A 144,179-nucleotide genomic window follows, 5' to 3' on the forward strand; every position below is an offset into this window, starting at 1 on the left:
CAACAGAAAAGAAAGCCTTGGCTAAATTTTGCAGGAAGGAAATTTACTAGAAGTAATTTGGGTACTTCTCATAACTAATGTTATATATGGAGAACTGGGCCTGAATACCCTAGGCACCAAAATCTAGATGTTTGGAAGAGCAGCAAAAATTATGCCACAAGAAGAGTTTGGTTGACATGTGGCTGCTGTGGTCACTGGATGCCACCAACAGAATTAATTCCATACTTTACACTCCCCGTGTGTCAACTACTAGCTACAGGGTTGAGGGGAAATGTATATGTATCTGGCATTTTGAGCACGTGTGTTGTGAAGAAGAACCTTGTCTTACACGGTGACTTGGACTATTTGAGAAGACCCCAAACAAAATGAGGGTCCAAATGCAGAGCAGCCAAACAAGAAAAAAACCCAAAACTCTAAAAAGTCTGTTTAAAATTGAATATAATTGAGTTGAGACCAAATAGGCAATCTGTATAAATTTAGTCAAATTTCCACTTTTTCATCCATAGAAGGTTTCTAGGTATGAATTAATAAATATTTTGTTAACATAGGTTTATCCTAGATACCCAAAGATATATTGGGAAGTAAGGTGCTATGATTAGGGGGAAAGCTCCCAGATATTTTACTATAATGAAAATAATCTCTGAGCTAATTAGATATCTGTAAAAGAAAAACTGTCTTTTACACATTAGTCTCTTAAACGTCAAGCATATAACAAAATTTAAATCCAATTGAATTAATAGAGAATCACTTAGGCTGACTTACGGATCATGTTCTATCTAATCTCTTTCCTTTTACTTGAGAACTACTTCGTAATTTCCTATAAAACTAAATTTAATTTACTTCCCCCCCCCTTTCAAGCACATGTCAAAATTTCTCGCTCCATACTGGATTATTCACATCTTCATTGTAGAAATATTCTCTAGTATTTCATTATCTTCAAAAACAAATTTTTTCTTAGTCCTTTATCCCTCTAGTTATCACCCTTTTTCTTTGCTTCCATACCAAGAAAAATGTGTCAAAAGTGTTTCGAATATGGGTTGTCTCAAATCCCTCACCTCCCATTCTCCTCGACCTGTTTTCTGACTCAGCCACCACCCACAAGGACCGACCCCAGAATTGTCTCCACACTCGTTTTACGTGATTTTTTCACGAGCATTCAGCAACATGAACCGTTGACATCTCCCCCCTTCTTTGCTATAAAAAACTATTTTCTTCTCCACAGTTCTGTGACACTGTAATAAATTTGGGTTTTCTTCTTATCTCACCAAGCTAGTCTTTCCCAATCTCATTTGCTTTCACTAAAATAGTGGCTTGCAGCATACTAGTGTTCTTTTTCTTAAGGAATTCAGTGTGGCCTAAAGCTTTGAATACCGTCTATATTCTAATGAGTTCTAAATTTATATCTTCAGACTGGACCTCTGCTCTGAAGTCTAGACTCATCTATCAAGCTGCCTATCTAATAACTCCTCTTAATTTTGTACTCCAAACCTCTAACGTCTAGACTCGTATATCAAACTATTTCATGTTTTCTCTTAATCCCATACTCTCATTTCCCATCATCTCAGTTAAAGGTATGAAAAACACTGAGGGCTCATTTGCAGCAACATGGATGGACCTAGAGATTTCCATACTCAGTGAAGTAAACCAGATGGAAAAAGACAAATATATGATATCACTTCTATGTGGAATCTTAAAAAAAAGATACAAATGAACTTCTTTCCAAAACAGACGTAAAAAGCAAACTTATGGTTACCAAAGCAGAAAGGGGGCTGGGGAGAGGGATAGATTAGGAGGTTGGGATTAATATATATATATATATACACACTACTATATATAAAATAGATAACCAACAAGGACCTACTCTATTGCACAGGGAACTATACTCAATATTTTGTAATGACCTACAAGGGAAAAGGACCTGAAAAAGAATCTATCTATCTATCTATCTATCAATCTATCATCTACCTATCTACCTACCTACCTATCTATCACCTGTCTCTAAATTGGTGTGCAGTAAACTTGAAACTAACACGATATTGTAAATCAACTATATTTCAACAAAAAATTAAAACAAAACAAAACAAAACCCACTGAGGGCTCAAGCCAAGACCCTAGGTGTCATCCTCGACCTCTCTTTACCCGTCCCCGTCACATCCACTTCATCAGCTGTCTATTACAGACAATCCCAAAACATAGAGGGTCATATTTTCTGAAAATAATGACTGTTTTCCCCTTCCTTTGCAGTCTGTTTTTCTTGTCCAAATGCATTAATAAAGACCTCCAAGGATATGCTGAAGGTAGCACTAAGAATGAACATTCTTTTCACATTCTTGAGTGTAATGTGAGTGCTTCTGCTTTTTAACTACTGAGTATAATGCTTGCTAAAGGTTTCTGGTGCATACACTACTTGTTATAGGAAGTTTCTACTTCACTGTCTTACAAAATGTTTAATCATGACTGTGTCTTGAATTTGTCAAACTATTTTTTGTCACGATTGTAAAGTTTTTCTCTTACGATCTGTAAATTCAGGGAACGTATTAGGTATACTATAAATGCATCATCCTTGCATTCTTGAGATGGATCTGTTCCCCCAAGCTACCTTCTCTGGATTTGGAGAATTCCTGTGGTCACTCCTCTCTGTAAAGCACTTTGCACCGAGCAGGTTCTTGGTTTTCTTTTACCATGTGATACCATCTCCCTGGATCTTTTAGGGGATGCTGTGTTAGAATTTTAGAAAAGATCTGGTCTTCCTAGTAATCTCTGGCCAGGAGTCGAAAGAGGCTGGAGCCTGTGCTCAGTGTGCCATCTTGAGGACAGACAGGAAAGGACTGGGTTACTTTGGTTGATGATATAGAAAGATTTGGGGATCATCCTGACTTAGAGGAATGCCCTTGATCCACAGTTTAACAGCATATAGCGGGACTAGGGGGAGTGATGATTCAGAGAAAAGGAAAACCTCTCCAAAATTAATGTTGGCTGAAGTTCAAGTGAAGCGAGAAAAGAAACAGGTATGTGAAGAAGTGAAGACAGAGACCATAAAATGTCAAGACCTAAGAAATTTATTTTAAAAATGATTACATCCCTTGAAAGTTTCCATCTTCATTCCCCACAAAAATTTTGCTAAAAACAAACATTCTCATAAGTACTGAATCTTGAATATACGAGTGGTTGGGAGGAGACCAATGGAAAGTTCCCACTCATCCAGTCTGACCACAAATATGACCAAAATTTTTGTAGCCGGGTATGAGGTGTAAAAAAATAGAGGAAAGGCTAAGGTCATATTACTGCTTCCTTCTAGAATAATGGAAGAATTTCTTTGAATTTCAGCAAATATCATAGGGCTCTATAAGATACTCATTGTGGACAGGCGTTGGGAGTCCTTAATCAGTCTTGTCAGCCAACAAAGACCTATCCATAAAAAACTTCCGATGCGTCAGGAACTGTGCTATTTATTGGGGATAAAGTCTGAGAAATATAGACGGCAGCCTTGCCTTCATGAAGTGTGCAGTCTGGTGAGGGAAGAGAACTTTAAACACACATTAAATGTGAATGTGATAAGCATTGAGTGAAGCATGGGTGGCGTGGCTGCTGGTAAGCAGCGTGCATGGTCAGGACACAGCTGGGCATGGCGTTTCCTCTAAAAAATGACTTTTAGATTGAGACCCAAAAGAGAAGACAAAGAACCATTGTCAGCCTTTCCGACCAGATTCCTGTCTTTCCAAAGCTGGAAAATAAAACCCAAATTCTGTGTCTAGCCTCTCTGTCCAGAGGTACCTTTAAAAACAAGAGTGTATGGTTTCAGAATCATGGAATTCTAGAGGCGAAGGCTTTGGGGACTGTTGCTTATCTTTACCATCAGTGGAAAACTGGCTTGTGTTACCACTGTCTCAACTCATGTTATACTGCAGCTGCCCACTGTGAGTAGAGGAGAGGGATGTGAAAGCAGGAGGGTCTATTCCAGGTAAATCCTTCCCGAGAAAAGGCAGGAGTCACATTGCTCCAATAGCAAACTGGAGAGGACTTAAAAAGGGGAAAAATTTTATTTGGACATTTCTGATGACAGGTAACAGGAACTCAGCTCAAACTGGTAGAAGCAAAAGGAAGCAATTTATTGATTCAAGGAACAGAAGAGTCTGGGTGTTGCCATGGGGCTTGCAGCGCTACTAGATCTAGATTCTTGAACAATGTCCTTAAGGATATAGATCGTTGTCTTTGTCATTGTTTTTCTTTGTGTGGGTTTCATTGTCCATCAGCCACTCTTTATGCAAAGATGATATTACAAGGCAGCTCCTGGCTTAAATGGCTCATGGAACCTGTGATCTCAGAAAAAAAATTGTTCTTCCTTACCAGTGACTTTATTACTTATCAAAAAAGGACACTGCCTGGTTCTACTTAAGTCATGTGAACATCCGCAATCCAGTCACTAGGTCCAGAGGATGGAGTACTCTGGTTGTCCATGGTCTCGTGCCAGCTCTTATGATGGGAATGCTGTGGTCCCTTGATTGACAACCCCATTCCAATCATGGAGAAGGTAGAGGCAGCTCTCAAGAGGAAGCGTCATAGAACAGATGAAAAAGTGAGTAAGTCCACTAAAGAAAGGCGCATTTATGTATTCTTCTCCTTTGAGCTTACATTTGGCTCCTGTAACTAGAGGAAGAGTAGCTATGATCATCTGTTCTTACAGTTAATCCAAATCAACTGTTCTTACAGTTAATCCTTGCTCTGCCACTTGTTAGTTTGTCACTTTGAAATTTAAGCATCCTTGTGCGCCAGTGAAGATTATATACGCAGCCGTGGCTTAGCAGTACTCCATTCAGCATGGACTTGCAGCAGCATTAATCCTCCAGCACAGAAGATACTGACCAAAACGCAACCACGTGCCTTGCAAACGTTTCATTGATATGCATGGAACAAGCCAATATATATATATTTTTAACATCTTTATTGGAGTATAATTGCTTTACAGTGGTGTGTTAGTTTCTGCTGTATGACAAAGTGAATCAGCTTTATGTATACATATATCCCCATATCTCCTCCCTCTTGCGTCTCCCTATCCCACCCCTCTAGGTGGACACAAAGCACCGAGCTGATCTCCCTGTGCGATGCAGCTGCTTCCCACTAGCTATCTATTTTACATTTGGTAGTGTATGTATGTCAACGCTACTCTCTCACTTAGTCCCAGCTTACCCTTCCCCCTCCCTGTCCTCAAATCCATTCTCTACATCTGCGTCTTTATTCCTGTCCTGCTCCTAGGTTCATCAGAAGTATTTTTTTTTCTTTTTTTTTAGATTCCATATATATGTGTTAGCATACGGTATTTGTTTTTCTCTTTCTGACTTACTTCACTCAGTATGACAGACTCTAGGTCCATCCATGTCACTACAGATAACTCAGTTTCGTTTCTTTTTATCAAGCCAGTATTTCTTTCGTTTGCTTGCCTTGGTCAATCTTTCTGAGACTAACATCAAATTTTCTCAGATAACAGGCTTTGAATTGTCAGCAAATTGTTTGATCATTTCCCAAAGGAACCACATGGGGTGTTTGGTAGGCCGTGTGGCAGCTCCCATCTGTAGAGGTGAAATGGATGTGCGTGGTCCTCTATGCTGCAGGAATAATTCTAAAGAATTTTGTGAAGTAGTAAATCAGCACCCCCTCCCCTATGCATATGAAATATATCTTCATGAAGTTTAACCTATTATAACGTTAGAGCTTTAATTTCCAGGAACACGTTTTCCTACTTGGAACAGGACCTGTAATAGTTCCTAACTCAGGGTCGCTGCAATCAGGAAATGACTTGGTCCAGTTAAAGCACTTGCTGGCTGGCACACAGTGAGTTCTCTATCATGTAGTTGTTGTTATTCATTTTCTTTTTCTTCTTATTATTTATTTATATTTATTTCTAAAATTTAGTTACTTATTTTTGGCTGCATTGGGTCTTCGCTGCTGCACGCTGGCTTTCTCTAGTTGCGGTGCGCAGGCTTCTTACTGCGGTGGCCTCTCTCGTTGCGGAGCACGGGCTCCAGGCGCGCGGGCTTCAGTAGTTGTGGCTCACGGGCTCTAGAGCGCAGGCTCAGTAGTTGTGGCGCACGGGCTTAGTTGCTCCACGGCATGTGGGATCCTCCTGGACCAGGGCTCGAACCCATGTCCCCTGCATTGGCAGGTGGACTCTCAACCACTGCGCCACCGGGAAAGCCCCTATTATTCATTTTCATCAAGTATCTGTTGACCAACTACTGTGTTCAAACCATGCAGACAAAAGATATTTGTGAAACGTATGAAATAATTTTAGGATAAAGAGAAAGGTGCTCTAAAGGGATCCAAGGAAAGACATTCCTGGGGTTAAGTCTTTGGGTCTGAGCAGTTCCTGTCACCCAATAAAGCAAATGTAAAACACTAAACAAATCAAGAAAGAAATCTCTTAAGATTAAAAAATAAAACTAGAGAAAACATGGTTGAGTTATGCAAATTACTAATTTTGAAAAATCACTGTCTAATTTAATCTCTATGTTGCAAATGAATTAGGATATTCTGAACAAGACTGAGGAAAAAAATAAAGCTGAAATTTGGGTTGATTATGTGAGGATTAGATCTGTTATATCCAATGATCTGTTTTAAAGTGAACATTTCTACAATTCTTCACTCCTTTCTGTAGTGTGCATATGATTTCATAGGATTTTCTTGCCACTCAGGCAGACAGGGCAGGCTATCAGCCACTTCCTTCTGGACAGGCCAGCCCCAGGCCTCAAAGGAAGGAGCCAGATTCTTCTGCACCTTTTCAGAGAACTTCTTCACCACAGATTCATCTTGCCAGTGTTGTCTTTGGGGATGCCAGAGAGGGTCTGGTACTCAGGAAAGAGCTGGACAAATGCCTCCCACCCAAAGGCCTCCTGGAGCTGGGATGAGAAGGAAGGGGCAGAATGAGATGTCTGGTCTACAAAAGCCACGCCCCCCCCGACACATACTCACATAAAATTACATGGTAATGCTTAGTTGTAAGCTATCTTTTAACACTGATTTAATTCTCAACAGTGGCTCTCTCCTTCTCCATTCTCTCATATGCTCATTCCAGTGACTGGTGTCGTATCTTATTCTGCCTCACTCCAGTCTCAGAGATGGAGTCTGTGCTTGCACTTTACTTGGTCTCTAATAAATGGTAGTTACTTTTAGTATTTTTCTCCTAAGCTTAGTGGTAGATAAAGATTTTAATCTGACATAGATGAGGATCATCTTGTGGAGCTGAAAAGTGGAATCCTTCCACTTGAAAACACAGACACCACCCAGATGTAAAGATATTTTTGTTCTTTGTTGAAGACTCGACTGTTAGTAAGTCTGCCACATTGTCTTATGGAGACAGGCAGATGTGTAAAAAGAATGCATTTTTTTGTGTGGGTAGAGCTAGGATGAACTCAGACATAGGGAGAGATGTGTACTCAGAGTCAGTTCCTGGAAGGCCCTCTGAAAAGGATAGTTGGGATTATAGAACTTGAGAGCTAGAAAGGACACAATCCTGGTCCATCATTTAGGAATCTATGACCCTGGAGAAGCACTGCCTTGAAGACAAGTTAAAGTAGAATGTCTCAGCCAACACCACTATCATTCTTTCATTATTGCTCAGCTGAGATCACAGACTGAGCCATTAGGAGATATCTAATACTAATTATAATCAACTTATTAAGTTACATTAAATTTTAATTAATTGAATTGAATTAAATAACTGACAACCTGGGGTCATTTCAACACAATTGTAACATGGGGGAGCAAGTAACTAATATCTCAAAGGAACATATTCAGGGAAGGCTTCTTGGAGAAGGTGACAATGGTCTGATTTTGAAAGACGGACAGTTTTCTTGGTATATAAAGAAGGCAAAACTATTTTGGTGAGAAAGAGCAATATTTGCAAATGTACAGAAACATGGACCGTGGCAGTGTGTTCTGAAAACCGTAAACAGTTTGGATTTGCTGGCGAATGAGTAAGAAGGCAAGAATCTGGATCTCGAGGCAGGAGCAGAAGGCAGAGCCCGTTACTAAAGAGTGTGGCATTCTGCTGGAGGCACCAGGGAGCTACTGAAGTTTTATCAGCTGAAATGGATGTTTTTTTTGTCAGCACCTTTAGAAGACAGGTCAGTTGGGGTCATGGATAGAAGCAGGGAGACTAGTGAAGAGGCTATTGGAATAGCTTGGATGACAGACGCCCGGGACTTGAATTTTGACCATGTGGTGGGAATGGAAGGTGAGGGGTCAGGGAGGTGGCCGCCTGGCCTGAATCCAGCCCCAGAGCTATGGAAGTCCAGGTAGAGAGCAGTGAAGGGAGTCTGCCCCCAAGGGCTTTGAATTGAACTTGTAGGTCAAGCTTCTGGGACACTGACTCTTTCATGCATGTGCTCAGACAGATTAGTTATTGCTAAGGAAAATGGAACAGTCCAAATTTATCGTGCGGCCTGAAGTAATCTCGGAATCTTTGGAATCGTGAACATCCAGACGGCGTGCGGTAGTGCCAAAGGCGCGGGGGTCTGGAGTCAGAATACCACACCTGAGTTCTAGGTCTTCCCCTTTCTCTCAGTTTTAAGGTCGATGACAGACTGCTTATGCCCTTTAACCTTCAGCTTCTGCACTTGCCAAATGAGGATTGTGATAATACGTCCTTAATGTGTTTCACGAGGCTGGCAAGGATTAGATGGGGGAAATGGAAGGGAAGGCTTTGAAAAGCTGAAAAACACTACACATGTTACTTCTTTTATAATGGAACTAGGACTTATCCACACTTGGGGTTTGAGTAAGAAGATACCATTTTGAGAAACTTGCTACCAGGTCACTTTCCCCAGCCTGTGTCCTCGTAATGCATTGTTGTAGTGAGGTGATGTTCTTGTCTTCTGAACTATAAAGATAACTCAGGAGAAACCACTCAATTTTGTATTTGGCAAAGCTGCGAGTCTGCCTCAGTTTTCATGGCCAGAACTGTGTTATCGTGCTATACTTTTCACAGTGATTCTACCCACTTTCATTTATTTCCACAAAGTTCTGAGGTGGAGGGGAGGAGTAGGACACACATCATTATCCATTTTAGACATGTGAAACCTGAGCCACAGAGAGACACCACCATGCAGCCGTCTCCCATGTCCAGGGGAGGCGGAGCGCCCATGGCTGGTGGCGGTGTTGAAGGACTTGTAGTGTGGTCCCCGTTTCCCTCCATTTCTGCTCTGTACCTGAAGATATGTTTCCAGAGCCAGTCAGGGGGGTTCCCTTGTCCATGTGCATTTTGATCCTCTGCTCCCGATTTTGAGGACTCAGACGAGAGTGGGCCTGATTCCCAGGGATGTCCAGCACTGTCTCTCTCACATAGACTGACCAGAGGTTGCACAGGGCCTCACTGATATGAGGATGGATAATCCATCCAGAATGCTTCAAGTTGCGGCCCATCTCGTGGAAGAGACCCCAGTGCCTTTGGATCTTATGATCGTCTCATCAAGGAACACAGGCACTGACTGCACGTGGCACATGATGGGGTATCCAGACTGCACCCAACCTGAAGGAAGCAATGAGGAAGAAGAACTGAGGTGATGAACGATGTTCTTTGTAGATTATATCTCTCCCACCATCCCAGGAAGCCCAGAACATTTTAAGTAGTCCCAGATTAATCAGAAAAGCATCCGACTTTACCCTCTTGTCCAAGCTTATTTGTAATCTAGCCGGTCTCCTTCCCAGTTTCTTGGACTTCTTCATTTTCCTCCCTACTTGACCCCAGGGGTATACGTACATGTAATGTGACTATTAGTGTCATCATTCCTTTTTTTTTTTTTTTTTTTTTCCATTTTTGCATGGGTGACTATTCCCGTGAATTGCTATGTGGGTGATGTGTTTCAGTGCCGTGATGTCCTGTGTCTGCATTTGGGACTATGAGGGAAAACACTATAATTTCTCCCTTCTCTAATTTAGTCTTAATCCGTTTTATGGAATCATTTTGAGAGCCTGAGGACGGCAATCAGACTTCCTCATTTTTCTCTAAATACCTACCTTTACTCCAGGGTTTATTTTTTAAAACATCTTTATTGGAGTATAATAGTTTTACAATGGTGTGTTAGTTTCTGCTTTACAACAAAGTGAATCAGTTATACATATACATATGTCCCCATATCTCTTCCCCCTCTTGCATTTCCCACCCTCCCAACCCTCCCTATCACACCCCGCTAGGTGGTCACAAAGCACCAAGCTGATCTCCCTGTGCTATGCGGCTGCTTCCCACTAGCTATTTATTTTACGTTTGGTAGTGTATATATGTCCATGCCACTCTCACTTTGTCCCAGCTTACCCTTCCCCCTCCCCGTATCCTCAAGTCCATTCTCTAGTAGGTCTGCATCTTTATTCCCGTCTTGCCCCTAGGTTCATCTGCCCATTTTTTTTTCTTTTTCTTTTCTAGATTCCATATATATGCGTTAGCATACAGTATTTGTTTTTCTCTTTCTGACTTACTTCACTCTGTATGACAGTCTGTAAGGTCCATCCACCTCACTACAAATAACTCAGTTCCGTTCCTTTTTATGGCTGAGTAATATTCCATTGTATATATGTGCCACATCTTCTTTATCCATTCATCTGATGATGGACATTTAGGTTGCTTCCATGTCCTGGCTATTGTAAATAGAGCTGCAATGAACATTTTGGTACATGACTCTTTTTGAATTATGGTTTTCTCAGGGTATGTGCCCAGTAGTGGGATTGCTGAGTCATAAGGAAGTTCTGTTTTTAGTTTTTTAAGGAACCTCCATACTGTTCTCCATAGTGGCTGTATCAATTTACATTCCTACCAACAGTGCAAGAGGGTTCCCTTTTCTCCACACCCTCTCCAGCATTTATTGTTTGTAGAGTTTTTGATGATGGCCATTCTGACCGGTGTGAGATGATATCTCATTGTAGTTTTGATTTGCATTCCTCTAATGATTAATGATGTTGAGCATTCTTTCAGGTGTTAGTTGGCAATCTGTATATCTTCTTTGGAGAAATGTCTGTTTAGGTCTTCAGCCCATTTTTGGATTGGGTGTTTGTTTTTTTGATATTGAGCTGCATGAGTTGCTTGTATGTTTTGCAGATTAATCCTTTGTCAGTTGCTTCATTAGCAGATATTTTCTCCCATTCTGACGGTTGTCTTTTGGTCTTGTTTATGGTTTCCTTTGCTGTGCAAAAGCTTTTAAGTTTCATTAGGTCTCATTTGTTTATTTTTGTTTTTATTTCCATTTCTCTATGAGGTGGGTCAAAAAGGATCTTGCTGTGATTTATGTCATAGAGTGTTCTGCCTATGTTTTCCCTCAGAGTTTGACGGTGTCTGGCCTTACATTTAGGTCTTTAATCTATTTTGAGTTTAGTTTTGGGTATGGTGTTAGGGAGTGTTCTAATTTCATTCTTTTACATGTAACTGTCCAGTTTTCCCAGCACCACTTATTGAAGAGGCTGTCTTTTCTCCACTGTATATTCTTGCCTCCTTTATCAAAGATAAGGTGACCATATGTGTGTGGGTTTATCTCTGGGCTTTCTATCCTGTTCCATTGATGTATAGTTCTGTTTTTGTGCCAGTACCATAATGTCTTGATTACTGTAGCTTTGTAGTATAGTCTGAAGTACAGGAGCCTGATTCCTCTACCTTTGTTTTTCTTTCTCAAGATTGCTTTGGCTATTTGGGGTCTTTTGTGTTTCCATACAAATTGTGAAAATTTTTGTTCTAGTTCTGTGAAAAATGCCATTGGTAGTTTGATAGGGATTGCATTGAATCTGTAGATTGCTTTGGGTAGTATAGTCATTTTCACAATGTTGATTCTTCCAATCCAAGAACATGGTATATCTCTCCATCTATTTGTATCATCTTTAATTTCTTTCATCAGTGTCTTATCATTTTCTGCACATAGGTCTTTTGTCTCCTTACCTAGGTTATTCCTAGATATCTTATTCTTTTTGTTGCAGTGGTAAATGGGAGTGTTTTCTTAATTTAACTTTCAGATTTTTCATCATTAGTGTACAGTAATGCTAGAGACTTCTGTGCATTAATTTTGTATCCTGCTACTTTACCAGATTCATTGATTAGCTCTAGTAGTTTACTGGTAGCGTCTTTAGGATTCTCTGTGTATAGTATCATGTCATCTGCAAACAGTGACAGCTTTACTTCTTCTTTTCCAATTTGGATTCCTTTAATTTCTTTTTCTTCTCTGATTGCTGTGGTTAAAACTTCCAAAACTACGTTGAATAATAGTGGTGAGAGTGGGAAACCTTGTCTTGTTCCTGATCTTAGTGGAAATGGTTTCAGTTTTTCACCATTGAGGACAATGTTGGCTGTGGGTTTGTCATATATGGCCTTTATTATGTTGAGGAAAGTTCCCTCTGTGCCTACTTTCTGGAGGGTTTTTATCATAAATGGGTGTTGAATTTTGTCAAAAGCTTTCTCTGCATCTATTGAGATGATCATATGGTTTTTCTCCTTCAATTTCTTAATAAGGTGTATCACATTGATTGATTTGCGTATATTGAAGGATCCTTGTATTCCTGGGATAAACCCCACTTGATCATGGTGTATGATCCATTTAATGTGCTGTTGGATTCTGTTTGCTAGTATTTTGTTGAGGATTTTTGCATCTATGTTCATCAGTGATATTGGCCTGTAGTTTTCTTTTTTTGTGACATCTTTGTCTGGTTTTGGTATCAGGGTGATGGTGGCGGCCTTGTAGAATGAGTTTACGAGTGTTCCTTCCTCTGCTATATTTTGGAAGAGTTTGAGAAGGACAGGTGTTAGCTCTTCTCTAAATGTTTGATAGAATTCACCTGTGAAGCCATCTGGTCCTGGGCTTTTGTTTGTTGGGAGATTTTTAATCAGTTTCAATTTCAGTGCTTGTGATTTGTGTGTTCATATTTTCTGTTTCTTCCTGGTTCAGTCTCGGAAGGCTGTGCATTTCTAAGAGTGTGTCCATTTCTTCCAGGTTGTCCATTTTATTGGTATATAGTTGCTTGTAGTAATCTCTCATGATCGTTTGTATTTCTGCAGTGTCAGTTGTTACTTCTCCTTTTTCGTTTCTAATTCTATTGATTTGAGTCTTCTCCCCTTTTTTCTTGATGACTCTGGCTAATGGTTTATCAATTTTGTTTATCTTCTCAAAGAACCAGCTTTTAGTTTTATTGATCTTTGCTATCGTTTCCTTCATTTCTTTTTCATTTATTTCTTATCTGATCTTTATGATTTCTTTCCTTCTGCTAACTTTGGAGTTTTTTTGTTCTTCTCTCTCTAATTGCTTTGGGTGTAAGGTTAGTTTGTTTATTTGAGATGTTTCTTTTTTTTAAATTAATTTTTCTTTTCTTTTTTTTTTTTTTTGCGGTACATGGGTGTGGTACATGGGCCTCTCACTGTTGTGGCCTCTCCCGTTGCAGAGCACAGGCTCCAGACGTGCAGACTCAGTGGCTATGGCTCTCGGGCCCAGCCGCTCTGCGGCATGTGGGATCTTCCCTGACGGGGGCATGAACCCACATCCCCTGCATCGGCAGGCGGACTCTTAACCACTGCGCCACCAGGGAAGCCCTGTTTCTTGTTTCTTAAGGTAGGATTGTATTGCTATAAACTTCCCTCTTAAAACTGCTTGCTGCATCCCATAGGTTTTGGGTCATCGTGTTTTCATTGTCATTTGTTTTTAGGTATTTTTTGATTTCCTCTTTGATTTCTTCAGTGGTCTCTTAGTTATTAAGTAGTGTATTGTTTAACCTCCATATGCTTGTATTTTTTACAGATTTTTTTCTGTAATTGATATCTAGTCTCATAGCGTTGTGGTCAGAAAAGATACTTGATACGATTTCAATTTTATTAAATTTACCAAGGCTTGATTTTTGACCCAAGATATGATTTTAAAGTCCATTTTGTCTGATACGAGAATTGCTACTCCAGCTTTCATTTGCATGGAATATCTTTTTCAATCCCCTCACTTTCAGTCTGTATGTGTCCCTAGGTCTGAAGTGGGTCTCTTGTAGACAGCATATATATGGGTCTTGTTTTTGTATCCATTCAGCCAGTCTAGGTCTTTTGGTTGGAGCATTTAATCCATTTACATTTAAGGTAATTATCGATATGTATGTTGCTATTTCCACTTTCTTAATTGTTTTGGGTTTGGTATTGTAGGTCTTTTCCTTGTGTTTCCTGCCTAGAGAAGTTCCTTTAGCATTTGTTGTAAAGCTGGTTTGGTCGTGCTGAATTCTCTTAGCTTTTGCTTGTCTGTAAAGGTTTTAATTTCTCCATCAAATCTGAATGAGATCCTTGCTGGGTAGAGTAATCTTGGCTGTAGGTTTTTCTCCTTCATCACTTTAAATATGTCCTACCACTCCGTCCTGGCTTGCAGAGTTTCTGCTGAAAGATCAGCTGTTAAATGGAGATTCATTTGTATGTTATTTGTTGCTTTTCCCTTGCTGCTTTTAATATTTATTTGTATTTAATTTTTGATAGTTTGATTAATATGTGTCTTGATGTGTTTCTCCTTGGATTTATCCTGTATGGGACTCTCTTGCTTCCTGCACTTGATTAACTATTTCCTTTCCCATATTAGGGAAGTTTTCAAGTATAATCTCTTCAAATATTTTCTCAGTCCCTATCTTTTTCTCTTCTTCTTCTGGAACCCCTATAATTCGAATGTTGGTGCATTTAATGTTGTCCTAGATGTCTCTGAGACTGTCCTCAGTTCTTTTCATTCTTTTTTCTTTATTCTGCTCTGCTGTAGTTATTTCCACTATTTTATCTTCCAGGTCACTTCTCCGTTCTTCTGCCTCAGTTATTCTGCTGTTGATCCCTTGTAGAGAATTTTTAGTTTCATTTATTGTGTTGTTCATCATTGTTTGTTTGCTCATCAATTCTTCTAGGTCCTTGTTAAACGTTTCTTGCATTTTGGCTATTCTATTTCCAAGATTTTGGATCCTCTTTACTGTCATTATTCCTATTCTTTTTCAGGTAGACTGCCTATTTCCTCTTCATTTGTTAGGTCTGGTGGGTTTTATCTTGCTCCTTCACCTGCTGTGTGTTTTTCTGTCTTCTCATTTTGCTTAACTTAGTGTGTTTGGGGTCTCCTTTTCGCAGGCTACAGGTTTGTCGTTCCTGTTGTTTTTGGTGTCTATCCGCAGTGGCTAAGATTGGTTCAGTGGGTTGTGTAGGCTTCCTGGTGGAGGGGACTAGTGCCCGTGTTCTGGTGGATGAGGCTGGATCTTGTCTTTCTGGTGGGCAGGTCCATGTCCGGTGGTGTGTTTTGGGGTATCTGTGGCATTATTATGATTTTAGGCAGCCTCCCTGCTAATGGATGGGGTTGTGTTCCTGTCTTGCTAGTTGTTTGGCATGGGGTGTCCAGCACTGTAACTTGCTGGTCGTTGAGTGAAGCTGGGTCTTGGCGTTGAGATGGAGATCTCTGGGAGATTTTCGCCGTTGATATTACGTGGAGCTGGGAGGTCTCTTGTGCACCAGTGTCCTGAAGTTGGCTCTCTTCTCTCAGAGGCACAGTCCTGATGCCTGGCTGGAGCACCAAGAGCCTTTCATCCACTCGGGTCAGAATAAAAGGCAGAAAAGAAGAAAGAAAGAGAGAAAGAAAGGAAGAAAGGAAGGAGATAAAATAAAGTAAAATATATAAAATAAAGTTATTAAAAAATAATTAAGAAAAAAATTAAAAACAAACAAAAAAAATGGACGGACAGAACCCTAGGACAAATGGTAAAAGCAAAGCTGTACAGACAAGATCTCACACAGAAGCATACACATACACACTCACAAAAAGAGAAAAAGGGAAAAAAAAATACATGTTTTCTCCCAAAGTCCACCTCCTCAATTTGGGATGATTCGTTGTCTATTCAGGTATTCCACAGATGCAGGTACATCAGGTTGATTGTGGAGCTTTAATCCACTACTCCTGAGGCTGCTGGGAGAGATTTCCCTTTCTCTTCTTTGTTCGCACAGCTCTCGGGGTTCAGCTTTGGATTTGGCCCCGCCTCTGCGTGTAGGTCGCCTGAGGGCATCTGTTCTTCACCCAGACAGGACGGGGTTAAAGGAGCAGCTGATTCGGGGGCTCCGGCTCACTCAGGCCGGGGGGAGGGAGGGGTACGGATGTGGGGCGAGCCTGCGGCGGCAGAGGCCGGCGTGACGTGGCACCAGCCTGAGGCGCGCCGTGCATTCTCCCGGGGAAGTTGTCCCTGGATCCCAGGACCCTGGCAGTGGCGGGCTGCACAGGCTCCCCGGAAGAGGGGTGTGGAGAGTGACCTGTGCTCGAACACAGGCTTCTTGGTGGCGGCAGCAGCAGCCTTAGCGTCTCATGCCCGTCTCTGGGGTCCGCGCTGTTAGCCGCGGCTCGCGCCCGTCTCTGGAGCTCCTTTAAGCAGCGCTCTTAATCCCCTCTCCTTGCTCACCAGGAAACAAAGAGGGAAGACAAAGTCTCTTGCCTCCCTGGCAGGTCCAGACCTTTCCTCGGACTCCCTCCCGGCTAGCCGTGGCGCACTAATGCCCTGTAGGCTGTGTTCACGCCGCCAACCCCAGTCCTCTCCCTGCGCTCCGACCGAAGCCCGAGCCTCAGCTCCCAGCCCCGCCCGCCCCGGCGTGTGAGCAGACAAGCCTCTCGGGCTGGTGAGTGCCGGTCGGCACCGATCCTCTGTGCGGGCATCTCTCAGCTTTGCCCTCCGCACTCTGTGGCTGTTCTCTCCTCCACGGTGCCGAAGCACCCCCTCCGCCACCCACAGTCTCCGCCTGCGAAGGGGCTTCCTAGTGTGTGGAAACCTTTCCTCCTTCACGGCTCCCTCCCACTGGTGCAGGTCCTGTCCTTTTTCTTTTGTCTCTGTTTTTTCTGTTTTCTTTTGCCCTACCCAGGTACGTGGGGAGCTTCTTGCCCTTTGGGAGGTCTGAGGTCTTCTGCCAGCGTTCAGTAGGTGTTCTGTAGGAGCTGTTCCACATGTAGATGTATTTCTGATGTATCTGTGGGGAGGAAGGTGATCTCCACGTCTTACTCTTCCGCCATGTTGAAGCTCCTCCTGTATTTTTAAGAAGTTACTTAGAATCAAGTCCCAGCAGAGTTTATTGTTGTAGTTGTTCGCTTATTTGTTTCGGTGAAACGCAATGAGCTGATTCTAAAATTTAAATGAAAGCAACAAAGAACCAAGAATAGTTGAATGTTCCTGAAGGAAAAAAAAGGTAGAACAAATATCAAGATTTTTTGTAAAAATATTGCAAAAGCATAGCATTGTCATAGAGATAGAAAAATTAATCAACAGAAAGGAAGAGAGAGCATCCAGGAAGGCCCACCCATATACAGACACTTGACCCTGTAGATGAGAGGGAGGGGGAGCTTTTTAATGAACAGTGCTATGATAACTGGGAATCCATGTTTTTAAAAACTGAAATTGTGTTTCTACTTCACACTACACACAAAACTCATTCAAAGATCTAAAATTGAAAGAAAATTTATAAAACGTTAGAAGGATACTGTAGAAAAAATATCTACATGAAGTATGGGTAAACAAAAAAATGAATTAAGATACAGACAGCACTAACCATAAGGAAAAGATTACTAACTTTGACTACATAAACTTAAGAAACAATGTTTATCAAAAGATACCCTAAGAAGAAGGGCAACCCAGAGTGGGAGAAGTTATCAGCTACACAAAGAACTGACCACAGTTATATACACAAAATATCATGACACAGAAAATCCAACAGAAAAATGCATGAGAGACTTAAATGGGCACTTCAAAAACAAAACCAAAAAATAAAAATCTAAATGTCTAATTAATATATGGAAACTGTTCGACCTCATTAGTGACCTCTGTGCTGGATCTCTGAACATGTGAGATTTTGCATGAGCCGTTTAAAAGCAGTCTCTGTTTCCTACAGCTCTCTGGCTCTCCTGTACACAGGCCCCACAGGCCTAAAAGCCAGCTGTTTTGGGGCTTATCTTCCCAGTGCAGGACCCCTGGGCTGGGAAGCTCCATGTGGCGCTTGAACCCCTGGCTCTTTTGCGAGAGCCTCTGCAGTTGTGATTATTCTTTCGTTCAAGGGTCTTCTCCCCGGGGTGTGGGTGTTGACTGCACTGCATTTCCACTCCGCCTACCCATCCTGTGGTTCCTCTTTACAGCTTTAGTTGTGGAAAATCTTTTCTGCCATACTTAAGGTCATTCTCATTGATAGTTGCTCTGTAAATAGTGTAATTTTGGTGCGCTCATGGGAGGAGGTGAGCTCAGGGTCTTCCTACTCTGCCATCTTGGCCACACCTCCTACAATTATTATTTGAATTGTGCATATGTTTTACACAATTTTTTTGTGAGCATGATGCATTTCATAATAATAAGAATATTGTTGGGTTGCTTATTGTGACTCTAAAATCTCCAAATTTAGTTATTAGAGCACATTATAACTTGTGTAGAAATCATGACAATGTTCATAAAAATATTTTTCCCCCCATTGTTAAAGTCTGTATTATAACAACAGGATCATGGCAAGTAAAGATGAAAGTCCTACTTGCTTCTCAGTTGTATCTTATTGCTTCTTCATTCAAATTGTCTGTCCCTAGCACAGATTGAAAGAATTTCCATGTTTCCTCTAAATTTGATCTTTAAATGTCTTAAGACTATATCCCAACTCCCAACCCCTACTCCAAGGTCTCATTATCTCTGGAGGGGTTCCCAAGAGGTTTGAGTATTTTTGCTAGGAAATCATAATAGCCTAGTCAAATTAATTTAAATCACTATTGCCTTAAACTGAGAACTGTGTACATCAAGGAGTCTTGCTTCAAGTAAAGACAAAGAAAAATAGAGTAGAATCTCCCTCAGTACTATCTGTTCTTCTTTGTCCTTTTCCACTTGAGTGTAGGATTTTGGTAACAATTAAAGGAATACATTGACTCAGATCCTTCTAAGGGCAACCAGCTGTTCACATTCATACAACAATTTCTTGCCACTAGAGGAATAGCTAGAGCTCCCTAGAACATGAGTTCTGATTAAGATATCCACTGCATAATTCTGCTTAGAATCTTTTCATATATATATACACACACACATTTTTATGTATATTTGGTTGGTATCAATATATGAGACTAAAATTGTACTTAATCTGTATATTTGACCAGCGCTTTTCAGATTTACTTGTTCTATATTAGTTTGGATCCAGTATACTAATTGTCCCGCACACTAGCGCTTGATCCCAGGTTCCAGATCATCGGAGGTGGTGCAGGAATTTTCTTTGTACCTAAACATTTGATTCTGCAGCCTTTCAGGATCTTTGGGAGGACATAGATGTTGCTTTCAGTGCTGTCTTAAGCAGGGCCACAAAGTTCTTGACAAAAAGTTTGAGAACAGAGAATCAAAACTAAAGACCCATGAGGTCAGAACTCTGCTCTTAAGAGTAGTGTTAGAACTCCCTGGTCATGGATCCTATTTTGATGAGGTGATGAATGACCAAGATATGGATGAAACTCCTCATGAATTTATTTCCAAATGTACTTGGACATTTTTTTGGCAGAGGTCTTATTAGCCTTAATTGTCCTGTGGCTGGAGATATTTTCGTTACTCAATTTTTAAAAATATATATTTATTTATTTTATTTATTTATTTTTGGCTGCGTTGGGTCTTTGTTGCTGCGCGTGGGCTTTCTCTAGTTGCAGTGAGCAGGGGCTACTCTTCGTTGCAGTGCGTGGGCTTCTCATTGCGGTGGCTTCTCTTGTTGTGGAGCACGGGCTCTAGGCGCGTGGGCTCAGTAGTTGTGGCTCGCGGACTGTAGAGCACAGGCTCAGTAGTTGTGGTGCACAGGCTTAGTTGCTCCACGGCATGTGGGATCTTCCCGGACCAGGGTTCGAACCCGTGTCCCCTGCATTGGCAGGTGGATTCTTAACCACTGCGCCACCAGGGAAGCCCCATTACTCAATTTTTAATAAGTAGTTTGTAGCACTTGACGTCCTTCTGTGAGTAGCTTTTTTCCCCCCAAAATTGGCCCTTAGAGGCACCAAGCGGCCAAGTTTCCTTTTCTCTGTGGCATGAGACAAATGGAAAGGCAGCCTGTACTGTGACCTGAAAAACTTGTAAACATCTTACTACTTCTTTTCCCCAGCGGGAGGTCACTAATTTACACATGTCCCAAAGCATTAGGCTGGAGAAGCCTAACCAAATCTTGAATGGGCTACCACTAGTTATAAGGCTACTAATCTTTGTACCTCTTTCTTACAAGAGCTAGTGTAAATGAGAGAAAGGTAATGTTTATTTTGGGAGAATATTTCTCTGTGGTCTGGATGGCCCCAAAGGTATATTTTGGGAAGCCTCTTGGGCTTGTTCTAATAATCATTTATTTTATGAAAGTCATAAATTTAGTAAAAAGTGTTAACTAAAACTTCATATGTGTAATTGATAACGGCAGTAACTCTTTTGTATGCCAAGAATCTAAATCCATTTTAACAACGTTATGAGCTAAAGAGTAGATGAATTTGTTTCCATTCCAGTTGAAGCAAATTGATTTGGGTGGTTTTTTTCATGGATGTTAAAAGTGAAGAGCATATTGACCAATCTGTTTCTTCATGGGAAGAGTCACATGAATATGTCTTTTAAACTAAAACTAAGACAGAAACAGAGTTTGCCTCCATGGGAATAATTACACTGTTACAATTGATGGTCAGGAGCTGTAAGGTTTTCTAGGTGGCCATAAGGGGGAGACAAAGAGCAACATAGGCGACCAGGGAATGTACAATGCCAGAGATTTAGTCAAGATAGAAGATCACTTTAATTCCCTTTAGAAGTGCTTGTTATTTTATTTCAACAGTATTTGCCACAAGTATGAGGTGTTGTGGTTCCATTTAGTGTGACCAACCACTAATGCTTTAATTTTTTGAAATTAATTGTCCATTCTTCTAATAAGTCGCTGGCTATCTCGTGCTCAGGGGAGATAAGATAGAGGTATAGTGCTTTTTAATTTCCTTTAAAACTTTAAAGTAGCCATTATTACTTCCCTGAAGTATCCTATGGTGATTTCTTTCCTTAGAAAATTATCCAATTTGCTAGAAATTTCGGTATTTCAGATATTCGATCTAGTAACCTATAAGAATGCATGGGCTCCTTTGTCTAATAACAGTCTTAGACATGAGGATGGAAGTTTGGGTATCCTTAAGAATGAGCAAAGGACACTTGGATACAAGCCCTGAGGTTAAGACAAGCTTCCTCCAGGACTCCACGAAGTTGTTATTTGAAGCATAGGATCTTTAAAACCTTTCAGACTTGGTAGGGCAGGGTCTTGGTATTGAGGGATGTGTGCCTTGGATGCATGACCCTAATGGTTAAATAATTCCTGTTTGAGTAACTAGAAGTAGTCTGTTTGGTTTTTAGTAGTTTTTATGTGGTCATTTGTGACGCAGTAGCCATACCCATAGTTCCATGCGAGTAGAGCTACAGGTTGTGGCAGACCCAGTAACATAGTGTACGGTAGTATATAGTGTGCTGGCTAAAGTGTGGGTCCTGAGTCCAACTTCCAGGGACAGAAATGTGGTTTCACCACTTGCTACCTCTGTATCTCTGCTTCTTTCTCTGAAAAATGGAGACAGTCATAGTACTTATTCCATAGGACTGTTGTGAGGATAAACAAATAAAAAGCACTTATAACAGTTCCCTGGTAAATGGCATTCACCAGACCTGCACAGACATCCTTCGGAGCAAGTTTGCTCTGGAACACAGAATACTCTGAGAGTGTCACAGGTACACGCAATTAATTCTGAACTTAGAAACAAGCGGCAGAGCCACCGTCTCTCTGTAAGAGGGAGAAGGGCTCCAACTTCCACTACAGAGAATGTGGGGAAAAGTCAGGTTTTGTCTTTGTCTCTATGGCAACCTCTTAAACCCAGCATTATCCATTCATTTACTCATCCCTAGCATCACGGGTAAGAACACCAGTTCTGGAGTTGAGTTGCCTGCGTTCAAATCCTTTCTCTACCTATAGGGAAGCTAATCACATGCTGAGACAACCAGAAAATCAGGTACCAATATTTTCTTAGAGTTTACATTTTGTATTTAATAAAAACTCAATAGTGAACATGGCATAAGTCAGAACTTTGTTGAACTTCCATTTTCTCGGTGAATTTGTTTCTAAATTGAAAATCATCCTTGGAGACAAGCTCTACAGTTTTTTCATTGCTGTGGGCTTCAGTCAAGCCCCGACTCTTTCTCTTATTAGCTTTGTGACTTCAGAAGCTATTTAATATCCTTAAGTGTTCACTTTCTCGTCTATGAAATGGGATAATAATATCCGTAAGATAACTCATAGGAAGTACCTCACACGATGTCTGGGACATAAAGACTGTTCACTTTGTGTTAGGTGTCTTTACTTTTCTTTCAATTAACAAATATTTACTGAGTACTTTTCATGTGAAAAGCACCTGACGAAGGACACTAGTGAAATAAAAGGAAATTATCCTAGAATTGGGAGAAGGATGTGCTGATGGGTTTCAGAAAAAGACATTCCCTAGGTTAGTTCTCCACCTGAGGAGTCTCTCTGTTCTCAACAAAGCTAATGGAATGATATTGAAAACAACAAAAATACGGTTTAAAAGCAAGCTAGAGGAAAATGGGTAGATGTACACCCATTAATCCTGAGGATGCATCTCTAATTGGAATGCCACCCAGCCAAAGAGCCGGGATGGGTTGGAATGAGATTATGAGAAAGCTTGGGGATGCTGGTTTGTGGGGTAATAAGTGAGTGTGGGTTAATTCGGTCTGCTGCACTCAGGAATCCTGTTCCATTGGAGCCTGTCCTGGCCATGGCCCTCTCAGCACAGTAGCTGTCGATAACTGACAGTGCCTTGATTCCAAGGTGACCAGAGGAGTCAGACACCTGTTTTGTACTAAGATCCAATGGGCTTATGGAGTTGGTAGGGCTGCTGGAATGATTTTTTCCTTTGGTCGAAGCAAATGTACTCGAAGATGAAACTAACCAAGAAGACCAAATCCCAGTAGCTTTGTAACCTCCAGTTTGAGTTCATACCACATTCTTGGGCTTAGGTTATACCCAAGAATCTTTCCAGAGGCAGAAGAAAGGACACATAGGATGGGCTAGGATCGTGAGGACTATCACTGATACCATGTCTGGGAACAGCACTGGTGTTCACTGAATACTCTCACACAAGACTGAATGCTGACCTCAGGGAGGTTGACTCTGAAGGGAGATTCAGTTTTCAGGTTGTCCACATGAAAGTGGGCAGACAGGCTACTGTGGGGCCTGGTGAAAGCTGAAGAGCTCCCTTATATGCGTCTGCAGGTTGTGTTCAAAGACGTTCACCATCATCAAACAATAGATTTTTATCCCATGTCATGGATAAGAATCCAGATGCAGACGGAGTTCAGTGATTTTCCGTAGAACCAAAGCTGGTTCAGGGCTCTCTCCATCATACCAGCCTGTCTCGCTTGCTGTTAGAAAGCTTCTCAAAGCAGAAGTTAAGAGCTTTGTTCAGGGCTGGCTGGGGTGAGGGAGTGATACCAGATTATAATGGAATCCATGGTCTTTAGAACTACCGGTCATAAATAGAAGCAAAGAGCCTGCAGAAACTCAAGATGCCAAGACGAAACATCCTCTTCTGGAGGATGAGGATGGTGAAGCAAGGCTCTTGATGAGAGCAAGAGCACCAGCAGAGAAACAATAAAAGAAGCACAGCAGCCTGAGAAGGTTGGTCCCATTGTGTCTTAGGACCTTAAAGGCCTTCCTGAGGAAGGAAGTAGGAAGTAGGAGGTAGGAAGGAAGTAGGAAGTAGGATTCAGGCTCAGGGTACACTAGGCAAGAAAGAGGGTGGCAGAGTTGGTGAGTGATCACCCCCCGTCCCACACACACACCCCTTCGTGCGCATCTTCTAGTCCTCAGTCTGGACGTACATCTGCATGGGGTTTTCCTGCCACTCAGGCAGACAGGCCAGGCTCGCAGCCACTTCCTTCTGGACAGGCCAGCCCCAGGCCTCAAAGAAAGGAGCCAGGTTCTTCTGTACCCTTTCAGAGAACGTCTTCACCCACAGATTCATCTTGCCAGTGTTGTCTTTGGGGATGCCAGAGAGGGTCTGGTACTCAGCAAAGAGCTGGGTGAATGGCTCCCATCCGAAGGCCTCCTGGAGCTGGGAAGAGAAGGAAGGGGCAGAATGAGGCACACGTTTGTGAAAATACCTGCAACATGCGTGTTCACGAGTGCACCTCATTTCTGGTGATTTCTTCCCCTTAATCATTCACTAGCTTCATTTCTCTGCTTGCCCTTATCTCCCCATCTCAACCCTGCACATAAACACAATCTTATTGGCTCATTCCACTTCTTGGCCACAAACTCTGTACCCCCTGAATGTAGTAGGGGACTACATGAAGACCCTAATGGGTGAAAAGAGGTAAATACTCAATAAATGACAGTTATCATTATTATCCCTATTTTAAAAAATTATATCCCCAGTTCCTAAGTGTTTCCCAGGCATCAGACAGGTTTGAGCCTGACTGAGATGGGGATTTTGGGAGCCAAAATCTGGGCACTTCCGACACCTTCCAGACAGAATAAAACCCTTGTTTTTTTCTCTTTTTCAGCCGTCTCAGAGCTGTGACTATTTTCAAGGCTACTGTTTTTCTCTGTGGAACACTGCCTTTGGGACAAAACAAGGAAGAAGCAGGTATGTCACAAGGGGCTCAAAATGAGAGTGACTCATACTTTACAGGGAACAGCCCACCTGAAAGCCATGGGCAGGAGACTCTTTTCAAGATTATAGAGATTTAGAATTAGCCGGGATCTTGAGGTTTCCGAGACCACGCCCTTTTGTGGAGGAGAATCCTCTGACTCTGAGGGGTAAAAGCCCGAGGACAGATGGCATTTGGATCAGCCTCCCTCTGCTCTCACTGTTGTGCTCTCACTGCTCATCTGCTCTCACTGCTTGGCCTTTGACAATCGTCCTGCTCATCTCTCTTAATTAGTACTCAACAAATTAAACATTTATCACACACATAACATTAAAAAATGTCTACAATGTGCCGGGTATTTCACTAGGCAAAATGATTAAGGCTCTTGTTTATCTGGAGGTCACTGGTCAGTGGGAGAGACAGACGTGTAAGTAAACAAATTACAAAAAAAGTTGGCTTGTCAAGCAGATGATGTCGGGAGAAGAGGACAAGAGAGCTGAATTTTGACAGGTGACTTGACAGGTAACAGACAAGGTGTTCAAGCACATTGCAGCTGCAGGAAGGAAACGTGAGGAGGTATAGGAACGAAAACAGCAAGATGTGTTCATAGCGGGAAGCAGCTCGGTAAACTGCAGGATAATTATGGAGACGGGAAATTGGGAGATGGAGATGGAGGTGTTGGCCAAAGCCTGATGATAAAGGGCCTTCTGCACCCAGCTAAGCAGCTTCCATTGTATTCTGTGTGTGAAGGAGAACACTTGACGAGCTTAAACATGGAATATTCAGATTATTTTGGAAGTGGTGTGGAAGATGGATTATAGGTGGTTGAAGCAAGATGCTGGAAAAACTGAGGAGGCTTGTAAAACTGAAGAGAGTCCTGAGGATCTATGCTAAGGCAACAGCAGGAGGAATGATGGCGAGCAGACCTCCCACAGGCGAAGAAAACAGAAGGTATCTCTCTGTCCTGGGACCAAGTCTCAGGCTTCAAGGTGAGGGGTCTCCCTCCCTTGCAAATATCATTGCAAAATGATATTCATGGTGAGTGGGTCAGTAGGTAGGGTGGAATTAGGGCTTTGCCTTACACTTCAGTGGCAACTACCATGTAAGGTCCCTTTCCCTGTAGACCCTCAGACTGGCTCTAGGAGAATCCTGAGCTGATGCTACACAGTTATCTCATTGACTGGGGTTGTCTCACACTCGCTCTTCAGAAAATGAGTGAAAAAAGAAAAAAAAATCAAAGGGAGGGTTCAGAAGTGCAAAAGCCTGGGCTTGTCATTAGCTCCTGATTTTAGGTTCTGGGTCCATCATTTAAATGTGTGACACTGGACAGGATGCTTAAACTCTCTAACTCAGTATGTGCCTATAAAAAGTGGGCAATACCCACTATCTAAAGAGTCATGGTAGACAGTATAGGAGATCTGATATGGGGAGTGGCTTTGACAACTTGAAAATATAAAAATTCAAAGCAGGATGGGGGAGGGGAAAGGGATTTATGCTTATTTTATAGGAAATCGACTCACTTTGGGACTTCGGTGTTCTTCTATTGGGTTGGTTATTTACTTATTCATTCTAAAGACATTTTGGGTTCAAATGGGTGATGGAAATATGAGAATCTCGTTGACAGATTTACCTCCTGAGAGGGCTTCTTGTAATGGAGTTGCCCCTAACACATCACTGTAATTATGAAGGGATGCAACACTCACCTGACGCATAAAACTAAGGTGAGGGAAAACGAAGCAAAGCAAAACGATCGCCATTTCCAAGGCACCTACTCGGGGACAAGGGACGGACGAGTGAGTGGGAGCGCTGTGACTCAGAGCTTCTGCTCTTGACCGATATACCCAGAGACTACATTCTCTGCTTCTTTTCTTTTCACAGTATTTTTCATTTCCTCTTACATATCATCACAAAACCACAGTACGTGAGTGGGACAGGCATCATTATCTCCATCTTAGAGATGTATGACCTGAGAAGCACCGCCATGCAGCCAGGGGAGGTGGTGGGCCCAGGCTGATGGGGGTGGTGAAGGAGTTGGAGAGCTCCTGGGATCCAGGATGCTACACGACTGAGGGTCTAGTGGCCCGCATCTCCCTGAATTTCTGTTCAGTACCTTTAGATACGTTTCCAGAGCTGTCCACACATTCCAGTCGTTCAGGGGCGCTCCCTTTCCCAGGTGTGTTTTGATCCTTTTCTCTCGTTCTGGAGGGCTCAGAGCTGGGTGGGCCTGAGCCCTGGGGATGTGCAGGACCGTCTCATGCACATAGACTGACCAGAGGTTACAGGTGGCCTCGGTGGTGTGTGGGGGGAACTCCCACCCGTGCCGCTGCTGGTTGTGGCCCAGCTCGTGGATGGCTCCCCACAGACCTCTGCTTCTCATGCCCATCTCACTGATGAGCTCCTGCACCGACTGCAGGTGGCACATGATAGGGTATCCTGAGTGCATCCAGCCTGGGAACGCAAAAGGAAGAGTGAGGCATGGTGGGCGTGGTCCACCCAAACCCATCTCCCTTCATTCCTCTCCATGGTGTATTTTTTTCTCGCCATCCTGGCTGCCACCATAATTCCAGAATCTCCATGCTGATTGGAAAGCAGATGCTTTCTTTGACTTGGTCTGAAAAGTCCCGACCCTTCTTCCCGGCCTCCACACTGGAGTTATGCCTCGCCTTCTCTCTGGCCCCCCAAATGTTAACACTTTATATAGTCATTCTCACTATAATTCAGTGCTTCCTTTTGTGTGAGTTTTCTTTGCATGTGAGTCTGCAACATTAGGTCCCGTGTCTGAATTTGAGATCCCTGAGGCTAGGGCAGTGCCGTTCCTTCTCCTGTGTACGCTACTGTTGGCCAGAGTTATACTTTTTAACAGTGAAAATCTTGTAGTTTTTTGAAGATTAGAAAACAGGTCCAGAGGAATTTTGCACATGTTGGAACCAGATTTCCGTGTTTGTTTGTTTTTTTTTTTTTAAAGATGGCCTTCTTTCCTCTAAACCACCGAACACTTAACATAAACCTCTTTACTCTCTCTTTTCATTGCCAACACGTTTGAAGGAGATATTTTTGTTTTAAACTCTCCTTGAAACAACGCTCACTGCCATCTTGAACTCCTGGTACCAATTTTTCTGAGACTGTTCTCCCTCCTGTGAAATCTTACGCTTTAGATGAACATGATTTACCTTTTCACATGTAAACATCTTTTCATCTCCATCAAAGTCCATGTCTTGAACATCTTTTTTTCCCTTACTTTACTGGTAAAATTATGCCTTACACATATTGGACATTTAAAAAGGGCAAAATAGATGTCAGCAGAAGGAAGGAAATAAAGATCAGACAGGGAATAAATAGAGATTAAAAAAACAATAGAAAAGATCAATAAAACCGACAGCCGGTTTTTTGAAAGGATAAACAAAATCAACAAACCCTGGCCAGGCTCACAAGAAGAAAAGAGAGGGGACTCCAATAAACAAAATAATAAATGAAAGAGGAGAAATAACAACTGATACCACAGAGATACAGAAAATCACAAGAGGATACTATGAACATATGCCAACAAATTGGACAACATAGAGGAAATGGATGAATTTCTAGAAACACACAGCCTGCCCAAATTGAGTCAAGAAAAAACAGATAATTTGAACAGACCAATTGCTAGAAGTGAAATAGAACCTGTAATTTAAAAAACTCCCTACAAACAAAAGTCCAGGACTGGATGGCTTCACAGGGAAATTCTACCAAACATACAAAGCAGAACTTATACCAATCCTTCTCAAACTCTTCCAAAAGACGGAAGAGGATAGAACACTCCCAAAGCCATTCTATGAAGCCGCCATCACCCTGATACCAGAACCAGACAAAGACACTACAAAAAATAAAAATAAAAAACTGCAGGCCAAAAAAAGGCAAAATAATAAATAAATGGTGTCCACAGACTAGGAGCATCCCTCTGGAGCACCCACCGGCTGAGATCTGCACATCAGCAACAATCCTCTCTGGACGGAGGAAAGGAAAGGGCTGGGCTGCCAGCCTGGCTATAGCCCGCATCATCTCATCCCAGAGGTGGAGTAAAGATTCAGGGTCCTCCAGGGCCTGGAGGTCTGCAGTTGGCACCGTCAAGATGATGTTGTCTGTTGCCAGCTCTCCCCAGGGAGCTGTGCTCTCCTGGATACGCCTCTTCCACTCCTCCAGGGATGTCTTACCTGGGAATAAAGGGCATGGAACCTGTCACCCACTTCCTCAACTTTCCTTGAGCTGAAAAACACAACTGGAACTCCAGGAGGAGGACAGTGAAATGATGAACTACTATCATGTGGGTCAATGTGCTGTGAAGTGAAGGACAGGCCCCCAGACCCTTCCCTCTGTTCTGCCCAGAAGTCTCCATGGACACAGGGAGTCCCTCATCTCCTACCTCCACTGGCACCTCAGACAGTCCCTCCTCCTTCTGTCCACCAATCCTCTTCCCTCCCCTCCTTCAACCAGCCCATCAACACCACAGCACCCCCGGCTCTCCCACTCCCCTCCACGTTCAGTCCACTCACCCAGCCTGTAATATGGGGCAGGCACAGCCCTCTTGATGGTGACGGACACGGGGCCCAGTTTACTGCCCTTGGGCACGATGACATAGAGAAGGCCGCCCCAGAGGCAGGAGACTGACAGTTTGGTCCTATCCATGCAGCACTGGTGAGTTACCACAGGGGCTCGAGACAGCTTGCTGGCACTCGTCAAGTCATCGGTGTGGCAGCCAATCTGTACCTGGAGAGGCGATTCCACCATGTGTGCTGTGGGTGTGTGGTACTGTGTGGATGGAGGGTATTAAAAAACTCTAGCTTCCCCTTTCTACGAGCAGTGCATGCAGACCCGTGAGCTTTTAGCACTCCAAAAACCATATGGACTGAAAGGTCCGCAGAATCATTTTTCTAGGGATTTAAGCAGCTGCACAATGGACCACGATCAGGCAGACCAGGCATAACCCCGAGGCTGATATTGACTAGGGTCCGTGGTGCCTCTGTACCAGGCAGAACCTGGGCTCTCGCTCCAGGGTTCAAGTCCCTGACGTGATTCCGATGCTGGGAATGAGGCAGAGGGAATCTTCATCTGCCCTTTGTGCACAGACAGGAGGCCTATCCAGAGGCAGTGGGATATGGGGTGACGGGGGGGAACTGGTTCTGTCTTCCCCCTTTGTCTCAGCCTCCCCTCCTGGTCAGGTAGATGGAGTGCATTTTGTCTGGAGTCCTGTGACTGCTTTTCTTAGGTTTAATGTAAGTGAGCTCGAGAAAGGAGACTAACCCAAAAGAGACCCTTACTGTGGTAGGAAGTGACCCTCAAAATCGAGGCAGGAAGAATTTTACTTCTGCATGACGGCCTATTTTTGTGAGTGACAGGGTTAAGTACACCCTTCAGCGATCAGGGTGAAGAGGTGAAACCCGGAAAGGCCGCGTTGGAGAAATGAGTGAGGTTCCGAATATGTAACAGGCGCTCCTTCGCCTCATAGCCCTGTCGGGAGGTGGAAACCTGAGGGCTTGTGTTTGAGGACTGGATCTGATGTTAGGAGCTCTGGCATCTTCAGTCACTCCCTTAGGCTCCGTGAAACTTAGCTGTTTCGTCTGGGAAATCTGTAACAGTGCAGAACAATGCCTTCCTGCACTCCTGGAAGAAGTGTCGCGAGCTGGATGAGAATGAAGCTCTGTGGCTCTGAGATGTGGCAGTGGCGTTCTGGCCTTACCTTCAGGCCAGCAAAAACTGCAGCTTCAGACAAGGAGACTTCTGCATTTTGTCCATTTGGGAGGTAGAGCCCTGTACTCACCCAGGAATCACCGCTGCCTGACAAAAGCCATAGGAAAGGCTGAGTTATTCCCCCACCTGACTCCACCCCACCTGGAACCTCACAGCCCCTCCCAGAGGTGCAGCCCTGCCCTGCGCACCTTATCTCATCCATGCTTCTTGCATCCATCCCACCTAATCCCTGAGCAGAACCCCAACCCCCGTCTCCTGGGAAGAAGTACCTGTTAGAGAATGGAGCTGGCCTACCTGAGCTTCAGCACCTGCAATGTCCTGCAAATCTCGCTAGCCCCACCTTCCCCCAGGTCCCTCATTCTGTACCTGGGTTGCTTCCATCAATCTCCACTGTGATGGCGTGTTCTGAGGGGTACGAACTGGAGCTGCAAGACCAGGTTCCAAGCCCCTGTGCCAGCTGAGAGCAGTCTGTGCCGGAGCGTGCCAGCTCCGTGGCCAGGCAGAGCAGTGCAGCCTCATAGGAGTCACTGGCAACTGGCTTTTCCCTGCTCACAGCTGGGAGGCCTGACACATGCAGCATCTTCCTCAGGAGCCGGTGCAAGGAAGCATAAGCAGGGACCCCCTCTGCAGGGATCTGCAGGAAGCTTGCTGCATCTGCTCCCAGTTTGGCCAGCCAACTCTTTTCCAGGTTCCCACCCCCGCGGTTCACGATAAGCTGGAATTCAGACAGTGCCTTGCGGAAGTGGTAGCTCTGCTTCTCAGGGTTAGGGACAGGGAAACAGCCTGGCTCCAGAGTCCGAGCTAGGATACTGAGGCCAAAGCAGTTGAGTATGACATTACCAGGGAAACTAGCCAAAGTGGAGCGGCCGGGGTTCTGGGAGGCCCACCACCAGGCCTGGCCCCCGATCAGCAAGCCCCCCCCCTCAGCCACAAACTCCTGCAGCTGCTTAGCCTCCTTGTCACTGTAAGCCACACAGCAGTAGACACTCAAGTCAGCAGTCAGACGGGGCTCCAGACTGCACTCCAGGCCATGTTCTGACAGCAGGGCACACAGATTTTTTAGACGTGTGTTCACCCCAACTTTGCGCATCTGGCCTCTGGCCAGCCAGCGCACAGCATTGAGCAAAAAGGGCCCCATCTTGGGCGTACAGAGCATGCCCTCGTGGGCAGCCAGAACCACGCGGCCCCGGCCATAGCGGGCAGCTGCCAGGAAGCAGCCAAGAGAAGCGTCTAAGCCCAGGGGGAAGGCCAGGGCCCCATGCACCAGCAGCTGCGAGGGGAGTCCCCCTGTTTTGATGTCCAGCTCTGAGATCCCTTCCAGGAGCTCCTGCTGATCCTGCCCGAGATCCTCCCCAAACCTGGAAAAGAGACAAAGGAAAAGGAACAAAGGGGCTACAGTCAGTGAGTGAACCACTGAAATGAGCTCACTGAATAGAGCAATCTGTGTGGGTACAGAGATACACAGTTCATGCCAATCTTCTTCTTCTCGCTAAGATTTGAGATTTGAATCACTCGTGTGACTCGCTTTATTGCAGTGGTCTGGAACTGAACTCGCAGTATCTCCGAAGTCTGCCTGTTACTAAACATATAAATGAATTGTTAGAAAAATGGATCTGTTATTCTTAGAGAAAGTAGTCCTACTTAGACATTTTTCAGAGTAACATTTCTGTAAAAGAAGGCAGTAAAAATCAAATCCCCCTCTCCACGTGCTAGCACTGATCTAGGAACATGTTACGTGTAAACTATTTAATACTACACTTGAAGATTTATACAAACTCACTCTTTAAAAATTGTCACTGAGGTGATTCTAATGTGCAGCGCAGAAGGACAGCCACTGCAGGCCACCTTCTCCAACTCTGAAGGCACTCCAGCCATGTGGCTGACAGGGTCTTGGTGCTCCGGCCAGGTGTCAGGCCTGAGCCTCTGAGGTGGGAGAGCTGAATTCAGGATATTGGTCCACCAGAGACCTTCTGGCCCCACGTAATATCTGGGAGAGCTCTCCCAGAGATCTCCTCCGTCTCAGTGCTAAGACCCAGCTCCACTCAATGACCAGCAAGCTCCAGTGCTGGACACCCCATGCCAAACACCTAGCAAAAAGGAACACAACCCCACTCATTAGCAGAGAGGCTGCCTAAAATCATACTAAGTTCACAGACACCCCAAAACACACCACCGGATGCGGTTCTGCCCACCAGAAAGTCAGGATCCAACTGCATGCACCAGAAGACAGGCACCAGTTCCCACCACCAGGAAGCCTACACAAGCCACTAAACCAACCTTACCCACAGGGGGCAGACACCAAAAAAAAAAAATGGGAATTACGAACATGCAGCCTGCGAAAAGGAGACCCCAAACACAGTAAGTTAAGCAAAATGAGAAGACAGAGACCTATGCAGCAAATGAAGGAGCAGGGTAAAAACCCACCAGACCAAACAAATGAAGAGGAAATAGGCAGCCGACTTGAAAAAGAATTCAGAATAATGATAGTAAAGATGATCCAAAATCTTGGTAATAGAATGGAGATAATACAAGAAATATTTAACAAGGACCTAGAAGAACTAAAGAGCAAACAAACAATGATGAACAACACAATAAATGAAATAAAAAATTCTCTAGAAGGAATCAATAGCAGAATAACTGAGGCAGAAGAACGGAGAAGTGACCTGGAAGATAAAATAGTGGAAATAACTACAGCAGAGCAGAATAAAGAAAAAAGAATGAAAAGAATTGAGGATTGTCTCAGAGACCTCGGGGACAACATTAAATGTACCAACATTCGAATTACAGGGGTCCCAGAAAAGAAGACAAAAAGAAAGGGACTAAGAAAATATTTGAAAAGATTATAGTTGAAAACTTCTCAAACATGGGAAAGGAAATAGTCAAGTCCAGGAAACACAGAGAGTCCCATACAGGATAAATCCAAGGAGAAACATGCCAAGACACATATTAATCAAACTATCAAAAATTAAATACAAAGAACAAATACTAAAAGCAGCAAGGGAAAAGCAACAAATAACATACAAATGAATCTCCATTTAACAGCTGATCTTTCAGCAGAAACTCTGCAAGCCAGGATGGAGTGGTAGGACATATTTAAAGTGGTGATGGAGAAAAACCTACAACCAAGATTACTCTACCCAGCAAGGATCTCACTCAGATTTGACGGAGAAGTTAAAACCTTTACAGACAAGCAAAAGCTAAGAGAATTCTGCACCAACAAACCAGTTTTACAACAAATGCTAAAGGAACTTCTCTACGCAGGAAACACAAGACAAGGAAAAGACCTACAATAACAAACCCAAAACAATTAAGAAAATGGTAGTAGGAACATACATATCGATAATTACCTTAAATGTAAATGGACTAAATGCTCAAACCAAAAGACCTAGACTGGCTGAATGGATACAAAAACAAGACCCATATATATGTTGTCTACAAGAGACCCACTTCAGACCTAGGGACACATACAGACTGAAACTGAGGGGATGTAAAAAGATATTCCATGCAAATGGAAATCAAAAGAAAGCTGGAGTACCAATTCTCACATCAGACAAAATAGACTTTTAAACAAAGACTATTACAAGAGACAAAGGAGGACACTACATAATGATCAAGGGATCAATCCAAGAAGAAGATATAACAATTGTAAATATTTATGCACCCAACATAGGAGCATCTTAATACATAAGGCAAATGCTAACAGCCATAAAAGGGAAAATCGACAGTAACACAATCATAGTGGGGGACTTTAACACCCCACTTTCACCAGTGGGCAGATCAACCAAAATGAAAATAAATAAGGAAACACAGGGTTTAAATGGTACATTAAACAGGATGAACTTAATTGATATTTGTAGGACATTCCATCCAAAAACAACAGAATACACATTTTTCTCAAGTGCTCATGGAACATTCCCCAGGAGAGATCATATTTTGGGTCACAAATCAAGCCGTGGTAAATTTAAGAAAATTGTAATTGTATCAAATATCTTTTCTGACCACAACGCTGTGAGACTAGATATCAGTTACAGGAAAAAAACTGTTAAAAATACAAACACATGGAGGCTAAACAATACGCTACTAAATAACCAAGAGATCACTGAAGAAATCAAAGAGGAAATTTAAAAATACCTAGAAACAAATGACAAAACACGATGGCACAAAACCTATGGGATGCAGCAAAAGCAGTTCTAACAGGGAAGTTTATAGCAATACAATCCTACCTCAAGAAACAAGAAAAATCTCAAAAAAACAACCTAAAGCAATTAGACAAAGAAGAACAACAATAAAAAAAAAACCCAAAGTTAGCAGAAGGAAAGAAATCATAAAGATCATATCAGAAATAAATGAAAAAGAAATGAAGGAAACGATAGCAAAGACAAATAAAACTAAAAGCTGGTTCTTTGAGAAAATAAACAAAATTGATAAACCATTAGCCAGACTCATCAAGAAAAAAAGGGAGAAGACTCAAATCAACAGAATTAGAAACGAAAAAGGAGAAGTAACAACTGACACTGCAGAAATACAAAGGATCATGAGAGATTACTACAAGCAACTATATGCCAATAAAATGGACAACCTGGAAGAAATGGACAATTTCTTAGAAAAGCACAACCTTCCGAGACTGAACCAGGAAGAAATAGAAAATATGAACAGACCAATCACAAGCACTGAAATTGAAACTGTGATTAAAAACCTTCCAACGAACAAAAGCCCAGGACCAGATGTCTTCACAGGCGAATTCTATCAAACATTTAGAGAAGAGCTAACACCGATCCTTCTCAAACCCTTCCAAAATATAGCAGAGGGAGGAACACTCCCAAACGCATTCTACGAGACCGCCATCACCCTAATACCAAAACCAGACAAAAATGTTACAAAAAAAAGAAAACTACAGGCCAATATCACTGATGAACATAGATGCAAAAATCCTCAACAAAATACTAGCAAACAGAGTCCAGCAGCACATTAAAAGGATCATACACCATGATCAAGTGGGGTTTATCCCAGGAATACAAGGATTCTTCAATATATGCAAATCAATCAATGTGATACACCATATTAACAAATTGCAGGATAAAAACCATATGATCATCTCAATAGATGCAGAAAAAGCTTTTAACAAAATTAAACACCCATTTATGATAAAAACCCTCCAGAAAGTAGGCACAGAGGGAACTTACCTCAACATAATAAAGGTCATATATGACAAACCCACAGCCAACATCGTCCTCAATGGTGAAAAACTGAAACCATTTCCACTAAGATCAGGAACAAGACAAGGGTGCCCACTCTTACCACTATTATTCAGCATAGTTTTGGAAGTTTTATCCACAGTAATCAGAGTGGAAAAAGAAATAAAAGGAATCCAAATCAGAAAAGAAGAAGTAAAACTGTCACTGTTTGCAGATGACATGATACTGTACATAAGAATCCTAAAGATGCTACCAGAAAACTACTAGATCTAATCAATGACTTTGGTAAAGTAGCAGGATACAAAGGTAATGCACAGAAATCTCTTGCATTCCTATACACTAATGATGAAAAATCTGAAAGAGAAATTAAGGAAGCACTCCCATTTATCACTGCAACAAAAAGAATAAAATATCTAGCAATAAACCTACCTAAGGAGGCAGAAAACCTGTATGCAGAAAACTATAAGACACTGATGAAAGAAATTAAAGATGATACAAATAGATGGAGAGATATGCCATGTTCTTGGATTGGAAGAATCAACAGTGTGAAAATGACTCTACTTCCCAAAGCAATCTGCAGATTCAGTGCAATCCCTATCAAACTACCACTGGCATTTTTCACAGAACTAGAACAAACAATTGCACAGTTTGTATGGAAACACAAACGACCCCGGGTAGCCAAAGCAATCTTGAGAAAGAAAAACAGAGCTGAGGGAATCAGGCTCCCTTACTTCAGACTATACTACAAAGCTACAGTAATCAAGACAGTATGGTACTGGCACAAAAACAGAAAAATAGATCAATGGAATAGGATAGAAAGCCCAGAGGTAAACCCACGCACATATAGTCACCTTATCTTTGCTAAAGGAGGCAAGGATATACAATTGAGAAAAGACAGCCTCTTCAATAAGTGGTGCTGGGAAAACTGGACAGCTACATGTAAAAGAATGAAATTAGAACACTTCCTAACACCATACACAAAAATATACTCAAAATGGATTAAAGACTTAAATATAAGGCCATACACTATAAATCTCTTAGAGGAAAACATAGGCAGACACTCTATGACATAAATCACAGCAAGATCCTTTTTGACCCACGTCCTAGAGAAATGGTAATAAAAACGAAAACAGATGGGACCTAATGAAACTTAAAAGCTTTTGCACAGCAAAGGAAACTATAAGCAAGATGAAAAGACAACCCTCCGAATGGGAGAAAATATTTGCAAATGAAGCAACTGACAAAGGATTTATCTCCAAAATATACAAGCAGCTCATGCAGCTCAGTTCAAAAAAACAAACAACCCAACCCCAAATGGGCAGACGACATAAACAGATATTTCTTCAAAGAAGATACACAGATTGCCAACAAACACATGAAAGGATGCTCAACATCACTAATCATGAGAGACATGGAAATCAAAACTACAATGAGGTATCACCTCACACCAGTCAGAATGGCCAGCATCAAAAAATCTACAAACAATAAATGCTGGAGAGGGTGTGGAGAAAAGGGAACCCTCTTGCACTGTTGGTGGGAATGTAAATTGATACAGCCACTATGGAGAACAGTACGGAGGTTCCTTAAAAAACTATAACTAGAACTACCATATGACCCAGCAGTCCCACTACTGGGCATATACCCTGAGAAAAGCATAATTCAAAAAGAGTCATGTACCACAATATTCATTGCAGCACTATTTACAATAGCCAGGACATGGAAGCAACCTAAGTGTCTATCGACAGATGAATGGATAAAGAAGATGTGGCATGTATATACAATGGAATATTACTCAACCATAAAAAGAAACGAAATTGAGTTATTTGTAGTCAGGTGGACGGACCTAGAGTCTGTTACACAGAGTGAAGTAAGTCAGAAAAAGAAAAACAAATACCATATGCTAGCACATATATATGGAATCTTAAAAAAAAAAAAGTGGTTCTGAAGAACCTAGCGGTAGGACAGGAATAAAGTCGCAGATGTAGAGAATGCACTTGAGGACACGGGGAGTGGGAAGGGAAAGCTGAAACGAAGTGAGAGAGTGGCATGGACATACATACACTACCAAATGTAAAATAGCTAGCTAGTGGGAAGCAGCTGCATTTCATGGGAGATCAGCTCGATGTTTTGTGACCACCTAGAGGGGTGGGATAGGGAGGGTGGGAGGGAGACGCAAGAGGGAGGGGATATGGGGATATATGTATACGTATAGCTGGTTCACTTTGTCATATAGCAGCAACTAACACAACAATGTAAAGCAATTATACTCCAATAAAGATGTTAAAATATTGTCACTTAAATCTGATGAGCATATTTACTACTTCTTATTGAGAAATGGTCAAAATGTAGTGAATTGAGGAAAGATTTTGTATTTCAAGAATTTTTAAAACCCATTTGTAGATACTTTGTCAAGCGACAGGAGATTGGTTAAATAAGTTATGGTTAACTGTAGATAGCATATCATATGGCAATTAAAATAATTACTGGAAAATGCTTCATAGAAAAAATTTTAAGTCAGATTCTAATATACTATGCTCTAACTAAGCCACATTTTGCACAACAAACTGCCAAGAACAAACAAACAAACAAAAAACAAAATCCACAAGACCAGAGAAACATTATCCAGAGTATGTTTATCAAAATGTCCTCAGTGATCATCTTGGCTAGTGGGATTTAGATGATTTTAATTACCTTTATAAAACTTTGTCTCATAATAAAAATCAAATGTTAATAAAAAGGTTTAGTCACTCAAGTAGCAAAACATTACTGAAGAAAATTCCTCCCGTACAGTTTCTCCTTAATTTCTCTTTAGCATGAAAATGGAGACACACGTTTTAATTTTATCATTCCGTTTTCAACTAACATGGCCAAATGTCAAGAGGGTTCTGGCATCAGTTTAGCTTGTACCTTTTTTCCACCTGTAGAGGCTTAAAGACTTATTTTGTGGGGCAATGACGTTGAGCCACAACACTTAGCTTATAGACGTAGCTTCCACACTAAGTGTTCTGCTGGAATCTTCTGACGGGCACCTTGTGAAGTCCAGCTACTGATAAAACACCTTCACTATGGAGAGATGTGATAATGAGACTGGGAACCTGAAGGTTTACGCTCATGTGCTTATAAAAATGTCTAACCGCCGCTGTCCAGCTGAGCAGGTCATTGGTGGACTCTGGCTCTGACTGGTCAGGATGATCCTGCTTCCTCCCTTGGCAGAGTAGCTGGAAGAGCCTGTGAAATTTACATCCCCTCTCCAAGCCACCACTTGCTTATCACCACTTGTGTCTGGGAGTATTCAATAAAGACGACGTCCCTGAGTTGGCTAACATAGTATCTGATATATAGTAAGTCTTCAACACATGTTAGTGGGTATGTAAAACACACAAATACACACAGAATATTTATCTGATAATGAAAGACTTCATATCTGATAGACAGGGACCTTAATACCTAAAAGTACTAAGGGTATACAGGGTTATGGGTTGAGTTGTGTCTCCTCCAAATTCATTTGTTGAAGTCCTAACCCCCAGGACCTCAGAATGTGACCTTATTTGGAAATAGGATCATTGCAGATATAATTAGCTAAGTTAGGATACGGTGGGCCTAATCCACCATGACTGGTGTCCTTATAACAAGAGGAAGTTTGGCCACAGACACACACACATAGGGAGAACGCCATGTAAAAATGAAGGCAGAGATCAGGGTGATGCTTCTGCAAGCCAGGGAAGGCTAAAGAGTGCCAGGAAACCACCAGAAGCAGGAGAGCGGCCTGGAGCTTATTCTCCCCACAACCTCAGAAGGAACCAACCCTGCCAACCCCTTGATCCCAGATTTTTAGCCTTCAGTGGTGCGGTGACAAAATTCTGCTGTTTAAGCCAGCCAATCTGTGGTACTTGGTTATGGCAGCCCTAGGACGTTAACCCAGTCACAATTCTGAAAACTGATCCACACAGGACACTCTGGGGGTAGGTGATCTGTAAAATTGGTCTGGATGTATCCTGACATTCTTGGACTAACGTTTTTTGTTTTTAATTAACTTTTGGCTGCGTTGGGTCTTGGTTGCTGCGCGCGGGCTTTTCTCTAGTTGCAGCGAGTGGGGGCTACTCTTTGTTGTGGTGCGCGGGCTTCTCATTGCGGTGGCTTCTCTTGTTGCGGAGCACGGGCTCTAGGCACGCGGGCTTCAGTAGTTGTGGCTCGCGGGCTCTAGAGCACAGGCTCAGTAGTTGTGGTACACGGCTTAGTTGCTCCGTGGCATGTGGGATCTTCCCGGACCAGGGCTTGAACCTGTGTCCCCTGCATTGGCGGGTGGATTCTCAACCACTGCGCCACCAGGGAAGCCCCTTGGACTTACTTTAAAAACACTGATAACTGAATCAGAAAGTTACCCAGGGGTCGGACCATATCTTGTGTGTCTCTAGTTCCAACAGCACCTAGTGTGGTGTCCGGTGGGAAGCACTACCTAGCGGTAGTAAGACATGCCACAGAAATGAGGGGGCAATCATGTAAAATTAACATGCAGTGGGCTGAGAGCAGCCTCTGAGCTGCAATGCCTCTCACCTTTCTTCTGAAAAAGGACTCACCCTCTCACTTATCCAGGAGTACATGTGTGTGTATTTTTATGTGTTTCTATATACACATAGGCATGCATATATACAGAGACATGTGTGCACACCCATGTATGTATACATATACTATATATGAAATGATTATATGGGCCTGAGGAAAACTATGGAAGATGACATCCTGGGTTGTCAACATGGTTCCTGGGGAAGGGGTGGGAAGACGGTGTGCAGAGTACCATGAAGGAGGAGCAAATAAAAGCCTGGCATTTAATCATACTACAGCTTACTATTTATCAGTTACAAACTACAGGGAGACCTCTGAGAACTAACGTGGTCAGATGTTCCAGAACAGTTTTTTGAGTAAAAATTTTAAAAATAAAAACTAACAATTTGGTGATACAATTTATATAAGACAAAAATAAAACAAAATAAATATATGTCAATATATATGTCAAAAAAGTCAGGACAAAAATCACAGGAGTGTAAGAAGTATTCTGAATTGTGTGATGGAGACAAGGGGTTGGTATTGAAAGAGCTGCTCAAAGGGGACTTGTCTCATCAGTATTTTTTTTTCAAATACGGAGAAGGTATGAATATATTTCTCAGGTAATTAAGAATTAAATTTTAAATGTTAAGGTAACTGATGGAAAAATAGAACTGAGAAGCATAATCTACAAATATGCTGGGAGAATTTAAGGAGTAGAGAAAACTAGGTCAAATACTGTAACGAAGAAAAAATGTAAAAAGAAACAAAGTATAAAAACAAAACCGGGAAACAACAAGGCAAGAGTAAGAAATACACTTGAATTATCACTATCTAGGACTGGATTAAATTTGTATACGAAGAGACAGATGCTCTCAGACTGGGCTAAAAACATCTAGGTATAAGCTGCTTACAAAAGACACAATTGAAACTATCAATAAATGGTACACAAAGATTGAAATGAGGAAATCAACAAAGGTATATCTGGAAGATACAACAAAAAGAAAGCAGAAGTGCCGGTATTAATATGAGATGCAATTGATTTCAAAGAGGAAAGAATTAAACAAAAGATGAATATTTTCTATGAATAGAAGTTAAGCCTTCCAAAGATATAATTTTCATTAATTTTTATGGGCCTAAAAACAAAGTGCTGAAAGCAAAAACTGCTACAAAGAAAATTAAAATTTGATGAATTCATCATCACATTTGAAAATAGTAACAGATCTCTCAGCATCCAATGGATCAATTAAAAAAAAAAAAAGAAAAAAAGGATAGAGATGATTTGAGCAGAATGACTGACAAACTTGATTAGAACCAGAACACAATGGTGCAATATCGCCTGGAATCTGAGGGTGAGAAAGTGAGAGCCTAGAATGCTGTGCTCTGTCAGTTCGTTGTGTAAATATAACAGAAATGAAGACATCCTCAAACGTGATACATTAAAGATATAATGTTTTAGAACACACACACAGGCATAGACAAGCAATTGACAGGATCCGTATCAAACTTCTAAGAGCGGCTGCCTTAGTCCAGAGGCATGAGACTGGGAACTGTGGTGTGGGATGAAAGACACTTGGCCACTCTCCTCTATACATTTTTTAATTTGAGTATAATTGCTTTACAATGTTGTGTTAGTTTCTGCTGTACAATGAGGTGAATCAGCTCTGTGTATACCTGTATCCCCTCCCGCTTGGACCTCCCTCACCCCCCCATCCCACTCATCTAGGTCATCACAGAGCACCGAACTGAGCTCCCTGTGCTGTACAGCAGGTTCCCACTAGCTATCTATTTTACACATGGTATCTATGTATCTTATTTATGTCAAACCTAAGCTCCCAGTTCATCCCACCCGTCCCCTCCCGCCCCCCGACCCGTGTCCACACATCCATTCTCTACATTGCGTCTGTATTCCTGCCCTTGTATTTTTCATTATAAGCTTGAATTCATTTTGAAATATTTTTTGTAAAACGGTGAAATGTTTCGGGACTTCCCTGGCGTTCCAGTGGTTAAGACTTTGCCTTCCAGCGCAGGGGTTACGGGTTCAATCCCTGGTCAGCGAGCTAAGATCCCGCGTGCCTCGTGGCCAAAAAACCAAAACGGAAAACAGAAGCAATATTGTAACGAATTCAATAAAGACTTAAAAGTTGGTCTACATCAAAAAGAAAAATCTTTAAAAAAATTTTTAAAAAAGGTGAAATGTTTCTCAAAAGAAAAGAAAGGAGCGAGAGAGGGAGGGAGGGAGGGAGGAGAGAAGGAAGAAAGGAAGGGAGGAAGGCTGGACAAGCAAGCATAGAAGATGGGATGTCAAGGAATTCTCAACAGATGTTTCTATTTACCAATATTTGAGTCTTGTATAATATCTATTTACAGTATTTAAGTTTGTATAATAACATAATGAAAGTAGCTATTATTTAATGAGGTTTAATATGTTCTAGGCATTTATTTACACATACAGATCATCTCGTTTAATCATTATAATAAACCTGAAAGTTATTATTCTTGCTTTATAGATGAGACAGAAAAGTTAGGCTATTTGCCCCATGTTTCTTAGCTAATAACTGGAAAGGACAGGAAACAAATCCAGGGTGGTTTGTCTCTAAAGCCAGTGATCTTGTCCACACACCAGTAATCTCTCAACTACTGAGTTTTGAATGAAGACCACAGTTGGGTATGCGGCAATCAACAGGTATATTTTGTGCAAAAGAGGCTTTAAGTAGACATGAAAGTGTGAATATACTGCATTTATGGAAAAGGAAAAGCATGTGCTCCTTCAGAGCTGGAAGTGCAAGAGAGGGCACTGAGGAAAGGAAGGGAGAGGTGGCAGTGCTTAGGTACCAAATCACACCTGAGCGAACAGGTGATACAGGAGATGGCTTTCTGATGGAGATTTAAAACCTGTCATAGTAACGACAGCAATGATCAGAGAGTTCAGTGTGAGGCGAGCTGCTGTCATTGTCACCATGCATTGGCCTTGTCTCTTCTCTCCCGTGTGCTGGCTACTAGACCTATTTCACGTGGGGTGTTTGCTTCTTAATTTGTTTTCTTCACTCTGAAATTCCCCCTTTTCATCTCATTCTGTCTCTTGTTTTATATAACATACATTTTTAGAAAGTTCTGTTAGAGTATGAAGCATTCTCAAGGAGTGAATGTGTCCTCATTCATGTATTTATTCACTAATTATATAGTCTGCAAATATTCTGTTCTGTTCATTGGGTCATATTTTTCTTCCAGCCATGATTGATTCTGTTGTCTTTCCACACTAAATTTCTGTCTAATATTTCCCTTTTAAATTTAATATAGCCTTTTTATATAGTTATTACACAGTTGTTTTTTTTTTCACCATGGGCATGAGCAGATCTTTTGCATGTTCTGATATCGTGTGGGTGAGGTCCTCTTGATGTTCTTTCTAAGTTACCCCAGACCAGTTTGTTTGTAGACACGTACCACATCCACCACCTTCTCAAATTACATTGGGGTCTGTATAATGCTTCCTTCCACTTTCTTATTGCTTAACGTCTGTATCTCTAACTGAAGGGCAAAGATCAGCTGGGGCCTATTGCTGTCCTTACTGGGGGCGTGTCCCTCCCCTCTTTAGGGACCTAAAGCAAGGCCTACGCCACCCAGCCAGGCATGGAATGCACTGGAGGTGTTCAGCCCACCATTGTCTTTGGAAGATGGCGAACTCCAGCATCCCTTTCTGCCTCCACCAAATTCTGAAGGAGCTTTGTTGCTTTTACGTTTGAGGATTTTTTCCTTTAAGTGTCTACTCACCCAATTTGTTCATTCTTCTACAGCATGAGAAGGCATCAGTGATACTTCTTGGATTTGTTTCAACTTTTTCCTGTGGTTGTGCATCGTGGGTAGGTACAGTCTCAGGAGATACTGCACACCGTGCCACACATCAGTCAGCTGGCACTCCCACCGACTGTGCTTTCGCAGTACGTGGGATCAGCATCAGAACCTCCACATTTAGTTGTTTGCTTACTACTTTTCATTCACTTGGTCAGATTTGGTGGAGAGGGCAATTCTGGGCTCTAGGCTCATTTCACACTACCTTTACCTGGAAACTCTCTACATTTATGGGTCTTGAGTATGAAAACAGAACAGTGCTGCTTACAAGCTGAGAGTCCTCAGACAAAGACCTTTGCACTCTATGGGAATGTGGTGATGATCAAGAGAGAGAACACATCATCTTTAAGAGAGGCATAAACCTAAGCTACTAGTTTGTATTTACTTTTATATGAGCAGCTCCTAATACACTCTAGACCTTGTAGGTTATGCCATGTGTAAGAGTAATGAGGTGCTGATCTGAGATTAATTTTTCCCCAGACTCTCCTGTGTCTTGGTATAAAAGCAGCAAATGCCTTTGGGTCTGGCTTTGCACGTTAAAGTACAGGCAGGACCTCCTCAGGTGTGTAAAACTAGGTGTGCAGGCAGCTTTTGCCCTTGGGGATAGGACCCTTGAGAGGATCTTTTGTTGGTTTTATGAGACTGCTCCTCCCCTGGGCAGACAGGGCAGTTCCCTTAAGGAGCTCCAGAGCCTCCTGCAGCAATTTAAAGTCAGCAAACCTGTTCGGTCAGCCCAGGAGCCATTGACCAAGATTTGTTGGCAGGAAAGTTCACTGAAAACCTCAAAGGAGACATGCGTGAAGGCGGCAGGAATCTGAGCTGAGGGCCTGGGCACCATACAGGCCTTTTAAGACTTTAGAGTTGATGGGGTCAGTCAACTCCAGCTCAGTTTTGGGCTAAGGCTGGAAGCCTGAGACACACCACATTCTATAACATGAAGCTGTCTGTAGGCTCAACCCTGGTACCCAGGCCACCCTTTCCTTTCTCGTGGTTTAGGATGTGTATTCGTTCATATATTTATTCATTAATTTACACAGTCTACAAATACCTGTTTCTCTCTACCATGTTTCACACATCAGGCACTGAGAATAACGCAGCACACGTGACAGGCAAGATCAGTACATCCGTGGAACTTTAGTCTTTGGTTGGCTAGACAGGTACCAGCAAGCACACATGTTGGGTATTTACAGATCGTGATCACTGATGTTTAGGCAAGAGATGGAGAAAAGTGAAACTGGAAGTTTAGTCTTAGTTTCAAGAGTCATTGAGGAAGACTCCCCTGAGGAGGGTGTTTGAGCTGAAACTGAATAAGGAAAATAAATTGGCTTTTCAGCAGCTGAAGGAAGATCCAGAATAGGAAGAGAAATTTGAAAACCAAGTCTTACATTCAGCTTTGCCGGAGCTACCAGTGTAATTTTTTCGATTAACTGAATTTCCAAATATCTGATATTTTGTAAGACAAACTGTAAGGAAAAAATGTTGCCTGCCATCCCAGTTCTACAAGGATCAAGCCATTGGCCAGTGCGGTCACGCACTGACTTATATAAAATTCGAACACGCATCTGATCAAGCCTCTCAACCAGGAGGTGGGAAACTTTTTCTGAGCAGCCCAATAATAACTATTTTAGGCTTGTGGGCCACATGTTTGCCACTGACACAACTCAACTCTGCCACTGTAACTCAAAAACAACCACAGGGCTTCCCTGGTGGCACAGTGGTTGGGAGTCTGCCTGCCGATGCAGGGGACACGGGTTCGTGCCCCGGTCCGGGAAGATCCCACATGCCGCGGAGCGGCTGGGCCCGTGAGCCATGGCCGCTGAACCTGCGCATCCGGAGCCTGTGCAAACAAGCACAGACAATATGGACACAAATGGACACCGCTGTGTTCCAATAAAACTTTATTTATGTAAACGGGGCTGGCCCACAGGCCATAGTTTGCCAATCCCTGCTGTAGAATCCAGATTTAACTTCCAATTTACAAGAAATATAGAGAACAGAGGAATACATTTAATGACACCACAGGGATTCAATCAGCAAAACTCCGATTGTTTTGAAAGAAACACATTCTGTACTGTGGGGAAACTCCAGGACAAAGTACCTAGTTTCTTCAACAAAAAAGCAGCAAGAGATAAAAAGAATTGGAAAAGAAACTCAACATTATATGAGACATAAAATTCATATCAAGCAATCAAAATATTTGGGTTTTAATAAAAGACCAATTCCAACAAACAGTGAAAAAATAAGACAGTTATGGAAACGAATAATGACATTAAGAGAGTATTACTTCTTTCGGGTATGATAATGGTGCCTTGTGGTTATGTTTTCAAAACGATTTACATCGTTAGGGATACATATTAAAAAACAGATGGAATGATATGATGTCTGTGATTTGCTTCAAAATAATCTGGGGTGAAGCGAGGGTGTGGCTACAGATAAAACTAGATTGACTGAGGTGGCTGTTACTGAGCTTGGGTAATGGCTGCATCGGGGCTCTTTGTACTGTTCTACTTTTGCATATCTCTGAACTTTTCCATAATTAAAAGTTAAAACAAACATAAAACATACTTCAGATTCAGTGGCAGAGATGACAAATGTAGGCGTGGATGAAGAAAAACAGGTTTGGTTTGATGAACAGGAGTCCTTTGGAACAATTAAGAGCAGTTAGGTTGATGGGATTTAACCTTGTTTGTCCCTTAGAATTAAAGAGAAGTTGGAGTGAATCAGATCCACCCTGCCTCTCTGAGTAACTCATCACCTCCCAACCCTCTCCGAGGGAAGGAAGACCAAGGGAGCCAGGACCTGGGGCTGAGGACACTGCTAAATGCATACTAAATATGTGTACGCCCTTCCTTGTAGCAGAGTCTTGATTTCTTCAGAGATGCCAGGGCGCATTTAAAAATATTCGGCCCTTCAGACCCTCTGGCAGCTAGAGTTGGCCAGGTGAGCTAATTTTGGCCACTGAAATATAATAGAAGCCTAATGGTCAGGGCTCCCAGAAAATATATTATTTTCTGCATTAGAAGAGACATATTCAGCAGGTGTATTCATTCTAGCTTATTCTTGCGGAGGTGTAATTATAGTGCCTGAAGCAGTAGTACCAATCTTGTAACCATAAAGATAAAAGTGAAATATTGTGATGGGAGGGGTGGGGGCCACGGGGGTGGGGAGAGAGCAAGAGAGAGATGGAGGGCGAGGGAGGAAGGGAGCGAATGGGTTTGCATGAACGAACCTGGTCATCATGAAGCAGGGACTCAGTGCCCCAGGCCTGATTATCTTGCCCGGATTTTGTTACATGAGAAAAATAAACTCCTACGTGGTCAATCCACTATGCTAAGGCTTCTGTTACATGTGGCCAAGCACAGTGAGTTACTGATAACAAGTTACCTAGAACCCCAGATATCCAAAACTAAACTCCTGACCTCCTCTAATCTGTCTTCTCATAGACTTTCACAGCTCCTTACGTGGCAACACACTCACCTTCTTTTTTGCGATACGCAGGCCTCTCACTGGTGTGGCCTCTCCCGTTGCGGAGCACAGGCTCCGAACGCGCAGGCTCAGCGGCCATGGCTCAGCGGCCATGGCTCACGGGCCTAGCCGCTCTGTGGCATGTGGGATCTTCCCGGACCGGGGCACGAACCCGCGTCCCCTGCATCGGCAGGCGGACTCTCAAACACTGCGCCACCAGGAAAGCCCCAACACTCACCTTTAAGGCATTCGACCACCAAAATGCTTGACTCCTCTTTCCCCCCCCACTCCACATTCAGTCCATCAGCCAAGCCCGAAGGCAGGAAGGAGGAAGGAGCGGAGGTATGTGTCTCTCTCAGGCTGTGTCTCTGGCCATCACTGTGTCTTCTCTTAGGCTCCAGGTCCCATCAGACAGTCCCCGCATCTGGGGTCCCGGCTCCTGCTGGACAGGCCTCCACCAGGTGGCTACAGCCCCTGGGCTGCTGGACCACCACTGCCTCTGCCAGTCCTGCTGCTGCTCATCTCCTGGCTACCTCGCTGCCTCCTGTGCAGCTTTCAGCTATGTGTCGCCTGCTTAGTTAGCTACCCATATTAAATCCCTTCTGTTTGAAACACCAGTTAATGCTGACCAGGCCTGACTGATAAGCCTTCCCTGATGACCCTAACTAAAGCATTCTCCACTCCCCTCGCTGTCACTTTGTCACTTATCCTGCTTTACTTTCCTTGTAGCTCTTATCAATACGTGCTAGAGTATGTATCTGTTTCCTTAGTTGCCTAATTTTCCACTGGAATATAAGTGTCAAGACAGCAAGGGTCTTCTGCATGGGGCCTGGCACATGGTATGTGCCTCACACAAAGAAACAAATGCTTTTCCATTCCTTTAAGAGATATTGACACACACTCTCCAAGTCTCAGGCACTAGACAGATTGATGAATAAGACAAGTTTTAGACTGTCGCTTTGGCCACAGGTGGGAGTGGCAGTGAGAACCCAGCCGCTCTTGGGCTTCAGTGCATTTTAATTGTCCTATTTTCTATTTGTAGTGGTTCTGAAAAGCAGTGGAAAATCAGGTGTATTTGGAAGCTCACCGAAGAGGGGGCTCAAATCTATTGTGAACATACATCAGACTCCCCATAGGGAAACACCACTCACCTGACCTGGAGAGGGATCTTGGGCACCTTCTTAGAGACCTTGAACCGGCTTCTGTCCCCACAGGTATCAGTGAAGTACACACCAGCCACACTGGTCACCTGGTTCCCTGGGAACTTGGACAGCACCTTGTCACGACCATGCTGACTGGCCCAATACCAGGCTTGGCCCCCCATGAGCAGGCCCCCTCCACGTTTCACAAACTGGATCAGCTCTGCAGTCATGGTGTCATTGTAGGCATTGATGCAATAAACCCCCAGGGGTTCTCTCGGTTCTGGCTGAATCTGTGCCTCAACCCCAGAGCCCTGCAGGATGTTTGCTAGTGATGCCAGGGATGGGTGCACTCCAACGGGAGCCCCAGGAGAGGGACAGAGCCAGCCCACTGCATTGAGAAGAAATGGGGCCAAGCCGGCGTCCAGCAGGTAGCCCTCATGGGACACAACCACAAGGCGGCCTCGGCCATAGGAGGACGCAGCAATGAGGACCTGGCCCTGATCATTCACCATCACTGGGAAGGCAGCCTCTCCAGTTAGAAGGAGTTCGCTGGGGATGGGGCCTTTAGGGACATCCCAGCTTGTCACTCCATCCATGAGGGCCTCAAAGGCAGCAGCAGGAGTTGTCGCCATGGTTCAGTCAGCTGCAGGAGAAGAAAGCAAAGACTGAGCTTGGTCAGAACAAATGAAGGAATGAGTGAAAACAAAAACAACTGAATGCATTCAGATGAAAACTACTTGTCAGGTCCCCCACTGTGTGCCACGGCCTGGGGGTGCAGCAAGGAACACAACAGACAAGGTCCCTGCTTTCACGAATCTAATATTTGAGAAGGGGAAGGACAATAATTAGGTAGATAAACAGATAAAATGCAGCAATTAATAAGTGTTAGATGAAAATAAAACATAGTGATATCGAGCAACCGGAAAATTACTTTAGATTGGATGACAGGAAAGGCCTACAGGAAAAAGTGACCTTGAAGCTGAAACGTGACATTTAAGTTGAGGCCTGAAATGCTGCAGGAGAGCATTTTAGCAGTGAGAAGCCCCAGGGTGGCTGGAGGAACACACAGGGAGGAGCAGGACCTGAATGGAGTGAGGGCGGGGCTGGATCCCACGGAGCAGGTAGATCGAGGTGAGACCTGAGCTGACTTAGCATTTTCCTCTCTGGAAGAAAAAGTCAGTTGACCTTTCAGAAACTAAATTTCTTCTGGTAGCTTTGACCAAATGAATTGGAAACGCCTCCCAATTTATCATATCTGCCCTAACTAGGGAGCTCCCCGCCTCTACTTGGGGAGCATCCTGAGGTTTACCAGGTCTTTTAAAATTTGGTGTGCCTAGAACTGAGTTAATTATTCCCTTCAGAGCAGCTCCTCTTCGATAAATTACTTACACTTTAGTCTCTCCATTTACATAAGGAGAATAGTACAGCCCTTGGAGGATTGTTTTTGAAGATGAAGAGAATGCGAATAAAAATGCCTTGTCCAGTGTCAGGTGTACAATGAGCACTGAGAAAACTCTAGTGTCTGTTCCTCTGCTGTCTCTTCTAGCTTCCTAAGTGACAAGAGCCATGTAGTAGGTGCTCTGGGGGCCCCGGACCGCCTGGGACTCCAGCAACTGCCCTGGAGGACTTTCCTGGACACTGGGAAACCTTTCTCACCTGGCAGGTGCCCTGAAGTGGCGGTGAGCTGATACAGGGTAAGCTTCACCCGGGGGAGGGCGTCACGGATAAATGCCACAGGGCTGTCCTAGGTGCATTCTGGAGCCCCTCACGAGGTCACCCAAGGAACTGAGTTCCAGCTGCCCACAGCGGTAAAGAGCTCAGCGACAGCCCTTCCTTGCTGGCTTCCCCTCCTTCCTGGTCTCTTCCTCCCCATGTCTTCACTGTGCCGTACTGGGCTCACTTCCCAGATAAACCACCTGCACTCAGGTCCTTCTATCAGGTTTTGCTTTGGGGAACAATCTAAACTGACAGACACCAAACCCTTCCCTTCCACTACATCTGCCTCTGTCCTTCCTCCCTCCTGCTTCCGTACACCGTCAGCCACCTCATTTTGTTCATCTTCTTTCACGTATCTCTCAAATATCAGTCCCTTCAGTTTACATTCATATCTAGATGAAACCAATCTGGTTTCTGTCCCCAGGATACATTCCCACCAACAATCTCCCTCAAGCCATCCTACTCACACGTCTTCCAATCAGATCTCTCAGGTTCATACACTCCCCCAGGTAAAAACTGAGTGGCTCCCCCTGGATTTTAAGCCTCCAGGGTACGGGCTCTCCACAGTTTTTTAGACTTCTTCCCTTCACTTTCTCCACCAAATCTCTGGTACGCTTGGCTCCCTGAGCATGCCCTGTATTCCTTGTAAAATTCCAGCTCCTTTTTTTTTTTTTTTTTTTGGTTTTAAACTGCCGTTCCCATCTACCACCTCTTAATATTGCCCCCAGTAAAGTGAATTCACAAAAAAGCACCAGTTCCCAGCTGGAGTATGGAGCCCGTGGGTGAGTGAGCTCAGCTTGCGGGTTTGGGGTAGGAAAAGGCAGCGAGAGATCAGGAAGCCGGAGGTCGAGCCAACCACCTCTGACAGGACAAGGGAGGTCTTTCACGAATCCGGGCCTCCCAAGTTTTACAGGAAAAGCACCAAAAAACCCAGGAGATGAGTAATATGTTCTCAGAACTTTGACCACAGCTTTCCATAACTACATGCCCGCGCGCGCGCACCCAGAATCACACCCACATACAATCACACATCTTTTGTCAAATTCTTGACTCACAAATTCAAAGAGGCGAGCGAAAAGTGTCTTGAGACAAACAGCAAATAGGGAAAGAAGGGCGAAACGGAACAAGAACGTGAACCTAAGAAGACAGACACCCCGATTGCCGGGAACCTTCTCGGATCTGTAACTGACACCTCGGGGCGTACCCGTGTCCCCAGGTGCTCGGCCCCCGGCCCACCCTACGGACCCGCTCGGATCGGCAAACTCACGATGGGGCGGCCGCGGTGCGCGATGCAGGCCAGAGCGTGGAGGTCGGAGCCGAGGTTCGGCAGGCGGTTCCGGCGCGGCAGGAGCTGCGGGGCGGTGCGGGCGAGGGGGCGGTGCCCGGTAGGCTCCTCCCCGCCGCGCCAGGGGCGGGGCTGGGCTCCTGCGGGGTTCGCAGCCCGCCCCGCCCCCCCGGGAGGTGGGGCCTCTCGGCCCTCGGTTGTCCGGGCCGAAACCGGCTACCCCGGGCTCTCCGAGGGTCGCGTCGGAGCGAGAGGGAGCTCCGCAAAGTTGCTGTCACAGTTGGTGAGGAAAGCACACGCCAAGTCTCCAATAAGGCAGACTCGGGGCGAAGAATCCCCCAACAGTAACGTAACCCACGGCCGAGGCTCTGCTTGGGCCACGCGTGGAACTGGGTCCCCTCCCCTCCGGTCCGGGGGTGCGGCGCCGGAGAATCCAGGCTGTCGTGTCACCGCCTCAGGGCGGCTCCTGAGTTGAGGGGCTGCCCCCTGGTGGCGAGCGACCGGCCTTGCACCCCGTGCCGGGCGGGATTCTCGGCGGTCCACGGAGCTCCCCCAAGAGAACTGAGTCTGGGAGTGTAGGCAGAAATGCCGCCCAGTGATGTGCTTGCTGGGAAGGAAACGTGCCCGTTACACCACCAGACACGTCCATTCCAGCTAAAGCTATACAGTGGCTGCTGCTTGGATTTCTACCTAAAACTGGTGGGAAGGTGAAAATCAAGGTTAAAGAGTTCTAAATTTGCCGCGAATCTGATTTTGCACAGCTTTGTGCAGCAGATGCGCTGTTTTAACTTTTATGGAGTTTTTGTTTTGTTTTGTTTTAGGGGGAGAGAGTAACAGGTAGGGGTGGGGACACGCGTGCGTACTTGAGAGTGATTATGGAGAAGGGGGCTTTAGATCCCTATTTTATAATCCCCCCACCCCCGTTTGGGGCTAACACTGGTTATACATGTAAATCATCGCACTGTTCATAAAGTTACCGGATGTATCTATTTTTCTTAAAGGTTCATGACTGTCTTTTTATAAGCATGAATTAAAAGTAGCAGTTAATCTTACATCCTCGTTGATTTTAACATGTTGTGGACACTTCACTCATATTCTCTTCTGTCTCGGGGCTTATCAAGGCCGGTGCCTTCACCAGATCTCGAGCCCATTCTCTTTGTAAAATAGGTAGCACCTCCTCCAGGATCTTGCTGTCGAGTTCCCTTTTATGTATTTTCATTTTTTAAATCTCTTTTTGACTTCTTCCTGGGTAAAAATATACTTTGGTAAACTCCATTTCTTGCCTATCTGTATAGAACATGTCATTTATTTCCTGCAGCTCACCCTCACCTTTGCCAAGAATGAAGTTCAAACCTTGCAATCCAGCTTCTGCTTCTTCCACTTCATTCCCTTCCCAAGTCCAGGCTCCACCCCTGCCTCCCCTTAAGTGTACACTGGGTAGTTGACTGACTCTTCATTTTCCCTCTTTGGTGTTAATCTAACATAATGCTAATTATTCTATTTTTCTTTGGATCTTTACGAAAATATACTTTCAGGATTTTAAAGCAGTTTTTTTTGTTTGTTTGTATGAGAGTGGGGGCAATCAGGAATGAAGTGCTGATACTTATTTTAATATGTTGTGAAATGCTTTTTGTTATGGGCTGAATTGTGATTGAGTTAAAATGAGGCCAGTGAGGTGGGGCCCTAATCTAATAAGACTGGTGTCCCTGTGAGAAGAGGAAGAGACACTAGGGATGCCCTCACAGAGAGGACAAGCCATATGAGGACACAGTGAGAAGGAGACATCCCTAAGCCACTGAGAGAGACCTCAGGGAAACTGACCCCTGCTGGCACCTAGATCTTGAACTTCCAGTCTCCAGAACATGAGAAAGTACATTTCTGTTCTTTAAGCCAAAGACAACTCAAAATTACCTAATCAGTAAATTCTAACAGTAAGTTAGTGGTTAAATTAAGCTACATCATACAGTGGAACACTTTTCAACTGTTAAAAGGAATGAAGTAACTCTGCAGGTACTAATATGGAAATGTTTAAAAGTTTAATGTTTAAAATGTGTTGATTAGTGTGTGTAATATTATCTTGTTTAATATAGAAAAAGATTTTATAGAGACACACAGCTTCTTTGTGTGTGTGTGTGTGTGTGTGAAGACCTTGATAACCATAAGTTGCCTCTGATAAGTGATTACCTCTTATAAGTGATTACCTCTGATAAGTGATTCCAGGGTGTTTGGGAATGGAGAATACTTTTCATCTACTGTAGTTCTTTTTTTAAAATATATATTAATTAGTTTATTTATTTATTTTTGGCTGTGTTGGGTCTTTGTTGCTGTGTGCGGGCTTTCTCTAGTTGTGGCGAGCAGGGGCTACTCCTCATTGCGGTGCGAGGGCTTCTCATTGCGGTGGCTTCTCTTATTGCAGAGCACGGGCTCTAGGCACGCGGGCTTCAGTAGTTGTGGCATGCGGGCTCAGTAGTTGTGGCTTGCAGGGTCTACAGCGTAGGCTCAGTAGTTGTGGTGCACAGGCTTAGTTGCTCCATGGCATGTGGGATCTTCCTGGACCAGGGCTCAAACCCGTGTCCCCTGCATTGGCAGGTGGATTCTTAACCACTGAGCTACCAGGGAAGTCCTTCTTTTTTTAAATGTAACTTTTCTTTTTCTTTCTTTATTTTTTCTTTTGGTTTTATTGAGTTATAATTTGATGTACAGCACTATATAAGTTTAGGGTGTACAGCGTAATGATCTGACTTACATACATAAGAAAATGATTATCACAATAAGTTTAGTGATCGTCCATCATCTCATATAGATGCAAGGTTAAAGAAATAGAAAAAAGTTTTCTTTGTGATGAGAACAGTTAGGATTTACTCTCTGAACAGCTTTTGTATATGAGATACAGCATGTAAATTATCTTTATCACGTTGTACCTTACATCTCTAGAACTTATTTGTCTTATAACTGGAAGTTTGTACCTTTTGACTACCTTCCTCCAATTCACCCTCCTCCCACACCCAGCCTCTGGTAACCACAAATATAATCTCTTTTCCTAGGAGTTTGTTTTTGAAGTATCATTGAGCTACAACACTGTATTAGTTTTTTGTTACATAACACAGTGAGTTGATATTTCTGTACCTTGGCAAGTCTAGTTGTCTACCACTGTACAAAGATATTACATAATTATTGACTATATTCCTCACACTGCACATTTCATACCTGTGACTGATTTAGTTTGTAACTAAAAGTTTGTACCTCTTAACCTCCCTCACCTCTTCACCACCACCACCACCCCCTCGACAACCGCCGCCTGTTCGTTCTCTGTGCCTATGACTCTGTCTCTGTTTAGTGTTCTTTTTTTTTTTTTTTGCGGCGTGTGGGCCTCTCACTGTTGTGGCCTCTCCCGTTGCGGAGCACAGCCTGCAGAGCACGCAGGCTCAGCGGCCATGGCTCACGGGCCCAGCCGCTCCGCGGCATGTGGGATCTTCCCGGACCGGGGCACGAACCCGTGTCCCCTGCATCAGCAGGCAGACTCTCAACCACTGCGCCACCAGGGAAGCCCTCTGTTTAGTTTTGTGTGTTCATTTGTTTTTTAGATTCCACATATAAGTGAAATCATAAAGTATTTGTCTTGTCTGATTTATTTCAGTTAGCATAATACCCTCTAGGTTCGTCCATGTTGTCGAAAGTGACAACATTTTATTCTTTTCTATGGCTGAGTAATACTCCATTGTGTGGGGCTGCAGGGCCTTGGTGGTACCAGGGCTAGTGCTGGCCTACTGGCAGGTGGGGCTGGGTTCCGGCCCCTCTGGTGGGCAGTGGCGTGTCCTGGGGTGACTGGGGGTTCAAGGGGTCCTATGGTAGCTGGCCTGCTGTCTGCTGGGGCTGTGTTTCTACCCAGCTAGCTACTTGGTCTGGGGTGTCTCAGGACTGGGCCTGGCTGGCTGGTCGGTGGGGTCAGGTCCCAGTTCTAATAAGCTAGAGGACAGATCCCCAAATCACACTTGCCAACACCAGTGCTTCACCGTGGGATGAGCACCCCAGAATGGCCGCTGCCAGCATCTGTGTCCCCAGAATGAGTCCCAGCTGCCGTCTGCCTCTTTTGGAGGCTCTCCAAGATGAGTAAGCAGGTCTGACCCTGGCTCGTTTCCTATTACTGCTTTTGCCTTGGGTCCCGGAGTGGGTAAGATTTTGTGTGTGCCCTGTAAGAGTGAAGTCTCTATTTCTTACAGCCCTTTGACTATTGCGAAAGTAAGCCGTGCTGGCCTTCAAAGCCAAACATTCTGGGGCTTGTCTTCCCAGTGCAGAACCCCTAAGGCTGGGGAGTCCCAATGTGAGGCCCAGACCCCTCGCTCCTTGGGGAGAACCCCTGCAATTTTCATTATTCTCCTGTTTGTGGGTCACCTACATGGGAGTATGCGTCTTGATTGTACCATGATTCTGTCCCGACTACCCCTTTTGTTGTGGTTCCTTCTTTATATCTTTAGCTGTAGAAGATCTTTTCTGGTAGATTCTGGTTTTTCTCATCAGTCCTTGCTCTACTATCCTCGTAAATAGTGTAATTTTGGTGTGGCCGTGAGAGGAGGTGAGCTCAGGGTCTTCCTACTCCACCGTCTTGGCCAAACTCCCCTCCAGGGGTTTTCTTTAAGGTTGCTCGATGTACAAAACTCCCTCCTACCAAAGTGCAATTTCCTTCTCCTAGAAAATGACTCTTTTTTCATATCTTAGCTCAGTCATCACTTCCTAAGGAAAGACTGTCCTAACCTCCAGAACTGTACTAAATCGTCCTTCTGATAAACCTCTCTTCTTACCCAGGTTGTAATTTTACAGTTATTTGTATGCTCATCTGATCAATGTTGTTCTCTCTCATAGGCTCTCATGGTATGAGTGTGGAGTCTGTCTCTTTTTTGCCCACCATTGATTTTGGTTCATTTCTGGAATGTAGTATCTTAATAAATATATAAATGTATGTTGAATAAATAAGTATATAGTGAATGTTCAAGAAATGTCTGTTGAATTGGTGAGTAAATAAGTCTTTGGAGGATTAGTGCAAACCTGATTGGCAGAGAACCAAATGCAGTCATGTTGCAGAAGGAAGGAGCATGGCGAAACCTATACAAGGAAGACAGTTTGGATACAACAGATCAGGATTTCCGAATACTTCAGGATGGAAACCCAATGTGAGGTGAAGTTAGTTGAGTTCTTGGTCTCATACCAGCAAACAACTGACCTTTGAGAAGCGAAGTGGGAAACGAGCCCTGAGGGAGGGTCAAGCAAGTTCCATGTCAGCGCTGAGCTCAAGATCTCTTTTGAGAGTTTGTGCTCTTAGGTTTTAACCGGTTTCTACCTACATCAATCTCAGTCTTTATGGTAAAATACCATATTTACTTTACCATATTGTTCTAAAAGGATTCCTGAGCCTATTTCAGTGTTGATCTAACAGAAGAAGGGATTTCAAACAAAGGTGATTTTTCCAGGGTCAGAGAGCAGAAGCAGACCCACCATCAGTAACGTACCTGCCATTTGGGAGCAAGGGTTGGCTGAAGAATGGAGACAAAGCAACATAAGGCACAGCATAAGGGTCCATTTTAAAAAATTGGGAAATGAAAGATGGTGACCAGCATGGATGTGACTAAGGATCATTGCTCATGTGAAGGTGTGAACCCCCAGGCCTTTCCTCCCACCCAGGAGAACACAGAAACTAGTCCATGAAAGTCAGAATATTCTCACGGGGCACATATTCTGTGAGGCACTCTGGGAGATGACGGTGATACTGTGGTCAGTAAGTCGAGAGAGGAGAGGAGACACGAAACAACTATAGTATCAGATGGATTTATGTAGATGCTGAATTGGCTGCAAATTAAGTGCAAGGGAACAGAAAGGAAGAAGCAATGATTTCTAATCAAGATATCAGAGAAGAACTTACAGAGGTAACACTAAAACTTAGCCTTGGAGAAATATGTATGGTCTTTGTGGGCAGATGAGGGTGGCAGACATTACAAAGCGAGGCTGTGTCATAGTCTGCAGCATGAAGATGTGTGTGTGAAAAGCTCGGTTTGAGAAAAAATGTTCATTGTGAGTGAAGCTTGGTAACAGGACTTGTATATATAGTGCTAGCTCTACGAGGCATTTGGGCCAGATTTTAAGGGACTTTGGCTGGTATACTAAGGAGCTTGGATTGTAGTCTCCAATTTGTAGGAAGGTTTTTAAGAAATGCCATGTAAGAAACACTGAGGTTACCTCCTCAACATCTCTTTTCTACCTCACCTCTCTTGTCCTTTCTAACCAAATCGCAATTTTGTTCAGATAATCTACCTCTCCCCTACAAGGTTCAGGGGGCAATGAAGCCATTTCCAGTTCCAAGGGTAGATACGAATTAGCTTAAGCCAGGCACGCTAATCCACGCCCTTTGCACTGCAACGATGGGCTCCTTTTGGGTTATAAACAATGTAATAATTGTCTAGCGTACACAGATCAGAGTTTTCATTGTTACTAGTGTTACATCAGTCCATTTTTGTCAAATAGAGGAAAATCTCTGCAGTAATTCCGGTTTCTCACTACGCCAAATGCAGGGGTTACTTTATACACATGCTTTGCAACTGTGGGCTAGCATTAATAGTCACTGGCCTCCTTCTTCAATTATTTTTAGTTACGAGTTAAACTTAATGTGGTCCCATATAGTCTTTCCCTAAAGGGCCTCAGGAATCTGGAAAGGATTAGCCACACTCTAATTTAGGAATAGAGATGGATGAATCCACCTATGTGCCTGTACTGGTATGAGTCACTGGCGAGGTTAATTAAGTCACTAAGATGATCCAGAACAGGTGTCTACAGCTGTTTCAAGAAGGAGTGGTTTTGTGGCTATGAAAATGCTCGGCTCAGATCTCCCAACTGCAGGGAGTGGGTATGCAGCTGACGGACGGACCCAGCTGCTGTGCTCTAGAATCCTTGGCGCCAAAGCCACGTGGCCCAGGAGCTTCTGCTGGCCAGTGATTAAGTATGGTGGGGGCACTAAGGAGACGTGGGACTTTTTTGGTTTGTGACTTTGGCTCACGGACTCTCCAGAGGCCTTGTCAAAACCTTCTGACACCTACAATGCAAACCATTCCCTCTTTCACTCTCTCCTCACAAAGGTTAAAACTACATCGCAGTCTGATGGTTCTTCCAGCCTCCTCTGGGTCTCTCTCCATCTTCTCTCACAAGTGTTTCCCTTAATAAACCTCTTGTACACCTGACCTCATCAGGCTTCTGCCTCTTGGAGGACCCAGGCTAATATAAGTACTGTTACATCTCCTAACATTAAAATGCTCAAGTGTATTCATTAAAATTGTGTTGTAGTGGGAGTAAAGAGCAAAGTTATCAACTTGAGAGTATTTAAGGAAGACTCATCCACATTTTTCATTCTGTAGTACATGTATGATAACCTTTATTCAAATTATAGCATGGTCTGTTTCCAGGGCCAAGTTCCTGCCTGCATGTTTATTTAAAGCAATAAGCTGGAGTTTGCTGGCCATCTTGACAGGTGGCCAGCCCTAATTCAGAGTTATAAAAGTTTTCATATTCTCCTTTGGTGCATTTGTGAAATTAATGTGGGGTGATATTTTCTTTTTTGGGTTATAAGTATATGGAATATATATGGTAGGAGCCAGTAATATTCCAACCACAGAAGATGTCTTGGAGAAAATCACTGCCACTCCAGAGATATCCAGGCTGAAACGCTCTCCCTCCATTGATGAATGAGGGAGGAGGCTTCTTACATTTCTAAACTCCTCCCATTTCCAGGTCAGACATAAACTTTGGTTTTGTACCGAAGATTTCAGCCATCTGGGAACCAGTGGAGCTGACTTAGCCCAAGGCTGCGTGGATGTTCTTCCTCCAGCTCTGAAATATCAGGCCCAACGGGTAGGCACACAACAGATCCAAGTTCCTATAATTGCACCTACACCAGTGTGGTTTATACATCTTCATACACAATCCCACAAGGGTTACAACTATCAAGATGCCAGAGGGGCTGTTGTATGGGGATCGGGAATCATGGAAGGCCAAATATCTCCATAACAAAATTCCTACAGAGGAAGAGTGTGTTAAAGTTCCTACTCTTATAAAGACCAGCAACATAATTCTTTTCCTGCAAATGTTATTTCAGAATCTATTCTGAAGTTCCTGTGACATGAAGGCCTTCCTTCTTAAGTCTTCCCGTTATGTATTGAGACTTGTGATCCAAAGTGTCTTTTAATTTGAACTGAGGTCGAATGGACATCGTTCAGCTTGGGCAGGTGGGGGAAAGGGGGAAGGGGGGATATAGAATGACAAGCCAGGAGTAACTGAGTCTAAGGTTCCCGCTACTCTCCACACATTTGTCGTGATGGGCATCAACATATACGACTAAAATTTTCATTGCTATGCAAATTTTGTCAATTGTTTCCAGATCAATTTTCTCCGTATGAATTTGGTTCCAAATTCTACTTACTGGATCCATCGGGTCATTGACAGGGGCCCAGAAATTAGTATAGAAAAGTATAGAGTCATGTCTCCATTCAGTCCCTTTGGTAGAGGCCATAACAACTACTGAGATGAGCCCCTCTTTCTTTTTAGTCAGAGAAATTTCAGAGGGGAGCAGCTGCAAAATTTATTGTGAAATGTGGCTTGACTTTGAGGACAGACATTCAAAAGTTACAAGTGTCCATTAGGTTAATGGCCCCTAATAGAATGTTAAGGTCAGAAATCTGTGGTCAAGACTTACATCTGAGAAAGTAGCTATTGACTGTTCTAGGGATGAAACTCATGTCTGTCTTGCTGCTCTCAATATGCCAAATATAATTTTACCTCTCTTTGCCGTGAATTATCTGCAGGCTTTGCTCCATCATTTCCTTTAAGAATTTGCTCAAATGTCACCTTATCAGAGAGGCTTTCCTGGACCTCACTACCCATTGTCTACTCCTCTATCCCAGAACACTCTCTTCCCCATCCTTTGTTTTGTAATACTTCACAGGACTTAACATACCTGATATATGTTTATTTGTTCATTTTTATGTTTTAACTGGAACACGGGAAGGAGCTTTATTATGTTTACCTTGTATTTCCAGACCCTGTAACAGTAATTAGCATTGCAGTCTGTGTTCAATACATGTTTATTTAATGAATTTTTAGGTGACTTGGTGGCTAGACTAGAAGAGGATGCCCAAATGTGGGAAATGTATCTTTCAGAAACCAACATTTTATACTGGTTTTATGAATGTTTAAGAAACATGTTATGAATGTTTCTTAAAAGAGGGCAGATAAAACAAGAAGGTTGGGCTTCCCTGGTGGTGCAGTGGCTGAGAGTCCGCCTGCCGATGCAGGGGACACAGGTTCGTGCCCCGGTCCGGGAAGATCCCACATGCCGCGGAGCAGCTGGGCCCATGAGCCGTGGCCGCTGAGCCTGCGCGTGCTCCACAGGCTGTGCTCCGCAACGGGAGAGGCCACAACAGTGAGAGGCCCGCGTACCGCAAAAAAAAAAAAAAAAAAGGTTTTTAATTTAACTTGGAGAAGTGTTTCTCTAGTGGCTTCATGTAGTTTAGTGCTAAAAAAATGTTGAAAATCTGGGTGAGGCCATGGACCTTTACTACCTTAATCTCCTATCCCAACAGAGATTCTAAGTTTAGCAAGGGAAGTCTGAGCACTGGGGAAATGCATCTTCCAGTTTCCGTTTTAAATTTCAGTTCCTTCTGTGTGCACCAATTATAGCAGTTAGCAAATGAAATTACATGAATTGCAAAGGTTTGTTGTTATCCCTCCTGTGTAAAAGCAAACTGCTACTCTCATGACTGCTTCCTATTCCTCCTAGGCATGGCCCAGAACCTACATTTAAGGAGTGGGCATGTTTCAGACAATAAGTGAGTGCCCCTTGAGTATTGAGCACGGTCCCAACTTCATTTTGGTTTACAACCAAGACTTCCACCAAGTCTAGGGGATCATTAGGGAACCATCCTTTCCCAGGATATCTCTTGTGATATTAATTGTGATATTAATTTTTTTCTAACTTATCCCTTATGCTCAGTCAAGAGAAGTACAGTTTTGAATTTTCTGTAAGAGAAACAAGGCTCTTTCTCTATTCTTTTGCGTTAGGAAAGAAAAAAAAAAGCAGCCCCTGACACCCAGGAAGTTGTCTGACACTCACAGCTAGAACATGGCCATGTTTGCCCTGTCGGACATAAAAATTTCACAGAACATTGACCTCAGACAAGGTCACTCTGAGACTATGATAAATAAAGTTAGATGGAAACAAGATCTCTGGGCAACCACAAAATACCAGACACATCTCTCTCTTGTCTAAAGTGAGTAACTGCTGCTTTTTTTAAAAAAGCCAATTCCAGCTTTAAGCTCACTTTAGTCAGCCCTCCTTAGAGATGAGATTTATTGAGAAACTCACTCAGAAGTGCCACTGCTTCTTGAGAGCATCCAATCCAGAACAAAGCCTTGCTTCCTTAGACCCTCCCTTAAACTACCTACCCAAGCGCAAATCCTATAACAGGTTCTTTCTAACACTCTTTTACTGAGACTCCCACAGTTCCCTGTGCTGTGCATTTCCCCCAGCTGCGATAAGTAATACATCCAACTTGTTCAGCTACAGGTGTGTTTCTGATGGTCTTTGGCTGGAGGGCATTAACACCATCACCGGCTATACCTGAGCATATTCTCTCCTCCCCACCCCATCAAAGGCCCTTTTTTTTTTTTTTTTTTTTTTGCGGTACGCGGGCCTCTCACTGTTGTGGCCTTTCCCGTTGCGGAGCACAGGCTCCGGACGCGCAGGCTCAGCAGCCATGGCTCACGGGCCCAGCTGCTCCGCGGCATGTGGGATCTTCCGGGACCGGGGCACGAACCCGTAGCCCCTGCATCGGCAGGCGGACTCTCAACCACTGCGCCACCAGGGAAGCCCCAAAGGCCCTTCTTTATCCAGTACCAGAGATCCACTGGGTTTTATCCAAAGGTCACTCAAACACTTCTGATAAGTCAGATCTTTGCCCTTTTATCGTTTATCTGAAAGTTTCCCTATGAGGACCTGAGATTTAAGTCTGCTCTAAGTTTTGATTAAGTTCGTCATCAATAAATAAGCTTATAGTGCCGATCATCCTGTGATTAAATGTCAAAAGCCTTAACTAAGGCTTGTTATTGTTTGCTGTGTAACCATTTGGTTCCAAGGCTACACAGATAGCAAGAAAAGGAGAAACTATTAAAAAAAAAAAGTTGGAGTTTCCTCTCCTGTCTCTGTTAACCTTGACAAAGGGTGAGGAATGAGCTTATCATCTTTCCAGGTTCTTGGCTCCTGTTTACATCAGACACTTCCCAGATGAGAGGACTGGGCATAGGCAGAGGCTGCCGTATTGTTGAGAAGCGGAGTGGGGTCTTCTCTATGTCTCTGGGCCTCTTCCCAACCACTTGACTTGTTTTTATACTGTACATTTGATCATTTTGCCCTCCCTCCTACCCTTTCAGCACTATCTCAGTTCTCAAATTATACTAAATAATGTTGGCAATCTGTGAAAGTGCCTATGATGTCCAAATTTAGGCAGCTCATGCAAAGAAATTTTTAGTACCTCCACGTACATATTTCTTAACTAATTATATGAGTCCCTATCTAGTGCAGATGAACAGGATTAACTCTCTGATGGCCCTCAGGTGCACATATTTGTATTAACATAATCCTTGGCTTCTGACACTGTCATCACTGGTCGACGCATACCTTGTTTTTAATTTACTCATTTATTTATTCTATTTATTTCTAATATAATGAGCACCTATGAAACCAACCACCTAACATGACACTAGAACATTGGAAATAAACTGCTCAAGCTTTCCTATCAAAGAAACGCTTCTCTTTACAGCATTTAAATCACAAGAATCCAAATAAGTAACATTTCTGTAACTCTCTCGAATTAGATGTGGAATTGTTTTTGTGTATCTGTAGCTAGATGTCTGAAAAGTTAAGGATAACCTCCACCCCTTCTCTACCACACTTGGAAGACTGACTCCAATTATGTGGGTCAATGAAAGAAATCTGTTTCAAAATGGAAGCCAAGTAGGGGTCCAAAATCTTTGAAGGAGTAAAGAACATAGGCGTGAATTAGTCTTGAAAGAAGGGTGTGTTACTTTTGTCAGCAAGAATAGTCAATATCTAGGGCAGTATTTGATTACTTACTGGCCTGTTAAGTACATGTATTAGGTGAGGTTGTGACATTGGGTGGGGACATTGGTTTAGGGACTAGGTAAATCAGAGAGTGATCTTAAGAGGAGATAGGAAAGATTTCCAATAAATGCAGTTGTTGAAGATTGGCAGGAAGGTCAGTCAATACTCATTAGAGAGCTCCAGTTGGCCTTGGAAGGTAGACAACAGAAGAGAGTAAATTAATGAAGAAGGAAGAGCCACCAAGAAACTAGGCATAGCAGGACACATGAAACTTGGGAGCCTGAAGATGTCCACTAGACAGCTGGCTGTTTCTCCCAACTACAGGGGAAAAATAGCGGAAAATCGATTATGATATTGAGGCAGTTTGGCAAAGAACATACCAAAGAGACTAACAGATGGATAGAAATCCTCTGACATCACCTGGTCTCGTATATGACTAAAACTTATCAAAACTGTGAAATGAATAGTTCAGGAAAGCGTACATCATGGTCTTGAAATGCTCCTGGAATGGAGACAAACATCATGTGCCTTCTTGGGAAAGAACACTAGTTGGTGATTTTCATGAACACCCTGTTGCACATTCATTCACTCAACAGATATTGAAAACCTGCTAGACAGTAAGCTGAATCAGCAGACACATGGTGAGATGGGGACAGGATTTGTTTTCTGTGGAACACCTGTAGAAACAAGAGAAGGGGAAGTGTGTCTGAATAGCTGGAGGGTATTTAGCGCGGTTAGAACTAGAGAGTGATGGGGAGATGTGATGAGCCTTGGACACACCGGGTGGATCCAAATACTTGAGGGCCTTATAAGCCATTTTAAGTGTTTTGATTGGACTGTATCTTAGTTAATATGAAGCCATTGAAGGGTTTTTATTTAAGTTTATTAAAAAATTTTCAAAGTAATACATGCACAAGGTAAAAAATTAAATAGTACAGAAGGACTTAAAATGAAAAACACAGTTTCCCACCCCACCCTTTTAACCCTAGTCCCATACCCTAGAGGCAATGCATTTAACAATTTCTATTTTTAGATATTCTGTTAACTAACTTCCTAACATTAAATAACGTTTGAACAATAATTTCTTGACTTATTAACTTTAGACAATCTTTAATAATCCCCCATTACAAAAGATAAGGATTTAACTTACACTATTCCCACCTTTCATTTGCCTATCCTTTTCCAAATTTTTGATAGATGTCATTTTTAATACTTCTATTGGTTTACAGTTTTGAACAGTAACAATCCTTTAGTCCTTGTTCCATTAACTGTAGACTTTATCTTTTCATCCCCATTTGGAATAGGTAAGTAATTCTACTCTTCCCTCCACCTCTCTTCCCCCAACTAATTCTCAACCTCTTTCTGCTTTCTTTTTCCTTTTCAGGATTACTTTCCCTTTTATTTCTGAATAAAAGATTAAGCCTTTCATGTTTTACCTATAGGCTGATCAGAACACTGAATACCAATCAATAGTATCTACATTATTTTGGCTTTGTAAATACTGTTTACTGGGAGCTAAGTAGAAGCTAGGATATTTTCTTCCAAACATATCCAATGTCATGTTTCCTGTGTCACTTGAAATGAAATGTACCTACTGCCAATATCAAAATGAGTCTCTTCTTACATTCCATGATTTTTTTTATTATTGTCTCATAATTGAACCTGAATTTGACATTTCTATTTTGTTCTCTTGTTTACTAAAGAATGTATCTCCTCCACATTCTCAAACATTCCAGCTTCTCAAGGATATCTATGGCACAGAATGCATATTCTCCCCAGAGAGCCTGAGACTGTGTACTCTCATCTGAAATGGGGCTCTTGGATAACTGTCACTCTAGAGTGAGCCATCCTATTGGATACCTGTCACTCTGGAGTGAGCCTTCTTGTTGGATAACTGTCACTCTGGAGTGAGCCTTCCTATTGGATAACTGTCACTCTGGAGTGAGCCTTCTTGTTGGATAACTGTCACTCTGGAGTGAGCTATCCTATTGGATAATGGTCACTCTGGAGTGAGCTATCCTATTGGATAACTGTCACTCTGGAGTCAGCCATCCTGGGTGAGGTCCACTGTTTTCTGGATTCCATTTCTTTCTCTTTCCCGATTTTCATTCTCATTTTGCCGGAGAACTTTCTCAGTAGGTGAGAGAGAACTTCCTTTCCAGGTGCTAAGAGGGTAGACTTTCTGAAAACTCGCATGTTGGAAAATTCCTTTCGACTTGACTCTTGACAGTTTGGCTTGCTATGGAATTCTGGGTACAAAGATTTTCCATGTGTGAAGACACTTCTCTATTGGCTTCTAGCATTGTGTTGATGATGAAAAATCGGCTCCCAGTCTAGTTCTCATCCCTTTTTAGTTGAGCTAATTATGATGACCTAATTTTATTTTTTTCTCTTGGCACTTTCAGTATCTTCGCTCTATCCTTAATATATATCCAAAATTTCACAAGATTATGTCTAGATGTAGGTTGTATAGGGTCCTCTCAATTTGGAGACTTATTTCTGTTCAATTTTCTTTTCTTCACAACATTTCCTGTGTTCTCTCTTCCAGAAACTCATAACAGTTAGATATTGTCTGTGTCTCTTTCCTCTCTTTATATTTTCTATTTCTTTTTGCTCTATATCTAGGGAGATTCCCTCAACCTTATTTTACAGCCTGTCTACTAAATATTTTTGGCAGTCCTATTTCAATTTAAGGGCTCCTCTTATTTTCAGCGTTTTCCCTTTCTTTGTAGCATCCTGTTTTTATCTTACAAATGCACCTTAGATGTCTCCGAAGATATTTAAGTCATTTTCTTCCATGTTAACTGTTGCCCCTAGAGTCTGTTATATTTTTCAAATCTCCTGATTGTTTATTTTTCTCACATGCTGCTCCCCTGGTCCCTCCCCCAACCCCTACCCCTAAGGCTCAATGTCTGGGAATTCCCAGCTGACCATTTGCATTGAAGAATCAGTATAACTGTTTTTATAGGAGTTGCCGTGGGTTCCCTCTGCCATTGTGTGGTCTGTCTGCTTCTCCAGTAAGCCTTTCTGTGACTAAAATCACTTGGTTACTTGAGTAGGGATCTCAGCCATCTGTAGAGAACTAACTGCTAGGGGCTCACTTTTCTCCCCAAAAGAGAAATTTATTTTGGAGCACCAACTCCTACCTTTCCTCAAGCAGTTTATTCGATTCCTTTAAACAAACAACAACAATAAACAACAACAACAACAGACTTAACAGAAACCAGTGGTAGGTTGCCTGTATTCTGTGCAAAGGTTGGGGTAGAATGAGATGGGGTTCAATTTCACAACTGACATAATTCTTCAGTAGACAGACTTTTCAGGTGCCCAAATCTCTTTGGGGTTACATGTTCAGATCAGCTTATATTCCGTCTGAAAGGAGCTGCACTCTTTCATTATCACTTCTTCCACTTTCTCTCTTCCAGAAATGTGTTGAGATCTTCTTCACTTATAACCAAATTCCTTCAGTTTTCTTTGCTGAGATGTGTCAATTCTCTTTTACATTTCTTGACTTCGGTTTCAGTGGGGCCTGGGGAGGGAGGGAAGTAAACTTACATGTTCAGTTCATCATCTTAAATTCAAAGTCCCATTGGAAGCTTTTAGACAGGGGAGTGACATGGATAACTTGATATTTTTAAAAGGTCCCCGGGGCTGTACTGCTGAAAATGGACTAAGGAGGGCAAGAATGGGTATAAAAATTGTTCTAAATGACTGAGGATCTAATTTCCTTTCTGAAAACATACAGTGTCTGAGACTTTTGGGAGTCAGACACTTTACCAAAATAGCCCATCGTTCAAAATCCAATAAGCTAGTAGAATGCTTTCATGGTGCCCTGGAGATAAGGACTGAAACCCGAAGATCCCGGAACCCAGATGACTGGGACCGTACTAAAGGGACCATCCCAGCACTGTCCATTGGGAGCACCTCAGGAGCCAGCCTCAAAGTCTTCCTTTGAACTGGCATTCGGGGTAAACAAAAGGACTTTCTGTTCTGATAAAATTAGATGAGAGCTAAGTAAAAACAGCCAAATTGCTGGCGAGGAGGGACATAAAGTTCCTTCTGTTTGCTGGTTCATTTCTTCATTTCCTCATTTATTTGCTTGTTCAAAGCACTGTAGTTACTACAACTCATTTGTATTCAGAATGCCTGGGTTCAGATCCCAGATCTATCACTTATTACCAATAAAGGCTTAGGCAATTTACCCAATCTCCATAAAATTCAGTTCACTCATTTGAAAAATGGGAGCTGTTCAGTTTCCATTCCATAGGTTACTGTGAAGATTAAATGAAACAGTCTATATACTTGGCACATACTCAACAACCCACTAATTGATAGCAATTATTTTCAATGCTGAATGAATATTTAACATCTATGTTTGAAGTACCTGGATGATAGATACTCATGAAATAAGGGAAAATAATTCTAGTATTAAGAAATGACACAATAAAAGAATCGAAAGAAAAACATTGTCTAGGTCAAATCTTATTGTCTGTGCATCCATCCAATTCCCAATTAAGCAAATAAAACAGTGCATTAAAGCAACTAAATCAGAAGAAGCGAGCTAAAGGAAAACTGGCTGGACGCACACAGCATTAATCCTGGAGCCCCAGCTCTAGCTGAAACTACGAAGAATTGGGAGGTTCTGAATAAGACTGGAAGAAAAGTTAAAAATCTCTGAATGTACTGTAATTAAATGAAATTTGGGTCAGTTGCATCCAGTTATCTTGTTCCAGTGTAAAGGTTCTATTTGTGCATGGACTGTATCTGCCAAACAGCGACAGGAATCTGTGTCACTGCGGAAATATAAACACCATCACTCAGCCGGATGCTCCTTGTTTGCTAAGGATGAACATCCTCATGGAATTGTTCTGGTTTTCAAGCGACTTCCACTCTTAATCAAAGAAGGGATTTTACCTGAAAGATGGAATTGAAGAAGGAGACCAAACCCCAAGCAGCTTTTAAACCCCACTATAAATATAGAGACCTTCCTTTAGATCATAGGGCAATATACCAGAATCCTTTCAGAGTCAGTGTATAAAAGTGTAGGATGGGATAGGGTTAATCCACTGCATCTGTAAATGCCATCTGAAAGTGCAGTCCTGATCTAAAATGATACTGAGTTAATTTGACAGTAACAGTGGCAGCTGACAATTTCTCAGTACCTACTAAATGCCAGGTACTGTCACTTTTAGAGGCACTAAAATTTAATCCTCACAATAGTCCTATGAAATAGATCCCATTTTATAGATGAGGAAATTGAGTCACAGAGAAGTTCAGGAGCTTGCCCAGAGTCTAACTGGTGAAAGAACCAGAACTTGGATGTGGTAAGTCAACTGTGAGAGATGATGACCTTAACCCCTGGGCTGTGGGAGGAGAATGGGGAGTAGGAAACTCACTACTCTGTGGACCATCATGAAATAAAACCACCCCTTAGAATGCATGCCCAGTATCCACACTCCTCAGAATGACCGGTCTGTCTTCACCCACAACCCTGTGAGGCAGGGATCTTTACCCTCACCTTACACACAAAGAAATGGGAGTTCAGAGATAAAACGACTTTCCCAAGAGCTAACCCTAGTTATGGGCTCTTCATAATACACCAGACAGCTTTTGGAAAACTACCTAAGACATAAAATATATGAGTCATCAGGGAGCTGTCTGAATATCATGGTAAATTAGTATTTCATTTGGGTTCTATGGTCAGGTTTTTGGGGAAATGATCAAAATAAAAGCCCAGGGCGTCCTCAGGGTGAGAGCCACCCTCTGGGCTATGGCCCACGATGGTGAACCAAGGGCTGGCATAGGAGCAGGGGCCAAAGCTCTCAGCACTGGCCCAGCACAGGGTCAGGAGGGCATCTGCTGGCTGAGAGCAGAGGAATGAGCTCATAAACAGAAGGCTTTGCTCCTGAGGGATTATGATTCCACTTTTTTCTATGTTCTGAACCCACTCCCCAGAGATATGACTAAGATCTAGGGGCAGTGAGCTTGGGAGGGCAAGGCTAGAACCTAAGAGACAGAGGTCGAGGAGTGAATCCCCATCTCTGCCTAACTCCCCACACCTCTCTACCTGCCACCTCGCCGGGCACTCCTTACATCTGTGTGAGGAGGTACAATTTCATAATATTTTCCTTCCACTCAGGCAGATAGGCCAGGCTGGTTGCCACTTCCTTCTGGATCGGCCAGGCCCAGGCCTCAAAGAACGGAGCCAGGTTCTTCTGCACTTGGTGGGAGAACATCTTCACCCACAGATTCATTTTGTCGACATTGTCTGTGGGCAAGTTGGTCTGGTTCCTGTACTCAGTGAAGAGACGGATGAACGGCTCCCACCCAAAGGCCTCCTGGAGCTGGAAAGAGAAGGAAGGAGGAGGATGAGACATCTGATCTACAGGAGACCCAACAAACACTCTAAATGAGTTAACGCGTTTCACCCCTTAAACACCAGTTTCATGTCTATCACTGACCCTCTGCTGTTTTACCTGCCAGCCTCACGTGCTACTCTCATGTTCTGATGACGAGAAGGGCCTCTGAGCCGGCACAGGGCTCAACACAAAGCAGACACTCAAGACAGCTGTGGTGAAAACTGTAGGATTTACTACCAATATCATTATTCACCTATCTCACTAGACCATGAAAGTAGTCACAGGATATTACACGAGGATTTAAAATTGGTTGAAGTGAAAAAATCCACTGTTTTTCATAGTTGCAAAGTTAAACAACAATTAGGGAACTCCCAGCCGTATCCTGACATAATCCACACTAACTGTAGGTCTATGTCAATTTGCAAGGCGACCAAAAACGGCCTTTGGGAAAAAAGGTGAGTCCAGTAGAAGCAGAAGACAATGTATAGTCTAGGTAGCTAGAATGAAGAGTAAGGCATAATTTTGGGAAAAGGCAGCTGTCCCGAGGCTGTTGGAAACAGCCCATGTTAATTTGTTTATTTTTGGCTGTGCTCGGTCTCTGTTGCTGTGTGCAGGCTTTCTCTAGTTGCGGCAAGCGGGGGCTACTCTTTGCTGTGGTGTGAGGGCTTCTCATTGCGGTGGCTTCTCTTGTTGTGGAGCGCGGGCTCTGTAGTTGCGGTGCACGGGCTTAGTTGCTCTGTGGCATGCGGGATCTTCCCGGACCAGGGCTCGAACCCGTGTCCCCTGCATTGGCACATGGATTCTTAACCACTGCGCCACCAGGGAAGCAGTTCCAACCTCAACTTGATTTCACAGAGGAGGAACTTCTGTCCCGATGACAAGGTTAAAGCAGACTCCTAGCAGTGTCATCGTCATTCTTGTGGCGGAGGAGATCTGCAGTGAGAACTCCAGCAGGTGGAAGGGCCAGAATAGAGTGTGGCTGGCCTGAGACTGAGTTCCAGAATCCAAGGTGATGAAACTCTCCACAGTGAGCTGGGAACTAATCCAGGGACCGGGGGACTGGAACTGGGGTGTTGTGTGATAACTAAAAGGCAAAGGCCACCCCCATGTCCAGTTCAGTGAGGAAACCTGGCTTGCTTATAAGGTGGAAACCGAGGCACAGCCAGGTCATAATAAGAAGACGGTTTACTCACCTAGGGAAAAAACAGCTCCTTTCCCACATATTGTGTGTGCGTGTGCGTGTGTGTGTGTGTGTGTGCGCGCGCGCACGCGTCGGAGTGTGTTCAGCTTTAGGGAGCTATTTGAACAGCACAGTTTGGCTTCTGTCTCAGGTATGTCTAGGTTTAAAGCCAGTGACAGCAACTATATTTGTAGCATCACATTTGCCTCTACCAATTTTTAACCTTTCTCAGTGCTTTCTGTCTACTCTCAAAAATCTCTTCAGAGTCCTGGGGTGAAGGGCGGGGCTGAGGCAATTAAGTCCACCTTAGGGCCATGCAAAGTGATGCCCTGAGAAGCATCCTCAACCAGCACCTTCACACCTGGGCGCTGTCAGGACCTCCCCAACCTGGTGTGGGAGGCGGGTCAGCGGGAGGTCCCCCGGGCACCACGCTACCATCTGCTCAGGGTCCCCACTGCGGGGCTCCCACCACCGCCCACACTGGCCCAGCACCTGTAAGTACGTTTCCAGGGCCGTCCATGCGTTCCAGTTTTTCACATTGGGACCCTTGCCCAGGTAGATTCTGACTCTCTTCTCCCGAACTGGGGGCCACAGAGCGATATTGGCTCGTCCTCGCGGGATGCCCAGGACCGTCTCGTGCACATAGACACACCACAGGTTGCAGGTGGCCTCGGTGGTGTGCGGGGGGAACTCCCACTCCTGCCGCTGCTGGTTGCGGCCCAGCTCGTGCACAGGGCCCCACAGCCCCTTGGTTCTGATGAGTTTCTCACTGATGAGCTCCTGCACCGACTCCAGGTGACACATGATGGGGTAGCCTGCGTGCATCCAGCCTGGGAAATGCAGGAGGGGGAAAAGAAGGTTAGAGCGCTCCCCACCCATCTAACAAAATTATTCTCTCTGTTGTATCTCCCAAAACACCCAGTCCCCGCTGACCCCATGACTTCCAGAACCCTGTAATGCTCAGAAAGGCAAAACCCAGAGCCTCCCGGGCCTTCCTCCTTACGCTCTCATTTTGTAATAATGCTTTCATCGCTGCTCTGACTGGCTATGGGAGCCGAGGCAGGTTACAGATCGCCGTTCGTGTTCCTATTCAATTTTTCTGTTTCTCTGAGAGTGCTCTGTCTGTGTGAACCCATCATTATACTCTTTTCTCAAAATTAAGAACTTGTGGTTCTCATTCTTTAGACATGGAATTGCCCACGTCGACACTACCTTATAGTGATCATCTACATAAGCCAAGAAAACTAAGGTCCAGAGACATTTCCTTGGTTCTTTAATTTCTATACACCCTTCATTTTTCAGGCCTCTTGACCTGCTGGCAAAGATCTCTTTATTCAGTGCTTTCTCCCAACACCTGTGACCTAGGAAGAGGCCCTCGGTCGGTTTTATCCACTCCTTGAAGTCCCCTGATGGAAGTCTGTGAAAACCCGGCATGTATTTTCTGCACCAGTCCCACTGTTTGATAACATCTCTTGACTAAAACTGTTACATATTTTAACATACTGTGTACATATAGTTCTACGGCCTGCTTTTTATGTGTCATATAAGCTCATCATATTTCCTTATGCCATCAAAATATCACTTTAAATGTCTTCCTTAATGTCCACTGAAGGTATACACAATACATTACTGAACCATTCCATAACCATTCCTAAGTGGGCACTTAGGTAGTTACCAGTGTTTTGTTGGGGGACACAGCGAGTCTTTTTTTTTTTTTTTTGACGCATTTTTTCCCTTTCCATTTAAATAGCAAGGATTACATTTTATATGCCTTGCCATAAGAACATTTCTACCCTCCTGGCTGCCCACTGCATGGCTGTTGCAAGAAGGAAGGCCCTAAGGGGGGGCAGCATGCACAGAGGTTCGCCCCAGGCACCCACCGACTGAGATCTGCACGTCGGCAACGATCCTCTGAGGCAGACGCAGGGGGAAAGGCTCAGCCCCTAGCCGGGCCACGGCCTGCATCACCTCGTCCCAGAGGCGTAGCAGCGGCTCAGGGTTCTCCAGAGTGCGAAGGTTTGCGGTTGGCACCGTCAAGATGATGTTGTCTGTAGCCAGCTCTCCCCAGGGACCTGGATTCTCCTGGATACGCCTCTTCCATTCCTCCTGGGATGTCTCCCCTGGAAGACAGGCCACAGCGCTTGAAACTTGTTTCCCCAAATCCCTGACATTAACACGTTCAACTTGAACCCCAGCAGGAGAATACCAATGCCATGAACAGCCACATACCTGCTCTATCCTTCTTCTACAAAGGTCCCATGGATGGGATACAGTTTGGTCTTTATCCCCTCAGCCTCAAAGCTGACTGTAAGGAAGCTTCCCTCCCTTCCCTCCACCAATCCGAATCGCCCTCTTCCCATACCAGGCAGCCCCAGATGACCTCCTCACCCCCAGCTCTCCCTGTCCCTCGGGCTCGCTCCAGGGCGTCCACTCACCTAGCCTGTAGTAGGGAGCATGCACAGCCCCCTTAACCGTGACAGGCACGGAGCCCAGCTTGCTGCCCTGCGGCACAATGATGTACAGGAGGCCCCCCCAGAGGCAGGTTATCGACTTCGTGGGCTTGTCCAGGCAGCAGCGGTTAATCACAAGGGGGCCTCGGAACAGCTTGCTGGCCCTGGTCAGGTCATCGGTGTGGCAGCCAATCTGCACCTGGAGCAGAGAGATCCCCCACCTAGTGACCCTGGGGCATGCACGAGCCAAAGGGGAGAGCGCCCAGGACATGGGGACAGGAAGGGTCACGGGGCCATGACCCTAGGCGAGTCCAGGCACCCCACCATTTATAAGCCCTGTGCGCTAAACCCGTGAAATTGTATCATCCCTCAAGGTCGTATGGACCAGATCGTGTAAATTCACTCTCGGGGTGGGTCAAACAGCTCCACAAAGGGTCACGCTGAGACGCTGATGCAGGGGCACCAGGTGTGGCCCAGATGCTAATTCTGAGGTGGGCGACTCCCACACAGAGTCCCTTGCTGTCTCTGTAACAGCCAGAATCCTGGGCTGCCTATTCCCCCGTGGTGATTCTGGCTCTGGGAAGGGGCAGAGGGGATCCTGCCTTTTGACCTGAGAGGCCCAGTGGGAGAAAACGTGACCGGCTGATGTGGAAGATTGATTCAGTTCCACCTGTTCTCCCAGGCCCCTATTCCTGCGCCAGTGGAGTCACCCCTGTCCTCAGAGGCATCCTGGGACTGCTCTCCCGGGTTTATGCTAAACAAGTTCCAGGACAGATACAGGCACAAAACAGACGCTAACCATCACGATGGCCCACAAGGGGGATAGAGCAGGACGGCAGCTTAACGTTGTGAATACCGTGTGTGCATGTGAAAGTGACAGAGCTGACGCGGACCGGGCAAGCTAGGAACAGTGTATGGTGTCACAGGGAAGAAGCTGGAGTCAGAAGGACCTCATGCTTTGATGTGAAATGTACACGGGGTGGAACGTGGAGTAAGATTTATTGGACTGTGTCCTACGGCACCAGCCGTCTGGTACCTTTCTTATTCCCCACTCTATGACATAAGTTAAAAGCACGAAACTCGAGCCAGAAGCTGGTTAGGTTTGAGTCCTGGGCGCTGAAATGTATCAAATCCATGCATTTCAATCAGTCAGTCAGCTGTTCTGCACCTTAGCTGCTCCATCCTAAGCAACTAAGGGGGTAGAAGTACATGCCCTTAGTGCCAGCTGGTTTTGTAGGAAGGTCAGGTAAGATGCCCACTATGAAAGCAAGAGCATCTGGCTTCCGTATTTGGGTTCCACGTTACGTGGTGAGATGGGGCATGCCTTACCTTCAGGTCAGCAGAGGCAGCGGCTTCAGGCAGCGAGACCTCTATAATTTGCCTCCCGGGTATGTAGAGCCCGGTGCTCATCCAGCAATACCTGGTGCCTGCCGAAAGCGAAGGAAGAGTAGACGTGACCCTTCCTCCGTGATTCCATCGCCACCCAGCTTCCAGAGTCCCTTCACGAGCTCTGCACATCTTCCTGCCTCCGTGCCGCCCTGGCTCTACTCTTCCAAACATCACCTAAAACCTCAACCCCCATCTCCTTGAGAGTGCACGGCAGAGGACGGAGATGGCCCCCTGGGGGTGATCAGATCTGGAGCTGAGCTGCTGAAGTCATCACGACCCATTGCCCTCCAGTTCCCACCCGCCAGCCTCCCACCCCTCATTCCTTACCTGGATTGTTGCAGTTGACCTCAACAGTGATAGGAGATTCCGAGGGGCGCAGGTAGGGGCTGCTGTACATATCCTCAATTTCTGGGACTAACAGAGAGAGGTCGCTTCCAGAGTGGGCCAGCCCAGTGGCCAGGGAGAGCATAGCACCCCTGCAGCAGTCGTTGATGACAGGGTTCTCTCGGGTCGCTACTGGGAGCCGATAGCGACTCAGCAGCTTCCTCAGGAGCCGATGCACCGACATGTAGGCAGGGATCTCCTCTGCGGGGATCTGCAGGAAGGCTGCGCCATCCGGTCCCAGCTTTGCCAACCAGCCCTTCTCCACGTTCCCTCTCTTCCTGCCCATTATAACCTGGAACTCGGCCAGGGTGGAACGGAAGTGATAGGTCCTTATCCCTGCCTTAGGAGTACGAAAGGGCCCAGGGTTGAGGCTTTGGCTGGTGATGCTAATGCCAAAGGGGTTGAGGAGGAGGTTTCCTGGGAACCGAGCCAAAGGGGACACTCCTGGGTTCTTGAAGGCCCACCACCAGGCTTGGGCTCCAACAAACAGGCCCCCGCCCTCTGCTACAAACTCCTGCAGCTCCTTGACTCCCACATCGCTCACGGGCTCAAAGCAATAGACACTGGCATCGCTGGTCAGATTGGGCTCAATGCTGCTGTCTATGCCCCCCACTGCAAGCAGCCCACTCAGAGTCCTCAGTTCTGTCTGCACCACGACCTTGCCTCTGCGGCCCGCGTCCAGCCAGCGCACAGCATTGAGCAGAAAGGGGCCCAGTTTACCAACGGTGAAAAGGACCTTGTGGCCAGTCACGACCACCCGGCCCCGGCCGTAGCGGGCAGCCGCTATGACACAGCCATGGTAGGAATCTAGCCCCAGGGGAAAGGCTAAAGCCCCGTGCACTAGCAGCTGGGACGGGAAACAGTCCGAGTTGCTGATGTCCAGCTCAGAAATCCCGTGCAGGAGTTCATCTCTGTCCTCGGAGAGATCGTCTTCACAACTGCAAAAGACACACGTGTTCTCTATTACAAAGCGCTCAGAACAGCACCCAGCACATAGCAAGTGTCAGACTTACTAATACCATTTTTAGCTCTTACATGGGAACTGGGAGAACAAAGTGGGCAGACCCGGCCTCACTGGGTATGGAGACTTGTTGGAGGGAAGACAGAGGCACTCGGCATTAATTCTGCTCTTTGTGTGCAAACCCTCCAAAGGAAATCTCGAAAGAAGTCCTGCTGGGTGTACCCAATACCGTATCTTAAATATACTGGGTTTAAGTGTTTGTTTCAGCCTTTGAAACACTATACAAAGAACTGAATGGAAAATCATGGTTTCATCCTTATAAGGAGGCTTGTTTATAATTTCATGCATCGAATTTTCTACAAATAAAGTCAACAGAGAGCTGAGTCAGTCAGTGGCGTTAGTGAAGGATCACTATTATCTCAAAAGGTGGGGCAGGGAGCTGACCGGCCTCAACTCTAGTGGGACCCTCCTGTTACGTGAACCCAAGAGGATTGACTGCCTACACCCAGAATCCCACACATTCGTTGCCGGCTCAACAGGGGTGATACACATCTGTGCTATCACCTGTTCCTATCTAAGGGTAACAAACTCCTATAAGACTTTCAGGACACCTATAACCCCCAAAATGGGGGAAGCCCCAGGTAGTGGGATTATGAGGGGGTAAGAGGTAGAGTGATCTCTAAGCTTGAGGTCCCAGAGCTGGTTAAGTCACTCTCGTTAGGTAAATCTCTGGCAACCGTATGGTCAGAGGACGTTGTAAGGAAACACTGAAAAATTTACAGTATTTGTGTTGTACTCTCTGTGGTTGGCAGAGCTGTAATTAACTGATGGGGAAACTATAGTCCTCTTAGCAGGTACATACCTTTCCTGAAGATAAAGGTATCACCCTACAAGATGACTCTCCACCTCCTTGAAGCACTAGCCATTAAAATCATTCAACTAGCTGTTCGTGCCCTGATTCCAAATTTACCAAACAACCTTGTGATGATAATAGTACTTCCCAGGATCATCTGCCTAAAGAAAGAAGTCACTGGCCAGGAAAACCAAAATCTTCTATTTTTTTGTGACATTTATATTTCTCTAGCAACATCCTAGTATATCTTTAATTTGCTGATTCTAAAGCAAAAAACATTCGTTTTTAAATTTAAGTACTTTATGCATACAAAATTAAATAGAAAATGTTTTAGTTCTTTTTTTTTAATAGATCTTTATTGAAGGTGTGGCACATATATACAATGTAATATTACTCAGCCATAAAAAGAAACGAAACTGAGTTACTTGTAGTGAGGTGGATGGACCTAGAGTCTGTCATACAGACTGAAGTAAGTCAGAAAGAGAAAAACAAATACCGTATGCTAACGCATATATATGGAATCTATAAAAAAAAAAGGTTATGAAAAACCTAGGGGCAGGACAGGAATAGTGACACAGATGTAGAGAATGGACTTGAGGGCTTGGAGTGGGACGGGGAAGCTGGGGTGAAGTGAGAGTAGCATCGACATATATATACTACTGAATGTAAAATAGTTGGCTGGTGGGAAGCAGCAGCATAGCACGGGGAGATTAGCTCGGTGCTTTGTGTTTTAGTTCTTATCACGAGTTCTGTTCATAAATTTCATGCAATTAATTGTTTTACAAGTGTAGTCAGTGAAGAGGTGATTTACGTTGGTATCAAGGTTTGTACATTAGCCTGTTACGACAAGATGAGCAATACTGAATGTGCAAAGTTGAGACCCAGACACTGCGTCACTAGCAGGACCCTAGATGCTCCCTGCTGAGTCGGAAGCATCGTCAGAGACCTGTCTGTTATTTCTGAGAGCCATGGCTTATATGCAGGGGGAGATAAATGTTTCATAAAAAACTTGAATTGGATTTTTACTTTTCTTTTCCCTCTCTGTTCTGAAATGAAACAAAAGTTATTAAAAAAAGACAATAAAATCATGATAGCACTACATTCACTATATTTCAAGAAGGGTGCAATCAGCAAGCTGGGACAGGAGGAATTTATAGGAAATATAAATCAAATGAAATCAGATTGATCAGAAACCCAAGAGAACAGAAGAGTCTGTAACTGCACATGTGTGAAAGAGAAGATCAAGAAAACAAAAGAACAGGGATTAATCGTCATTTGTGAAAACAGCTATCCTTTCTTGCCTTGTTCTCAATCTCAGGGTATTTCACCATTAAGTATGTTCTTAGCTATAGGTTTTTCAAAGAGGACTCATCACACTGAAGAAGTTCCCTTTTATTTCTAGTTAGCTGAAATTTTGTCATGATTTGACACTGAATTTTGTCAAAGGTTTTTTTTGGTCTGTGTACATCTATTGAATATATATGGTTTTTCTCATTTATTCTGTATTAACAGAATAATTAATTTGATATTTGAATGTTAAACCAGCCAAGCGTTCCTAGAATAAGCCTTACTTGGTCATGATGTAGTATCCTTTTTATATATTGCAGTCTACTTACAATATTTTATTAAGAATTTTTGTATCTATGTTCATGAGGGACATTGTTCTGTAGTTTTCTTGTCTTGCAATGTCTTTTTCTGGTTTTAGCATCAGAGAAATAATGTTTTAATAAGTTACAAAAACTTTCCTCTCCTCTTATTTTCTGAAAGAGTTCATGTAGCGTTAGCATCAAAAAAGATACAGTCCAAACTGTAAGCAGTGATTACCTCTGGGAAGAATTAGTAAGAGGCAGAGGTGGAGGACGAAGATCTTTCACTTTTTACTTTGTATACTTTGGGACTATTTCTCTTTTTTCCTGTAAGCATATTATTTTGAAATTGAAAAAAGGAAAATGTGCATAAAAAGGAAAAGAAAACTGAATCGTGACTTAGCAATTTCTCTTCTAAAGTGGCATATCTTCCCACTTGAATTCACTCTCTAAAAACTTCTAATTTATTTTGTGAGAACCAGTTAATACAATTCTACTATACATGGCTAGGACTGTCGTAAGACGCTCAGAGTTAGGTAGGTATGCTCACCCCATCTCGCAGGGCCATGACCCTGACCAGCACCTGCAGTTAGCATTCTATCTATCCTAGCAATGACCTCCAAAGACTTGTGGATCCTTGTTACAAATAAGCTTATTAACATCTGTTCAGGTATTTTTGTTTTTCCAACTTGGGGAGTCACATACACGTTGATTATCTTCAGGAATTTGGCAGTTCTCTTGTTGCATTTCGGCTTATTTGAAGTAGTCAATTTTCAAAATCCTGAAATCTTCATAATCTGAAATTCAAAGACTTTTCTATATAATATCCCTTGGCCATCTTTCAAAATGCAGTAGAGATGTCTATATACATATATATATGTGTGTGTGTATATATATACATACGGCATACGGCATCAATTTAGGTAACGTTTGCCAATTCAGGTTTCACAGGGGTGTTTTCAAGCCAAGGAATTTGGAGCATGTGGACATAGCAGAGCAGGACCACTGTTCGACATGCTTTCTCTGCATCTCTGATGACCGTGAATATACAGGGATTACTGAAGACTGAAAACCAGTCTCAATGGAGTAATGGCTGAAATGAGGGCAAGGACCTTCTACTCCAGCACTTCCCATTTAGAGGGAGAAAGAGAGTTGAAAGCACACGCTAAGGTCACGGCATGCAGTTGCTGGCAGCGAGCCCAGGTTTCCAGGTTCTACCGAACGTTGATATCACAAGCCCTCTTCCTACAACAGTTACTTGGTTTTTGTGACTTCCTCCAGGCCTGGTTATTGGAGACGTTTCTGCTCTTCTAATTCTCAGACCTTTGGAAATCATTTTTTTGAAATAAGAAATAAAGCCTGAGACATAGCATATACCGAATAAATTGCTGGCTAAATGAATGGATGAATGAACACACATAGAACTAGAACTCTAACAGAAGCCTGAGATTTGTGTTAAAATGAGACAAGGGCCTTCTTAGCCATAAAACAGATTAAACTATTGTGGTTGATTCTCCCCAAACCTCCCTCAGATCGGTTATCTAATGATATGTTTAATCAGCATCAAGTCCCTTTATCGGTAAAGCCAATTCAGTGTCTAGTCCCTGTTTTGTTAAATGTAGAAAGAGGGTAAAACATGGCAATCCATCATGATGCTGCTGCCTCAGTTTGGTGGATGAAGTAGGAAAAATACCAGTTAAAATATCAATAGCTGGGCTTCCCTGGTGGCGCAGTGGTCGAGAGTCCGCCTGCCGATGCGGGGGACACGGGTTCGTGCCCCGGTCCGGGAAGATCCCACGTGCTGCGGAGCGGCTGGGCCCGTGAGCCATGGCCGCTGATCCTGTGCGTCGGGAGCCTGTGCTCCGCAACAGGAGAGGCCACAACAGTGAGAGGCCCGCATATAGCCAAAAAAAAAAAAAAAAAAAATCAATAGCTTATACAACTGGAGAAACGTACATGACTTGGGGCAAAGCAGCATAATGATGGCTGCCAAGTAATTTTCAGTGTTTGGAAATGATATTCATGACCTCATACGCTTACATTACCACAGCCTGAAGGCTGATGTCAAAATAATTAAAGTGTTTTAGGTACTTTGAACATGTTTCTTAATTCATTTAATCCTCACAACTACCCTTAAAGGTAGTCATCGTTAATCCTACTTTAGAGATGAGGCTTACTTGTGGCTCAGGGTTTTAGAGCAAGCACCAGACAGAGCTTGGGAACTTATTAAATTTGCCCTCGACTAAAATCTGCTTTTCCCAGTAGATATGAAATCTCTTACTAGAATCCTGAGTCTTGAAATGAGGCTGTGTTTATGACAATGGATCCAGTGTTTGTTCAAATGAAATACTTAATAGAAAGAAGGTGGGACTGGTTCTGCATTTAAAGTACAATAGCCATTGCCCTCAGATCTGGAGATACAGTGGAGACCTCCGAGGATAAGCGGATGGAAGATTAGAAATTGTTCAGGGAACAGAGTACAGGCAGTGTGGCCATAGAGACAACATGGTGGCCAGCGCTCTAAGTGCAGATCATGGTGCTTTCCAGGCAGGAAGTGAGGGCAGTGACTATGAGACTTGTGTCCTGATATCTGCAGGTATTCTCACCAGGCTAAGTAGATCATCTGGTTTTATTATTTAGGGTTTTATTTTTCCATCATAAAATTAGTAACTCCTTCTGATAAAAATTTGATTCATCTTGATAAGACCTGTGGACAGTTTATTCTTGGAAGGTTCATCCTAATATCTTCTTTAGAATTTAATTTAGTAAGAAATGCACAAGTAGCAAGGTTAAAGCTATCTTAATTCACTCTCGCATGTTCAAATATGGGTTTAAAAATAAATAAGATATTTGGGCAGAGTAACTAAACCCACAGGGACTTTCAATGTGAACCTGACAGCCTGTGATGGAAATAATCTTCCTTCTTGAATTCTAATAGAAGCATGTTGGTGTCTAGTATTGCTGAAAATGTGTTGATGATAATGTTATACAGTATTACATAATTACAAGAACACTAAAGAAAGATCCAAATCTTCAACAGTAGGCAAATGATTAAATAAATGAGGTATATACACTGGCATTTGCATAAAATGAATCAAGTATAATTTTAAAGATTACATAGAATGAAAAAGTTTATGAGCAGAATTCAAAATAGCATGTATACTAAGATGACAAGGGAGCAAAATTATGAATGAGTGGGGAAAATGATGTGCAAAGGTGAAAAGAGAGTTGTATTGTGGGTTTATGATTTAATAATTTTAAAATGAAAATAAAAAAAGAGATCCAGCAATGTTGAAAAGGTAATCTAAAAGAGTATCCAATGAAGAAAAATCATAATTCAAAAGTACAGTTGACCCTTGAACAACATAGGTTTGAACTGTGCAGGTCCACTTCTACACAGGTTTTTTTTTTTTTCAATACTAAATACCACAGTACTGCACGTTTCGCAGTTGGTTGAATCTAAGGATATGGAACCGAAGATACAGGGGGCTGACTGTAAGTTATACGTAGATTTTCAACTGTGTAGAGGGATGACCCAAACCCTCAAGTTGTTCAAGGGTCAACTGTATTGGCAACACTGCACATGCATGTGTGTGTGCATGTTTCAGAAATATTAGAAAGGAAAGTGGAAAAAAAGTGATCTATTAACGAGTTAGAATTTTAAAAATATTTTCTGCTTATTAAATAAAAAAGCATTTGTGTGTCATAAAGATGTGGAAGATTTTAAATGTGATTTCTGAATTGCATGTGAAGCAAGGTAATGAAATATATGCCTTCTTAAAAAATTTGATAGGAAGTTTGAAAATTAAAGTTTATACCTGAAAATCATCTCTCAGTATCCCACAGTCAAGAGATCTACCTATTACTCACATTCGGGGCTTTCTTCTTATGTAATATTTTCTACATATAGCTATATTTTTTTTTAACAAAACTGGGAACATATTGAACCACCATTAGTATCCTATTTTATTTCACTTAATAGTATCCCCAAAGAGCTTTCCCTTGTCCTTAAATATTCTTGGAAACATAATATGTTTAATGGTTAGTTAATAATCCATTGTATAGTGTTCTATAATTTCTACTCTTCCCAATAAAAATAATGCTGAACTGCAATCCTTATACATGAATCTGATTATATCTCAGATTATTTATTTTTTAAAGTCCTATTTTAACAAATATATTTTCAAAGGTTGAGATTTAATTTACATAAAGTAAAATTCACACAATTTAGGTTTATAATTAATGAATTTGGATAAATGTATAGTTTGGTAACGACCACAACAGGAGGTGGGAGAAAGATAGGTTGATGCTGACCTTTCAGCATTGTTTTGATTTTTTGAACTCTGTGAATATATTACTTTGTAGAAGGAAGGAAATAAGGGATGAGCAAGGGAGAGGGAAGGAGGGAGGGATGGAACACACATACTGGGTGCTTGAGAGCTAATATTAAGGAAACTGGGGTGAGGAGGAGAGGTTTTTCTTTTCTGTTTTTCCCTACTCATCTCAACCTATGCATAGGTATTTCCTTTTTTTTTTTTTTTTTTTTTTTTGCCGCGCACAGGCTCTGAACGCGCAGGCTCAGTGGCCCAGCCGCTCCGCAGCATGTGGGATCTTCCCGGACCGGGGCACGAACCCACGTCCCCTGCATCGGCAGGCGGACTCCCAACCACTGCGCCACCAGGGAAGCCCCATAGGTATTTCTTAATGTAGATAAGTTAAGAAATGTATATATGTGACACACACACACAGACATATATTCTCTTGTACCTTTTCCTTCTCTTCATTTCTTCTCAGCCAATTAACTTAGGAAATCATTGCTGCCATCTTGAATCCATCCACAAGTCAAAAAATGACCCTCATAACATGTAAGTAATTCTATGATATACCTACCTGCACAAGCACAGAGTCAAGCGTTGCAGTGACGTCTTACCTAGTGAATAACCGACGCTAATAACCCATAATCTCCACAGGAGGTTCTATGCACGTCCCTTATTAAGTCTGATTTTTCCTCCTGCGTTAGCCTTCAAGTTGATTTCCCACGTGCACGCATGCACATACACACACACACACGATTTAACCAAAAGGCAAAAAATTCAGATTCAGTGATGATGAGAGATGATACAGGCATAGCCAAAGAAAAAAGAGGTATGATTTTGATAGCGAAAAACATCTTTTAAGGTAACTAAAGGGGATTACGTTGTTAAGAAATAGAATTACGCCCAAGTTTTACCTTCCTGGTCCTTAGAATGAAGATCACTAGTAAGCTGAAGTTTGAGCAATCTGATCAATCCCTGTGCCTCTGAACAGCTCTTTCCTCATTGCACATATGAGAATGGAGCTGTGTGGGGTGTTCCAGGAGTTCCATGCCAAGGAGAGGCCACAGCTCATTCCCTAAGTCTCTGTACTACCCTGGTGTACCGTCCTCACTCAGTCTACCTCGTTCTGCTCCCACCGGACAGAAATACCAATGCTCTTTGCTCCAAGGATGCTGAGAGTTTTCATGCACAATATAAGGTGTGGCCTCGTGTGATTTTTCTACTTCTGGGACTACTCCAGCTTCTCATCTCTCTCTTCATCCATCCAACACATGTTTACTGAGCACCTACTAACCTGCTCCATGTTCAGCACCATATGAGGTGCTGGAGCACAATGTGAAGGGAACAGGCTGGGCAAGGCCCTCAAAGAACTTTCTGTGTAGCCTGTCTTGGAACCCATCAGCTGCCTCCTTCATCCTCCATCAGCAGGTCTTTTGCTTCCAGAGATAAAAATCATCTCTGACTCCTAGATTTAAGACCTAGCACATAGAACTTATGCCATCTTTCTGGTATCTCAACTTCTAAATCCTCTAGTTTTTACTTCCATCCTAACCCTATCTGGCTGGACATTGCAAAACCTTTCGCACAGCTCTCTAGACTTTGTCTTACTGGACCCCTCGTGTCCGTCTTCCTTTGCCTTACACTTCAGTTGCAGGCAACCTTCACCTGTCACCTTCCTGGATTAGTCATGTGAACCCTGGGATTCAGCAATATATTTTGCTAAACAAGATGCCGGGGGACATAATGGTCACTAAGATGTTTCTCCCCTCAAAGAGCTAAGTGATCTGGTCTGAGGAGGCAACAGGGATCCTGCCCCTGCTGCCCCTCAGGGTATTTTAATACTCTGGTTGATTCATGGCGAGTCCACGTTGAGTGCCAAATTCTCTTCTGTTAGCCTGGGAGTAGCCTGAAGACAAGAACCACCTTCTGCTTTTTAACCTGGGACCAGCTCCCCACTGGGGTGATGCACTCACCTAACTAAGACTGGGATCTTGGGCATCTTCTTAGAGACTTTAAAGAAACTCGTGTCCCCTTTATTGTCGGTGAAGTACACGCCGGCCACGCTGGTCACAAGGTTCCCAGGGAACGTGAACAGAACCCTTTCATCGTCGCCCTGGTTGGCCCAGTCCCAGGCTTGGCCTCCGATTAGCAAGCCCCCTCCACGTTTCATGAACTTGACCAACTTTTCAGTCATGGTTTCATTGTAGGCATCAATACAGTAAACCCCCAGGGAGTCTTTCACTTCTGGTTCAACCTTTGCCTCTACGCCAGAGCCCTCAAGGATTTTGGCCAGAGGTGCCAGGGATGGGTGTACACCAACAGAAGCCCCAGGGGAAGAGCAAAGCCAACCCACTGCATTGAGGAGGAAAGGAGTGAGCTGGGCCTCCACCAAGTAGTCCTCGTGGGACACCACCACCAGGCGGCCTCGGCCATAGGAAGAGGCAGCAATGAGGACCTGGCCCATGTCATTCACCATCACCGGGAAGGAGGCCTCTCCAATTAGAAGCAGTTCACATGGGATGGCATCTTCGGGGACATCCCAGCTTGTCACTCCATTCATAAGGGCCTCAAAGGCAGCAGACGGAGTCGCCATGGCTGGATCGGCTTCTGCAGAGAGGAAAGCAAAGACTCAGCCTGGTGAAGAATGGATAAACAAACAAGCCAAGAGTTCACTCCTCCAGTAGCTGGGGCAATTCTTCCCATTAAGCACATGAGACCGACACTGTGAACTGACTCGAGCACTCTTCAGGGCCCTCAGTGTCTCCAATCCAGGAGACCCTGTTGTGCGCTGTCAGCTAACATTCTCATGGTCAGACTAAACAAGCTCGACATTTTGCATCACATAAGGAAGCAAACAGAAGTGAAGAATTCGGGCAGAATTGAGTCTCCAAAGACATATATTTAAGTACTAATTCCCAGTGCCTGTGAGTGTGATCTTATTTGGAAATAGGTCTTTGCAGATGTAATCAAGTTAAGGTGTGGTCATACTGGATTTGAGTGGGCTCTAATCTAATGACTAGTGTCCTTGTAAGAAGAGGATATTTGGACACAGACACAGGTACACAGGGGAGAGACACACAGGCTACGAGAACATGTGGGCAGAGACTGGGGTGATGTCTCTATGAGCCAAGGAATGCCAAAGATTGCTGGTACACACCAGAAGGTAGGAGAGAGGCATGGAACAGACTCTCCTTCAGAACTTCCAGAAAGAACCAAACCTGTCAACACTTGGATTTCAAACTTCTAAGCCTCCAGAACTGTTAGAGCAGGGGTCCCCAACCCCTGGGCCGCGGATCGCTACTGGTCTGCAGCCTGTAAGGAACTGAGCCGCACAGCAGAGGTGAGCGGCGGGTGAAGCTGCATCTGCCGCTCCCCATCTCTTGCATTACCGCCTGAACCATCCCCGCCCCCCCGCCCCCCCCCCGCCGCCGCCCGTCCGTGGAAAAATTGTCTTCCACGAAACTGGTCCCTGGTGCCAAAAAGGCTGGGGACCGTTGTGTTAGAGAATACATTTCTGTTGTTGTAAGCTACCCAGTTTGTGGTACTTTGCTGCGGTAACCAGTGGAAACCAACGCAGTGGTGTAGCATGCTATCTCCCCACCCCCACTCCTCCCCATTTGGCTTCCACACTGATCGTATTAATCTCAGTTTGGGGCCAGAATTTCAGTCTGAAAAGTCTGGGTCCTCATAGAGGGGTCTCTGGTCACAGTCATAGGCTGGGTAAGAGGAAAGCAGAAGTCCTCTGGCTTGAGTCCAGGTCCCAGACAATCAGAAGCAGAGGTAACAATTTATGAACTTACGGCGGATTCTTACTTGCACCTGGACATAGCAGAGAAAGGTGTGTATGTCTGTGGATGCGTACTCACAAAACCCCTCTGCTTCTTCACCACAAGCTCCCTGCTCAAGGTCTCTCTGCAGCCTGAACTCCTCCATATGCACTTCACTGAAGCACTTCCCTCAAGGACAGACGTGTTGAATAGTCAGGACATCCAGGCCTCACTGACCACTCGGTGGGTCTGGACAGTGCTGCTCTCCTGGTCCTTGAGGCTATTACCACCTCCAACCTTACGGCCTGAGCCAACCTCATCATGTGTAACCTCTCAAACCGCTTCATTCCTATCCTTCTCTTCCCTCTTCTGAACATGCAGATATTCTTTAGGTGTTTATCTCTGGCCCTTACTGCTTTTTTCCCTGTGAAAGAATATGCTCACTCAAGGTACTACGGCACAGCAGTTACGAGCTTAGGCTCTGCAGTTAGGCTGAACTTAGCTTCCTCGTTCATTAAGTAGGGATAATACTATCTACCACATAGGACTGTTCTGAAGATGAAAGGAATAGCATAGGCTAAGTGCCTTTCCATTACGTATTATATATGGATCTGTAGATATGTAGACACATATACGTGTTCAATTATTATATATATATCTTTGCTTAAAATTACTTGGTTACGAATAAGCTATTTAAGTATGTGCAAAATAGGGAATTATTGTAAAGTGAAAACAAATCTAACTTCATGTTAGATTTTACCAACACTGGATTAAGCATTTGTCGACTCTCGATTTTACAGGTTTCATATTGTGGAGCCAGTACTAATACTGATGATTGTTTAGTTCTCAAGGATTTCTACGGGCCCTTGGCAGAGGCCTTCCCCGTGCCTTCCCCAGGCCACAGATGCAAAGGCCCTGGTCCTGACATAAGCCATAAACTCAAGACCCCTATTAAAAGCACACTCTGCCATTTGTAACTGTCTCTGAAACTGAAAAGTCTTAAATTTATTCTTTTCCCTCCAAGTTAGCTCCTCTTGGGTAAAAACATAAGCTCGAGGTCCCTAGTTGTTAAAGAGGGTAACCTCCACCCCAGAGAACTACTGAGAAGATACAATCAGCAAACAGTTGGTTAATAAGAATCTGTCACGTCCCTGGCTCCTCCTGGGGTCCACAAACAGCCAGGACAGCAAACGGCAAGGAGTCACAGTTGTGTCCCTTCTCTCTTCTGATCCATGTCCAGCTGGTCACAGTGTCGTTCGTCCTTCACGGTTTCCAATCGCACTGCCATTAACCTAGTTTGGGTCCTCAGCGATTCATTCCTGGACTAAATGGACCCGGCTTCTAAGTCACCAGCATCTGTTCTCGCCTTTATTCTTCTACAGCCACTGATTGTGTTATTTCCCAGAAAAGAACCCCCCAGAGCTTCGCCTTTGCCCCCCGGGGAAAATCTGAGCTTCCTCTTGGGGTTTAAGGCCCCCAGGGCTGCCTGCCTCTTACTTTCCAGCATATCTCTTGCAGCTTCCAGGATACTTGGCCTTCCTGGACATGCCCTGCTTTCATTTTAGATTCTCTTTCCGTTCTCTTTATTCCTGTTCCCTCTCCCACATCTTTCAGGCCACTGAAATCCTACCTTTCTGAGAGAAAATATTCACAGAAAAGGAAACTTAATAAATCTATGCAAATAGGCTCAATATCACTAATCAGGCAATTTAAATACAATGTACGTTGCCCCTAAGATTGTCCAGAAAGAAGGGGGCAAAAAAGAAAGAGGAAGAGGAGGAGAGAAAGGTAAAGATAATAATGTCCAATGCCCCAAGGCTGTGGAAACACTAGCACGATCTGTTAGAAGGACTGAGAATCTGAAAGCAATCTGACAGTGGCAACTCAGTTTCAAAGGTGTGCCCATCTTAAGATGAGCAGGCCTACTGATAACCTTTCTTACAAAATAAGAACAGCAGTATTAAAGATATACGCACAAGGATGGTCACTGCCCAGCAAAACTGCAAATGGAGATAGATAAGTGAAAATCTAGACAGGGAGATAGATAGATGGCAAACAATATTCTCTAGAACCATTTTTGACTCCCGTGGGTACAGGATCTCTAACCCAAAGTCACGGCTACCCAACTTCCATGTAACCCCCGGATAGGCCATGGCACCGAACCTGAGACCCCGGGGCACAGCCCCCAGGCGGCCACCCATACACACGCTGTGAACGACTGCCATGCTGCCCCCAGCGCTGATACTCCAGACACACCCAGAGCAGGGAACGCGCAGTTGTGCCTCACTAGTCGTACTCCGAGCTAGTTCATGGGAGAAGAAGTATCTGTAGAGAAGTGACAAAGGGATGGACAGGTGGCCTGGAGATTTGAAAAGTAGGGGACAAGGGAGAAGAGGGGTGCTTTTCCTGCTGAGTCTCCCACCTGGTTCCTGGGCTTGACGGGTGGCCTGAGGTGCGTGGGGTTTGGGTGGAACCACCTGAGCGCCCTTCTCTCTGCCGGTTTTCCTTGTTCCTTAGTCTGATAGCAAGGCTCTGAGTGTGGCAAGACAAGCTTTGAGAAGTAGAATGCTTGAGAAAAGCATGATAATCTGTATTATAGAATACCACGAGGCTTTCATAAAGAACAGCGTTAAACCTATTTTTCTTCTACCTAGAAAAATGTCCTAGATATATCTGAAGTGAAAATTTCAAATTGCTATAATATGTAGGACAAAAACCCACCTTTGTATGGATGAGGTTACTAACAATAGTAGTACTAGCAATTTTAGTAGTAGTGACGACAATATAGTGCTTACCAGGTTGCAGGCATCATTATAAGCGCTTTACATACATTATTTAATCCTGACAATAGACCTATGAGGTATGTACTATCACTATCCCAATTTTAAAAATGCGCAAGACCAAAAAACAAACAAAACAAAAAACCCGATGGCCAGAGAATTTGTTACTTGCTTAAGTCACATAGGTGGTAAGTGGATCCTTCATTCAAACCCAGGAAATCTAGCACTGGAGTCCATGTTCTTAAGTACCAGAAATACATAAGCCTGTTACTAGGATTTTATATAAACAGAAAACTATGGAGGCCACATTTCAACAAGCTAACACTGACTGCATAGGAAAGGAAGAGGTGAACAGTATTCTTTCTCTTTATATAAGTCTGCACAACAATCCTTTGAATTGTTGCATGTATTTCTATTACAATTAAAAATAGCACAGGTGTCATGAAGAACCTAGGGGTAAGACAGGAATAAAGACACAGACCTACTGGAGAACAGACTTGAGGATATGGGGAGGGGGAAGGGTGAGCTGTGACAGGGCGAGAGAGAGTCATGGACATATACGCACTAACAACCGTAGTAAGGTAGATAGCTAGTGGGAAGCAGCCGCATGGCACAGGGATATTGGCTGGGTGCTTTGTGACAGCCTGGAGGGGTGGGATAGGGAGGGTGGGAGGGAGGGAGACGCAAGAGGGAAGACATATGGGAACATATGTATATGTATAACTGATTCACTTTGTTATAAAGCAGAAACTAACACACCATTGTAAAGCAATTATACCCCAATAAAAATGTTGGAAAAAAATAGCACAGGTAGTATAAATTCAATCAAGTAAACACATTAAATGATTGAATATATAAATGATTGGATTCATCAACTGATCCTATCTCACTCATTCTAAAATGTCTTCCTTCATCTCCCAAGTTGTGCATTTGTCCACCAATAAATGTGAATTCCTCCTCTGTGGAGGTTCCCTGAACTTTGTAGCTGGTTCTGTCCCCACTTTAACCAGCTATCAATGACTCCCACACTCAATTTTTCAACCAAATGCTGCTTCTTTGTGCCTGAATCCCTGTCTGCCCTCCTAGCTTGGTGAGCGCAGATGGACATAGCCTGGGGTAATCTCTTATTTCTCCCGTTAAGTTCTTCATCCTTGGTTCTCCTTCTGTGGATCCTGCTTTCTCTCCCCAGGCCCGCTAACTAATGGAACCCAAGGCACTTCGGGAGTAGAAGGCACCTCAGGCACGACCTGTAACTCAAGGAGAGAGCTTTACAGATCCCTTACCCCTTCCACAAAGAGGCCCCATGGCACCTAAACGGGGTCTCCCTTTAAGAGACGTACCTAGAAGGCAAGAAGGTAGTGGGCCTGCCTTGGATATGGCACCACATCCTGCACTGTAGCTTGATCTGAAATCCCCAAAGTAGAGTAAGTATCTGCAGGGGACGTGATTTATATATCTGGATTCCCCACAAGAATGAAGAGGTGCTCCACAGGTGGACGACTGAATCATGGATGTGAACGTAAGGGCAAACCTGGGATCAATTCTTCAGCATATAGCCACTCGGGCCTTGCAAAATGACCCATATCACAGACACCCAATCCTATAGGTCTTCTCGTCTTCATGCCTTTTTTTCCATGAATGCTTTGTTTATTTTTCCTTATATGTCCAGTATCTTTTCCAGTGTCCACCATCTTCTGTTAATAGTAGCCAGAATTGGGGTGGGTTCATACCAGCCCAATCTTATTTTTCACTTAAAATGGTTTAATTCATACATTTAAAAGAATATGTAATGCACGTGGAAGAATTTGGATGGTAAAATAATAAAACGATTTAAAAATTAAACAAACTTCCATACACCAATCACCCAGATTAAACAACAGGCCGTTACTAACATCTTTGAAGGCCCTCTTGTGGCCCTCCAGAATCAGTTCCCCCCCATCCCCATAAAAACAGGCAGGATGCAGAACTCTGCTTTTTCTATTCCTCTAGTTTAATCTTAATGCGCTCCCTTCTTAATTCCTGAGTTCCCCCTGGGCTCTCTGTCTTTCTTTCACTCATATTTGCTCACTTTTCTCACTAGGTAAATCCCAGGAAAATAGCATAATGTAGGAGTATGAGCGCATAAGTGAGACCTGAGTTAAAAAAAAAAAATCCAGGTGTTGCCTCTTCCTAGCTGCTGATCATCTGGCTTCAGAGGGTGTCCTATCAAATGGACAATATGGGAGAGGGCCGGCCTTGACTCGGAGGGGCTGTCAGGACTAAGTTCTGGTGTGGGATCCTCCTCCCTCCTTTCCTCTCCACGCCTTCACCAGGCCAGACTTTCCTCCCCAGGCCCAGAGCCAGTCTGCAAAGAGCATGTCGGTGACGTCAGAGGAGTGGAGAGGGGGCTGAGGTGGGGGGAAGCAGCAGAAGGAGGGGTGAGAGGAGGGAAGACAGCGGAAAAGCTCGCGTGCGTTGGCAGGGAATTCTCCAGGCCTGCTGGCACGGAGGTCTGGGTTGGTTGGAGCTACACAGACCATCGGCTCCTCTTAGACACACACACACACATTCCCTAAGTCTCGGTGGGGGCAATGCAAGTGGGCGAGGGATCTCAGTCCCAGAGAGTGTTTGCAAAGATCAAAGGGCAGTAGGACAGAAGTGATGCTCTACCACCAGCTCCCCGTGTGACCCCGAGCAAGCCCTGCCACCTCCCTGGGCTAGGGTAGTCTCACCCGATGAAGCTGCGAATTAGATGCTGTTTCTCTAGACCATGTTTGTGCGCAACTCGACAACACAAAGCAATTAAACAAACATCAGATGTTAGAACCCCAAGAGGAGGAGCAATGCGGCAGGAGGGATGCAGAGCCGGAGAACACAGAACAATCTCTCACAGGAAGGCGGACACAACAGCGAGGGATTGTGCCCCTATCTGGGAACCGGCAAACCTGCCGCTCGCCGGGGCCCACAGGTCCGCCCGCGCCCCCCTCGCGCCCCCTCGGCCTCCGGCACCGCCCTCTCCCTACCCGAGCTCAGTCCATGGCCACCCGCCCCTGATCCAGCCTGCGGGGCATTCGGAGAGGGCCACTCACCAGGTCGCCCTGCAACTTCCAAGGCGGCAGCTGGGAGAAGGAGGGCTGGGGGCAGAGGGAGACGCAGGGTTTTGCGGGGAAGGGGCGTCCCAGCAAGCGGCGCTGGGCGAGCGAGCTGGGCGGAGACGAAGCGGGGGTGGGGTTCCGGACTAGTCTCCTCCTCCCCGCTTCCTCCTGGGCGGGACCGCGACCCCGAGGGGCGGCGCTTGGCAGGGGACAGGACTTCTTTGTGTCGCCGGCCCTGTCGGCTCGGCATTGCGGTGGCCCCCATTCTGGCAGTGGGGACGGCCGTCTAATTAAGACAAAACTTCTCTGACTAGTCATTAGTAAAGGAAATGGCTGAACAAACCATAGACACAGTCTACAGAGTATTATTCAATTCTCATGAAGAGGTTAGATCTCCATTTCGTTGGAGGAATGTACTTGACATATTGCCTAGGGGAAAATAAAAATTGCAGAAATTGTGGAATATGCTTTCATTTTTATAATAAAAAGCATCCCTCTATATATTTGTATTATGGTGGGTGACAGGATAGCTACGTCTCTACCTGCTAATATTTGTTTAATTTGAGGAACAGTGCAGGGCAACTTTTATATAGCGCTGCGTTATTCGCACTGTTACTGTGTTGTCTGGTAAATTAAGAATATATCTCAAGCAAACAAGAGGTGGCTAAAATTGATTCTTCTGTGTACTTTTCAAATCCTCTTTCTTTCCTAAAGTCCTTTCTGATGACCAGTTGACAGTTGCTCCTCCCTTCTCTGAATTCCAAGTTCCTACTTTGTGTGGTGACTTCACCTAGCTCAGGTGCTACGGTAGTATAATGTAGGATAATGGTTAGGAACTCAGACTGTCACCAGATAACCTGGATTCAGATCTTAGTGCTATACTTTAGGGGCTGAGTGACTTTGCACAAGTTACTTAATTCCTCTGTTCCTCGGCTTAAGCCTGGTGAGTGAATACAAAGTTCTTAGATCAATGTCTGGCATGTACAGTAAGACTGTAATGACTGCTTGTTAAATAAAATAAATATTCCGGTCATCCTAAGATTTAATAAATATGTTTCAAGAAAATGCATACTTTTTCATCTTGACTAGGATTTGGTCCAAATCCAAGTCATATTTCCTTTCTCCATCTCCCTTCAATCCTCTTTCCCCAAATTGAATCATATGAACAATAATTCAATAGGAGCATGTGGGCAGGTGAGCTCACTGGCAGGGTTTACATAGAGGAAATGCCAGGAACAGAAATCAAGAGGACCTGAATTCAGGATCCTGCTCGGTGAAGGAGTGATGGTGAGGCTGTCTTTTATCTTCTCCAGGGGTCAGGGTCCTCTTCTAAACAAAGAGGGCTGGTGACTTGCTTGCTAAGACCCTTTTGGGTCTGAAATGCCAAGACTAGTAGCACCAAGGTAAAACCTGAAACATTGTTTCATGAAAAATTTAAACTTCAAAACAAAAATGCATATACTGCATACATAAAAATAAATAATAGGACAAAAATATACATGGGAGGGATACAACCTAACTTACCTCTCAGGATGGTGGCATGAGACTTGGTGGGGAAAAGGTTTTAAATGTCAGATTTTGTTTCTTAAAAAGGAGGAGAGACACACACAGAGGGAGAGAGGGGGAGTGACGTTGAGAGAGAAAGAGGGAGCTGAAGGAAAGGTGATAAAATGTCAACACCTGATAAATCTGTTATATTATTTTCTGTACTTATCTGTAGCTTTGACAGATTTTATTATGAAAAATGTTTAGAAAGGGCAAGAATGCATTAGACTTTTGATGGTTACCTTCCCGGAGGAGAAGAAATAACAGAACTAAAGATATAAAAGCCAGAGTGGTGGGAAAAAAAAGCAGAGCCAGAAACAGACATGGAGAAACCGCAGGGAATCCTCTTTGAAAGACATCTGCCTCCTTAGGCCCAACTGGTCTCAGACCAAAAACCCGACCACTTTCTCAGTCCCGCTGGGCCCACTCCCCTGGGACCCTGGCCGCGTCCCTCCCTCTCGAAGCCCGGCCGCAGGGAACTCGGTTGGTGCTCCGTGGCCTGCTCTGGTCCCAGAAACCATCTTTGTACAAGACTCACCCGTAGTCCAGCAATATCCACACCCGCTACCTCAAAGGGGGAAGGGACTCCTCTGCAGAGACGTGACAAGGAGAAGGGGCACACAGCCCGGGATTTGAAAATTGGTGGAGGTGGTGGTGGACGCTGCGGGTAGAGGTGAGCAGCGGCGGGGGTGGGGGAGGGAGAAGGCGGCCGTCCCGGGAGCTGATTGGCTGACGCAGCGGTGGGGGCGGAGCCTGGCCGGCAGCCCACAAACCGCAGAGGCCCCGCTTTGTGTCAGTTTCTGCGCGTAGATGCCCCCAGCAAATGCAGGACGGAGAACCCCCGCCCCCGCCTTGGCAGTGCTGCAGGGCAGTTTGCGGAAAAAGAAATCCGTGATTCTATTTACCAGCAAACGAGTTGGTGGATAGTGATAGTTCCTTATATAAAATAATACAACTACTTCCAAGGATGTGTTAAATCTATATATATTTGCCAGGAGTTTGGCTATATTTATTTATTTATTTTTATCACAGCTAATAATGGTTTTTTTAAATTTTTTTTTTACATCTTTATTGGAGTATAATTGCTCTACAATGGTGTGTTAGTTTCTGCTTTATAACAAAGTGAATCAGTTATACATATACATATGTTCCCGTATCTCTTCCCTGTTGCGTCTCCCTCCCTCCCTCCCACCCTCCCTATCCCACCCCTCTAGGTGGTCACAAAGCACCGAGCTGATCTCCCTGTGCTATGCGGCTGCTTCCCACTAGCTATCTATTTTACGTTTGGTAGTGTATATATGTCCATGCCACTCTTTCACTTTGTCACAGCTTACCCTTCCCCCTCCCCATATCCTCAAGTCCATTCTCTAGTAGGTCTGTGTCTTTATTCCTGTCTTACTATATTTATATTTTTAATAAACATTTAACGTGGTAGTAAAACGGAGATTTTGCAATTTTGTACAGATAAATTTAAAAATATTTTTATATGCTTATATGAACACAAATTTTATGGAAGACATACATCAAACTATAAGAATTGGACAGTAAAGAGAAGATTATTTGTATTTTTTCTTCATACACCTCATTAACGTTTCAACGGTAATATATATTATTTTGTGATAAAAATAGATACATTTAATCAACGAAATAGATAAAATATCCTTGCTCAAGCAGCTGGTAGTGACCCTCCTATAAAAATGATTTCTCCCTGTGTATGGGTTTCCTGAATTTCGTTCCTAGTCCTGACTCATTTTAATCAAGGAAGAGTGGGATGCAACACTTGACTTTTGAGCCAGGATCTGGCTTTATGCCTGACCACGTGTTGTCTTGAATCAGGTGTCTGCTCATCTAGCTTGGTGAGCTCAACATTAGAAACCAGGGTGAAAACCACAGCCCCTTTTTATGGCTGTCCCCAAAGGCCTACAAGATCTGTGGGGCCTCTGTATACTGTCCTGTTTCCTCACCCCTCACCCATCACCACCCTGGTCCCTATACACTGGGTACCTAAGGAGAAGATGTCCCCAGACCAAACTATCCTCAGGAAGAGACAATTTCAAAGCTTTCTCCCCTAGCACAAAACAGTGTCCAGGCTGGACCTTCCACAGGAATGTGGATTCAAGGTAAAGTGGATAGAGTACCACACCTTGTACTACTTCAGGGTTTCATTACAACTCCCCAAACCAGAGTAAGCCCAAGCCAAGAACTCCGTCATTCTTTTCCAGATTCTCCACTTCATGTGGCCGTAAACAGGTGATCCGTGATGTCCAACGGATGGTTGAATGGACAAGACAGATGATTGTGGGGTGAGGAAAGCAATCCTAGGATCACTCCTCTATGAAACAAATAGCACCGTGACATAGAAAACTGACCAAATTGCAAATTTTCTGTATTGTAAGTTTTCTCCTCATTTTCGTGCTCTTTTAATTTTCTCCCTTAAGCCTTTTGTTTTCTGTGTCTCCCAAAATTTCAATGGGTTCTATCCTCTCTTTCTCTGTTTCAGACTCTACCTTACTAGCTCAAGTATAAGTATAAATCCTGTATCCTTTCTTTTTTTTTTTTTTTTTTTTTTGGCGGTACACGGGCCTCTCACTGTCGCGGCCTCTCCCGTTGCGGAGCACAGGCTCCAGACGCGCAGGCTCAGCGGCCATGGATCACCGGCCCAGCCGCTCCGCGGCATGTGGGATCTTCCCGGACCGGGTCACGAACCCGTGTCCCCTGCATCGGCAGGCGGACCCTCAACCACTGCGCCACCAGGGAAGCCCCCTGATTCCTTTCTTATTTCTACTTCCCCTAGAGGTTCTGTTTTACTTTCCAGTTTCTGCCCTGAGTAATAGAGACTGCCATGAAATCCTGAAAGCACTGAAATAACTTTTGAGATATTAAGTTCTGTAGATACTCAGCAACATAGGAATGAATGAAGAAGTTATTAACAGTCCATACTACAAAATGTTACGCAGTTTTTAAAAAGATGAGCTCAAGTCAAACCTTGAGGAATGCTCTCAACATATATTTTTAGTGAAAAATTAATGATCCTACTTTTGTATGTTTCTGTTTATCTAACAGGAAAAATAAGGATATATTTGGCTACCTCAGGAAGTGGGAAGGGTTGACCAGTAATTTTTTCTTTAGATATTTTGTATTTTTAAAATGTTACAAAAATTATTTTGAAATAAAAAATAAGACTATTCAGTAATACCACTCTTAAGTATATATCCAACAGAAATGCATACACACGTCACCAAAAGACATGTACTAGAATGTTCAAAGCAGCACCATCCTTAATAGTCTGGAAGTGACCCAAAAGCTACCCTCACTGCTTTCTCATGCCTAGTGCCACCGCGGCACTACCTTCTTTAAACTACTTTTTATTTTTTGGCCGCGCTGAGACATGTGGGATCTTAGTTCCCCCACCAGGAATGGAAGCTGCGTCCCCTGCATTGGAAGCACAGAGTCTTAACCACTGGACCGCCAGGGAAGTCCCCTACTTTCTATTATAAGAGTCTTAAATGTTACTTTCAGACCCACAAATATTGAGAATTTATTATCAAAATGTCTGCTTTAACAGAAATTCTAAAGGATAGATCTCAAGAAGAAATAAAATAATCTTAGATAAATAATCTGAGATGTAAGACAAAATGGTGAGAGACTTCCAATTCTGTCATTGAGAAAATACCTTGTTTAGAACAATGCTTCCACTAAAAACAGCAGTAAAAGTTGGATAAAATGTAGGAAACAAGGGAAGACTTTGAAGAGCAAACAATATAAGCAGGATGAGAGAAGCTACAATCCTGAGGGAAGGAAAACTCAGGACATGAACTGCACTGTGGCTTCTTCTTTTAGGGCATTTTCCAGTTCACAATGCAGGATAACTGAGGCCAAGCAGGAAGTGTCAGCGTTACTGGTTCAAGATTACCAAACCAGTTAAAACTCAAAGGAGTGAAATTTCAGACAAGAAGAAACCTCAGAGAAGTGAATCTAAAAATCTATGTACAAATTCCCCTTAAGTCACTGGCTGACTCCTAAGCTATGCATGCACAGGGAGAGACCCAAAAAACCTGCAGAAAATAATGGCTAAAATGCCAATCAATTGAGCAGTCATTTCAGTAGCTGTACTATTATGGAAATATGGAGGTCCAGTCCCACCAAAGTAACTGATTTTTATCAACACTAAAAATAATGCCTGAGAAGTAAGGTCTATGCTCTTGGATAAAGGAAAAACCTGAAAGGGACCAGTTCTAAGAAAGCTTAAAGCTAATCTCTGATAGTATTAAAGTAATCTGCTGGTACTTTATCTGTCCCCCACGCCAGAAAAATCCTCTTTGATAAACAATAACATCAACCAGAACTTTCTGATTTTTCATTCATGATGTCCTGCATCCAATCAAAAATTTAGAAGGAGGCTAAAAATAAGGATGAATTATCAAGAACTCAAGAGAAACAACAGAAAATAGAAACAGACAAGTGGTTCAGACATTTGAGTTCTTAGACAGGGACTGATTTTAAAATAACTGTGATTAATGTGTTCAAAAATAACAGAAACAGGCTGGAGAATACCAGTATAGAATTAAAACGTAAAATATTAAAATAGAAATTTTAGAAATAAAACATAATCATTGAAATCAGGAATTCAATAGTTGGTTGTAATACCATATTAGACACAAATGACCAAAGAATTGATGAACTGCAACAAGAATCAGTAGAAAGTATCTAAAAATAACACACAGAGGAAAGAAAGGATGCATAAGGAGATGAAAGGATACAGTAAAACTATAATAGGAATTATGAGACATAGTAAAAAGTCTTGACATATGTGTAATTAGACTCCCAGAAGAAGAGGAGAGACAGTGAAACAGAAGCAATATGCTAATAATTAATGATTGAAAATTCTCAAGAGATGAAAAACATCAAAACTCAAATTAAAAAAAAAAACCCTCGGGCTTCCCTGGTGGCACAGTGATTGAGAGTCCGCCTGCCTATGCAGGGGACACAGGTTCGTGCCCCGGTCCAGGAAGATCCCACATGCCGTGGAGTGGCTGGGCCCGTGAGCCATGGCTGCTGAGCCTGCGCGTCCGGAGCCTGTGCTCCGCAACGGCAGAGGCCACAACAGTGAGAGGCCCGCGTACCGCAAAAAAAAAAAAAACAAGAAAAACAAAACAAAAAAACCCTCCTCATTCCCTAAGCAGAATAAATACAAAGAAAACTACACTAGGCACATTATAGTCAAATGCTAAGAAACAAATTCAGAGAGGAAATCTGAAAGTCAGCGAGAAATAAAGGATACTTTCCATTTAGAGGAACAATAATACATCTGGCTTTTCAAAAGAAAATGATAGAAACCAGAACATAGTGGTATTGGTTAAAAAAAAAAAAAAGAAGACAATCTGCCAACCTAAAACTCTATGCACAACAAAAATATCCCTCAAAAAATGAAGGCAAAATAAAGACAATTTTAGATAAACAAAAGCTGAGAGAATTTGCTAGCATTACAGTATAAAAAGCAGTACTTCAAAATTAAGAAAAATGATCCCAGATGGGAGTACATAACTACAGGAGGAATTGAGAATACGGGAAAGAGTAAATACCTGGGCAAATATCAATATTGATATTTAAATAAACAAATACGTCTTGTGGGATATAAAAGCATAATAAACATACAATAACAAGAGCACAGCTGCAAGATGGTGGTTAATGAAGATAAATGGTTTTAAATTTATTGCATTGTTTGAGCCTTACCCATACCCTGACACCAAAGTCAGACAAGGAGACTATAAGAAAGGAAATTACAGACCGACATCCCTGATGAATATAGATGCAAAAATCCTCAACAAAATATTACCAAAGTGAATTCAACAGTACATTAAAAAAATCATACACCATGATCAGGTGGGATTTATTCCAGGGATGCAAGGATGGTTCAACATCTGCAAATCAATAAATGTGCTACCACATTAACAAAATGAAGGATAAAATCATCTCAGCAGATGCAGAAAAAGCATTTGACAAAATACAACTCCCTTCCATGACAAAAAATTATCAACAGATTGGATATAGAAGGAATGTACCTCAACAAAATAAAGGCCACATATGGCAAGCCTACAGTTAACATCACACTCAAGAGTGAAGGCTGAAAGCTTCTCCTCTAGGATCAGGGACAAGACAAGGGGTCCCCCTTTCACTTTTTTTCAACATAGTACTGGAAGTTCTAGCCAGAGCAATGAGGCAAGAAAAAAGAAATGCCATCCAAAATGGAAAGAAAGAAGTTAAATTGCCTTTGTTTGCAGATATCTCTGTTTGCAGATGACTAACTTCTTTTATTAAGCTTTTCTATATATAAACTTGCAGAGACAATTCAACATTATTACTTCTTCCAATCCATGAACAGAATAGCTTTTAATTTGTGTCTTCAGTTACTTTCATCAATGTTTTATAGTTTTCAGTATACAGGTCTTTTACCTTCTTGGTTAAATTGGTTCCTAAGTATTTATTGTTTTTGATGCTATTGTAAATGGGATTCTTGTTTTAAATTTCCCTTTCAGGAAATTGCTAAATTGCTGTTAGTGTATTGAAACACAACTGATTTTTTTTTATTTTAATTTAGGTCCTGACTAACTGGTACTCACTTATTTATTTAAATTTATTTATTTTTGGCTGCGTTGGGTCTTCATGGCAGTGCGCAGGCTTCTCCTTGCGGTGGCCTCTCTTGTTGCACAGCACGGGCTCTAGGCACGTGGGCTTCAGTAGTTGTGGCACGTGGGCTCAGTAGCTCCGCAGCATGTGGGATCCTCCCTGACCAGGGCCCGAACCCTCGTCCCCTGCATTGGCAGGCAGACTCTCAACCACCACGCCACCAGGGATGTCCCCACAACTGATTTTTGTAAGTTGACTTTATATCCTGTAACCATACATTCAACTGATCTCTGACAAATGTGCAAAGCACACACAATGAGGAAAGGATAGTGTCTTCAATAAATGGTGTTGGAATAACTGGATATCCACATGCAGAATAACGAAACTGAATTCTTCCCTCATACCATATACAAAAAGCAATTCAAAATGCATTAAATACTTAAACATAAGATCTGAAACTGTAAAGCTACTAGAAGAAAACATTGGAAAAAAGCTTAACACTGAGCTGGGAAATAAATTTTTGGATATGACCCCAAAAACACATGCAATAAAAGCAAAAATAAACAAGTGGGGCTATATCAAACTAAAGTTTCTGCACAGGGAAGGAAACAACAGAGTAAAGAGACAATCCACAGAATGGGAGAAAATATTTACAAACCATATATCCAATAAGGAGTTAATAATATCCAAAATATATGAGGAACTCAAACAACTCAATAGCAAGAAAACAAATAATCCAATTAAAAATAAGCAAAAGACCTGAATAGACATTTCACAAAAGAAGATATACAAATGGCCAACAGGTATATGGGAAAGTACTCAAATCCACTAATCATCATGGAGATGCAAATCTAAACCACAAGATATCACTTCACACCTGTTAGAAGGGCTAATATCAAAAAGAGAAAAAATAGCAAGTGTTGGTGAGGATGTGGAGAAAAGGAAACCCTTGCACATTGTTGATGTGAATGTAATTGGTACAGTCATTATAGAAAACAGTATAGAGATTCATCAAAAAATTAAAATTAGAACTACCATATTATCTAACAATCCTAGTTCTGGGTATATATTCAAAGGACATGAAATCAGTAACTGCAAATAATATCTGCACTGCCATGTTCATTGCAGCATTACTCACAGTAGCCAAGATATGGGAACAACATAAGTGACTAACAAATGGATTAATGAATAAAGAAATTGTGGCATATATACACAATGGAATTTATATAGCCATTAAAAAGAAGGAAATCCTGCCATTTGTGACAACATGGATGAACCTCAAGGCATTATGCTAAGTTTTGAAATAATTCAGAAAGAGAAAGACAAATACTGTACAACTTCACTTATATGTGGAATCTAAAAAAGTTGAACTTATAGAAGCAGAGAGTAGCATGGTCATTACCAGGAGTTGGGGAGAGGTTGGAAATGGGGAAATATTGAGCAAAGGTTGCAAAGTTTCAGCTATGCAGGCTGAATACGTTCTGGAGCGCTAATGTATAGCACAATGACTATCGTTAACAATATTGTATTATATACTTGAAATTTGCTAAGATAGTATATCTCAATTGTTCTCACCAAAAAACGGTAAACTATGCAAGGTGATCAATATGTTAATTAGCTTGATTGTGGTAATCATTTCACAATGTATACATATATCTAAACATCACATTGTACACCTTAGATATATGCAAGTTTTATTTCTCAATTATACTTCAATAAATGTTATGAGTTAAGTGTGCTATACTACTAGAATTACTGCTAAAACATTTGACCTAAAACATTAGAACATGTAACTTCCAAATAAGAGAAGGAGTAAAATGGGGAATAAAAGAGAAAAAAGAAAGAGTGGTTAGGAATGAAAGAGACAGATAAAGCAGAAAAAATTAAAAGCAAATATAAGATGGTAAAAGTAAATCCAATTGTATTACTAATCACAGTAAATATAACTGGATTAAATTATTCAATGATGTTATAAATTGTCTAACAAAAATTTTAAAAACCTAGGATTTAAAGAAATACACATAAGTTTATGACATATATGCTTTTTTATGTACTGGTATCTCATTGTGGTTTTTATTTCTTTATTTTTAAATTTTTTAGTTTACATTGGACTATAGTTGATTTACAGTGTTGTGTTAGTTTCAGATGTACAGCAAAGTGATTCAGTTATGCATATACATATACCTATTCTTTTTCAAATTATTTTCCCATTTAGGTTATTACAGAATATTGAGCAGAGTTCCCTGTGCTATACAGTAGGTCCTTGTTGCTTATCTATTTAAAATACAGTAGTCTGTATATGTCAATCCCAAACTCCCAATCTATCCCTCCCCACAACCTTTCCCCATAAATTTGTTTTCTGTGAGTCTGTTCTGTTTTGTAAATATTTTCATTTGTATCTTTTTTTTTTAGATTCTACATATAAGCAATATCACAAGATATCTGTCTTTCTGTCTGACCTACTTCACTTAGTATGATAATCTCCATGTCCATCCATGTTGCTCCAAATGGCATTATTTCATTCTTTTTAATGGCTGAGTAATATTCAATTGTATATGTGTACTACATCTTCTCCATCCATTCATCTGTCGATGGACATTTAGGCTGATTCCATGTCTTGGCTATTGTGAACAGTGCTGCAATGAACACTGGGGTGCATGTGTCCTTTCAAACCATGGTTTTCTCTGGATATATGTCCAGGAGTGAGATTACTGGATCATACGGTACTCTAGTTTTAGTTTTTTAAGGAATTTCCATATTGTTCTCCATAGTGCCTATACCAATTTACATTCCCACCAACAGCGTAGAAGGGTCCTCTTTTCTCCACACCCTCTCCAGCATTTATTGTTTGTAGACTTTTTAATGATGGCCATTCTGACTGGTGTGAGGTGATATCTCATTGTAGCTTTGATTTGCATTTCTCTAATAATCAGTGATGTTGAGCATCTTCATGTGCCTGTTTGCCATCTGTATGTCTTGTTTGGAGAAATGTCTATTTAGGTCTTCTGCCATTTTTTGATTGGGTTGTTTGTTTTTTGGTATTAAGCTGTGTGAGCTGTTTGTAAATTTTGGAGATTAATCTCTTGTCGGTAGCAGCGTTTGCAAATATCTTCTCCCATTCTGTGGACTGTCTTTTCATTTTGTTTATGGTTTCCTTTGCTGTGTAAAAGCTTTCGAGTTTTATTAGGTCCCATTTGCTTGTTTTTGTTTTTATTTCCATTACTCTAGGAGACAGATTGAAGAAGATCTGTGATTTATGTCAGAGAGTGTTCTGCCTACATTTTCCACTAAGTTTTATAGTATCTGCTCTTAAATTAGGTCTTTAATCCATTTTGAGTTTATTTTTGTGTATGGTCTTAGAGAATTTTCTAATTTCATTCTTTCACATTTAGCTGTCCAGTTTTCCCAGCACCATTTATTGAAGGGACTGTCTTTTTTCCATTGTATAGTCTTCCTTCCTTTGTCATAGATTAATTGACCATAGATGCATGGGCTTATTTCTGGGCTTTCTATCCTGTTCCATTGATCTATATTTCTGCTTTTGTGAAAGTACCACACTGTTTTGATGACTGTAGCTTTGTATTGTAGCCTTAAGTCAGGGAGCCTGATTCTTCCAGCTCTGTTTTTCTTTCTTAAGATTGCTTTGGCTATTCAGGGTCTTTTGTGTTTCCATTCAAATTAAAATATTTTTGTTCTAGTTCTGTGAAAAATGCCATTGGTAATTTGATAGGGATTGCATTGAATCTGTAGATTGCCTTGGGTAGTACAGTCATTTTGACAATATTGATTCTTCCAATCCAAGAACATGGTATATCTTTTCATCTGTTTGTGTTAGCTTCAATTTCTTTCATCAGGGTCTTATAGTTTTTAGAGTACAGGTCTCTTGCATCCTTAGGTAGGTTTATCCCTAGGTATTTTATTCTTTTTGATGAGATGGTAAATGGGATTGTTTCTTTAATTTCTCTTTCTGGCCTTTCATTGTTAGTGTATAGAAATGCAACACATTTCTGTATATTAATTTTGTATCCTGCAACATTACCAAATTCATTGATGAGCTCTAGTAGTTTTCTGGTAACTTCTTTAGGATTTTCTAGGTATAGTATCATGTCATCTGCAAACAGTGACAGTTTTACTTCTTCTTTTCCAATTTGGATTCCTTTTTATTTCTTTTTCTTCTCTGACTGCTGTGGCTAGGACTTCCTAAACTATGTTGAGTAAAAGTGGTGAGAGTGGACATCCTTGCCTGGTTTCTGATCTTAGAGGAAATGCTTTCAGCTTTTCACCACTGAGTATGATGTTGACTGTAGGTTTGTCATATATGGGCTTTATTATGTTGAGGTATGTTCCCTCTATGCCCACTTTCTGGAGAGTTTTCATCATAAATTGGTGTTGAATTTTGTCAAAAGCTTTTGGCAAATTCTATCAAACATTTAAAGAATTGTTAACACCTATGCTTCTGAAACTCTTCCAAAAAATTGCAGAGGAAGGAACACTCCTAAACTCATTCTATGAGGCCACCATTACCCTGATACCAAAACCAGACAAAGGTGCCACAAAAAAAGAAAATTACAGGCCAATATCACTGATGAACGTAGATGTAAAAATCCTCAACAAAATACTAGCAGATCAAATCCAAGAATACATTAAAAGGATAATACACCATGATCAAGTGGGATTTATCCCAGGGATGCAATGATTTTTCAATATCCACAAATCAATCAGTGTGATACACCACATTAACTAATTGAAAAATAAAAACCATATAATCGTCTCAATAGATGCAGAAAAGCTTTTGACAAAATTCAACATATATATTTAAAACACAGATTTAGAAAGATTTAAAGTGAAAGGATGAAAGAATGATAAATGAGGTAAACACCAATCAAGAAAGTCTTGATTTGATGATATATGAACACATTAAGAATTCAAAACAAAAGCATTAATATTTTATTTTAGCCATAATATTTTATATCCCTACATTATGATAAAATTTTCAATTTATTCCAATTCCCTAATAGCATTGCCTCAAAATATATAAAGTAAAAATAAACAGATCTACAATGAGAAATTTCAAAATTCACCATCATAGTGAGAGATTTTAATGTATCTATTTTTGTATTGATAATTTAAGCTGATAAAAATTGGTGAAGATATGGCAGCTCTGGATTTCATAATTAACACACTTGTTTTAAAGGTATATACAGGACATTCTATAATTAGAGACTACACGTAAAGCTAGGTTCAATAATCCAAAGGAATTGGTATCATAATTCTCTGAATTCATTATAAATTAGCTAGGCAACATTTACTAGAAGATAATAAAATATTCTTTATGGAGTGACTGGAAATTCAAATACACATTTCTTAAAATTTCATGGCTCAAACAAGAAACCGTAATAGAAATGATAAATATTTAAAGTATGATAGCAAAATATTCATATCAAATCTTGTGAGATAAAGCTAAAGAGCAGTGACACAAATTTATAGCCTGAAGAGCTTATGTAAGAATGATAGCTCAAAATTAATGAGTTAAGCATATACCTTAAGAGCTTAGAAAAGAAATAACAGAAAAATTCTAAGAAAGCAGAAAGAAGTAATAAAATAAATAATAATGAAGAAAACAAACAGTTTGTGTGTGTGTGTGTGTGTATGTGTGAAAGAGTTAACAAAGTAGTCCAAGTTCTGGCAAAATTAATCAAGCCAAAAAGAGAAAGAAAATATACACACATTAGTAATGAAAAGGGGGTCATAATAATAGAAAATATTTAAACGGATAATGAGAGAATATTGTGAACAAGTTTGTTCCATTAATTTTGGTTAAATATCTTGGAAAATGCAATTTATGAAAACTGATTCCATAAGAAAACCTAAATAGTCCTATAATCTTTAAAATAATTGGACCAACAGGTTTAATATCCTCTGACAAACTAAACTCTAAACCCTGAGTGTTGTGCTGGTGATTTAAAGTAATATTTGACCAGATAATTCCAATCTTGCACAAATTCTTCCAGAGAATAGCAACAGTGAGAATACTACTCATCTTATTTTATGAAATGATATTAACGACAGATAAGGTTAGTACCATAAAGAATATTTACAGGCCAATCTTAATTCACATATATAGATACAAATATTTAATGCTTATCCTTATATCTATATCTAAAAGTTATTAGATGTTTATCATAGAGAGTTTATTCCAGGAATGTAAGGTTGATTTAATATTACTTTGAATAAACTAAACTTCACCACATTAACATACTTAAAGAAAAAAATCATATGAGAAAATCAATAGCTATAGGAGAAGCATTCAATGAAAAATTTACTCATAATAAAAGTGCTTAACAAAAGAAGAACTGAATTTTCTTATCATGGGACAAAGCATTTACAAAATAACCATCATGAATGCAATATTTAAAGTTGATATAGTGAAATCTTTTTCTTTATTATCTTAAGGATAAAACAAGACACCCCTCCCTACTTTTATTTAACATTATGCTGGGGTTCCTAGCGATTGCAGTAAGACAGTAAAAAGAAATTAAAAGTGTAAAGATTAGAAAGGAAGAAACAAAACTGTCATTATTTTCAGATGATATAACTGCCTTTTTAGCAAATCTGACTCTATAGGTAATTTAGAATTATTAATGGAGCTTATCAAGTTTGATATATAATCAATATATAAAAGACAATTGGATTTCTATACACCAGCAACAAACAATAAGCTACAAAATATAATTTTTATAAAAGAAAACATTTACAATAGCAATAAGAATATAATGTACTTAGAACTAAAGTCAACAGAAACGAGCAAAAGGAAAACAATGAAAGGTACTATAAAACATTACAAAACATTAAAAAATATTAATGGTAAGCTAAATAAATGGCATTATATACCAAGTTCACAGATGGAAAAATTCACCTTGAAGAGAACATTTCTCCCAAAATTGATACATAGAATTAATTCAGTATCAATAAAAATTCCAGCAAGTTTGTTTCTTTGCTTGTTTGTTTCCTGTTTTGAAGAATTTGACAAGTTTATTTAAATATTTATATGGAAGATCAAAGGTCCAAGAATTGCTAAAAAAAACTCTTGAATTAGAATGAAGAGGTGGGAGAATCTTTCCTACCAGATTTAAAGACTTATTATAAAACTATAGTAGTTAAAAACAATTTTGTATTGATGTAGAGTTAGACAAATAGATAATCAGAGAGAGTACGGAGCTTAAAACAAATTCATGCACATATGAAAAACTTGATTCATGCAGATCACTGGTGCTAGGACAGTTGATTATTCATATGGAGTAAATAGTATAGCAAGAAACTTCCAGGTGGATTAAGACATTGCCAAATACAAAACTTTAAAAACTTTTAGAGGAAAGTATAGTAAAAGTGAAATTAAAATTCAGAACTTAATTCATTGGCAGAGATAGGCAGACATATGGAGAAAGAAAAGCTAAGCACCAAAGTGAAAGCAGATATTTGCAGCACATGTGGTTAACTAGGGATTGACTAGCATCCAGGTTATGTAAAGAAAGCATTCCAATAGACAATACGAAAAATACAAACAACCCAACCTGAAAATGAATGAAAGAGAGGAAGCAGAATTTCTCAGACAGAAAGGAAAATAGCTCATCGTTAATATGAAAATATGGTCAGTTTCATTAGTTATTAGAGAAATGTTAATCAGAATCAAAACAATGCTATTTCGTGCCTGCTCGACTGGCTAAAAATGAAGTTTGATAATACCAAATTGTGACAGGTATATGTAAAAACAGGAACTCTCATCTGTTGCTGGAGAGAGTGCAAACTGGCTCAACACTTTGGAAACAGTTTAGCAATAACCTAAGAAAGTTGAACATACACAAATCTTAAAACCCAGTATTCTACACCTAGGTGTACACTCCAAGGAACCAGAGTGAATGGGTGCACGTGAACCAGAAGGCATGTACGAGATAGTTAGAGGACATTATTTGTTAATATCCCGGGTAGTAGGCAGCCTTTAAAATGGCCCCCAATAATCGCTGCCTCTAGATATTCATGGTCTTGTTTAACCCCCTTCCTTTGAGTGTGGACTGGAACTAGTGACTCACTTCTAATGAACAGAAGACGGCAAAAATGATGGGATGTCACTTTTGAGATTAAGTTACAAAAAGTCTCTGGCTTTCGTCTTTCTCTGTCTCTGGAAGCCTTCACTCTGGTGGAAGCAAGCTGCCATGCTGATCTTATACAGAGGCCCATGTGGCAAAGAAGTGAGGCCAACCAAAGCCAGTGAGGCCAAGAGGCCTGCCAACAGTCATGTGAGTGAGCCTGAAAGGGGTTCCCTCCACCCAGCCTTGAAATGACTGTAGCCCTAGCCAATACCTTGCTTAGCGCCTGAGAAAGACACTGAGTCAGCTCCCAGCAAAGCTCCTCCTGGATTCTTGACCCACTGAGACTGTGAGATAATATGCTTTTTGTTTGTTTGTTTTGTTTTAAGCTTTTAAGTGTTGGGGTAATTTGTTACACAGCAATAGATAACTAATATAAACCCCAAAGGAGCAACAACTAACAAATGTAGAATGAATGAATTACAGTAGACTCAAGCCATAAACAGTGAAAATGAAGGAATCATCAACTGGCGTGAACTTCAAAAACTTAAGAATACGTATGGTACAATGCCATTAATACTAAAGTAAAAAATAGGGAAAGCCAACATATATATATGTTTTTGGAATATACACACAAATGGTAGAATTATAAAGGAAAGCAAAGGCATGATTAATACAAAAAATCAGGATAGATGTTATCTCTCAGGGAAGGGAGAAGGATGAGCATGACCTAGGATACAAAGGGGCTTCTAGGGTACTGCTATGTCCTATTTCTTGACCTAGGAGATGGTCAGGCACTCACTTTATTAGCGTATATACCTTTTATTAATAAATTAAAAAAAAAATCAAACCAAAGGAAAAAAGAAAGCAAAGTACTGCAGTGAAGTCAATTCACAAATATTTTGGGGTACAGAAGGATGGATGGATGGATGGATGGATGGTCAGCTAGCCATACGTTCTGTCCTTTATGTCTAGTTAGACCTGCACGTCCTCCAAGAAGTTTCCATGATTAACTGATTCGTAAATTTTTTTCTCCTATACATAAGGCCTTCTCCCTCCATTTCAGGTTGAGCCAAGTCAGTGGCCAGCTCGGGTCTGTTTACCTGGGAACCGTTCAATCCAACCCTGACTGCCTCAGGCCAAAGGCACTGCATTCTGAAGAGTCCGCCCGACGCCCCGCACCCACTCTCCCGCACCTTGCCCCTCACTCCCCCACCGCAGACACGCTCAGAGCCTGAGGGCGCGTAGAGCACTTGGGGAGGAAAGCACTTTCACCTTGCGCGCTCTGCAGAAGCAAGCCACCCGCAAAAAATTCAAGAGCAAGTCCCTGGGAGGTGAAATGACATCGCCTCCACGGTTCCTTTCAGCTGAAATCTCGACGGCTCCCAGCGGAGCACAAAAAAAGCACCAGAAAACAGGGGGTCCCGCGCCTCCAGACCAGCAACGGTGAGTAACAACGAAGCAAGAAGGGAACAGAGATGGAGCTGCAGGGAGACACCAGATAAGGAGCCGAGAAATAAACAGCGAGCAATCCTCTGTGGCACTCACCTGCTGCCTCCCCTTGGGTACCGCAGAGGCCCCACGGCAGCCCTCACGCCTCCCGGACCCCACACAAACGCACGTCCCGGGCATCCGCATCGCCCACGTCGCCCGTCTCCCCGCCCGGCCACCCGCCCTGCGGACCGTGGCCTGTGTCATCGCCAGGCCTCTCCTGTCCAGAACCCATCGCGGGCCCACACTCACCCTTAGCCCCGCTATTCCCTGCAGCGCGGGTTGGGGGCAAAGAACACCAGCTAGGCGGGGGTGGCGGCGGTTCCCAAGGGGCAGGAGTTCCTCAGGCGAAAAGGGACTGGGCGGCTGACTGAGGACTGGGACGTAGAAAGGACGGGGGTTGGGGGTGGCTAAGAGGGGGGCGGTTCCGGGATCTGACTGGTGGCCGCGCTGGTGGGGGCGGAGCCTGGCCGGCCGCCCCAATTGCAGAGGCCCCGCTTTGTGTCAGTTTTTGCACGAAGATGCAGCCTTAAATCCGCCTTAAATCCAGGATGCAGACCCCAGCCCCTGCGCTGGGAGTGCAGGAGGGCCATTTGTCGAAAAAGAAATCCGTCAGACTATGAACAAGTGAACGGTTGAAAATAATAATATATTTTCATATAGTATAATGCACAATTATTTCCAAGGACGAGTTAAGTCTATGGGTCCTAGACATATTTTGAATTAAAAGAATGAAGTTGCCTTAAAATGGAGGGTATGGTTACATGCTTATATAAGAGAAGACGATCTCACGGTGCTTATATAGGGCGAAGGGCTAAGAATGAAGAAGTTGGCTATTGATACTTCATAACCGCTGAATTTTTTAAAAATATCACATGTATTGTTCTATAAACCAAAGAAAACAGGAAGGTGTTAAAATGTTTTGCTGACCAACAAATAGGTGACAGATATTGGGCATGAGGGAGAGACAGAAAGGTGTAGCTGTTGAAAGCCTGGACCCTGAAGCCCCTGCCACGTCTGCTTACCAGCTGGCGAGTGCATTCCTTTCTGTGGGTGCCCTGACAAAGGACCACGAACTTGGTGCCTTGAAACATCACATTTGCTGTCTTGCAGCTCTGTGGGTCAGAAGTCCAGCGAGTGAGCATCTCACGGGGTACATCAGGGTGTAGGCAGGGCTCCCAGTTCCTTCTGGAGGCTCTAGGGGAGAATCCATTTCCTTGCCTTCTCCGGCTTCAAGAGGCTGCCCGAATTCTTTGGCTTGGGCCCCTTGCTCCGTCTGCAAAGCCAACAGCCTCATCCCTTGGATCTCTGTTTCTGTCATCACATCCCATTCTCTGCTTCTCCTCTTTCATTTGTTTCTGGGTGAGTTTGACCTGTTAGTTCCTTTGTGTCCTGGACCCAGCAGGCCTCCCTCAGTTCTAAATCTACTGCCCTTTTTATGCTCATTTCCTTCGGTCTTTCTGTTCCTCTTGTCCCTTTTACATTGTTCATCTTTGTCCCCCAGATAATTTAGTTTTTTACAGGTAGGAAGTGTTGTGGGTAGAACATCTTCTCACCAGAGCACTTGCATTGTTCTACTGCTGCTGAAAAGTCTGCTGCTTCTCAGAGTTGTTGACACACATGTGACATGTGTGAGAAGGACGTTCTAGACTCCCAGGGGCTGTCAGGCAAGTTCCCAGTCTTCGTGGTCTCCTCTCTCCCTCCTTTCTTCTCCAGGCCCGCCCCAAGGCCAGACTCTCCTCCCCAGGCCCAGAGCCAGTCTGCAAAGAGCATGTCGGTGACGTCAGAGGAGGAGGGGCGAGGGGCCCGGGGGTGGGGGGAGGCAGCAGGGGGAGGAGAGGAGCTGTCCCCACTGGCAGGGAATTTGCTGGCTGAAGTCCACGTAGTCTGCTTGTGTTTGCAGGCTGGAGGAGGTTCACAGGCTGCACTGGCCTTGTCTCCTGCCAGCCCCCAACACACACACACACACACACTCTCTCTCTCTCACAGCAAAGCCTAAAGGACCTAAAGGACTGGGCCGGTGATCTTGGCCTCAGGGATTTTGTACTGAAACCACTGGAGCCTAATTAGACATCTGAATGTCAAGGGCGTGCTGCATCTCCACCTGTGCTCACCCTTTCGGCTGCCTGTGTTTCAGTATTCCTTTTTTGATAAAGGTGGAACCTGGAGGAGATGTTTTAGCTCTGGAACTCTGTGACCAGTTGCACAGCGAAAACAACCCCAGCTGAAAATGGTGGGCTCTACTGCTGTCTGGGAAGAGAGTGTGGGCGGGCAGGCAGGCAGGCATGTGCTTGCCTTCTGACTGTCAAGTTTTTGAGAGGAGGAGGGATATGGCAAGAGAGAAACGCAGCTGCCTTGGCGGAGAGAACGAGAGAGAGAGCTCAAGGCCAAGGAACCCGGGTCTTTTAGCAACACTCAGTCTGCAATCCCTCGACACCCACCTGCATCCACCCGGTCCCCCAGGATGCCCCACTCAACTGCACAAACATTGGCTTTTCCCTTCACCTTCAAAGGACTTTGTAGTCAGAAACTACCCCTTTGTGCCTGGGTTGCCGGGTTGCTCACTTCTGGAAACCTCTGAGAAGTGAACCCCATTGTCTGCCCTCCAATCCCAGGTCAGGCCTGGTAGGGTAGCTCTGAGGGAGATCAGACTTTGCAGGGAAGTGAGGGGACTCATGACATGCCGGGGTTTCGAGGAAAGGAGGTATGGGAGAAGGGAGCAGAGGTCGTGCTATGAACACAAAGGCTGACCCTCCCCTGAGTAAGAGGGAATTCTTCCTGCCTTCAAACTGGGACGTGGCCTTTTGTCCTGCCCGCAAACTCCAGCTGAACCATGGGTTCTTCCTGAGTGTTGTGCCTGTTGACCTTCCGACTGGCGTTGCACCATCTGCTTTCCTGGGCCTGCAGCTTGCAGACAATCCCTGCAGATTTTGAGACTTGCCAGCCTCCATAATTGTGGGAGCCAATTCCTGATAATATCAATAGATCTCTCCCTATCTATCTATCTATTCATCCATCTATCCTGTTGGTTCTGTTTCTCTGGAGAACTCTAATACGGCCCCCCCCTTCTCCTGGGTTATTCACTTGGAACTTGCTGACCAGCACTATGTACACCCCCCGTGCCCCTCACACTGCTCCCAGCCTCTACATGGCTCTGCTGCTGGTCACTCCTGTTAACTCCTGAATACAAGCCCCTCACAGGGGCTCCTGTTTATTCACAGAAGCAAAGGGTGAACTCAGGACAGGCCTTACTCCACGTGTTTCCTCGTGCTTTTTTTCTCCTCACCACCCATTAGAGATCTATGTTGTACAGCAAACGGACTTCCAGTGTGGAAGGGGGAGATTTCAGTACACTGATTGTTAACTCTTCACCCTAGTCTGGGATAAAACCCCAAGGGAATCTGCTACAGGAGAGTCTTTATGGTTGCTTCCTTCTCTCCCCATTTTTTTCCTCATCTCCTCATACGTCCCTCCCTGTGGACTTTTATAGGGACTAAAATAGATGTTTAAAATGGAATTATTACAAACACCAACGCAAAGAAGAAAATTTTTAAAGCTCAAGCTTGGAATATTTTGTGTTTGGAAATCAAGTTTGCTCAGTCTTAAGTAGGAACTTCACTGAGAAATAAATATAATCAAATTAGGAACAGTGGGAGGACAGGAGGAAACTGGAGGAAGACTGATTAAGCTGGAGAATTTTTTTAAAAAGAAAAGTTAAGTGCTATCTCTTTTTTTTTTTAGGATAATGACTTCCTCATTTTTATGAAAGCAATACAATGCATAAATAGATAGGGAAAAAAGGAAAAACATAAAGAGGACCATACTGTACATACTATTTAATTTAAAAGGTATCTGTCTTAGATAGTTTGGGCTGTTACAACAAAAATATAGACTGGGTGAATTAAACAAGAAATATTTATTTCTCACAGTACTGGAGGCTGGGAAATCCATGATCAAGTTGCCAGCAGATTTGGTGTCAGGCAAGAACCCTCTTCCTGGTTCATAGATGGTGTCTTCTTGATGTTCTCACATGGCAGAGAAAGAGAGCTCAGATTTCTTTATCCACTTGCTAGGGCACTAATCCCATTCTTGAGGGCTTCAACCTCATGACCTAATGACCTCCATCACATTAGCGTTTAAGATTTCAACATATGAATTCTGGGGGACACGTTCATTCCATGACAGTATTACTTTTTTTTTTTTTTTTTTTTTGCAGTACGCGGGCCTCTCACTGCTGTGGCTTCTCCCGTTGTGGAGCACAGGCTCCGGACGCGCAGGCTCAGTGGCCATGGCTCACGGACCCAGCCGCTCCGCGGCATGTGGTATGTTCCCAGACCGGGGCACAAACCCATGTCCCCTGCATCGGCAGGCGGACTCCCAACCACTGCGCCACCAGGGAAGCCCGACAGTATTACTTTTAAGCTAACTTGAATTAAACAAAGAAGATGAAGAATTGCTCAGGTAAATGTTTCTCTACAACAAGAACATCTGAAATAATGTTAAGTGTTCTGCACCAGGGTTTTCTCCACTGGGCTGGGTGTGTCCTCTACTGATGGCATGATACTTTTGAACCCTGGGAAACCATGAGTGCTGCAGGTTTCCCTGTTCTCTGCCAAGACCATGATGGAGGTAGAGAGAAGTTTCTACACGTGAAAGATTGTACTCTGACTTTTTCCAGGGCTACTCACCATGTCACTCCACTGTCTCAGGACTGGATGATAGCAGTGAGAATTCTTAGCATTTTATATACTCACCTTCTTCCCTCAGTACAATTTCTCAGCCTCTGCTGGGGCTGTTAGCAACATGAGTGAGGGTAGTGTTTAAACATTATTCTAGGATGAACCAAAATCTAATTTTTTGTAGAGGCAGGATCTGGAAGCTGGCTTCAAATACCCATTTTTATATAAGACATGGCTAGAAGAGAGCCTGGTATATAGCAAGGCCCATGCATTTATTATTAAATTATATTCACTTTCAGAAGTTTATGAAATGAGGTTGTGCCCCCATTCCTTCTTTGCTGTACGATAAGAAATATTTCTTTTGAGCTCTTACACCTTTCTTTAAATTAATTTCATTACATTTGATGGAAGGGAATTTTGTGATCTGGCCTCCTTCTGCTATCTTTACTTGGAGATTCCTACAGCTGCCGTCTAACAGAAGTAAGCATTTATGCTAAGCAACACGTTTTTGGAAAGATTTCATCTATTTTATTTTATAGAATTCTCAAGTGATCACACTTTTTACATTAACTTAAAAAAGTTTTATTTTTCTCCTAGTCTCTCCTAGTCTCTCAAATTTTTCTCCTAGTCTCTCAAATAAATAGTCTCTCTACCCTAAATCTGCAGTCTCTTTCTCTTGCTCTCTGTCTGTCTGTCTCTCTTTAAATCCCATTTAGAAATTCAAATAAGGTGTTTTGAAGAAAGAAAAAAAAATAACCTAACATCCTTCTAAGGGAAGAAAAACAATCTATTTTAAAGCAGGATCCAAAAACAACAAAAAAAGTCTTGACACTTTTTTTGGTCCAGGCTCAGGCTGGGACACTCTTGGGGAGGCACTCTCAGACACTCCTTGGCTTATAGAAGTTACTGATGATGGCACTACCAGAGCCTGGGGGCATGGGAGCCTCCAAATCCACTCATTTTCCTCTAGCTAGCTTCTTCCCAGGCCCCCATTCCCTCAGATTCAGGGCCTGGATTTTAGGCATGTGACCCTGGGCAAGTCAGATTTAGGCTGGCCATTACTGGAGAAAGCTCCCAGATCCTGAAGACACTAGGGGTCTGCCTCAGCAGAGCTTGGGGCAGGGGAAGCCTCCCAGCCCATCCATCCATCTTGAGCTAGCCAGCTGCTCTACCCTCATCCCCTTAAACCAGGGCCTGAATACTAGGTCAGCAAGTCCCAGAGCGGCTGGAAGCTGACCTAGACTTGTGTGTTCTGAAAGGCAGGAGACTCAAACAGACCCTTGGATGTAAGGGAAGCCTGTTTTCTCAACCCACCCACAACCCTTAAGTTAACTGCAAGGTCTTCCCCGAACCCATCACACTCTAGGGTCTCCATGTCTGGTCTAGTAATGGTCAATCCATGCTCATAGTGACCCTCTTTATCTAGAAGGTATCCTCTGCCCTCAGAGGATATCTTTATCTAGAAGGTATCCTCTGCCCTCAATCTCTGCTGTTGCCCAAAACAGAACAAAACCCCAAACCTCTATGTTTTGATTTGCTTATGGATAGAAAAATTAACGTCCTCACTAAGTTAGATACCCATGTGGATTAACTAAAAAACAATCCCTTAGAAATGGTGCAACCTACCAATGTGACTGATGCACTTCCAATGGCAGGTGCAGCAGGGCTGAAGAGGTCAAACCCAAACCTGGGTATGCAAACACTGTGATTATGTGAGGGTTTGGCTTCAGGGTATAAATCCTATTTATATCCTGCTTTTTTCCCAACTAAAATAGTGTGTGTGTGTGTGTGTGTGTGTGTGTGTGTGTTTTCATTACATTTTCTGACTGGTCATTGCTAGTCTGAAGGAATGCTACTGATTTTTTTTAAAGAAACTATCAAGAATGATATTAGTTATTGATTTAAAATTGATATAATATTTATCAGGTTAAGGAAATATCTTTTTATTTCTTAGTGTACCCAAATATATAAAATCTGGAATGGGTGAAGCATCTTATTGAACTTTTTCTCTTTTCTTTCTTAGTGATCCAGTAGATTTCTAGATTTTAACTTCTTACATTGGAGGAATGTATGTACTTGGTTATAGTAAATTCTGTTTTCATTAAGCTGTTATACATTTATTAAGCTATTTATATTTATTTAGAAATGAAACTTTTTTTCTGGGATATCTAGGGACAGAGTTCTGTGGAATACCAACTGGGGACAAATTGGTCTATGGGTTTGTTTTCTTGTTCTAACTTTGCCAGGTTTACTACCAAAGCTATGTTAACTTTATAGAATCTAGACATGAATAAAGCTTTGTCAATATTTTGGTTTATTTATAAAATACTAAAATAACATATTTTTCATGATTATAAAACTACCACATGTTCATTACAGAAAATTGGGACAATACCAAAAATCAGCGAACAAAAATATTTGTCACCTATATATGCATTCCCAATATTAGAGATAATTGTGGTTAACATTCTAATCAATTTTAATTTATCTATATCTATATAGGTATCTATCTTAGATTTATGTATATTCAGATATTTATAAACTTGAAATTATCGTGTGTATTGTGTACAGTTCTATGTTGTATTCTTTTTGCCATGATTTATATTTTGGACATTTTACCATGTCATTAAATATTCTTTAAACATATTCTTTTAATAGCTGTATAACAGTTCAACTCATTTACTGAAATTATACTTAATTATTTTCCATTTTGAAATTAGGTTATTCCAGAAATTTGCTAGTCAAAAGCGTCTGGTTAAAAACATCTGTTTTACTTACATCTTGATCTGCATTCTGATTATAGGATGGATTCCTTGAAGCAGAAGTAATGAGCCCAAAGACACAGCCTTTAGAAGATTTTTGATACATACTGCCAAATTATCCTCTAGAAATGTTTGATATATTTCAGCTCAACATAAATGTATCCATCTGGACTTCCAATGGACTGAATATCTTCTTTTCTAAACATTATGTAGTATTTCCACATGTTGATTGAAATCCGTTTTGGTATAGTTTGAAACATGTGTGGCCTAATGGGCTTTTCTCTACTTTCTCTCCTTCCCAGAGTCCAACACATGTAGAGCCTAAAACGAGAGAGAGGCGTATTTTGAAATATAAGCTAGTGTATGGGGACGTTAGGAAGAGTTACTAGCTTAAAATCAGATTTGCGGTTGATATATCTGCTGCTCACGACTGCAGATGACAGTGCCGGGCACAGCAATCTCTGCACACGCCCACTGCCGCCATCTTTAATTGCAGCGTCCTGTGCAGCCTCTCTGCACACGCCCGCTGCCGCCATCTTGGATGACACCGTCACATGTAGCCTCTCTACACACAGCCCCCGGTCGCCATCTTGGATGACGCCGTCACGTGCAGCCTCTCTGCACACGGGCCCCGGTCGCCATCTTGGATGACAGCGTCACGTGCAGCCTCTCTGCACACGGGCCCCGGTCACCATCTTGGATGCAGTGTCGTTCGCCTCACTTCTGCAACACGCCCGCCAGAGGCGAGGTGCCGGCGGCAGTCATTCCGCCCTAGGAACTCCGGTCGGAAGAGCCGGGTGCGAGGCCTCAGCACGTAGACCCCTGTGAGCAAGGGAAACCCGACTAAGTACAAAGGAAAAAAAAAGGTTAGACCTTATTTTATTACCCAGATTTTATTTTTATTGCCAGGAAATAGTAAATGAGCTTAACCTGGTGACACTTCTGGGGCAGAGCATTGGTTAAAAACGGCCCAGATACTTCAAGGGGACATTTGTGAAGCTGTGCAGTGAGGTGTGATGGGGATGTAGCCGCCGCCTCTGCCTCCCCAGAGAGGCTCTGTCCAAACGAAGTCATGGTGTGGGGCTCTGGAGTCAGACCTCGGTTTTCTTGGGAGGAGCGGGTGCCGGTGCCGAGGACGCTTACCCGTGAGCAGGCCAGTCTTGTTTGCCGTGTTGCTGGGCGTCTGGTAGGAGAATGAAGCGAGTGGAAATTCCAGGCACACAGTGATATGTTCTGTGTCTAATGTGTCCTGTTCCTGCTGCTGCTCTGCGGCGGAGGTTTTGCTTCTGTCTCCCAGCAGCCCAGCTGGATTGAAAATGAAGGTCACTCTTTGCCGCCCCTTTGCCCTCCAGCTCGCTCCCTCGGGCCGGGTCTTCTGCCCCGAGCGGGGATTTGTCCCGAGAGGCACCGAAGCTCACTTTGTCCTTTACTTGTCTTTTATTTCCTGGTGAGGATTTGTTTCTGTTCCCTCTTCCTTTGTCACTTTTCCAGCTTGAAATACATCCCTCGCTCTCATTTTGCAATTCTCAGAACTAGAAAGAAAACCAGTAGGAAAATCGAAAAATGGCATTAACCTGTTATTATCGTAATTATTGTTCCTTTTATAGCTAAGTCTGGAGGAAGCATCTAATTGTAACTGGCCTTTGGGGACAGCAGTGAACAAGCATAGTTTTTGTATAGAAATGCCCTTGGTTCTTAGGAAGTTGAGGGTTTGACACCAAGAACCACAGACACTTGCATACAATGGAAGTGACCAAGTGTCCTAATTTTTTAAAAATTTTTATTTAGTTAGTTTTGGCTGTGTTCGGGTCTTCGTTGCTGTGCTCGGGCTTTCTCTAGTTGTGCGGCGAGCAGGGGCTACTTTTTGTTGCAGAGCACGGGCTCTAGGTGCGCGGGCTTCAAGTAGAGCTTGCAAGCTCTAGAGCGCAGGCTCAGTAGTTGTGGCGCACGGGCTTAGTTGCTCCTTGGCATGTGGGATCTTCCCGGACCAGGGCTCGAACCCATGTCCCCTGCATTGGCAGGCGGATTCTTAACCACTGTGCCACCAGACAAGTCCCCTAAATGTCCTAATTTTATTGGGTAAATCCTAACTTCCTTCTGCCTTTGATCCCCCATCTGTTCTATGAGACCCTAGGCAGGTCTCTTGAGCTGTCTTGGCTTCAGGTGGGGCTAGTAAGATCTTACCTGAAGTCAGGAGCAGGACCACATCATCTCTGAAGGCCCCTCAGTGCTAAGATCTACAATTCTGTGAGTACTCTTTACTCAAAGATCCCAGAAACAAAGTCACAATCCAGCAAAATTTCAGAATTCCCGCTCTCCACAGAAGTGTTCTGAGATAAGAAGAAATGCTAAAGAAATGAGATCGTATGTAAGTCAGAATACAGATCTCTAAAATAGAGAGGACTGAGAAAATGTATACCAGATTTCTGACTGTCTGTCAGGCAATGGGCAAAAAATTCTAATTATGCAATGAGGTTATACAGAGTTTTCTGTAAGGCAATAATAAAGTCCCTAAAAATGTGACCTGGTTCAGCTAAGGCACAGACAGGAGGCATTTAGAGTAAAACACAACTGACTGACTCACTGGCATAACCAGGCTCAGAGCCATTTGGGGTTCTTTTTACTAATGTATAATTGAAATGGAAGAGGAGGAAAGCAAAGCCAGGAAGAAATATGAGACTCAAGATAGAACGGCTGAGACTGCATCTTAGACCCAAGCTTAAGTCTCAGAGTATGATGGACAAGGTGACAGGTTGAACTGATGGTGGCTCTTTGCTTCTAAAGGCAGAGAGGACTGAGATGCAGCAAACCCCACCTTGGCTGGGGGAGGATTCAGGTGGAAAGGACATCTCAAATTTTGTTATTCGTGAAGACTGGATGGGCATGAGATCACAGACTTTACTCTCCTGTAGGGATTTCACTTTAGTACTGAAGTTAAACAAAGTGTCTTAATAGTCATTTGGATGATTTTGTTAAATAGATGTCGGGCATTTGGATCAGAGACTGGCCCAATTCATTACTGATCACACAACCTCCCTGACCTTTGGAGATTCCATTATCTCCTCTGAAGGATTTGGCACTACCTATGCTTCTAAATGGAATTACCTAGAATCTGTGGCTGCAAATGGTTTTGCATGCATCTTGATGACAAAATGAGATGCATCTCTATCTGTGTAAATCTACCTGTATTAGGTCCTATAAAGCACTTGGCTGTTGCTTTACAAGAAAATATGGGAGTTTGTGAGTTTTTCTTGTTATGAACACTTGCTTCATTTATGATCAATTTATACTCCACACCTTAAGTGTTATTCTATATGCAAACACTTCATTTCAATTAGACTTTTTATTGAAAGTTGAATTTCAGAGCAATATCTCTGAAGAAAATTTAACTACAATTAGGCTTCCAAATTAAATGTAAAATTCAACTGCTTGTGTTATTTTCTATGTGAAAAACTCAACAAAGATGGCAAGACGATTAAGGCCTATATTTCAGATGGTTAAATTTACATATGCCCCGGCAATAGTGACTCCATCATGATTCACTCCTCTGCCTAGAAGACAGTAGTTTCTTTTGATATTGGATACTTTAAAATGTAGAGAAAACCAACTATCATTTTATTAGAAATATAAAAGACAAAGGAATATGTAAAATGGCAACAGGTGTTGCATTTAATTGTCATTATCTCTTTAGTCTGCTTCAGTCTAGAGCAGTTCATATGTAGGAACATTGTACCGTTGGTTTCTAATATCTCACTTTGAACATACAAATTAATGTGCAGAAAGTATATTTCTTCAATTTATACAACCCTTTATAAGGAAGACTAGATAAATCCTTTTATTCTATATAAAAACAAAATATATGTGTTAGAATTATTTGTCTAAATTAGGTTGTTAGGGAATCATATGTAAAATGCAATTTTGATTTTCAAAAGAGGAGAAGGACTTGACGGGAGGATAGGAAGAAAGTGAGATGGCAAAAGTAGACGGGAGAGGAGAGCTGCGTCCACATCTGCCATCGTGAGTGGAGACTGCACCCGGGTCTGCATGCCACATGTATTAGTGCTGCGTGGCGGCTTGCCATCTCCAGTCCCTCCAACATGTGTAAACGGGGGGTGCGTATATTCGGCTCCAGGGGTTATGTAGCAGAAAGAGCAGATGGAAGGTAGCAAACTTGGGAACTCCTGCCTGTGCTCCATCCTTAATTCCTTATGTGATGCTCTCTGTTTTCTTCTCTGGACCTCAGTTTTCATGCCTTAGGGGGAAGAAAGGGATATGTCAGGACTGTGAAATTCTGAGATGAGAAGTAAGGCGCAAGAGTAACACACGTGGAGTACAACAGAAACAGATAATCGTCAAGAAAACTTTTGCCCACTTTGGGCTCACAGTCTCTAACCCAGAGACACACCTTCCTACGTTCCACACATTTACAAAGATCCGAGACTCCAACCACGCGAGTGCTCAGAGACTGCCTTCCTCCCCACCCGCACCCACGGACCTTTCCATCTGTCCTCTCATCCTTGACGCCTGTTAAGCGAAATTTGCCATATTCCTGAAACTCTTAGAGGTACAATCTCCCTCTTTTGTGCTACTCTTCCCACTCAGAATGTGCTTAGAAGGAGATTCATTGTCAGGGGAGTGATGAAGAGACAGGTAAACAGCCTGCAGTTTTAAAAAGTAGGAAAAGAGAGTTAAAAAGGAGAGTTATTATCCATAGAAGCCTCTTTTGTTCCTGCCGGGCTTCACTGGAGGCCCGAGGAGCTGGCGTTCTCTGTGGAGACACTTCTGATTCAACAAGATTTATAGACACAGCTCATGGGGCTCCTATGCTTAAGAAACTCATAAAGCTGGGTGCAAAGAAATTACAAAACTATTAAAAATATTTTAATCTTATTAAAATGTGATTTTTCTTCTTTTAAAGGATCAAGTCTGACATAGCTTTCTCACTGAAGTGCTGTCAGACACATCCTGCACAGCTGGAGGTGGCGAGTTCCAACAGGGTTTTGAAAATTATCACCAAGGGGCTTTCAGGTAAAGGAGCATACAGGAGAAGGAAGAAGGTTGTTTTGCATTAAAATACATACATACAATTAAAAAGCTGAGCTGCCTTCTGGGAATGGAAAGAATTAGTCATGGACGTGGGCTCTCCAGTGGCATTAGGAACACCGTGCTTCTACCTGCCCTCAGAACTTCTCTGTTTCAGGGGATGGGGCAAGCAGAAAATATTTCCTTTAGTCATACTAACAAAATCAAACCTGTTCTTTCAGTGAACTTCAAATACCAACAAGACAAATTGATGACTGCAGTGGCAGAGGAAGGAAAACAGTTTAAAAAGGCTGTCTAAAGAGAGTATAATTAACAGCTTCCAGAATTATCCATGTGGTTCACCATGTTCCGTGGATGGTCTTCCACCTTAGCGCAAATTTGGGGCTCAGTTTAGGGGCTGTGGGTGAGGGAAGGTTGATATCTTTAAACTTCAAAGGTTATTTAAAGGCCTCCTTCTGTGGTAGGAGACTGAAAGAATATCTAAAGGAATAATAAAGGTATGGACCAAAAATTAAAGCCGAAAGTGAAATATTTCCGTTAAGAATTTAAACAGATAGGTAGAAAGATAAAAATAAACCTCCCATCATTACAAGATCCAAAGAAAGCTCTTAACCTTAAATATTTTCTTCCTTTTCCTGTTTTTAAAAACATAGTTGCAAGTTGGGTTTAATTAATTAAATGGTTCAACAATTATTAAAAAAATTTTTTTTGAAATGTAGATTCATAGGAAGTTGTAAAAAGATGTACAGAGAGTTTCTGTGTACCCTTCACCTAGTTTTCCCTAATGGTAACATCTTGTATAATTATATTACAGTATCACAGCCAGGAAACAGACATTGGTACAATCCACAGAGTTTGTTCAGATTTCACCAGTTTTATATTCACTTATTTTTGTGTATGTACAGTATAAATAGTTCTGTGCTGTTTTTATTTTTTTGTTTTTGGCTGCGTTCGGTCTTTGTTGCCGCACACGGGCTTTCTCTACTTGTGGCGAGGGGGGGCTACACTTCGTTGAGGTGAGCAGACTTCTCACTGCGGTGGCTTGTCTTGTTGCGGAGCACTGGGCTCTAGGCGCGTGGGCTTCAGTAGTTGTGACACATGGGCTCAGTAGTTGTGGCGCACGGGCTTAGTTGCTCTGTGGCATGTGGGATATTCCCAGACCAGGGCTCGAACCCATGTCTCCCGCATTGGCAGGCGGATTCTTAACCACTGTGCCACCAGGGAAGCCCTCTGTGCTGTTTTTATCACATGTGTACATTTGTGTAACCACCACAGTCAAGGTACAGAACTGTTCCATCACCACAAAGCTTCCTCATGCCACCCCTTTATAGCCACATGCACCCTAACAACATACAATTTTAATTTTTGCACAGTATCACCGTTATGGCCCTAGAAAAATATTATTGAACAAGCAAAAGTCCCTGCTCTATTGAGAAGAGACAGAAAATAAACAATTTTAAAAAATGAATACAGGCATACCTTGGGAATATTGCATGTTCAGTTCCAGACCACCACAATAAAGTGAGCATTGAAATAAAGGGAGTCACATGAAGTTTTTGGTTTCCAGTGCACATAAAAGTTAATGCTTACCCTATACTGTAGTCTTTTAAGTGTGCAATAGCACTATGTCTAAAAAAATTACATACCTTAATTAAAAAATATTGCTTAAAAATGCTAATCATCATCTGAGTCTTTAGCGAGTCATAATATTTTTGCAGTAGGAGCATCAAAGATCACTAATCACAGATCCCCATAACAAATATAGTAATAATGAACAATTTAGAAATACTGCAAGAATTACCAAAATGTGACACAGAGACACAGTGAGCAATTGCTGTTGGAAAAATGACGCTGATAGATTTGCTTGATGCAGAGTTGCCACCAAAACTTAAATTTGTAAAAAATGCAGTAACTGGGAAGCTCAGGAAAATGAGGTATGCCTGTAGAAAAAAAAATCAAAAGGCTTTTAGGACTGGAAAGAACTAGTCATGGGTGTTTTCATGGTTTTAGGAAAGGCATGCCTCTATGAATCTAAAGCTGTCTTCTGGGTTTCAAGCGGATGGGACAAAAAGATTGAGGAGGTTGAGAGCAGGAAATACTGAAGATTTTTCCAGAGAATGAAGGTAGATAGAAAAACAAACCAAATATATCTTCTCAATTAGCTCTGGATGCTTAAGCTAGGAAATTGACTCCGGCAGGGACAGAAGGCAGGCATTGAAAACTATCAGAGGCAATTGCTGACATAGCTTGAAGTAATTTTCCTGATTATCTGTGGTGAGTCATCCATTTATAGGGCAAAGCTGTCCTGTTGGTGCCTTCAGGTCACGGCAAGACGGTGAACTGAGCTTGCTGCCTTGAAGTTTCAAGGGTTAATCTTTGCAACATTTCTTTGAGGGTCTCCTCCCTGTGGTTATAGCCTGGGTCCAAGCTTTTTAAAGAAAAATCAGATGGGCAAACAAAAAAGGAAACTTGCTCTTTTTCTTTCTTCTCTTACGGCATTTTAACAGATAATTGGAAAGAAGAAAAAACCCAGTCATTATACCACTCCTGTTATTTATCGAGTTTCCACATGTATCATCATCATCCAGTATTCGTAGTTGCAAGCAGTAGATGCAAACGTTGGCTAATTAAAGCAGAAAACACGTTTATTAAGGGGTACAAAGTAGCTCACATAGTCTCTGAGAATCAGGCTTGGAGTTGACCAGCGTCATGCGAAACGGTCAAAAATCATTCTGCAGAACTGATTCCATGAGGACGCCACCCCAAAAAGTCTTTCGTGGGCCTGGACAGTGTGGTGTGTGCTGGACTTGCCACAGCTTATAGTGCCAGCCTTATCACGTTTAATTCTGGGTGGCTCCTCCCTCTACCATTACTGGTCTTTGTGCCAAATTCTGGCGCAAAAGCACCTGAGCGACGGAGCTTGGGTCACGCCTGTGCCCCTGCTGCAAGGGATGTTGAGAACATTCTAGTCTCTGATGAGGGAGGATACCCCAAACAGAGAGGGAATATTCAGATGTGGGTTAAAAAACATATTTCCTTCTTACAACCTTAACAACTCCTCCCCTGTAAAAAGCTCTCGCCTACCACAATGCACAACTCAAGTGTGCTGGCTGACTTCTCCAGTGGTATCAAAGACTCATCCGTCTCTAAGACCAGAAGCCCTAGATGGACCCTGCTCCTTCTCTAGAATGTGAAACTCCTCTCTGGATATTCTGTAATTGGTGGGATAACGTGAAAAATGCGGCACCATGAGCACACGCTATATGTAAGAGGGGGGGAAAGGGAATGAAAGAAGAAAATGGGTCAAATATGCAAGTGCACACAGGACACATCAAGGAAGAAAAGGTGTGAAGATGCTAAATCCTTATTTCTGTGACTGCTGTTGAGGTCACAGTACTTGTGGCTTTTGTCCACCATCTGTCCCATGATATCTTTACCCCTACCCAGCTTCACTGCTTGTTTCACTTCACTCAGAGAGTCAACCAGTGTTCATTCTGAGAAAACAGAAATGTTGAGAGTGGGCATTACCTATGTAGAAACATAATACCGTGTACCACAGAGTACCACAGAGTCTATCTGTTGACTTCTGTTTTTCTCTTTTTCATTTTGTAGACATTATGTTTTTTCAGGGAGGTATTTTCTCAGCCAGTGCCAAAAATTAAATTCCTCCTGGCCACCTGGAGGCTACAGGCATTCCTAATTAGTAGCTGCTTATGAAAGACATTCTGGGTCTGTAGGCGAGAGGAGAGAGAGAGCTGCCAATACAGGAGCAACAGAAGAGGAAATTCTAAACAATAAAACCATTAAGAAAAAACTTGTTTTTTAAAGTTGGACACTAAAAATGTTTGAGAATAAAAATCAGATTCAGAATTTAATAACAATAAAGGCATCCTTGAAGGTTGTCTGCAAAGCAAGCCCTTTGGGGAGCAAAATCACCCCCAGTTGAGAGCCGTTGGATTACAGTGTATTCAACCCCAAACCCTCACAAAACATTGTTTCCCAGCTGGAAATATCCGAATTTTTCAATCGACTCTTCTACCTGGGTAATGGGCTCCATGGTGAAACTTTTGAATCTCTTAAGCATTAGACCATTTCCTTACTTATTTTTCTGAAGAATACAAGTAAAATTATGAGTTTTGAGTTCTTATGAGCCGTGGTTGGAAGCACTTTTCACTGTTAACTCATTTAGTACATTGCCTTTTGGGGAAAACACTTTTATTATCCCTACTTTATAGAAGAGGCACCTGAGGCCCAGAGAGGTTAAGAAACGTCTTAAGGCCACACTGCAAGTAGGGGATAGAGCCAAGATTTTGAAAATTGATTTTTAGAACATATTTTATTTTGAATTACTTGGGGCTGACAAAATTTTCTGATCGTACAAAAGGGTATATTAAAAAACAAATCTTTTCTACACATTCACTGTAGTCTTCTTCCAAAGCAAACACAGTTTGTATGTATGTATGTATGTATATACAAATAGCCCTTCTAACACAATTTGTACACATACAAACTGTTTATATCTTACTTTTTTTACTCTTCAACATATCTTGGAATCCATTTTATGTCATTAATATATAAGGAGTTACTCATTTTTACATTAAAATGATTGGCTCTTGATACGATTAAAGAAATTTTTAATACAAAATTTTAAAAATCTGTGAAAGAGAAGGAATAGTAATGAATCTCCGTGTTTATATGTGTACAACACTCAGCTTCAACAATGATCAAATCATGGCCAATCTTGTTTTATATATAACACCACCATTTTTCCTTCCTTCAATTATTCTGAAGCACTATTTCATTATGTACCTCTAAAAGACAGAGACTTGTTAAATTTATTACCAAAATACTATTATTACACTTAATAAAATTTAACAGTAGTTCCTTAAATCATCAATTATCCATTAAACGTTCAGATGACTACTTTAATCCCACTTGGCATCCTAATTTTTAAAAATATTCTTTGTACTATTTAGGTATTAGATCAGGGATACACCAAATTAAAAGCAGACTATGTTAGAAGCACACTGAGTCTCCAGCCTGGATCTGACTCTGCGGTGGTCTGGTCTCTAGAGGCTGAAGACCACATGCTGCTCCTGTGTCCTTCGCATGAGGTAACACTGAGTGGACCCTGCTTTAGACTCTCTGTTATATAGTCGTCTGTTAAAACTTTCTAAAAATGAGTTTAATGTTTATCCTCAGTTTTATCATTTCAGCACTTTTCATGTCTTTGTGTGTATCCAAATTTCTGTCTGGTATTATGTTCCCTTTGTCTGACAAATTTCCAAGAACTTTTTTGTAGTGTGGGTTTTCTAGCAATAAGTTCTGTTTTTGTTTTTTCTGATGAACTCCTGTTTCTTCTTGATCTTTGAAAGATATTTTCACTAAAATTTGGGTTGACAGCTTTTCTTCTTTCGTCAGCACTTTACAATTGTCACTCCATTGCCTTCCAGCACATTTTTTTTTTTTTTTGCGGTACGCGGGCCTCTCACTGTTGTGGCCTCTCCCGTTGCGGAGCATGGGCTCCGGACGCGCAGGCGCAGCGGCCATGGCTCACGGGCCCAGCCGCTCCGCGGCATGTGGGATCCTCCCGGACCGGGGCACGAACCCGTGTCCCCTGCATCGGCAGGCGGACTCTCAACCACTCCGCCACCAGGGAAGCCCCGGCACATAGTTTTGATGGGGGTACAGGTTTCTTTTCTCTCGTTCTGATTCTCAGTCTTAGGCTCATCCTTTGTTCCAAGTCTCAGTCAAGGGCCTTCTGCAGAGCTCCTGTTGGGGTTGTGTTAGAGACGACCAAGTAGGGTGCCAGGATTTTCCTCCATGCCAGCCAGCAGTGAGCCACCTCTCCACCTGGGCATCAGTGGAAACTATGTGGAGAGCCTAGACTTTCACCCCTACGTGGCTGTAGTGAGGTACCCTCCTCCTTTTAATCTTCTCATTGTTAAGAAAATTGAATTCATAATGTAAAAACTCCCCCCCAATAACTCTCCAGGCCCATATGGTTTTACTGGAAAATTCTACAGACAGAGAAGAATTAACACGAATTCTGCCTGATATTTTCCAGAATTAGAAGAAAGAAGTGCTTCCAAATTCATTTTATGAAGCTAGTATTATCCTGATACCAAAACCATAAAAAAGACACATAAAACCACAAACCAATATATCTCTTGAAAATAGATGTAAACATTCTTAACAATGTTTTAGCAAATAGCATACATCAGTATATAAAAAGAAGTATACAGCATAGTGGAGTTTATTTCAGGAATGCAAGTCTGGTTCAACGTTTGAAAATAAATCGATGTATAGACAATATTTATAGACTAAGAAAGAAAAATTACATAATCATCAACTAATGCAGAAAAAATTTGATGAAATTCAACATATATTCATAATAGAAATCCTCAAAAAATAGGAATAGAGGGCAACTTCCTCAACTTGACAAACAGCATTTACAAAAAGCCCACAGCTAACACTAAACTAAATAATAAATGAATGATTTCCCCCTAAGATCAGGAATGGGGTGGTAATATCTGCTCTCAACATTCTTATTCAACGTAGTGCTAGGCATTCTAGCCATGCAGTAAAGTAAGAAAGAAAATGAAGGCATGCAGATTGGAAACGATGAAATAAAGCTGTCCCTACTAGATAGTTTCTGTTGTCTACCTAGAAAATCCCAAGGAATCTATGCAGATCTCCTAGAGTAAGTAAATTCTTCAAGGCCACAGGATATAAGAGAAGCAAAAATCCATTGTATTTCTATATACTAACAATAAATATGTGAACACTGAAATTAAAAATACAATACCAATTACAAGAGCTCAAAAATGAAATAATTTTATGTAAATCTGACAAAATATACAGAATTTATATGCTTAAAACTACATATTGCAAATAAAAGAAAAAAATTTATTTAAATGAGAGATACTGTGTTCACAGATTGGAAGACTCAGTAAAGATTTGAATTCTCCACAAATTTATAATAGGCTTAACACAATTCCTATCAAAAGCCCAAGATTTTTTTGTACGTATACGGAAGACTGTTCTAAAATTTATATAGAAGGGCAAAGGAAGTAGAATAGTGAAACAATTTTGAAAAAGGAATATAAAATGAGGGGGGAATCAATCTATCCAGTTTTAAGGTTTATTATATATCGACAGTAATAAAGACTATGTGGTATCCCGTCTATGTGGGATAGATGCATAGATCAGTGGAACACAATAGGGGACCCAGAAATAAATACATGTATGTACCGTACTAATTTTTGACAACGGTCCAAAGCAATTTAATGGAGAAAGATAGACTTTACAAGAAATGGTCCTGGAGCAATTGGCCATCCATCCATAGGCAAAAGGAAAAAAAGCTCCATAGGTCTTACAGCTTATTAAAAAAATTCACCTGAGTGGGCCATGGACTTAAATGTAAAGCTATAAACTTATAAATTGCAAGATATTACCATTGGGGGAAACTAGAAAAGGGTACAAGTGATACTTCTGTATTATTTAATACAACAGCATGTAAATCCACAATGATTTTAAAATACAAAATTTAATTTAAAAAATAGTTTGAATCACTTCACAATGTATACATATATCAAATACTTTGTGCACATCAAATATTTTACAATTTTATTTGTTAATTATACATCAGTAAACGTGGAAAAATGTTTAAAGAGGTGTAGAAGTTTCACCCTTCTGTGTTAAGGATTTTGGGTGACCTTATTGCTTTTCCATTTTTTTTCAGTAGTTGCTGAAGCTCCCTTTATCAACTTTCTGTAGAGCTGGATTTTAAAATCTGTGTATTTAATGCTGATGTCTATTTTCTGAGCTCGTAGTACTATGAGAAATGTCCTAGGATGTCCATTATACTCCCAATGCTCACAGAAGCCCATGAGACTGCACGTACATCAGGGGACTGAGGTGTACATCTCTCTTGTCTCTAGGAGAAGAAATAAGGGCATCTGGATCCAAAAGGGGAGAAATGGTATTTACGCTAGAATTAGATGCAGCCCCATCACTTCTCCCTAGATTGGGGCATTGAAGGCTAAAGTTTGACTTGGGTTATAGGAGAACATACTAAAGCCTCAGTAAGCTGCTTCTCTTTTTAGAGTGACTTAAGGCTATGACTTAAGGCTATAATGAAGATGTTGGTGGGAGAAGGATGGAGAACAGCCTTCCACAGGGAGAAGGGCAGCATGGAGGCCCTGCTCTTGTGAATTGGGAATGGGGGCAGCAATTAACATTCTAATGCATGGGGCTCCCGAGGGGAATCTGTTGGCCCAACGTTGGCCAGCGCAACTGCTGTCGAAGCTCGTTAGGTCTGTGTTGGAGCTGTTTCTGGAGCTCTTGTCAGCTTGCTCCCAGCAGTGCTCCTCACAATCACAGTCAGTCCCAGATGACTTATGAGCCTGGAGCCCAAGGAATTTGGGGGTTTCTATTCTACATGGTCCATCTCTTTGTTGGAAGGGAAAGCTCTTTAGATCCACTTAGACATAGATGCTAACAGAGATGTTTATTTTGTTAGACACTGATTAATATTTGAGAGGCATCAACAGCATGTGGGAGTGTGAAATTATGTGACGTATTAGGGACTTTGGATTAGGGATATGAAACATGACTGGTGAAATCTTATTCTAAGTATCATAGCAAATTATATAGTAAAATAATTCTGCTTTGCAGAAAGCATGAGGCTTGGGTATAATATTTTTCAACAGACCTCTCCCAGGTTTATTAGTACTGTTACAAAGAGACAAAGACACTAAAGGAAAAAGCCCAGAATTATAAAATCTTTAGTTAGGTATTAGTATTAACTAGCAGATGGTGGGAATATTAACATATTACATTTCCAGACAAGAAAAGATAAATTATTAATTGCTTTAAAGCCTTCTGTCTCAATTATTTCTGAAGGGTTTGCTACACATGATACTATGTTTTTCCTTTTAATAACAGATAAATTAAGATGTAAGGCAATTAATGGTTTATGCAAAGACCTTCAGCACTTAGGGAGTGAATTGGAGTTAGGATCTATGTCTCCTCCCATCCCAGGCTTGGTTCCTCTAGAATTGGCTGTAGGGACTGCACTGTGGAGACTTGCCAGACAGAGGGAATTTTACTGCAAAAGAAAACCCTGGTCTTAGTAACAGGGGACAAGAAATACAAAGAAGGTGAGAATTCACATGATGAAACCATAATAAAATATGTCACCAAAAGTGAATGTTAGGTTGCACGTGTTTGAGAAACTGAGTTTTAAAAATTGGACTTGATTAAGTAAAAATTCAAGTAATCGTATCAGGCTAAAGAGGTTAACAAGACCCCAAATAGAAAAAAAAATTAATTCTTCTTTCAGCATGTCAGACTCATCTTTGAGATGTCAGCCACCCACAGGGCCCTGGGCCCTGTTTCCGTACATGAGGATGATGCAAATACTACTTCTCAAGGTGGATACACTCAGTGTCTACATCAGCCAACTCTCGAGTCACGAGTCAGAGAACTCCTTCTTTAACTGAAAGTGCGTTGCTATGGCGCAGGTGTATAAATATGTGGGGCCCACAGTCATGTGTTCTGCTTCTTTATTCAGGGCTTTCACTTGTCCCATCCAAGACTGTTTAGAATCCCAATACAGAGGTCAAATAGGTTTAAGCTTAAATGGACACATTTTCTTTATTTAAACAAAAAAAAATCATAACTGACTAAATTGAACTAATTAGTTGTATTAAATTATATAAAATATGTCGTATTAGGAATCTGAAAACTAATTTTCTGTTTTCATTTCTTTGTCATAGAAGGCATTTTAGTTCTATTTGTTGTATTAATAACTGGAATAATGGGAGAAGGCACGTGGAAGTATGTTTAACTAGGTTCAGCAAAGGTTATATTTTAACCGTGAGGAGTTGGTCTTTGCTCTCCAAACCTCATGCCTGATTTTTCCTATAATTTCTGTGTCATTCCTCATCCCTCTGTCATTTGTAATGGTCTCAGTTTTTTGTTTTTTAATTAATTTTTGGCTGCATTGTGTCTTCGTTGCTGCGCGTGGGCTTTCTCTAGTTGCGGCAAATGGGGGCTACTCTGTCGAAGGCAGAGAAGGAGGTATGAATTCATGTAGATGTACAGAGGAATGGAGTTGACTTTTTGCTTTCTTTCACCCAGAAAGTGCTTTTTCAGTAGAATTGTATGTTATAATGTCAATTTTGAATATTAATAAGAAGCCATTTACATTTTAAAAATTTTTATAGGACTGATTCATTCTTACTATTTCTCCATGCCTGCCTAATTCACTAACTTTTCATGCAGTGTACAAAATAAAGTACAAAATAAAGGAAAATAGGAGATAAGGCAGTAAGAGGGCTTGAGGGCAGAAACAGAGCTGCTTCTGTCATCCACAAACCCTTTGGGGTTAGGGTAGGGTCTCTGAGCAGAAAAGTGAATATTGTCTATCCTTCAACTCTCTTACCTGTGTGAAAATTAATAAAGGAAAACCCTGCCTAAGGGAGGCCTGATGGGGAGTCTCAAGCCGGCCATCAGTGTAAATTACAGGAAGAATTGTCAATTACAGGCCCCAGGGAAGGATCATCAACAGGAAAGAATCATCAATTACAAACCTCAACAGGAAAAGATACACACATTGCATCTCTTGTAAGTAACCGACTACCCCAGCAACTCAGCCAGTGAGAAACCATCACAACCCTGAATTCTCAATTTCCTCCAAAGGACTTTGGTTCAAAACAGCCCTTCCCAACATCCTCCTTTTACTCTATAAGGTTCCTCTCCTTTGTTTGTGGGACTTCTATGGCTTCTGCTACAGCTTGCATGTCCTGCATTGCGATTTCTCTTGCAGTAAACCCTCTCCCAAATAAGCCCATTTTGCTGGCAAAATAATTGTTCTGTTTTTAAGTTGAAAACCTCTTAAAGGACAAAACAAAGCAAGTAGGTCTAGAAATGGCCATATATTTCATGATTCAGATACATAAATTTTCATAAACCTCTTTTGTAATGTCCACAAACCTGACGTCCTCCACTGCTCTATCAAGACACTTCTACCACCGCCCCTCACTTTGCTTTTCTTCAACATGGTCAGGCTGAAATAACATCTACTTGCCTCAAAGAAGGCCTTCAGATATAATTGTAAGACTGCAAGAAAATATTTAACTTAAAAAATCTGTTCACTTTGTTGAATATATAGCAGATCTGCAGCAGAAAGTAGACATTTCTTTTTCTGTTAATTTGGCAAATATCTATAAAGTCTCATCTTGGCTAGATGTTGATGTTTCAAGGCGAATATTACATTTACCTGTGTTCAAAGACTTAACCCATCCATAGAGGAAATGACACAAAACAGATCATCATCACATCATTTTTTCCCCCTGGTGCATGTGCAAGCCGCCTGGAGAACACGCCAGCCAGTGACCCCCCTGTGCTCCTTTTGCGCACCCTGCACATCTCTCCACTACAGCTTGTGCCTCATTACACACAGGTGACAGTGCCACTGAGTGCAGGTATGAGCTTCGGAGTCTAATAGTTTCTGCTTCGAATTCATTCTCTTCCACTTCCTGAAGCAAGCCCCTTGGCCTCTCTGAGTCTCATTACTCTTCACCTATATAATGTGGATAATATTGGCCTACTGAAAGGATCATCGGTGAAATTAAGCAGTTGAAGACCCAACATTCCTATACTAAGGACTGAATTAGGGCAGGTACCCATTATTTGGTGATGATAATTGATCTAACCTTTGATTCCATGCTCTCTCTCTCTTTCAGGATCTTATTTCTTCATTTAGTCTGTTTGTCATCCTGGGGTTTCTCCTGCTTCTGATGGACTCCTTTTCCCTCATTATAAAAAATATACATGCCTCTCACCGTGGAGAGAGGAATCTTTGCTATTTTTCACTCTAATTATTTCTTTCTTTCACATCCAGAGTTCTCAAATGATTGGTATCCACTTGCTGGGTTTATTTCCTCAAAACATTCTTCATTTAAGCCATGGAAATGCAGTTTTCACCTTCACTAATCCATAGAAACTGTACTCTTAAAGGTCACTCATGGCCTTCCAGGCATCAAACTCAGAAACTTTCATTTCATTTTCATTGCTAACTTTTAACAGTGTTAACTAATTCCTCCTTCCAACTCTCAACTCTATCATTCACTTCTGATCGGATTTTCCTCCAGTCTGTTATTCCTCATCTGCATTCTTGGGTAATTTTCCGAAATTCTCCTACCCCAGTACTGTGAGAACTTTGTAAGTTTCTAAAGCTCACAGTTAATACTCTTCTTTCTATAGTTTTCTTTTCTTGAAGGGTTTTTGATTTCTAACTACAGTAATATTATCAACTATATGTAGCTCACCCTCAATTCTACATTTATCTCCTAGACTTCCCTCCAAAGCTCCAGATGCTTTTCCCAACAATTTAAAAAATATTTCATAAATATCTCACGAACATCTCCATTCATCTCCCCACATGCTGTATTCCTTCCTCACTTCTTCATGTCTGACAATGGAACTAAAAGTTCGCCCACTCTTCTAACACATCATGATTGATTTTTTTCTTCTTCCTCACCACTCCATAGAATAAATCCTCATTTATTTAAGCCTCAAATAAATAAATAAATCTTTGTTTTAATTACGTATCTTCCATCTTTCATTTAGTGTTCATTCACACTTACGTTTGCCCTCATCAATCCCACTTTATGAAGTGTAATGCCTTCCTTGTAAATTTCCCTGACGTAAGCTCTACCCACTCCACACATCCTACACACTGCCTCCACGTTAATCATGCAACACAAATTTCTTCACATCACTTTCATGCACAAACAGATCTATGATGTGTAAATGTATACAGAATTAAGTTCATCCTGAGCAGAATTCCCACACAATCCACAATCTTGTCCTGTCTTATTTCTAAAATTTATTATCTGTAGAATTATTATACTATGTTTTACAGCAAAGTATTTTATTAAAATAGCTGAAATATCTTCCGTTGGTATGCTACCTGATTAATTTTAACCTAAGACTATTCATTTTTTTTGAAAGCCCGCGTACAGCAAAAAAAAAAAAAAAAAAAGGTATTTAAACATTTGCTTCCCTTTCTCTTTTGTAAATAAAAAGTCAAGCATTCACACTCTCATTTCCTTCATTTTGAGCCCATATAAAAGGGTAGATTTTTAACAGCAGCAAGTTGAAAGGAGAAAAATGAAAAGAACAAGGTACAATTACAATCATCTACCCCACTGTATCTCACTGAGGCTAAAGAGACCCAAGGCTATCAGAAAGACAAATGGTCCCCAGGCCCTCAAAGTGACCCAGCTATTCCTAAGCCCTCAGTTCTATTAAAAGTTGCCTCCAATATTATTTATGACTGAATCGTTGAGGGGGGGGTTACATGGGAAAAACATGTTTGCTACTTTATTTACGCCAAGGCAGAGATCATTGACTACTAATACCCATACTACTACAGTACTGCTACAAGTAATAGTTCACAGAGTACTTTCTCCATAAATTACCTACGTGTGAGCTTAAATGTACTTGTGAGTTGTATGATATTACCTGTTTCATATGTAAAAGTGTCACTAAACCCACATCACATAGCTGGTAAATAAAATCAGTTTTCAAACCTAGAGTCTCTGATTCCAGATCTTTTCACAAGCCCCTGCCTCTTTTCAATATTTCTTTTTATAATAGATTTATACATGTCATCATAATGGATCTAGTTGACATATTTAAGGTAGTTTTTGTAACTTTCCTACCAAGCTTTTCTTCACTGTTTATCAATTTACCTGCCATTGTTATCTACCATCCTTCCCTTGCCCTAGAAACTTAGGCAAGTTGGTAAAGATGTGCAGCTCCTAAAATTGTAATGCATTATCTTCAGGCTTTAACTGGGCCTCATCAAGTCCTTAGGAAGGTGCTGTCCTGTTCTCTGATGCAGAATCAGAGACAACATCAAGTCCTTAGGAAGGTGCTGTCCTGTTCTCTGATGCAGAATGGATACAGTGTATATCAGGATGAAGCCTGTCATGTTGGCCCATGAGTGATGTGAAACATCTGACTAAGGGTGGCCAATTGTATATAGTTTGTATTGATAAAAGTTATTTTTATGGTTCTGTGATTCAGTAGATTCTGTTATTTCTGTCTCTGCAGATTAATAATCCTCACATTTTTAAATGGGAGCAGATAACCATACTTTGGTGAGAGAATTCATTCTCCTTGGCCTGTCCAGTGACTGGGACACTCGGGTTGCTCTCTCTGGCTCTCTCTGTCCTGTTCTTGGTTATGTACCTGGTGACAGTGCTGGGGAACTTCCTCATTATTCTTCTGATCAGACTGGACAGCCGACTCCAGACTCCCATGTATTTCTTTCTCACCAACCTCTCCCTTGTTGATGTCTCTTATGCCACAAGCATTGTCCCTCAGATGCTGGTGCATTTTCTTGCAGAACATAAAGGAATCCCATATGTGAGCTGTACAGCCCAGTTATTTTCCTCCCTGGGCCTGGGTGGGATTGAGTTAGTTCTTCTGGCAGTGATGGCCTATGACCGCTATGTGGCTGTGTGTGACCCCCTGAGATACTTGGTCATCATGCATGGAGGGCTCTGTACTAGTTGGCCGTCACATCCTGGGTCAGTGCCTCTGTCAGCTCTCTCATGCAGACCACCATCACCTTTCAGTTGCCCATGGGCACAACAAGTATGTTGATCACATATCCTGCGAACTCCTAGCTGTGGTCAGGCTGGCCTGTGTGGACACCTCCTCCAATGAGATCGCAGTCATGGTTTCTAGTATTGTTCTGCTGATGACACCTTTCTGCTTGGTTCTCTTGTCCTACATCCAGATCATCTCCACCACCCTAAAGATCCAGTCCACAGAGGGGAGAAAGGAAGCCTTCCACACCTGTGCCTCTCACTTCGCAGTAGTTGTCCTGTGCTGTGGCGTGGCCCTTTTCACTTACATCCAACCACGCTCCAGCCCTTCTGTCTTTCAGGAGAAGTTGATCTCTCTCTTCTATGCCATTTTGACACCATGCTGAACCCCATGATTTACAGTCTGAGGAATAAGGAGGTGAAGGGGACCTTTCAGAAACTACTAGGGCAGTTATCTGGATTAACGTCAAAACTGGCAACTCGATGAATCATGAGCATCACTTAGAGAAAAGAGCTTTGCTCGTGTGCTTTCCCACCCAACTCAGATATGAAGCATTGTTACTGCGTTGCCCTGGCAACCAGGAAGGAGATGACAAAATGTGTACTTGTGGTACCGGGTAGGAGGCTGAGTGATTGGGTTGGGGTGTGGGGTGTAAGGGTGTTTTTATGTCCCAGCAGCATGTTCAGAGAAACTAAGCCCTGCTGTAATAGAACTTCCCACTGTTAACCACTCAGTATCCGTTCATATGGCCTCAGAGTATTTGAGGAAAATATCATTTATTGTTTTTGATAGCAGCATGAAAAATCGTTGTAATCATTGACCCATACTTGGATCGTACCTTGGAACACTGATTTTATTCAACCACATTTTAAAGAGGTTATTGTATTTCCATTGGGAACAAAATGCATTTTCATATTTGAACACTCACTTAAAATATTGTGTGGCATATATAGTCAGATTCATTAATTGTGTGAGTCAGTATCCTAAGGGGGGCGCTGCTGTCAACGCTGATTAAAATGTTCTTGTACATGACCTACCGCATGTGGGTATACAGGCTCTGTCTGCGTAATGGAAATAAATGAGAGGAGAAACATCGACCAAAGTCGTATTTTACCATGATAAGGATATAATCGAGCGTTGTTTGTACACAATGACATTATTTAAGAAAAATATGAGATTCAGTTACTGCTAATTAGCATATGAATAATAAGAAAACTATTGCATGTATATTGGGTACCATTCAAAAGGTAAAATTGTAATTTCTGAAAATTCAGCAAACTTCCTTTTCTCTGAGATCTTGGGAAAAAAATAAGCAAATAAACAAGGAAATAAATGAATACAATGTTAAGACATAGTTAATCTAAGCAAAGCAGTTTTCTTGGAGAAGCCGGTGAACGATAATACAGCTTTGGTTTTGTGTTATCAGGATAGGTCAGTCTGCTCTGCAGATGTTATTCTCAAGTCTCCACATTAAAGGCCTTCTTGTATTCCCCTCCCCATCTCTCTCTCTCACACACACACACACACACACACACACACACACGCACACACACACCAAAACTCTACTTAATCTCTGTAAATCTTGTGAGCTGGCATTGTCTGTGAGTGTACCTTGTCTCTGACGATAAACCTAAATAAGGTAAAAGAGGGGAAAGAAATGATTACACAAGGGATAGGTAAGGGAAGGAGACAAAAAATATGGTAATAGTGGGTCCTCTCACTCTCTTCAAGGGGTATAAAAGAGGGACTCTTCTTTTTTTTTGGTCTGATTATTAAGTCAGTTGGTTGGCTTTTGGTTGATTTGCATTTGGGCGTTGGTGATCAGAAGTTGAAGGGTTTCCACCGGCACCTATTTTCTCTGTGAAATAAGATGGAGTACCCATGGCTGAGAGTACAGGGGAAGGAGGAAGAGATACAGGAGTGAGACTTGAGAATGGTGCAGGTTTTTTTTTTTTTTTTGGCTGTGTTGGGTCTTCTTTGCTGCACCTGGGTTTTCTCTAGTTGTGGTGAGCGGGGGCTACTCTTTGTTGTGGTGCGCGGCCTTCTCATTGCAGTGGCTTCTCCTTTTGCGGAGCGCGGACTCTAGGCACACGAGCTTCAGTAGTTGCAGCACATGGGCTCAGCAGTTGTGGCTTGTGGGCTCTAGAGCGCAGGCTCAGTAGTCGTGGTGCACGGGCTTAGTTGCTCCACAGCATATGAGATCTTCCCTGACCAGGGCTCGAACCCGTGTCCCCTGCATTAGCAGGTGGATTCTTAACCACTCCACCACCAGGGAAGTCCGAGAATGGTGAAGGTTAATGGTCCACATGGGTATAGACAAATGTGCCCCTTTTACCTGTGGACATCACTGAGCCTAAAGTATGTCTGAATTTCATCTCAGTGTCTTCAATTACAAGGTCACAAAGGTCATATTTTTCCTCTAATTTGACCAACTTTATCTTTATTCTCAGCCTTCTCTAAAACAAAGTTACAGTTGATCATTTTGTAGGCATTGACTTTGTTGTAGACAGTGCTTTTGGCATTGTGGGGTATCAAAGTTGTGTTCAGGTATAGCCGCTACCTCAAGAAATTTACAGTCCTCTAGGGCAGGGGTTGGGAAACTGTTTCTGTATTAGGACAGATAGAAAATATGTTAGACTCTGTGGGCCATACATTCTACATCACAGCTATTCGGCTCTGCCGTGGTAGCAGTAAAATAGCCATAGATAATACATAAAAAAGGAACGAATGTGGCTGGTAGCCATAAATCTAAATATATGGACACTGAAATTTTAAATTTGAATTTTATATAATTTTTACATCATAAAATAATATTTTTATTTTTTCAACGATTTAAAAATATAAAAATATTCTTGTGGGCCATGCAAAAACAAATGGCAGGCCAAATTTGGCCTTTGGGCAATAGTTTGCTACACCATTATCGGGGAAATAGAACAAAAGTGCAAAATTATAACACGAGGTATGCGCATAAAGAGCCCTGACACTCAAAGGAAGAAAGGGTTCATAAAGAGTCCTGATATTCAAAGGAAGAAGGGATTCTTTGCTGCATGTAGACTGTTATAATGGTGAAGGCTTCTAAGAGAAAATGAAGTGGCCCTCACTTCAGTTTGCATTTCAGAAAGCATCTCATTTCTCATAGTCGTTTAGGTCCATTTACCCAAGATCTAAGGACTCCATACTAATGGGTGAATGGAGGACGTGAATCGCACACTGAGCATAACTCTTAGATCTCGGTTGAATATTAATTGGATGATTTGTATTACTTCTTAGCCGTAGCAGCATTTAACCACAGTGACAGGTCTTTTGGGGACACATTCCCTTACATACAAGCTGAAGCTTCACTCTGTAACTGTCCCTTATCATGATGTCTGGGACCATCAGGTTCTCCCCTATTCATCCCACTAAAATTCAGGATTTTGAGATCTAAGCCTATTGTATAAAATATAGGTCCTATAAAATATACACAACCAAGTCAGACTGATGTGGTTTGGTTGTCCTTCTCGTTCCAAATTTGGGCTAGGCTACTCTCGGTGAAATCTGACCCTCAGTATCATGAGATTGTTTTCCATCTCATGGAAAGTATCTCACCACTGTATGCATACTATTTCCTGACTGCTTTGAGCCTTCTACATCTTCCTCATCAAAGTGTAGCAGGATAACAAAACAAGAAGTGCGATCCTGGGCAAGTTATAAAACCTCTCTAAGAATCAGCTCTCTTTTTCATAACTTACAAAGAATAATAAGCTCCTCATGAGAAATTTGAGAGTATTGAGTGAAATATATGTAAAGCAGTTAGTAAAATGGCTGACACACAAAAAGCACTTGATAACTGTTTGCTATTATCTTTGTTTTTTTCCTCATAAAGTGTTCTACCCATTTTCCCCCACCTCCTGTCCTCCCTGACCAACTCCCTAGTCCATCCCAAACAATCTAAGGGGTCTGACAGAAGAGTAGACGCCAGAATAGTGTCTAGAAAACAGACCTCTAATTTTTGGCAACAAAGAACAAATTCTGTCTCATGCATTCTCATTGTAGGAGGTATCATCCCCCAAGCGGTGAAAATTGGTCTTCATGGGCGGGGGGCAAAAATATCTTCGGTATTGGGCTTCCCTGGTGGCACAGTGGTTGAGAGTCCGCCTGCCGATGCAGGGGACGCGGGTTCGTGCCCCGGTCTGGGAGGATCCCACATGCCGTGGAGCGGCTGGGCCCGTGAGCCATGGCCGCTGGGCCTGCACGTCCGGAGCCTGTGCTCCGCAACGGGAGAGGCCACAACAGTGAGAGGCCCAAGTACCGCAAAAAAAAAAAAAAAAAAAAAAAAAGTGTGTGTGTATATATATATATATATATATATATATATGTATCTTCGATATTGCAATGGCTTATGGTCCTTCAAAGGGACCATTTAAACAGATATACAGAATATCTAAGGTATTAAATTTTCATGGGGTGGGTGATTAAGAAAAAGATGTCTAAAAAGTTTTCTTTGAGGGATGATGATGAATAAAGGGCTGAGACAAACTGCTCCATCTGTAGAGAACTATTCCTTGTTTGGGCACCAATATTCACAAGTGAATCATAAGCACAGAGGTCAGAAGACATATAGTCCTAGAGTTAATTCGTTATAGGCTTGATGTCTGCTTCATCTGTTTTTTACTATCTTAGTCTATAACCCTGGGCCTTGACTACCTTGACCTACTCTATCTAAGCAAATCCTTCTGCCCAGTTGGTTTCTACCCCTACTTTTGGCCTTTACAGCCACAAAGGTATGGACAACTGAAAGTTGAGTGAATTCACCCTGCTGTGGGACCTGAGTCACGGAGACCCTGTTCAACTTCTGGCCAAGTACCTGGTGGCAGTGCTGTGATACTTCCTCATCAAGCCCCTATGAGCAGTCTGGACACTTGATCACCTGTTCTATATATTTTTATTTAATGACTGTGCTTTGCGGGGTTCTGTTATAAAGTAGTTCTGTTTCACAGATGCTTATTCACTTTTTGGGAGCCAAGAAGTCTAGAGACTTTTAGAGGGGGTATTAGAATTCCCATCAGTTATATAAATATAGGATTTAAGTCAGATTTATAAAAATCTGAAAGAGCAGAGTAATATTAGCTAGCTCTGTGCTACACTTACTAATTTTAAACTTTAAAGGTCTCCTAAATTCTGTAAGCTTATATTAATGCCTTTCCTTAAAATACAGATATTATTATCCACATTGGGGATAAAATATGAGTTTCGAGTATACGTAACTCATGCAAGCTCAGACAGCGAGTAATCAACACATACAGCCGAGATGCAGTTCAGCCTTGGCTTGTCTGAACCCAAAGGCGTCCTAACTCTCGACAAGGACACGCCTTTTGGGATACCGCAGGGAGTTCTGGCACTTTAAGTCTGCTGTGTGTGGATCAGCGTTCAGGTGAAGATGTGAAAAACCCACAGAGCCGTAGTGTTACCATTATAGTTAGGACCGTTAGAGTTTCAAGTGACAAGACCCAAAACAAACTGGAGAAGCAAAGCTAAAAATTAAATAAATTAAATACCTTAACTGTGGAATATTGTAATCAGTATCATGAATAACTGAATCTAGAGTCTAAAGATTTTCTTGAAGTTTGTCTTTTTAAATTTTTTCGTATTTCCTGCCTCTTGGCTTTGCTTCTCTCTGTGCAGCTTGTTCTTTTCTATCATTCATCGATTTCCTCTGTGAGGTGGAAAAAGTGACCCTTGGAGGCCCCAGATATACAACATGATGTGAGAGACAAAATCCTGACTTGTCTGCTAGCTCCAGCGGAAAAAGCTCAGAGATGGGTCCAGGTTGGCTTACCCTGGGTGGTGTGGCCCTTCCTCAGTCAAGCCCTCTGTTAGGGTTATGAGGCATTAACATATTTTTTACTTGAATTGTTTTGCTTAATGGAAACTTATTTTATCACCAGTCATATGTTCAATCTTTGTAAATGTCGCATACATACTTGAAAAAAAGGTGTTTTCTGTAATTGTTGATTGGAGTATTCCATGAATGTTAATTAGTCCACTGTTGATAGTGCTGTTGAAGTTTTCTATTTCCTTACCATTTCCTTATTATTCGCTTCTTTCTACTTGTTCCATCAATTATTGAGAAGTATTGAAATCTCTAACTATAATTGTGAATTTGCCTATTTCTCCTTGCATTTCTATCAGTTTCCGCTTCATGTGTTTTGAGGCTGTGTTATTAAGTGCCTCAGTATTTACAATTCTTCTGTATTCTTGATGAATCTTTTACTATTATGAAATGCTTTTCTTTATCCCTGGTAGTGTTCTTTGCTCTGAAATCTACTTTGAGTGATATTAATATAGAAACTCTAGCTTTCTTTTGATTAGTGTTAACGTGGTATTTTTTCACCATATCTCATGGATCATTGATCTTCATTGCCTGATGTCCAGTGCCATGAAAATTGTAGTTTAATATATTTTGTCCTGATCTATAGTTCTTTCTGATGGGAGGGTAAGTTCAAGCCCTGTTTCTGTCTCTTGGCT

At 42.5% G+C, this 144,179-nt stretch overlaps 2 protein-coding genes and 1 pseudogene across 5 annotated transcripts; 1 reads left to right on the forward strand and 2 right to left on the reverse strand.

Annotated features, from left to right (window-relative positions):
• Positions 1-22,004: 22,004 nt before the first annotated feature.
• Positions 22,005-49,191, reverse strand: TCAF2 (TRPM8 channel associated factor 2). Its single transcript, XM_060020038.1, has 8 exons — positions 48,566-49,191; positions 46,866-46,875; positions 30,730-31,711; positions 30,353-30,450; positions 29,169-29,382; positions 28,590-28,829; positions 26,750-27,087; positions 22,005-24,101 (listed from the first exon to the last, which is right to left on the reverse strand). Exons 1-8 carry the CDS (start codon positions 49,186-49,188, stop codon positions 23,847-23,849), a joined length of 2,760 nt encoding a protein of 919 aa, XP_059876021.1. The 5' UTR covers positions 49,189-49,191; the 3' UTR covers positions 22,005-23,846.
• A 17,621-nt stretch (positions 49,192-66,812) lies between these two features.
• Positions 66,813-110,926, reverse strand: TCAF1 (TRPM8 channel associated factor 1). Of its 4 annotated transcripts, none has more exons than XM_060021049.1 (9): positions 110,810-110,926; positions 85,163-85,796; positions 75,417-76,411; positions 75,030-75,127; positions 73,686-73,899; positions 73,131-73,370; positions 71,743-72,080; positions 69,805-70,055; positions 66,813-67,240 (listed from the first exon to the last, which is right to left on the reverse strand). In XM_060021049.1, exons 2-9 carry the CDS (start codon positions 85,780-85,782, stop codon positions 67,231-67,233), a joined length of 2,766 nt encoding a protein of 921 aa, XP_059877032.1. In that variant the 5' UTR covers positions 85,783-85,796; positions 110,810-110,926; the 3' UTR covers positions 66,813-67,230. The 4 variants fall into 4 exon arrangements, with proteins under 4 accessions (XP_059877032.1, XP_069397129.1, XP_059877031.1 ...); XM_069541028.1 differs by having other exon boundaries at positions 69,779-70,055; XM_060021048.1 differs by lacking the exon at positions 110,810-110,926 and adding an exon at positions 94,894-95,033.
• Positions 110,927-137,194: 26,268 nt separating this feature from the next.
• LOC132430564 (olfactory receptor-like protein OLF3) lies at positions 137,195-138,158 on the forward strand (annotated as a pseudogene).
• Positions 138,159-144,179: the final 6,021 nt, after the last annotated feature.

Source organism: Delphinus delphis, chromosome 9 (genome assembly GCF_949987515.2).
Source record: "Delphinus delphis chromosome 9, mDelDel1.2, whole genome shotgun sequence".
Classification (NCBI taxonomy): Eukaryota; Metazoa; Chordata; class Mammalia; order Artiodactyla; family Delphinidae; genus Delphinus; species Delphinus delphis.

Bases quoted from the DNA above. Each gene is read 5' to 3' on its own strand.
- TCAF1 (XM_060021049.1), bottom strand. From the start codon at position 85,782: ATGGCGACTCCGTCTGCTGCCTTTGAGGCCCTTATGAATGGAGTGACA. The intron at 73,371-73,685 runs GTGAGTGGACGC...CCTGTCTTCCAG, and splicing joins TGCTCCCTACTACAGGCTAG to GGGAGACATCCCAGGAGGAA. The intron at 72,081-73,130 runs GTGGGTGCCTGG...TGCATTTCCCAG, and splicing joins CGACGTGCAGATCTCAGTCG to GCTGGATGCACGCAGGCTAC.
- TCAF2 (XM_060020038.1), bottom strand. From the start codon at position 49,188: ATGGCGACAACTCCTGCTGCTGCCTTTGAGGCCCTCATGGATGGAGTG. The intron at 28,830-29,168 runs GTGAGTGGACTG...CTTTATTCCCAG, and splicing joins TGCCCCATATTACAGGCTGG to GTAAGACATCCCTGGAGGAG. The intron at 27,088-28,589 runs GTGGGTGCTCCA...TTGCGTTCCCAG, and splicing joins TGATGTGCAGATCTCAGCCG to GCTGGATGCACTCAGGATAC.